The 144179-nt window shown below is 40.9% G+C and overlaps 1 long non-coding RNA gene across 2 annotated transcripts; it reads right to left on the bottom strand.

Annotated features, from left to right (window-relative positions):
• Nucleotides 1–45263: 45263 nt before the first annotated feature.
• Nucleotides 45264–84433, bottom strand: LOC129010383 (uncharacterized). 2 transcript variants are annotated; one of them, XR_008492987.1, is made up of 7 exons: nucleotides 84143–84433; nucleotides 75108–75221; nucleotides 71665–71827; nucleotides 70250–70389; nucleotides 58700–58860; nucleotides 47082–47203; nucleotides 45264–46307 (listed from the first exon to the last, which is right to left on the bottom strand). It is a non-coding gene; the product is annotated as an uncharacterized LOC129010383 (long non-coding RNA). The 2 variants fall into 2 exon arrangements; XR_008492986.1 differs by lacking the exons at nucleotides 58700–58860; nucleotides 70250–70389 and having other exon boundaries at nucleotides 46175–46307.
• Nucleotides 84434–144179: the final 59746 nt, after the last annotated feature.

Here is a 144179-nt window from a genome sequence, read left to right on the forward strand (position 1 = left end):
GTTGTTTCCACAATTTGGCTATTATGAATAAAGCTTCTACAAGCATTTGTGTACAAGTTGTTGTGTGAACATCCATGTTCATTTCTCTGGGATAAAAGTGCAAATATACAATGGCTAGATCATATGGTAGTTGTGTGTTTAAGTATAAAAAGAAGCCGAGACTTTTGGAGATTAAGTGAGAAAATCCACATAAAGAATCTCTAACAAAACACTGAGTAAAATATGCCTATCATTATTGATGTTACTATTAGTATTAATAACAGAAATACCAACAGTGAGGACCTACACTTGGTTATTCAAGGCATGTGATGAGGGCATTGATTGCCACCTGGTGACACCATGCTTTGGTCATTTGTTGTTCTCTTTCAGGTGAACCAAACTTGTGATTACTTTATTTTCAATTATAAATAGAAAAAATCAACCAATCAACCAGACAAACTAACAAAAAAAGAATCAACTGAGTATTATGTAATGCAGTGATTGAAAATATTAAGGAAGAGTTGTGAATGGTTGTGCTTTGTATACCTCTTAGAAACATGATGCTATTAAAGGATATAATTATACGTATTATAGCACGTATAGATAAGTGAAGATTGATCATTATATTAGCATATAATTATCATAATCTAGAATATGATTACTCTTGGGGAGATCAAAGACAGATCCAAATTAAGCATTACATAAAATGATGTTATGAAATCAAATAGTTAAAAAAAAAGCAACAATAAGCAACATTCACCCAACACTTGGGATCGAGGGGCCTTCCCTATCAGAGTCTTGCAGATCTGGTAATTAAGCAAGAGGAGACATATTTATTTTGAATCCTGTAGCAGAATCTCTCCAGGCTCATGATCCACCCTCCTTTCTGTTCTGCTCTCTCCTAGCACTCTTTCCACTGCCCATCCTCAACCCTTACCCCCAGGGAGAAAATCCTTTGCTAGTCTTCAGATCAGGACACTCAGTAACTACATTTTCCCTTCTGACCTCAGTCTGGGGCTTTAATTATAAACCAATGGAACAAAACAGGGGGTTGAGTGAGAAAGACACAAAAGGAAATTAAAAAAAAAATACGCTGGTGGAATATTTTTAAAGACTCCAAGATGACAGTATTATTATTTATACTTATTTATGGGTGTGATAAAGACTAAACGAGGTGGATCCATTTTGTGGTTTGACTCTCAGATTTTAAAGAGGAATGGCTGTTGGTTTCTCAATTCCCAATGAGGTGACTTGCTAGGGAAGAAAGGTTATTTCTCAGTAACTGGATCTGTCAGCAAGTGTGTTCAGTTGTGTACAATTCTTTACATTGTACAATACAAAATACTCTTTCATATCAGGAAATATGACTGTCTGTCTCTTCTGAATAATGTACTTTTCTTCTTAGTAGAAATAAGGCATTATCATTGACTGCATGTTGCTGAGGATAGCACCCCAGAGCCTGTGGATTGCCGTGGGCAGCAGTAAAGAGTACTGCAGTGCTTTTCAACTATATTCTTAGAACTTATTTTCCTCTCCCCCTCCCTCTCAGCCTCTCATCTAAAGTAAACTCTTCCAAAACAGTAATTGAACAAGTAAATAAAATGCCAAGGCACCTAAGTCAACTCTTTTCCAAAACAATCATCGAACAAGCAAACAAAATGCCGAGGTTGTGATAACAGCAGCTTTTGAAAGTTGTGTAAGAAACACAATCAACCCTCCTTTTCCATGATCAGGGAGTGATTTCCCGTAATTTTCTCAGTTCTTGAGGTTTAGTCATTTTGAAAAGTCTTTTTTAAAATGAAAAGAAGGAGGCAGCATGGATGTTCAGAGAGGGAGGCTGAACAAGAGGCACCTCAGGCTTTCTCTGGGCCAAGGAAATCGTCATTTGCTTCCTTGCTTCCGATCCTGTGATTTTTGCGTTAAACTACTTCCTTCTCCAGGTCAGTCCAGAGGAGGGAGATCGTTCACTATTGAACTTAAGATAAATTTAAAAATTCAAAGATGTACATTCTGGAGAGAGAGAGATTGAGAGAGAGAGAGAGAGATTGAGAGAGAGAGAGAGAGCAATTCTTTATAAACCTTGGAATTTTGCCATATTCTGTTCCATTAGAATTGTCTCCACGGAGAGCCTCAGGGGTGAGACAGGAGACATGAATAAAACTTGCTTCTTCACGAAAACTAAGAATTAACTTTTTCTTAGTTCCGCAGCCTCTCCTCCCTAGCATCTCTCTGTGTTGAGCATATTTTTGACCTATGTTTGTCATATAACATGGTTCCTAAAAAGAATGTCGCAGTTATGCAAACAGCACATAGCGATCCATTTGCACCCTACAGGGAAACTGAGTTCCACTGGGTCTACTGAGTAATGTTAACTAGATGTTATTTTCATTTTCACATTCTCTTTCAATCCCAAACCTGGAATAAGGTGTCATCAGTCCTTCTACCTTGTCCAGGATGTTTTTTCTATCTGTATCTTACAGAGGAAGGAAACATGTCTAATCTCAACCCACTGGTGTATGCTAGGGCATCCTGTGTGATTTGTCCTTCCTGTCTCCTAGAATGGTGATACACACACACACACTTTGTTTCCTCTCTTTCTGCATGAAGGACACAGTTCTGGCCAGCAGGCCTCACACTGTTTTTTGGAGCCATGGTGATGAGCAGGCCCAAAGGCCTGACACCCCTGGCATCTGGGTTCCCCACGTCTACTCTACAGACACAGGTTTCACTGTGGAGGCTGGGTGTAAAGGCTTTCGCCTGGCCTATGGCTGTCATGGGAATCTGGCTTAAGAAGGTCTACCCTGGCTGGTTGTGGTGGCTCACGCCTGTAATCCCAACACTTTGGGAGACTGAGGTGGGTGGATTGCTTGAGTTCAGGAGTTTGAGACCAGCCTGGCCAACATAGTGAAACCCCATCTCTACTAAAAATACAAAAATTAACCAAGTGTGGTGGTACACACCTGTAGTCCCAGCTACTCGGGAGGCTGAGGCAGGGAGAATTGCTTGAGCCTAAGAGGTAGAGGTTGCAGTGAGCCAAAACAACTGAAATGTGGTTCAATAAGTTAATGGCTATACAAACTATGATACACTCATAGGTAGGAATACTGCTTGGCAATAACAAAGAATATACCATTGGTAAACACAAAAAACCTGGATAAATTATGCTGAGTGAAAAAATAAGGCCAATCCCATAGAGTTACATACTGTATGTATTTATTTATGTGATATTCCAGAAATGACAAAATTATGGAGAACAGATTAGTGGTTTTGAGGGGTTATAAGTGGATCACAAACCCAGCTGTACATTAGAATAACCTTTTAAAAAATATGCAATTTCTGTCCTTCTTGAAGCCTATGGAATGAGATCCAGCCACATTAAGATTCATGATTAAGCATCTTATTGTGTTAATCATAATATAAAGAGCCTTGTATAACAAAAAAGCCGAGATCGTGCCACTGCACTTCAGCCTGGGTGACAGAGTGGGATTCTGTCCGCCCCCGCCAAAAAAAGGAGAAGATCTACCCTGCAAGAGGTGGAGAGAGAGCTAGTGGCTTGGATCTTTGGGGTGCACATGGGAATTGGGAGCCCACAGTGTCTGGTGAAAGAAGAGGAGGCAGGAGGCCTTTTCCTTCTCATATGGGGGTTGAGTGGTGGGGTGCTACTGCCAGTCATTCCAGAACACGTGTTGGGTTCTCAAGGCTCGGGGATGCAGCTGTCCAGGTGTCCAATACCAGTTACCAGGCAGCAGAGAGTGATGGAGACTGTAAAGACAGCAAGAAAAGAGGGAAATAGACATCACAGAGAAAAAAAGAAAAAAAGTGACATCACAGAGAGGCTAAAATTACCACCAAATCACCACCTCCAGATTCCCTGTGAGGGAACAATTCTTGTTCTTATGGCTGAGCCAAAATTGCTTAGAGTTTCTATGGTTATGGTTGAAACATCCTAAATAATAAGTGTGTTTTTTTTTTTTTGCTTTTGTCTTAACTATGGAAGTGAAACATTCTCATTCTTAAAAATTTAAGAAAAATAGAAAACAATCACCTGTAAGCTTACAATTACTCAGCTGTCTGGGTTTTAAATCCTCATCTCTAATTCCATTTCTCAAGACAAAAGCAAGGAGCACACACTGAATTCAGTGTCTCCCCTCAGTCTTTCCTTTGATCCTTCAAATTTCAAATGAGAACAACTATACCTTTAAGTAAATGCAAAGCCTTAGCTTTAAAATCCTTCTTTCAATGAATGCCCTTCTGTAAGGTGCCATGCTCCTGCTGCTCTTGGCATTGGAAAGGCACCCAGGAACTGCTCTCAGGATGAATAGGAAACATATTGGAATGCTGCTGATCTTTCTTAGGTGAGAAGCTAAACCCTGCTTATTTACACTTACAGAAAGTCACTTGTTTGCTTTCTTTCAGGCTCAAGTCACTTTGGAGGATTGGCATCCTGAGGCAGCCACATTCTAACAGTGAAATAATCTAGTCACAATGACAGACAAATCTTCAGAAACCTAAAATCACCATGCACTAAGATTTGTTTCTGAATAGCAATTGATGAACAAGGTAAAGCTCTTTGAGTGACTGCTCTGGCCACACAAACAGAGCAGCCTTGGTGCTGATAAGGGAGTAATTGCAAGTCAATGAGGGTGGTAATTAAGTGGTCTTTCAGAAAGTTTACATATTCACTGAATATATAAATTTTGAATATTATTTGAATTTTGAATATTTGAGTTTAAAAGGAGATAAATAACCTAGAGTGAAAAAATACATACATTGACTCTAAGACTTCTTTTAATGTCAACCATTTATAAACACAAGGCTAAAATACGCGATGCAACCCTTTATTTTCAGGCACTATTATAAAAATGGGGCTGAGCTTGACAAAAGCTTGAAGGGTACTATTGTGAGGTTTTAAAAAATGTGTTTGTATGTGAGTTGTTGGATTTTTAAGTTTGCAATCTGTGCTCCATAAGGATGGATGGTACTTCTTTTTTTTTAATGCCCTTATAGAGTATTGATGCAGTTAGAATGGAAAGAAGCACATTTAACCAGGATGCGCCTATGTTCATAGTAGAATTTTCTTTATCTCTACGTGATATTGGGGCAGTGGCAATCAAAGTTAAAAAATCAGTGTCTCACTCTCTTCAAAACAAATCGTCCTTGTGATCTAAGCAATTAGTTTATTACTTTAAGGAACATAGCTCTATTTATATTTATTTCTGTACATTCTAAGCAAAAAAAAAAAAAAGTATCCCTGTACATTATAGCTGAGGAATTGTTTAAATTTAAGTAGCTACAATGGTCAATTATGCTACCTTTATGTGGTTACGTGAGTTTGGGGATGCACCAGTCACCAAAGGCAAACTTATACAGAAGTAATAAATAACCACTAACTCACAATGGCCTAACATACACTGGAAAGGGCTGTCATCACGTCTTGTGGGTGTCCCTGTAACTAATCCCAAGTCTGATGTTGATTATCAGGACACAAGAAGTGAACACATCAGTAACAATGGCCAGATATTTCAGAGTGCAGTCTCTTTCAAAAGTCATCTCCAGACTCTTCATATGAAACTGTAAGATTCTTGCAATGATGCGGAGGATGTCACTTTGGGGAGGAAGGATACAAATATGAATGCCAGGACAATGATGTATAGAAAATGAAATCTTCCTTACATTATATAGTTCAATTGACATTTGCAGTTCAGTCTTCATGATACCAGGTTGGCAGACATCCTGAGCCCTGCCCTGGGCCAGAGTACTTGAAAATCCAGAGTCCAGGAAGGTCCTGGGGTCTTATGAGTGGGGCTGCTGCTGCTTCTTCCTTCTCATTTCACCGAGATTCTTATTGTGTTTTCATACTTCTCTTGGTATGGGGCAATGCTTATGAAATAAATATGTTGTATGAGGTGATAAACCAACATTGATCCAGGGTCTCTTAACCCAGATCAATTGTTTTAAACTATGGCTGGACTTTAGAATCCAACAGAAAACTTTGTCTATCTATCTATCTATCTATCTATCTATTATCTATCTATCTATCTATCTATCTATCTATCATCTATCCTTTCTATTAAATATCTATTATTCTATCTATGTATCATTCTATTATCTATCATCTATCTATCTATCTATCTCTATCTATCTATCTATCATCTCTCTCTCTCTCGATGCCTGTACCTCATGCCAGACCAATTGAATCAGTCTATCTAACGGCTGTATTGGGTCTGTGTCTCCACTTTGTGATGGCTCCCCTGGTTATTCTAATGTATAGACAGAGCCAGAGCCTCCAGGTTTTATGTGGCCTGAAGATTATACAATTTTAGAAACCCCCTTTAAGAAATATCATACAAAATTTACAAATAAAAATTAGGTATGAATGGTTGGATATAAAAATGTTCTAGGAATAAATGCTTGGTGCCACAAAGTGAAACCAGCATTCAGGCAAAATTTCTCTCAGCAAGGCAATTTACTTCTGCAGAAGTGTGCCACTCATGTCAGTCAAGATCACAAGAGCACAGGGAACAAAGGAGAGCGGTGAGCTTTTATCTCTGTCACCTTTGTGTCACTCCCCAATGGGCTGGGGTTGGACTGCACAATCTGAGTTGACCCGATTGGCTACTTGCAAATATTTTTCTAAATATGGAAGGGAAGGGGGACATGAGGTACAGTGGTAAAGCATGTGAGACATGCAGTTTTGGGGGAACAATGGGTGCAGGTAACCAAGGGAACAGATGTGGGTTATTGATTAGAGTGGCTGGGAAGGGAGTAGGCTGTTTTACAGTAACTAAGGGCAACGGGGAACAGGAAACGAGTTTGAGAACAAAGAACAAGGAGGTTAGCAGACTAAATCTTTAAAGAGAAACTCAGAAAAATTCATTGTATCTTACAGTTCCTCTCTTTTAATTTTCTTACAATTCTTTCTCTTCAAACTTTTTAAACATGTCTTGGCTTTGCCATTCGATTTGATCTTCCAAAAAGAAAAGTTTACTTGAATAAGGTGGAGGAGAACTAAGTGCTGGTTGTACAATCCTCTGTATTAGCCCATGGAAACCTGGTATAACACAGCACCCAACAAGAATGAGTCCACCTATTGCGATTGCAAGAGAAATAAGAATTGAGGCTATGATTCCTTCCCATTTACTGAACCACATTCCTAGCCATCCTGAAATAGGGTCATTTACTCCAGAATTTTTAGCTAATTCATTGGATAAAGCAGTAAGTCCTTGTAAAGCCTTTATTATGCTCCCTTTGGGGGCAGTGTTGATTGGGATGAAGGTACAACATTGGGTTTTAATCATAGCACAAACCTCACCTTTTTTGGCTTTAGAGCTATCCTGTTTTCCCAAGCCATTTTGCTAGTAGGTCGTAATTGGTTGGCTATTCCTTTGATAGCATCCCTGGTGTAATTAATAAACCACTGCTGATTATAATAGATGTAATTTATCCAAGCTACATTTTTATTCATAGTTACCCATGGAAATATGGATTCAAATCCTGCAGCTATTTGGTCTTGGGCTTTGAACCTGTCAGGCACTCCTCGTGAGACTCCAATGGCATCTATGTAAACTTGAGAGTCAAAAGACCCATAAGGGGCTTCTCTTATTTTTCGGTGTTGTCGTTTTTCTTTTTCTGGTTGATGAAATGCCAGGGTGAAAGGGATAGCCAATTGGACAAGAGCACAAGTGCCGCTCCAGTTACTTGGCAGAGTGTCCAGTAAGGGTCCACTGCAATACCACCATACATCCGCTTGAGGATGACTAAGGGCAGACTAACGGGTAAGCTCTTGGAAGAGCCGAAGCTCACTGCATCCCATTAAGCTTCCAAGGAATGCCAAGTTCTCCCCACATCGTGAGAGATATGAGGTGAAATTGATGTCAGGAGACGGAAGCTGAATGGCCCTCAGGGGTTGACCCGCAGGGTGTTGGACTTCAGGATATAGCAGAGAGAGAGCTTGGCATGATTTGTTGCCCCAGGTTGTGGAATCCTGGAAAAGAGCTACCATACAGCCCATGCCTGGTCGATTGAAGGACCATCCTAGTGGAAAGGGGACAATCTGGGCCTCTGGTCTGCCGTGCGCACAAGCGTAACAATTGTTTTTGTTCCAAGTGCGGATGGAATATTGCATCTATTCCAACCAGGCATTTATATCTTGATATCCTGTTTCAATTGCTAGAGTTTGTCTTAGATTCTCCACTTTTACAATATTTACCTTGGCATTGTTGTTGTGCAGGGTAGAAGGTTTAGAAGGAGAACAAGGGTCAGTAAAGCCTATTTTAAAGAAGCCTATAGAGTCCTATCGATTGGCCTCTGCTCCTAAGACATAAAAGCATTCCAAAAGGGGTGCAGGAGTGGTGGAGGTAGGGGTGTTAATAGAGCTAGTTACTGGGTTACAATGGTCAAGTTGACAATTAGAGGGGGTGGCTCCTTTGTTAAGGCAGAGGTAAGATTTTAGGTCAGTACAGCCTTCTGGGGAGATCCTGCCGTGTTCACTGGTACTCAGGATGACATCTACCCATTGAGAACATATCTCCCAACTTGGGGTGCCTTGATACCCCCGTGATGAGCAAGGCATGGGGTTAGTGGCTTCTCTGAAGGGGCAGAGGTATTTTTCTAAAGTAGAGACGTACCTTTGCCATTGTTCATTCTCTTCACAAGGCATAACATAAAGGTAATGATTTGGGGTGAGTCTGACTTAGTTAAATTGATAACAAGGTTAGTAATAGAATGAGGAAAGAAGAAAGGGAAATAGAATAGATAAAAGAGAGTTAAACTTTTCTCAACCTTAGTTTGAGGGGGTTTTTTGTTTGGATAATGGCCCACGACCTCGGGGATGGCAGTGCTTTTTTGACTCAGGTTTGATGGGCCCATCTTTTCTTGATGTTTGGACTGTAGTTTCAGTGGTTAGAAGCACTAGCCAGGCTCCTCAGGCTGGTGTTGATGTACTGAGAACTCTAGGGGTGACGCCTGTACTGGAAAATTTTGAGTTCTGAGGGAAGAGAAAGTGGAAGATAAACCAAGTATGTAGGAATGTTGGCAGTGGATTGTTTTGAGAGGTAGTTTGGATTCTTACTAGGGTAATAGGAAGACAGAAGACATTTGATCTATGGCAACCAAGTCTCCAGACTTGTTTGGCTAAGGGTATAAATTCCTATGCGTGTATAAACTGACTGTGTAATACTTGGGGTCTTTAATGGGTAATATTTTTTTGAGTTCCCTTTAGCGCCTATAGGAGAAACCTGTAACATGTTCAGCTTATCTGATTTGCTAGGTTATTTTAAAAGACAGGCTTTTCTGGTGCTTGGGGACATAGACGATAGACACTTGGGTGATTAACTTCTCATGAACAAGGCTTTGACTTTTACTATTAATCTAATCTGAAATTTTTTAAACGTATGAGCCACCATAAAGGTGTATTTAGAATTAGTGTAGATGGTTCTTTCCTGGTCCTGCAAGTACTTTAAAGCTTGACTAAGTGCCGACAGCTTATAAATTTGAAGAGACTAATTACTAAACATTTTGACTTTAGTTTTTTAGGAACTTTTTTATTAATTACTGAATACCTGTTGTGTTCTTTTTTTCTTAATCATTTCTGAAGAGGGTTTTTCCTAAGTTTGGCTGGACGTTTGTAATTAGTTAAATCTAAACATCTGTGCTTTCTTTTTGGATTAGGATCTCTCGTTAAGAAACTTGCTAGGTGAAGAGAATTATTAGTCATTAATGTTAAACTATTTTTTGAACAGAATAGCCTTATATTTATACACATGTAATACTTTTCTGGTGGTACATTTTAATATAAGTGACCTTAAAGAATTAAAGTTCTTTTTTGGTGGATATTTTTACTTTTAACATTCACCTGACCATAATAAATGTTAGTGGATATACTGGCTGAAAGATTATCTACTACTTGCTCAGGAAACTTAGCTGCAGGGATGCCTAGCTGCATGGAGCCACAGCTGAAACCCCCTATTACTTGGCCTCGGCAAAAGGAAGGCAGATGTCCCGTAAGGTAATTTGCTCAGGGTATAGGCTGTGGCCCGTCGATATGGTGCCGGGACCCTGGACCAGCTGGGGGGCAGGAGCATGGGCTTTGCCTGCCGTGGGGGCGCACTATGGGCGGGACAATGCTGACAACATGTTGCGGCGGATCCTTGATGTTGCTAGCTCGGCAAAAGCCACCTGGCGAATTAGGAGCTTGGAGTCGTTTTGGAGAGTGAGACTTAGGCTGGGCCTGAGGAGATGGGTTGAGGGTATTAGATGGGGGACTAGTTGTATCAGGTGGAAGACGGTCTAGGGGATCCTGTGTGCTGTTCTCTTTGCCATGATCCCCTGAGCCCCTTCCTTCACTGGCTCTACAGTAGGGGCAGGTGCATAAGGAAAAAGGGAGGACAGGTTTTTGCTTCCAACAAAGAACATAGTCCAGTTTTTCTTGAGAAATTGGGCTTTTATTATTTACATGTTGAATTAAAAGTTGACATAGTATATCCTCAGTCAACCCAAACTTTGGCCAGAAGATTGAGGGATTGAGGATAGGTCTTAGAGTCCAAATAGAACAGCAATATTTTATTATTTGTTGCTTTTCTTATGTTTAGTTCTTTTATTATCTTCCCAACATTTTAGCATGAGACCTAGGGGGCTATCAGGTGGCATATTTTTGTTATTATTCTTATCTTTTTTATGAGACCGAGGGGACTATCAAGTGGTATATCTTTGTTACTATTCTTATCCTTTTTGCTTGTAATATTTCCCATATTGGGTCATGGCTAGGCGCAATCCCTTGTATTAGGAATTTCTTGCCTAGTGGGGGCTTGCTGTGGCTCAACCCCTCATATTAGGGATTTCTTGCCTATTTGGGGGGTTCCTTGTGGTTCAACCCCTTATATTAGGGGGTCTCTTCTTTATTCTTCACTGGAAGCTTTACTAAGGCCCAATTCGCTTACCCGTTAGCCCCACCTGCTGGAGACTCCTTGCATCCTTCTTCTGCTTTGTCCTCTCTGGCCGCTTCCCTTGCAGGAATATTTTAGGTCCCTCTTAGCATTGATGGTGGGTCAATATAAACCCCTGATGAGACCCCTGAAGGGCCACCCTAAGCCGTATGAGGTGACCACGGAACCACAGATTGGACTCACTCACTCTGCACAGCAGTAGTGCTTGTTACCATTCATGTACTTTCAATCTCCAGAATGCCCCAAGCCCCCAACCCCCAACCACCAAAGAAGTACTTTGTCGTCCCTGCAACATTTCTTGCCTTGGTCTGTGCACAGAGTTTAGCTGGTCGCCACGATACTGCAAGCCTCTCCTCCCCGTGTTGCTGAGAGTCCAAGTTTATTCATAATAACGGGTGGGTCTTGATCTTCCGTCCCTGAGGCCACCACAATGGGGCAGTGGGACACATCTCCCCTGGGTAGGGTGAATGAAGACCCCTTCTTGAAGGAGAATGGGGATCCTGGATGAGCCCCCAGAATTGTTGAATATAAAAATGTTCTAGGAATAAATGCTTGGTGCAGCAAAGTGAAACCAGCACTCAGGCAGAAGTTCTCTAAGGTAGGCAATTTACTTCTGCGTAACGGTGCCACTCGTGTCAATCAAGATCACAAGAGCAGAAGGAACAAAGGAAAGCAGTGAGCTTTTATCTCAGATGGTAGTCCCTACCTTTGAGTCACTCCCCCATAGGCTGGGGTTGGACTGCACAATCTGAGCTGACCCAATTAGCTACTTGCAAATATTTTTCTAAATATGGAAGAGAAGGCAGATGTGAGGTACAGTGGTGAAGCATGTAAGAGGTGCAGTTTTGGGGGAACAATGGGTGCAGGTAACCAAGGGAACAGATGTGAGTTATTAATTAGAGCTGCTGGGAAGGGGGTAGGCTGTTTTACAGTAACAAAGGGCAAGGAAAGTTAAATTTAAGAACAAAAGATAAGGAGGTGAACAGGCTAAATCTTTAAAGAGAAACTCAGAGAAATTCATTATATCGTATAAAATATGAATAATTATTTAGCATATGAAAACGAATCACAACAGGTTACACATTTTAAAAAGCTGACAAATACCAAAAATATCACAAGATTTGAGGAAATGAACACAATATTGGTAATAGTGAACTGCCTGGCACCCCTATTCTATACTATTGATAAGAAATATACGTTTTTGGATACTCCTTGAGAACCTCTTTATTCGAATGATTTTAAAATATCATTTTACTATGATATAAAAAAGCCAAACATTTCTCTTTTTTATGATTGATATTTGTGGTGCCTAATGTCTGTAATGTAGCTGCAGTTTGTTGAACTGCTTCATGTTTTCCGGTAAAGTCTATTTCATGCAGTCCTCATCAAAGTGGAAAATAGCACGTGATGCAGGTATAGTTGTATATGCCGCAGGGTCAGTTATATTCCTGTAGGAGAGGATTTCCATTTTGATTAGATATCAGTGAAGACTGAATCCTCCCCTTATGATATTACTTGCCTGATAGTTGGGAGAATTTTGCATAAATGAGAAGATGACTCCAGGCACATCAAATCTTGTTTTGTTTCTTCTACCAAGTATGTTGGTGCAGTGGGCGGGAAAGTATTTCTATCAATAACTTAGTATTACACAGATGCAACTGCTAACCACATAACCATGACCCACTAATCCCCATTGAAATGCATCTTCGGCTCAACTTACCTTGAGCTGGATCTAAAAAATGTGCCTGCAGCCAATCATCACCAGCCCACATAAGGGAAAGTATGATGATGTGGCAGCCATCTTAACAGATTGAAGTTCAAATATCTCACTTTTACAAAATTTGCAAAATCATGTGACTGTGTAAACACATTTGTGGAGCCATTCACAAGGGCTTGAAAGGGTTCCTGCAAGTGAGCCCCTGAAGCTTGAGCTCCATTCGTCTCACAGTAAATCTAGCTCTATCTAGTGGGTGGAGCCACTGGTGGAAGGAAGCCCCTCAAGGACATTTCTGCTCTGATCTCTTGTCTCTAGCTCCCCAGTTCTAGAAATCCATCCATCTCTATTCCCTATCACACCAACTACAAGGAGAAGATATATTTTCCATTTGAATAACCTCTCTCTCTTCACGTGTATAGACAAAAGACTTTAAGTATTCCTGAGAACTCTCCTGTCTTTACTTCTTAATATAATTACTTAAGGATTTTGGGAAGACAGTTCAGTGTCGGGAGGCATGAAAGCTTGAGACACCTTGTAGTCTGATCCTGAAATGCATGGAATGTGAAATCTGATGGCTTGTGTCTAAATCTCATCTTTGTCACAATAGCTGTGCAAACCTGGGTGACTTATTTAACATCTCTGTGCCTCAGTTTTATCGTCTGCGAAATAGAAATGATGATAATAGTATTGCTCTTGTTGACAAAAAGAGTCAAACTCTGTAAAATATTACAAGAAATTTATTCTGAGCCAAATATGAGTGACCATGGCTTGTGACACGGCCCTCAGGAGGGCCTGAGAACATGTACCCAAGGTGGTTGGGGTGCACTTGACTTTATACATTTTAGGGAGGCATAAGATGTCAATCAAATACATTTAAGAAATACATTGGTTTGGTTCAGAAAGGCAGGACAACTCAAAGTGGGGGTGGGGGTGAGGGGGGCTTCCAGGCTATAGGTAAATTTAAACATTTTCTGGGAGAAAAAGACCTAGCTATGTTAACAGAGATTCCTTACAGATGCAAATTTTACCCCACAAAGGACAGCTTTGCAGGGCCATTTCAAGATATGGCAAAGAAACCTGTTTTGGGGCAAAATATCTTGATTTTCTTCCTTGTCTCATAGGTTATGCTGAGTCAGTTTGGAAAGTAAGTCATGATGTGTAGGGTTAAATAAAACCCATCTGATGAGAATTTATGGTTTGTAGAGCATGACTCCCCAGACCCCTTAGATAGGAATTTGGGCAAGATAAAAAAATCAGAGCTTAGTCCTCACTCTCATAGGGTGGATGTAAGGTTTAAATGAGTTAACAAATGTGGAAGGTTGAGAACAGCAAGGGGCATAAGGACAGCACCCCCGCAGTGTTAACTGATGAGACTGTTGCTGCTGAAGTCTTTTAGAAAACAGCCAAAGACTTCTAGGGTACTCCTGTGTTTCCTGCCCCTGTAACTCTCCTGAAGCAATGAGTGGACAGCCAATTTGTAATATTAGAAGGTGAATAAAGGTTACTATCTCACACTATTTTTAACCATAAATAAGCAAAGTTAGCCTGAAGACATTCACCCTTAGATACATATATTGTTATCTCTTAATAGCTATTATAATATAAAATGTTACAAATGTGATCTGCTCCATATAGGCGAACAAGGCAGAATTTGTCTTCTCAGTTATTTGGAGGTCTAATGAGAAGAGCATCTCTTTAAGAATTCTTTTGCTGTCATAATTGTATTTTTCTGGCAATGCTCAGGGTACTGCTAAAATGTTAAAAAACATATAGATTTCCCTAAATGGCTTCTTCCTTTAAAAATGACAGATTGCTTTTATGCCCTCAGTGCATATCAGATATTGAAATAGAGAAAATAATTCTTGAATAATATAATGAAAAAGGGCTCTGAAGTTATTGCCTTCAGATATGTTGAAGGCTGGGGGTAGAAGTGAGCATGATGAAAATACAGAGGTGGGGCTCCCATTCAGATGCAGATATAAGATGCTCTCTCCTGACAGCATTCCTGCTGTCCCTTCTTACATTCTTTATTCATTGCACGCTCTTTACCACAAATACTTTTGGTGCTTAGAGATGAAGTCACATCAATTGATAAAGTTCAAGAGAAGCCCTGAAGTTGGAGGGAGGAATTATAATGACTGATGCTACTATAAACTTTGGCTGATAGGATTTTGTGTGTAGATATGTCTTCATGACATGGGTAAATATCTGGGAGAGGAATTCTTGATCATATGATAAGTGTATGTTTAACCTCATAATAAATGCTCTTGGGTTCCCAAAGTGGCTATTACTTTTTGCCTTCCCACTAGAATTAGATGAAAGTTTCATTGTTCCACATCTTCTTCAGGACTTGGTGTTGTCTGTTTTGTTGTTGTTGTTGTTTGTTTGGAGCCATTCTAGCAGATATGTGATACATCACATCATTTGCATTTTATTAATGAGTAATGATGTTGAATGCCTCTTCATGTACTTACCTTCCATCCATGTTTCCATGTTCAAATACTTTCACATTAATTACTAATGATGATGTTACATGAGTTCTTTATATATTATGGGTACTGGTTTATTATTAGAGAAGTACTTTACAAATTCAAAGTGTGGACTATCACCTCATTTTAGAACAGATGGAAACCCCACATTCAAGCTCATGAGAAAGCTGATGGGCAGGGCACAAGGCCATAGACAGGGCTTCCTGGTAGTGCTGAAATTTTGTTGGATGTATATCATTAGAAACCTTGACTGGACCCAAGGTCATGAACATTTTCTCCAATATTGTTTCCAGAAGTCGCATAGTTATAGGCTTCACATTTAGGCCTTTACTCCATTTCAAGTTGATTTTTAATATGGTGTGAGGTATGGGTTGAGGTTTGTTTTTGTTTTCTCTCTCCTTTACTGTCATGTATCACTTAGTGATGGGATACATTCTGAGAAGTGTATTATTTGGCGATTTCCTTATTGTGCAAACATAATGGAGTGAACTGACACAAAGATGTACAAAGATGGTAGAGTTTAGTGTACACGTCTATACTGTATGATATGGACTACTGCTCTCAGGCTATAAACCTGTACAGCGTGCTATTATACTAAATACTGTAGACAATTATAACACAATGGTAAGTATCTGTGCATTTAAACATATCTAAACATAGGAAAAATATAGTAAAAATTCCATAAAAAGGTAAAAAATGGCACATGTATATAGGGCATTTGCCATGAATGGAGCTTGCAGGAGTAGAAGTTGCTCTGGGTGAGTCAGTGAGTGAGTGTGAAAGACTAGAACATTACAGTACACTACCGTAGACTTCATAAACACTCCACACTTAGGCTGCACTGAATTTATTTAAACATTTTTCTTCTTCAATAATAAATTAACCTTAGCTTACTGTAACTTTTTTGCTTTATATGTGTTTTTATTTTTTAAACTTTTTTGACTCTTTGGTAATAACAGCTTAAAACATGAACACTTTGTAAAGCTATACAAAAATATTTTATTTTTTATATCCTTATCCGATAATCTTTTTCTATTTTTCTATTTTATTTATTTAATTATTTTTAATTTTTTTTGTAGAGACGAGGTCTTGCCATGTTGCCAGGCTGTTCTTGTACTCCTGGGCTCAGGTGATCCTCCCACCTCTGCCTCCCAAAGTCCTGGGATTACAGGCATGAGCCACTGTGGCCTTTTTATACTTTGGGACCATTTTGTGAAAAATCAAGACATAAACACAGTCTACGTCTACACAGGGTCAGGATCATCCACATTACTGTCTACCCCTGCACACCTTCCCCATGGGAAGGGCTTCACAGGCGGTAACACACACGGAGCTGTCATTTCCCAGGATAACAATGCCTTCCTCTGGATACCTCCTAAGGATCTGTCCTAGGCTGTTTCACAGTTAACTTTTTTTTTCAAATAAGTGGAAGGAGTACACTAAAATAATGATTAAACATATAGTATTGTAAATACATAAACCAGTAGCATTGTCATTTATTATCATTATCAAGTTGTATGTACCGTCCCTAATTGTGTGTGCTATATTCTATATGACCTGTCAGCACAGTAGGCTTCTTTACACCAGCATCACCATAAACAGTTGAATAATGTTCTGTGCCATGATGTTACCAAGGATATGTCATCGCTAGGTGATGGGAATTTTCAACTCTATTATAATCTTATGGGACCACCATCGTATATGCAGTCAATTATCGACTGACGTCCTTATGTGGCACATGACTCTATATATGTGAAATTATTCCAGCATTATTTATTGAAACGCTGTAGTTTTCCAAGTGAATTACTTTGGCATCTTTCTCAAAAATCAGTCGGCCACAAATGTATGGGCTACTCGTGGACTCTTTGTTCTGTTACAGTGATCTACATTTCTATCCTTATGTCAGTATAACACCATCTTAATGTAGCAGTATAATAAGTCTTGAAATAGGGTGGTGAGAGCGCCTTGTTCTTTATCAAAATTGTGTTGGCCAATACAAACCTTTTGCTTTTTTAAAGATAAATGTTGAGGGCAAAACTTGCTAATTGAAACAAATAGCTGAGTAGAATTTTGATTTGAGATATCTTTAACTCTATAGAGCAATTTGGAGAGAGATTATTTCTAAAAATATTGAATCTTCCAACTCATAGGTATAGTATCTTGAGTATGGTAAGCTATATTTATTTAGATCTTCTCTGATTTCTATGGTCAATATTTTATAGTATTTAGCATATTAATCTTGTATATATTTTTGTTAAATTTGTAACTTCATATACCTTCCAAAATTTTATGCTATTGCACATGTTATTAAAATAATATCCAACCACTAATTGCAGATTATATGTATGTATTGATTTTGCATCATGTGAACTTACTAAATTTATTAGTTCTATTGGTATTTTTGAATGTTCTTTGGAAATCTATGTAGACAGTCATGTAATCTACACAAAAAGACAATTTTAAATTATTTTTTAGTAACTCGTATTACTTTAATACGATTTTCTGGCCCTACTGCACTCTCTAAGACCTTCAACACAATGTTTTATAAAAGTGATGGCATTGGGTACTTTTGCTTTATCCCAGTATTTTGGGGGAAAAATTTCAGTTTTGAACAGTGAGTATAGTATTAGCTATAGGTTTGATGAAGATGTTCTTTAATCAGGTTGAAGAAATTCTGTTCTATTCTTCATTTGCTGAGAATTTTTATCATGATGAATCTTGACTGTCGTCACATCATTCTGTTTGCATCTATTGAAATTACCATGTTTTGTTTTCCTGTTTTTAATATGGTAAAATATACATATGTATATTGTATTTCTTAATGTTAAATTGTTACATTCCTGCAATAAACCTTACTTGATAAGAGTGTACTATAATTTTTATATACTTCTATTTTCAATTTGCTTATATTTTGTTAATTATTTTTGGACCTATGCTTATAAGATACACTGACCTGTAGAATCCTTTCCTTGTAATGTTCCATTGGCTGTTTGGTTTGGTTTGGGTGTCTCACAAAATTAACTGTCATGTGTTCAGCCTTTTTAAATTCTTTTCTGGATGAAGTTATCTATATTTGATATTATTTAGTCACCAAATATTTGGTTGAATTCTCCAGTGAAGTCATCGATTTGGAGTTCTCTTTCTGCTAAGGCTCTTTACTACGAATTCAATTTCATTAATAGATATAGGATATTTGGGTTATCTGTTCCTTCCTGAGTGAACTTTAATAGCTTTGATGTTTCAAGCAATTTGTGCATTTCACATAGCTCATGAAATATATTGGCATAGTTGTTATAATGTTACCTTATTATCCTCCCAATGGCTGCAGGGCTATAGCAATTGTTCTGCTTTCATTCCTTATATTGATATTATGCATCTTCTTCATCATCCTGAGGCAAGATGGGCTAAATCTGTGTGTTATAACCATAGAAGCAGGGCAGGTTGGGGGGAAGCTTACTGTTTCCCAGAAGCAGATGAACTTTGCTTCCATCTCTCTCCTAGAAGAAATGACTTTTTCCTTGAGCCCTAGAGGTGAGAGGAGTTGCTGCCTCCCTCCCAGCAGAAGAGGTTATTGCTTAATAGGAGAGAAGGGGCCAGGCAGGGACCTGCAATTCCCACACTAAGGGCACACAATCACAGCCTGCACATCGGCACTACAGAAAGCTGTCTATGGTCTTGTGCTGTGCTCCTTACGGGTAAGCATTCCCTGTAGACCCGCGGTAAGGAGCTTCTGAGTGACCACAAACTTCTCTTGCATTTGGAGCTTCCAGTTGCTATGAAATGGGTGATAGGTCTCATTTGGAATATGTAAAATTTTTACTTGATTTATATCTGTTTTTATGAAAGCCACTTATTCTTCCATGCTCTGCCAAAGGTGAAAGAGTTTATTATGGTTGTTGTCGTGTTTAATCTTTTGTTTCCTTGGAGTGTCCTATCTAGGAGTGCTACAGCCAGATCCTTCCAGCTCCCAATGGCCAATTATGCAACTCTCTTCCTAACTCTAATCTCATTGACCACGTTACTAGCTTGAAATTGGCCACAGTGGGAATATTTATCCCATGGAAATTTGCAAAGACTAAATATCAGGGCTGTTCTCCATCAAGAAGGGGTTAGCTAAACATTTTCCACCACACCAGTGGGCCTGTTGCTCTTCGGAATTTACTCAGTTGCCTTATGAATTCAACTTTATGAGCTTTCTGCTGTTCTCAGAGAAAATTATGACTTTGTAAATTCCCATCTTATTCTCATTAGTAGGAGAATTGGCAATTCTTCAGCTTTCTACAGCATAAGCACATTGGATTTTCTATGCTCAGGTGCAGCTTTAAGAAACATTGTTTCCCTACTTATTCATTAAATACACATATAAATGAATGTTTAATAAAACAAAATAGCTCAGTACATTTCAGTTTTTAAAAAATTAAAAATTTCTTCATTCACTGTGTTTATTATGTCTTTCCTGTTTCCACATATTTTCCCTTCAGTTTTGAGAATTTTCCCAAATAAGGTGAATTTATGTCTTAAAGGAGCCCAAGTTATTTTTATTTACAAATAAAGATCCTAAAATGAGCAAGCATGGTATAATGTAAAGCATTTAGTTTAACATGGACATTACTAAAAATCCACACCTGGCACCATTATTATCTTTGTGGGTAAAACCTGGGTACTTCTGATTGGGGAAATAATAGATTAGATTATTTCTAAAGTTCCTCTAGATTGGCAGATATATAAAGAAATATAAAGTGTTTTCGGTAGTGATATTTTCTCCAGAATCTCTGGCCCAGTGAGTCCCTTCCAAGACTTTTGCTGTGATTTGGGGGATGGGTTTAGTGTTTGCACATTAACCTACTTTGGTCTTGATTGCTGGTCATCTTGGTCTTTGCCTGTCTACCTTTGTATGATGCTGTGATTCAAGTTTAATAACTATTCTCTTTAACTCATTTTCTATGTAGGCTGTATTGAGACAATCCTAGACACACAAAGAGTTACCATCTCCTTCCCTTCCCGTTAGTGATTTGATACTTTAAATTGCTCATCCTTCACATCAAAATGGCTACTAACCAAAAAAAAAAAAAAAAAAGCAAAATAGATAAACAAAACCAAAACATAAAACAGAAAATCAAAACTGTTGTCAAGGATGTGGGGAAAATGGAACCATTGTGCACTTTTGATGAGAATTTCAAATGGTGCGGTTACTATAATGATTCCTAAAAAAATTAACAATAGAATTACATATGAGCAAGCAATACCATTTCTGTATATATTTTAACCAATTGAAAGCAGAGTCACAAAGAGATATTTGTAAACCCATATTCATAGCAGCATTTTTTTCAATAGCAAAGAAGTGGAAGCAACCTAATCCCCATGAATTAATGGGTAAATGAAATGTGGTTCATCCATACAATAGAATATTATTTAGTCTTAAAAATAGATGGAAACTCTAAAACATACTGCCAAATGGCTGAACCTTGAAGACATAGTGCTAAGTGAAAGAAGCTAGAACAAAATTATAAATATTGGCTGGGCGCAGTGGCTCACACCTGTAATCCCAGCACTTTGGGAGGCCGAGGCAGGCAGATCACGAGGTCAGGGGTTCGAGACCAGCCTGGCCAACATGGTGAAACCCCGTCTCTACTAAAGATACAAAAAATTAGCCAGGTGTGATGGTGCGTGCCTATAATCCCAACTACTCAGGAGGCTGAGGGAGGAGACTCACTTGAACCCGGGAAGCGGATGTTTCAGTGAGCCAAGATTGCACCACTGCACTCCAGCCTGGGTGACAGAGCGAAACTCCATCTCAAAAAAAAAAAAAAGTATAAATATTGTACCATTCCACTTATATAAGGTGCCAAGCGTAATCAAATTTGTAGTATCAGAAAGTAGAATGATGGGTGTCAGTGCCTGAGGTAAGGGGAGGAGGAGTGGGGAGTTGTTTTTTAATGGGTAGAGCTCTTGTTTTGCAATATGAAAACCTTCTGGAGATTGGTTGCACAATGATGTGAATGTATTTAGCACTACTGACCTATACACTTAAAAATGGTTAAGATAGTTACCACAGGCTGAGGAGGGTAGGGAGGAGAGGGGAATGGGGATGGGTTTGTCATGGGGACAAAGTCACAGTTGGACAGCAAGAAAGGGTTTTGTTGCTCAATCACACAGTAGGGTGACTACAGCAAATAGTACTGTATTATATATTTCAAGGTAGCTAGATGAGGAGATTTTGAATGTTGTAACCACAAAGAAATGATAAATGTTTAAAATGATGGACATGGTAATTACTGTGATTTGATCGTTATGCTATTTATACATGTCATGAAACATCACATTGTACACCATAATTGTGTACAATTATGGGTCAATTATAAGTAAAAACATTAGCAAAACAAAAGAAATGTGCACACACACACAAAAAAGCTTTATGTGATGTGTATTTTACCACAAGTTAAAAAGTAAATAAAACTTTAAAGTGTACCTCGTGATCAGCCACAAAAGTCCCTGGAGCATTTTATGCTCTCCAGAATGTCTGAACATCAAAGTCAGAAATGGAGGGGTTAGGGGTGGGGAAGGGAATAAATAACATGAAAACAATGACTAGTGAGTACTGAATTCTCCTTTACCTTAAAATTTCTGTGACTATAAAATTCATCTGTTGAATGAGTGAGTGGAGTGAACACTAAATGGCTCACAAGATCTATGTCACATTAATGTATGTTGCATCACTTTTCTATTGTTGCTATAGATAGAAATTTCACAGCTTCAAACTACACAGATATATTATGAACAGTTCTGAAGGCCAGAAATCTGGATCCAGCATAGTTCAGTTGGTTCTTCTGCTTAGAGCCTTGCAAGGCCGAAATCAAGGTGCCTGCTGGGTTGCATTCCTGCCTGGAGGCTCTATGGGGAAATCAATTTCATTGCTCATTAGATTATGGGAACAGTTAATCTGCTTGCAGCTGTGGGAATGACGTCCCTTGCTGGCTGTTGCCTGAGAGCTGTTTTCCACTTCGCAAGAGGCCCACATACCTTAGCTTACAGACGCTTTTCTCCATCTTCAAAGCCAGTAAGAGCAAATGGAGCTACTCCCTTCTCCTGCTTCCAATCTCTCCCCTCTCTTCTGTTGTGGCATTTCTCTTTGACTATTTCCCCTTCCTCTTCTACTTTTGAGGGCCCATATAGTTATGCTGGACCAACCAGATAATCCAGGGTAACGTCTCTATTTAAGGTCTGTAACCTTAGTTCCATCTGCAAAGGATTTTCTGATATGTAACACAACATATTCACAATTTGGGGGGATTTGTGTGTGAGCATCTTTAGGGGGCTCTGGAACACATTCTCCAAAATTAATCTGTCTCCATACCTGACTCATAGGAGTGCGATGTATAAACACATACACATAATCTCACACACTTGGGATCTTACTCTATATAAAATTTAATATCATGCTTTTAAAAAATAGCCTATCGTAAACATTTCCATATAAATTTTAAAAACATTTTAATGACTAAACAATATTGATTGATTATTTTAGTCATTTCAATGACTAAACAAAATTGATTGATTATTCTATCCTAATGACGATACACTTTAAAATTGTAATCAATATTTTCCTAACATGATTAATAAGCAAAGACAGCTGTATACAAAAACCTTTGACTCCAACTTAAGTATTTCCTTAAAGTAAAATTCTATCAGCAAAATTATTAAGTCAAATAATTTTATAACATGGCAGAAGGTGTTGAATAATTTTTCTAAAATAGCATGCTGATTTTTAAAGGGAATATAACTGTCCATCTCACCTCATCTTCACAGCATTGAGAATTATTAAGTATCTGTCCACCTAATAAGATAAACATATCTCACTATTTTATTAATATGTATTTCATTACTAGCTGTACAGATGATGATGATGAGTATTATTATTTTGAGATGAAGTCTCACTCTGTTGCCCAGGTTGGAGTACAGTGGCACGATCTTTGCTCACCACAACCTCTGCCTCCTGGGTTCAAGCCATACTCCTGCCTCAGCCTCCCGAGTAGCTGGGATTATAAGTGCCCGCCAACACGCCCAGCTAAGTTTTGTTTCACCAGGTTGGCCAGGCTTGTCTCAAACTCCTGACCTCGTGATCCGCCCTCAGCCTGCTGTGATTACTGGAGTGAGCCACTGCGCCCGGCCTACAGATTATATTTTACATGTTCACTGACCATTTGAGTTTCTGTTTTCTGCTTTTGTGCACTCTCACTACCTTCCTCATTCTTTTGATTAGTAAGAGAAGAGATGGTTGATTGTGAGCATGCTTTCTCACGGCCTCTGCTCTTGGCCTTTGCGCTTCCTTTGGTTGCATTTCCGTCTTTATGTGCCATCTTTCTTTTCTACCTCACTGTACAAATACACTCAAGCCCCCATCCACACCAAAAATGTTCTCTTGATTTTGTCAATGTCATTCCTTTCTTAAGCCCTCTACTCTTGAACTTCCAATGACCAATACATTTACTAAAAAGTGCACAGGTGCTAGGCACTGTGTTAAGTGTTTCTACATGGCTAATCTTACGTCATATCCACTTCAAATCCATGAGACAGGATCTCTTAATTATCCCATTTTGTAGATGAGAAAACTGTTACCCACCACTGGGCTGAGGGCGGGTGTCAGATGGCCTAAATCAAGTATCTCTCTGCTGGGGCCAGTCCCAGTGTAGAGGCCCAGCCTTGTCCTCTAGCTCTCCATAGTGTGCCTGGGCTAATGTCAGTCACCCGGGAGCATGATGTCGGTTCTTTTCTTTATCTGGTCAGTAAACACAAGGACTTTGGGAGTTACCGCAGCCCCTCTGCCTAGGACCTACGTGCATCTATCTCTACTCAACTCTTTGATGCCAAGAAGGCAGAAGGAACTCAACGGTAGGCTGCTTCTACTTTCAGATTCCCAAGCTTTTGCGAGGACTCATCACCTAACCACCATCAGCTTACAGTACTGCATAGCCCTGCTTGCTTTTCTCATCACCTCTCTCCTATCTGCCCTAAAGCATGTGGAATCCTTATTCCAGGTGAACAGGAGAAACTCTCACCAGTAACATTGTTTTCTTTGCCTGCTGTTTAGATCAGAACCTAAAATCTTAAATTCAAGGGAACCAAAACCCTGTAACTGAAAAACATTTATTTTTCCTCTTGAAAGCACTAGTTTTGTATTAACTTTCAATTCTATTCTGAATCTCAAAACCTGGCCATAGACTAGTTTGTTTCTTATGAGCATTTTTTTTTCTTTATGTGTTGTCATTTGGAAAAGAGCCAGAAATGGCTCGGCCACTTAGTTGTGCATAAAAGTACAAGGAAATTTGGGGAAAAATACATCATGCGTTGTTTATTATCTCATATCATCCCAATACAGGCGTGCTTCTGTGGCTGCAGGACCATAAGCTTTTGGGAAGCAGCCAGTTCCAACCACAATATTCCACAAACCCAAACGCACTGTTCTTAGTTTGTGTGGGGCTTGGTTGATTTCAATGGGCCTTCCCCGGGCAGGAGATGCTGTGGTTCTTAGAAGAATGATCCTATATAGAAAAAACCAGGATCACTCCCAGAGAGAATACATGTAATTAAACAAACCTCTTCCTTCCCTAGCGTGTGTAATATTCATTTAAATATTTACTTTGAGCAAATACATTTTAATGAATTTTGCATTAAAATTAAATCAACTCATTAAAGCACATTTAAGAGATCAGAAATGTAAAATCAGTGCTGAGAGCAACTTGTTAATTTCTGAGTCTGACTGACTTGAACCTAGGGGAAAATGGTGCGTGGGAGTGTAGTGTTCCCTTTCCCTAGAACAGACAGCCCTTTACAGTTGTACAAGGCACGTTCACATCCATTAACTTGGCAAACAAAGCAGGGGTGCTCAGCTCCATTATTAAGGTGGCCAAGTAAGACTCAGAGATTTTAACAACTGTTGGGACATTCAGCCAGCAAGTAGCAGAAAGCAGAGGTGATGACAGAAGGGATCCAGTCCAGCCTCACTGCCCCAACAAAGTGGGAGACTCACTTAGTGCCAAGGTCAATCTCCCTTTGCCAAACATTTCCTGCTTGGTTTATTTCCTGCCCCTTTCAGCTCTGTTCTGAGCTAGGAAAGATTGCCCTCTCCCAGGATATCCTTATCTTCTGACTTTCAATTGGAATTAATCAATGAAGGGTACCAACCAGATCCAGGAGGGCAGGAGGAGAGAGAGAGCAGGGCATTTCTTCCCCGTCCCTTCTGTGGTTTGGTGCCAAGTCTCTGAGCATCTGCTGCTGCAGGATTCCAGCTTTCAGAGTGTGCCTCCTCCGGGGCTCCAGCCCTGGCATCTGGTGACCCTGATACTTTCTTTCGCTCTTCAGACTTAGAGGCCATAACAGCATCCTCCTGTCCCCAACCTCTGGAAGGTTTTCCACTTCCAGTGTCTTCCCTTACCCCTGCTCACATCTGTGTAAATAGTCCTTTCATGGAAGTACCCCTGGTTGGACCATCTGGGTAGATGCTGTTTCCTACTGGCCACTGAGACAGGTCTGGCTGCTGACCACCAGGAGGTCACTAGGAAGCAAAGAGCCTGGGGAACCAGCCAAGCCATCTCTTCTTCTGCTTAGCTTGGTGCAGAGACCTCCAGGGGGCAGTTAAGAGGCTGGGTGGGGTCGGGGGGATGGCTGGACTAGTGCAGCCCCTCCTTTTCTGGATTATGCAGCCACTCTGTGTGGTGCCAGGGATGTTCTGAGGGCCTCCTGCTCCCCCCAGGATTAACACAAAGTCAGTATCAAAGTGCAAATTGTTAAAACTTTTAGATTTGAGAATCCTTTTGAAATTTTTAAATTATTAAAATATTTCTCTTTTCTGTTATTTATATTTCTCTTTTCTGCTATTTATATGAGTTCTTAGGATTTAAAATTATACACTAAAAAAGGAAGCATGTCTATTAATTTTATTTCCAGATAGACATAATATTTGCAGTTGGTGTATGTTTCTTTAGAGTTTCTTGAGGGTACACACAGGTGTGTGTGTGGTGGAGTTGGGGGGAAAATATACTCATATTTTTAACATAGAAATCAAATCACTCTTCACGTATTTTTCTGTAATTTGCTTGTAATCAGTTATCGGTCTTTTTGACAACATTTTTTTTTGAGACGGAGTCTCACTCTGTGACTCAGGCTGGAGTGCAGTGGCATGATTTGGACTCATTGTAACCTCGGCCTCCTGGGTTCAAGCGATTCTCCTGCCTCAGCCTCCCAAGAAGCTGGAATACAGGAGTCTGCCACCATACCTGGCTAATTTTTTGCATTTTTTTAGTAGAAAAGGGTTTCACTGTGTTGGCCAGACTGGCCTTGAACTCCTGACCTTGTGATGTACCCGCCTCGGCCTCCCAAAGTGCTGGGATTACGGGCGTGAGCCACTGCGCCCGGCCTTGGACAACAACTTTTATACTAGAGTATGTAAAATACCTCTTTGAAAGACTGCATTGAATCCTATTTAAAACACATCACATAGTTCATTTAACTCATCTTCGGAAAACAGGTATTTGTGCAATTCCAGAATGTTTTTTCTCCATTACCAATGAAGAAAAATACAGTTTTATAATAAACATGCATATACACTCATATGTATGTATATGCATCTATATCTTTTTAGACTTTCATGCAAATATTTCTGTGGGATACATTTCTGGAAGTATAATTTTGGGGTCAAAGAATGTAACATTTTTATTTTTAAGCAATCATACCATTTTGGCCTTCCAATAACTATAATTACTCATAGTCCCATCAGCACCCTAGGGAAAGGCCTTCTTTCCCAACCACTTAACGACACTAATTTCATCTGTTCCATTCTGATAAAAATAAAGTTGTATTTTGATCAAATGTGCATTTCTATAATTATTAATGAGGCTGAGTATTCATATCCTTGATATTTTATGTAAATTATCTAGGTCATTACTTTTGTATTGATTTAACTGTATTGTGTTTTTTGGATATGAATATTAGCTTTTCATTTTATGCTTTGCCACTGTATTCTCAGCTTGATTTCTGTTTATGAATTACGTTTTGATTTTCAAGTTGTTTTTGCCATATAAAGGTTTCGTATTTTATAGAGTCAGGTCTTCTTATTTTTTTTCTTTTTTCGAGACAGAGTCTCGCTCTGTTGTCAGGCTGGAGTGCAGTGGTATGATCTCTGCTCACTGTAACCTCCGCCTCCTGGGTTCAAGTGATTTTTGTGCCTCAGCCTCTTAAGTAGCTGGGACTACAGGCGTGCGCCATCACGCCCAGCTATTTTTTGTATTTCCAGTAGAGATAAGATTTCACCATGTTGGCCAAGATGGTCTCCATCTCCTGACCTCGTGATCTGCCCGCCTCGGCCTCCCAAAGTGTTGGGATTACAGGTGTGAGCCACCGCTCCCGGCCTATAGTCAGGTCTTCTAATGTTTTACTTAGTGGCCTCTAGATGATGTGTCCTATTTAAAAAGACCTTGTCAACTTCAAGTTTCTTTGTTTAACTGTTTCATGCATAGTTTACAATTTTTTGATCTCAGTTTGATTTTAGGGGAAAGAAGACAATAACAAGCAGCTTCTTAAAATCCCTCTTCCAAATATATAGTTGCTACCTGAAGGAAAATTTGCTCATACCCTCTGCTGGTCCAGTCCCTCGAGAGGGAAATTCAATGCCCCCCGTCCCCACCCTACCCGACCCCGTGGTCCCCAGTTACCTCTCTGACATCAGCCCCAGGACTGACCCCGCACTCTCTGCCCAGGCCCACTGGGCTCCCAGCTGTTCCTCTCCAAACTTGCCACTTGCTTTTCCTAGAAAGCTCTTCCCCCAGACAGGGACACTGATCACTCCGTAACTTGTGGCATCCACTCAAAGCTCTTTTCTTAGTGAGGCTTTCACTAGCTGCCTATTTAAAAGGGAACTCCTCTTCCTCGACTGGAGCCCCTATTCCGCTCCCTGCCTCCTGTGTCCTCTCTAGCACTGGCTGCTTGCTGACATGCCATGGACTTTATAATTTATCTTATTCACTTTCTGTCCCCGCCAGCCTCTTTGGACATGGGTGGGATGATCCCCTTCTTTCTCCCAGAGGCTAGAATCAGGATTCAGAGTCAGCCAACTGGCCTCTGCTCTTACAGTAACTGAAAGATGTGTAGTCAGGGAGCACCTGTGTTCCTGCTGCCTCCACTCCATGTCCAGTGAGGCAGCAAAGGCCAGGGCCCAGAGCCAGCTGCGTGCCTGCCCAGTGTCTTTCTCAAACAGTCCCTTTAGCTCAAGCCCCCTTGACATGGCTTCCGTGACTCAACCCAAGAGATCTTTTTGACCAATACAAGAATTCTCATGAAAAATGCTAGTCAATCCTCCCAATTAACATGTCTGGAAGGCCAGTGTAATCCTTATCTATTCATAAACTAAGTACAACTGGTTCCTTTCACTTTCAGCACAGACAGCTCTTCTGCAGGACTCTGTTTCCAGACTTTCCCCTTCAGTTGGAAAAATCTGAGGGAAGCCGTTCATGAGACACCCTTACCTGGGTGATTACATAATTTCTCAGGGAAGACCATCAGAATTTCTCCAAAACTCTCAATTCCAATGTGCAACTTCACAAACCAGAAGAATACAAGAGAGCCCCAAGAATCTCAGAGCATGGAGGCAGGGCAGAGCAGTGAGGCCAAGCACAGGCACAGGGCATCTTCTTACCCAGCCCCACGGGTGGGAGGTGGCTGAGGTCTCCAGGGCAGGCACAGGGCATCTTTTTACCCAGCCCCATGGGTGGGAGGTGGCTGAGGTCTCCAAGGCAGGCGCAGGGCATCTTCTTACCCAGCCTTATGGGTGAGGAGGTGGCTGAGGTCCTAAGGGTGGGCACAGGGCATCTTCTTACCCAATCCCACGAGTGGGGAGGTGGCTGAGGTCTCTAGGATTTTCCCACTTCATGACGTGGGATCACTGCTTATGTTGCTGTGGCCAGGAAGACTACTGATGGATGTGGTTTTCCCTGGGGAGCTTCCTTTCATATCCTCTGCTCTAGAACATGGCCTTTGGGGCTGCAGAGTGCAATTGAATCATACTCATAGAAATCCTTGACAATGTCACTGTTTTAACAGAAATACTGTTTACTTTGCAAACCATGCAATGACCAAGTTAATGAAGGAGGTCATTTGAAGAGTTTGATTCAATTCCCTGATTAGCTCAGACGTGAGCATCATTGAACAAATGAAAACCATGCCAAACAAAAGATCACACACCAACTACTTTTTTCTTCTTTTGGCTTCGGAAGTATGCTTATCCAGCAACTGCTCTTTAAATAAAAAAATAGAGGAAATTATCAAAATTATTTGATGAATCAGTCACACTATAATTTATACCACTTGGTGAACAGTTTTGGATTACACATACTTTTTTTAAAAATAATAAATACTAGAGTATAAACTTCTAATTTCTTATTTATATATTCTTTATATGTTAATTTATGTTACTATATTGACTTTTTAAATATTGCAAACTAAGCAGTGACAAGAGCAATGGGGTTACCAAGATTTAGACCAAAGGTTCCCAATTTTTGTTGTATCAGAATTACCTGGAGAATTTATTAAAGCAGATTACTGTGCCCCTGCCCCAGAGTTTCTGATACAGTAGAACTGAGGTGGGAACTGATAATTTACATTTCTAACAGTTTCCTTCCCAGTTGATGCTGATGCTGATAGGTCTGAGGACTACACTTGGAGAATTATACTCTTAGAATGATCAGGATGTAACTGAGTCACTTGAGGGGATGTAAGGCTTACATAAAATTGGTGGGGTTTAGCCTAATAAGCGTGAGGGAAGACAGGAGTTTGGGGAGAGAAAGGTGTTAAGGGTCCCTTTCCTGAGAGTCTGTCCCCTGGAATCCTTGGGATTGTATTCCAGCTCCTGGCTTGATTCCTCCTGTTTCAGATGATGCAGTCAGCAGCGTGTTCTAAGGTCTCTTCTCTACCCAGCACCAGCGGCATCTTTACAAATATACAGGTGATCATTTGGGGACGTTTCAGGTAGTTGAGATTGTCCATACATAAACTAAACAGCATTTCCATATGTTGTGCTTTTTGGGTTTCTCTATTTTTTAAAGCTCCTTTTCCTATCCTGCACTCATCACTATGATGAAACAGACTTAAAAGAAAGGTTTAGATGATGGGAACAGTCCTAGAGCTAACAGAAGGCTGGGTTTGGCTTCTTCATCCCCAAACATGTGCTCTCTCTCACACACACACGTACACACTCATAAACACTCATGCACCACGCACACATGCACACACACTCGCAAAAACATGCACACACACTCTCGTGCACATGCACACACATGCATGCACACACATGCACACACGCACACACTGACACACACATGCACACATATAAGCACAGGCTGACTCCACAAATGGAAATGAACAGCCTTTGCCAGAAGGAGTGCCGAGTAGGCAAAAACCAACAGATTTTTGCAGCCAGGTCTATTTTTGTCCTTTTTACAGAATTTTCTTTCTCCTGGATGTGTGGAATGTGAAGCTGCTAAATTACTCTAAATTGGACATTGGGCTGTTAATGGAGTTTGATTATTTGTGAGTCAATTCCACTCTGCCTTCCTTTGGGTGTCTCCATTACAAGAGCAGAAGAAGAAATTCCAATATCCAAAGAGAAGGTCAAGGACAGCAGCAAAGCCCACGAATGACAGGTAAGAATGACCTTCCATCTCCACCATCAACTCTGGTCCATTCGGGGCTGTTCTCCCTCTGGCCATCATCTCCTGGCTCCAAGACACCCTCTACCCTCACCTGCATAGAGCCAGGACTGTGAAGAACAGATTTGTCCACTGCTAACTCCAGGTTCTGCCAATAGCAGGGACTGGAGGGAGACCAGAAAATGGAGGGCAAAGGAACTTGCACCTTCCTGTGTTACTTTCTGTTCTGCCAGCAAGACCCTAGCGATGGCTGTTCATTCTATGAGCAGCTGTTAGTTCCAGTTTGCTTTTTTTTCTTTTTTCCTTCTTACAGCTTTATTAAAGTACCATTGATATGAAAAAAATTCATGTATATTATATGTCCATTTTTATTATTGTGGACAGACACAGGCACCCATAATAGCATGAACACAATCGAGGTAATAAACATATTCATCACCTATAAAAGTTTCCTGTGTCCCTTTGCTCTGCTCTTTATTGTTTTATAAAAATACTTATCATGAGGTCTACCCTCTTAACAAGTTTTTATCTGCACAACACTGTGTTGCTAACTATGGGTACTACCTTGTACAGCAGATTTCTGCAATTCATTATTCATAATAACCAAGATAGGGAAAACCCGGGTGTTCTTTTGTTCATTTTTGTCTTTGTTCATTTTTCTTCTCACATGAACAGAACCAACCTCAACACTCCTCCTCAGAGATACCAGCAGCAGACAGCCAGAATTTCCCTGCCCCGCGAGGAGTCTGGGTTTCAAGTCTGTGTGACTCTTCCTTCATATTTCCAGATTCTGATAAACCCATCCTCTTCCATTTGTTTTTCCCTGGGCCTAGGTGTATTAGTCAGTTCTTGCACTGCAATAAATACCTGAGACTGGGTAATATATAAAGAAAAAAGACTTAACAGGCTCATGGTTCTGTGGGCTGTATAGGAAGCATAGCGGTTTCTGTTTCTGGTGAGGCATCAGGAAACTTCCAATCATGGTGGAAGGTAAAGGGATAGCCAGACATCTCAAGGCCAGAGCAGGAGGAAGGGTGGCAGGGAGGTACTGCACATTTTTATTTGTTTTTAATTTTTACTTATTTGATTTTTTTTATTATACTTTAAGTTCTAGGGTACATATGCACAACGTGCAGGTTTGTTGCATAGGTGTACATGTGCCATGTTGGTTTGCTGCACCCATAAACTCACAGTTTACATTAGGTATTTCTCCTAAAGCTATCCCTCCCCCAGCCCCCCACCCCCCGACAGGCACCAGTGTGTGATGTTCTCCCCCCTGTGCCCATGTGCTCTTGTTCAACTCCCACCTATGAGTGAGAACATATGGTGTTTGGTTTTCTGTCCTTGTGATAGTTTGCTGAGAATGATGGTTTCCAGCTTTATCCATGTCCCTGCAAAGGACACGAACTCATCCTTTTTTACGGCTGCATAGTATTCCATGGTGTATATGTGCCACATTTTCTTAATCCAGTCTATCACTGATGGACATTTGATTTTTTCCAAGACTTTGCTATTGTGAATAGTGCCACAATAAACATACGTGTGCATGTGTCTTTATAGTAGCATATTTATAATCCTTTGGGTATATACACAGTAATGAGATCGCTGATCGCTGGGTCAAATAGTATTTCTAGTTCTAGATCCTTGAGGAATCACCACACTGCCTTCCACAATGGTTGGACTAATTTACACTCCCACCAACAGTGTAAAAGTGTTCCTATTTCTCCACATCCTCTCCAGCATCTGTTGTTTCCCGACTTTTTAATGATCGCCATTCTAACTCAAATAAGATGGTATCTCATTGTGGTTTTGATTTGCATTTCTCTGATGACCAGTGATGATGAGCATTTTTTCATGTTTGTTGGCTGCATAAATGCCTTCTCTTGAGAAGTGTCTGTTCATATCCTTTGCCCAGTTTTTGAAGGGGTTGTTTGTTTTCACTTGTAAATTTGTTTAAGTTATTTGTAGATTCTGGATATTAGCCCTTTGTCAGGTGGGTAGATTGCAAAGATTTTCTCCCATTCTGTAGGTTGCCTGTTCACCTTGATGATAGTTGCTTTTGCTGTGCAGAAGCTCTTTAGTTTAATTAGATCCTATTTGTCTGTTTTGGCTTTTGTTGCCATTGCTTTTGGTGTTTTAGTCATGAAGTCTTTGCCGATGCCTGTGTCCTGAATGGTATTACCTAGGTTTTTTTCTAGGGTTTTTATGGTTTTAAGTCTTACATTTAAGTCTTTAATCCGTCTTGAATTAATTTTTGTATAAAGTGTAAGGAAGGGATACAGTTTCAGCTTTCTACGTAAGGTTAGCCAGTTTTACCAGCACCATTTATTAAATAGGGAATCCTTTCCCCATTTCTTCTTTTTGTCAGGTTTGTCAAAGATCAGATGGTTGTAGATGTGTGGTGCTATTTCTGAGGCCTGTGTTCTGTTCCATTGGTCTATATGTCTGTTTTGGTACCAGTACCATGCTGTTTTGGTTACTGTAGCCTTGTAGTATAGTTTGAAGTCAGGTAGCATGATGCCTCCAGCTTTTTTTTTGTTTTTTGCTTAGGATTGTCTTTGCTATGTGGGCTCTTTTTTGGTTCCATATGAAGTTTAAAGTAGTTTTTTCCAATTCTGTGAAGAAAGTCATTGGTAGCTTGATGGGGATGGCATTGAATCTATAAATTACCTTGGGCAGTATGGCCATTTTCACAATATTGAGTCTTCCTATCCATGAACATGGAATATTCTTCCATTTGTTTGTGTCCTCTTTTATTTCGTTGAGCAGTGGTTTGTAGTTCTCCTTGAAGAGGTCCTTCACATTCCTTGTAAGTTGGATTCCTAGGTATTTTATTCCCTTTGTAGCAATTGTGAATGGGAGTTCACTCATGATTTGGCTCTCTGTTTGTCTGTTATTGGTGTATAGGAATGCTTGTGAGTTTTGCACATTGATTTTGTATCCTGAGACTTTGCTGAGGTTGCTTATCAGCTTAAGGAGATTTTGGGCTGAGATGAGGGGGTTCTCTAAATATATAATCCTGTCATCTGCAAACAGGGACAACTTGACTTCCTCTTTTCCTAATTGAATACACTTTATTTCTTTCTCTTGTTTGATTGCCCTGGCCAGAACTTCCAACACTATGTTGAATAGGAGTGGTGAGAGGGCATCCTTGTCTTGTGTCAGTTTTCAAAGGGAATGTGTGTCTCTGCACATGAGATGGGTCTCCTGAATACAGCACATTGATGGGTGTTGACTCTTTATCCAATTTGCCAGTCTGTGTCTTTTAATTGGGGCATTTAGCCCATTTACATTTAAGGTTAATATCGTTATGTGTGAATTTGATCCTGTCATTATGATGTTAGCTGGTTATTTTGCTCATTAATTGATGCAGTTTCTTCATAGCACCGCTGGTCTTTACAATTTGGCATGTTTTTGCAGTGGCTGGAACCGTTTATTCCTTTCTATGTTTAGTGCTTCCTTCAGGAGCTCTTGTAAGGCCAGCCTGGTTGTGACAAAATCTCTCAGCATTTGCTTGTCTGTAAAGGATTTTATTGCTCCTTCACTTATGACGCTTAGTTTAGCTGGATATGAAATTCTGGGTTGAAAATTCTTTTCTTTAAGAATGTTGAATATTGGCCTCCACTCTCCTCTGCCTTGTAGGCTTTCTGCCAAGAGATCCGCTTTTAGTCTAATGGGCTTCCCTTTGTGGGTAACCCGACCTTTCTCTCTAGCTGCCCTTAACATTTTTTCCTTCATTTCAACCTTGATGAATCTGACAATTATGAGTCTTGGGGTTGCTCTTCTCAAGGAGTATCTTTGTGGTGTTCTCTGTACTTCCTGAATTTGAATGTTGGCCTGCCTTGCTAGGTTGGGGAAGTTCTCCTGGAAAATATCCTGAAGAGTGTTTTCCAGCTTGGTTCCATTCCCCCCATCACTTTCAAGTACACCAATCAAACGTAGATTTGGTCTTTTCACATAGTCCCATGTTTCTTGGAGGCTTTGTTCATTTCTTTTTACTCTTTTTTTCTCTAAGCTTGTCTTCTCACTTTATTTCATTAATTTGATCTTCAATCACTGATATTCTTTCTTCCACTTGATCTAATCAGCTATTGAAGCTTGTACATGCATCACGAAGTTCTCATGTCATGGTTTTCAGCTCCATCAGGTCATTTGAGGTCTTCTCTACACTATTTATTCCAGTTAGCCATTCATCTAACCTTTTTTCAATGTTTGTAGCTTCCTTGTGATGAGTTAGAACATGCTCGTTTAGCTCGGAGAAGTTTGTTATTACCGACCTTCTGAAGCCTACTTCTGTCAACTCATCAAAGTCATTCTCCATCCAGCTTTGTTCTGCTGCTGGCGAGGAGCTGTGATCATTTGGAAGAGAAGAGGTGCTCTGGTTTTTAGAATTTTCAGGTTTTCTGCTCTGGTTTCTCCCTATCTTTGTGGTTTTATGTACCTTTGGTCTTTGATGTTGGTGACCTACAGATGAGGTTTTGGTGTGGATGTCTTTTTTGTTGATGTTGGTGCCATTCCTTTCAGTTTGTTAGTTTTCCTTCTGACAGTCAGGTCCCTGAGCTGCAGGTCTGTTGGAGTTTGCTGGAGGTCCATTCCAGACCCTGTTTGCCTGGGTATCATCAGCAGAGGCTGTAGAACAGCAAATATTGCAGAACAGCAAATATTGCTGCCTGATCCTTCCTCTAGAAGCTTCGTCCCAGAGGTGCACCCACCTGTATGAGGTGTCTGTTGGCCCCTAGTAGGAGGTGTCTCCCAGTTAGGCTACACGGGGTCAGGGACCCACTTGAGGAGGCGGTATGTCCGTTCTCAGAGCTCAAACACCTTGAGTCTTGGACTGCTCTCTTCAGAGCTATCAGACAGGGGCGTTTAAGTCTTCAGAAGTTTCTGCTGCCTTTTGTTCAGCTATGGCCTGCCCACAGTCATGGAGTCTATAGAGGCAGTAGGCCTTGTTGAGCTATAGTGGGCTCTGCCCAGTTCGAGCTTCCCAGCCTTTTTGTTTACCTACTCAAGCCTCAGCAATGGTGGAAGCCCCTCCCCGCGCCAGGCTGCAGCCTCACAGGTGATCTCAGACTGCTGTGCTAGCAGTGAGCAAGGCTCTGTGGGCATGGGACCCACGGAGCCAGGCACGGGAGAGAATTTCCTGGTTTGCCGGTTGCTAAGACCATTGGAAAAGCACAGTATTTGGGCAGAAGTGTACCAATTTGCCAGGTACAGTCTGTCATGGCTTCCCTTGGCTAGGAAAGGAAAATTCCCTGACCCCTTGTGCTTCCCAAGTGAGGTGATGCCCTGCCCTGCTTTGCTTCACTCTCCATGGGCTGGTGCTGCACATTTTTAAACAACCAGATCTAATGAGAACTCACTCATTATACCAAGGGGGGAAGGTGTTACATCATTAATGAGAACTCCACCCCCATAATCCTATCACCTCTTACCAGACTGCACTTCCAACACTGGGTATTACAATTAGACAAGAGGTTTGGGTAGCGACACAGATCCAAATAATATCACTAGGGAACTGCTTCTGTCATTTAACTAGAACTGTTACCTAAGTCTCCCTTTTGCCCATTCAGTCCATCAGTATCTATTTAACCAACTCTATTTCTGTTAAAGTAACCACCATAACTTCATTTTTCCTGATTGGATCCAAACTGATAAACTCCCTTTAGCAGCCATCCACTCCCTACTCTGGAAGAGTCTCATCCCACTTTGAAATAGGCTCTTCTCACTATGCTGAGCCATAACCTTGCTCCTCTGTGTAAGCAGACCCTGTGGAACCGACCTAATTATGTTACCTCCTTTTTCCCCTATGAAATCTGATCTTTTCTTCCCCACAGATCCTTTTTTTCATAGGGCTTGGCTTGAAGTGACCTGACTGCATGAATCAAAGCTAAAGACACTGTGGGATATGCAAATCTGTTCTCAAGGCATGGGGCCTTCTGGCTGCTTCGTGGTGCACATTTGTTCTTTATCAGCAGTCCCTGAGCCCTTCCCTTTTCCCAGTAATAACATCTTAGTTTGCTATAGGCAGGTCTCCCCCACTCTCAGATTATGGGTTTGGGAAGCCTCCTCTGTCTTATTAGTTGGAAGGGTATCAACTCAGACTCAGGCCTGATCAATTGGATTGTTCAGTTTCTCTGGTCCCAGTGGTTGGTTCATAGATGTCCACTTCAGAGCTAATCAGAGCTAATGAGTAATGATGGGTCCCTGTCTGGGAGTGTTGGAAGATGGACCTGTTCTTTTTAAGGGAACTGGAGTCAGGTAGAATGCAAAGTTGGAGATAATACAGCCATTGTGCCTTCAGAAAGGGAGATTCTGTCTAAGAATTAAACCAGCAGGGGGAAACAATGCAAAGAGAAGAAAAGAAAGTAACCAGATGCTGGTGACATTAAAGAAATCCCTGATTGTATTAGTCTGTTCTTATGCTGCTAATAATACATACCTGAGACTGGGTAATTTACAAAGGAAAGAAGTTTGACTCACAGTTCCACATGGCTGGGGAGGCCTCTCAATCATGGTGGAAGGCGAATGAGGAGCGAAGTCACATCTCATATGGTGGCAGGCAAGAGAGAATGTGTGCAGGGGAACTCCTCTTTATAAAACCATCAGATCTCATGAGACTTATTCACTATCATGAGAACAGCATGAGAAAAATGCACCCCCATGATTCCCCTATCTCCCACTGAGTCCCTCCCACAACACTTGGGGATTATGGGAGCTACAGTTCAAGATTAGATTTGGGTGGGGACACAGGAAAATCACATCACTGGTTCAAGCCATACCTGAAGGAGTCTCCTTCCTGTATATTTCAGTTATGATAAACATGAATAAACTTCATATTGTTGCCAATTTCAGATGGGATTTCTATCATTTTCAGTTGAAAAAGTTATTTCTGGTCTTCCCACTTCCCTAAAAGAGCTCTTGTATTTCCAAATCAATGAGCAGAGTTTGTTGTTTCTACTGTGATGGGTTAGCAGCCTGGTCTCCCAGTGCTTTTGACATTTCCTACTCATAGGCTCACCCACTACATTCCTTGGGTCTGCATTTGATAGCAGCAGACTCCTCCAGGCCATCAGTTGTACTGAGATTGATTTAACACAGCTGAATGCATAACACAGGCCTTAGTTACTTTTGCCAAGGAAACGTGGGCCTTTCTCCTTTGTTCTGCAGGATAGAGGGCCCTTATTTATATCTCCAAAAAGAAAAGTAAATGATTAATGAACAGGACTAAACAATAATATAATAATAATAGTTAATATATAGTGCACCTTTATGAATATTAAACAAGTTAACTTTTTAAGTATTTTATATTCATTAACCCATTTATATCTCTCAAAGCAATTCATGCATCAGATACTAATATCATGGTAATTACACAGATGAAGACACTGAAACACAGCAAGGATGGGCAACGTGCCCAAGTCACACCACTAAGCAACTGGCAGTCTCACCAGGAAGTCTGAACTGAGACCCTCTGTGTGCTAAGCAGATAATGTCCCTTCCCCCAAAGATGTCCTAGTTTCTATAATCTTTGACAGTGTCACCTTATATGGCAAAACAGATTTGGAGGTGTGATCAAGTGGACCTTAAAGTGGGAGAAATTATCCTAAATTGTTGGGTAGGCTCAATAATAACAAAGGTTTTTCAAAGTGGATGATGGATGCCAAGGAGGGTCAGAGAAGCAGACATTGAAGTGAGTCAATGTGGGAAGAACTCACCACCATTGCTGGCTTTACAGATAAAGGCAGCAATGAGCCAAGAATCATGGGCAGCTTCTAGAAGCTAGAAAGAGCAAGAAAACCAATTTTTCTCTACAGTCTCCAGAAAAGAATGCAGCCTTGTCCACATCTTGGTTTAAGGCAGAAAAACTCAGATGTATGACCTGTAGAACAGTAAGACTATAAAGTTTTGCTGTTTTAAGCTAAGCATGTTACAGCAGCAATAGAAAATTAAGACATCTTATCATGGTTTTTCAAAAACAACTTTGTTAAGGTATATTTGACCATTTGAAATTCATCCATTTCAGGTGCACAGTTCCATGACTTTTAGTCACTTTACTAAGTCTTGAAAGCATTACTATAAGTCAGCTTTAAAATACTCCCATATGCGGCTGGTCATGGTGGCTCATGCCTGTAATCCCAGCACTTTGGGAGGCCGAGGTGGGTGGAATACCTGAGGTCAGGAGTTTGAGACTAGCCTGGCCAAAATGGTGAAACCCCATCTCTACTAAAAACACAAAAAATTAGCTGGGTGTTGTGGTGGGTGCCTATAATCCCAGCTACTCAGGAGGCTGAGGCAGGAGAATCACTTGAACCTGGGAGGCAGAGGTTGCAGTGAGGCGAGATCACGCCACTGCACTCCAGCCTGGGAAACAAAGCGAGACTCCATTTCAAAAAAAATATATTCCCATAAGATCCCATTTACAATATATCCCTGGTCCCATCTCCAGCTCCAGGCAACTACTAATCTACTTTTCCGTCTCTATAAATATGCCTTGTCTGAACATTTTACATAAACGGAAACATACAATATGTGTTCTCTTGTGTCTGGCTTCTTTCACTTAACGTGGTAATCATAGATCCACCTATGACATCATGAGTGTCAGAAGTCCATTCATTCTTATTGCTGAATGCTTTTCCACTTATGAATATATTGTATCTTATCTACATACCTATTGATGGAAATTTCAGTTGTTTCTACTTTTTCCTATTATGAATAACTCTATTATGAACAATTTGTGCACAAGTTTTCACATGGACATGTGTTTTCATCTTACCTCTTTTTCCAGAAGTGAAATTGCTGGGTCATATGGCAGTTTTACATTTAACTTTGTGAGGAACGGTTTTTCAAAGCGGCAGTGCCATTTTACATTTCAGTTAATATTACAGTACCACTTGTATTCATTTTCTCATTTACCATTGTCATTCTAGTGAGTGTGAAATGGTATTGCTTGTGGTTTTAACCTACATTTTCCTAATGACTAATGATGATGAACATCTTTCCATATGTTTATTAACCACTGATACACCTTCCTTGGTGAAATATCTATTCATATCATTTGCCTATTTTGGATTGAGTTGTTTGTCTTTTTATTATTGAATTTTTAAGTGTTCATTGTAAATTCTAGATAAAAGTCCTTCATCAGATTTGTATTTTACAAATATTTTCTCTCTGTTTTTTTTTTTTTTTCATTTTCTTCACATTTTTTGAAGTGCAAACATTTTGTGTTTTGATAAGGTCCACTTTACCTTTTTTAAAAAGAAACTATGGGACATTCATTTTGTTGCACAAAACTCTATCATCTTCACCATTAGACTGTATGCCTCTCAAAGTAGCTCATTGTTTGATGTATTTACTAGCTTTGTTCAATGTTAGGTTAAGTATATCTAACATTCTAACATTCAATGTTAGCTTAACTATATCTTAGAGTTCTTCAGGAGCTAAAGCACTTAAATTAGAATGTTGTTACCCCAATGCTCTAATGAATTCTGCCAAGTCCCTGCAATGCCTGGAGACCACAGTTCAGGATATATGGGGAAAAGAAAGTTTTCACATTTTTTTCCTCAGTTTTGCCCAGGAATGGTCAGTGCCTAATGTCAAAATACATAGTCTGCAACACAACAATATGAATGGACTGAATACCACTGGTGTGTATACTTACAAATGCTTAAGATGACAAATCTTATGTGTACTTTATAATAATAAAATGTTTTATTTAAAGAAATTAATTAAAACTCACTTGGAAAAATTACAGGAAATATGTTGTATGAAAATGCTAAGATATTTATAACAAAGACCTATAGGGAAAAAAAAGAATGACCTGTGTTTTACCAGACCTGTTCATATATACACAGCTGTGATAAAGGAAAAATCACCACCATATATATCGAGTTTCAAAAGCACACTCAGTGTGTAAGGATAAACATAATTTATCTCTATTTACTTGATCTGAATCCAATAGGTCATAGTTCTGTCTCAGAGAAGGTCTTACAGAAAGTAGACTGACTTAGCACATTACCTCCAAGCCTAGTATAAAGGCCATAATATGTCATAGTGTTACCGGTGACAGGTATCCGGAGTTACACTGTGTTACCAGTGGCAAATCCCTATGCGTCTGCAGCAACTTTAATTCTTGCCTCTTGAGAAGAAAGAATTTTACTAAGGGGCATAAGACAGAAGGAGAGACCGAGGCAAGTTTCAGAGCAGGAGTGAAAGTTTATTAAAAAGCTTTAGAACAGTAAGGAAAGGAAAGAAAGGCAAGAGAAGGAAAGTACAGCTTGGGAGAGGGCCAAGGGGGCGACTTGAGAAACGACGTATACAGCTTGACCTCCTGACTTGGGGCTTTTTTTTTTTTTTTTTTTTTTTTGACATGGAGTCTCACTCTGTTACCAGGCTGGAGTGCAGTGGCGTGATCTTGGCTCACTGCAGCCTCCGCCTCCTGGATCCAAGTGATTCTTCTGCCTCAGCCTCCCGAGTAGCCAGGACTACAGGGGAGTGCCACCATGCCCAGCTAATTTTAGTATTTTTAGTAGAGACGGGATTTCACCATGTTGGCCAGGATGGTCTCGATCTCTTGACCTCGCGATCCACCTGCCTTGGCCTCAAAAGTGCTGGGATTACAGGCGTGAGCTACTGCGCCTGCCTTGACTTGGGGCTTTTCTACATTGGCATACTTCTGTGATCTTATTGGGAAGCTGCTGATCAGTTTCAGTTGTTTTCTATCTATTAGGAAATGGCCTTTTCCTGGTGCCGGCTGTGGCTAATCATTACTTTTGAGAAAGGGTTAGCAACAGCCTGACCATCACCTGTGGTCACCCAACACTCCTGGCGTGTGTATGGTCAGGGGAGCCCTCTCCTGCCCTGCTCACGCCCGACCAGCCACTTCCTGTAGCTGTAGGAGGCAGCTGCTCCAAGGTGTGTATTTTGGAACACTTGTTGTTGGTTATGAAAGCTGTTCTCTTTTTATGCTGCATGTCTGCAACGTGTAAGAAGGCCCAGGCTGCTGCTGTATTTCTCAAACAGGAGAATGTTATGCTGTCTGCAGTCTTTGTATTCGTAGATCACATAGTAGGGAATTGCAGGCAGTTTTGTGTCAAACCAGGAGCTGTGGGTGAGTGTTGGCTTTTCCACATTCCAGCTGAGAGATTTGAGCTGAATTATTAATACCTCTGTATCCTGGTTTCTTTGTCTGAAAAATAAGGATTAAAAATGCCGTTCGGCCTTTAAAAAGGCCGAGGCGGGCGGATCACGAGCTCAGCAGATCGAGACCATCCTGGCTAACATGGTGAAACCCCGTCTCTACGATTAAATAAACTCATATGCATAAAGCCCTTAGCACAATTCCCAGCACCTAATCAATGTTTTTGGAAAATTATTAATATTTTTATTGCTGTTTTTTCATAAATATAATTATCATTATATTAATAGCTAGAAGCTAAGATTGGAAATGTGGACAAAGGTTGCAGGCAGGCGGTATTCCCTATTGCAAAGCGTTAGAATAAGTGTTGCATCCTCACCTCCCATATGGTTAACAGATCTCAGTAGAGCAGATACAGTTGAGTACCTCTTATCCAAAATGCTGGGGACTGGAAGCATTTCAGTCCCAAGCATTTTTTCAGTTTTGGAATATTTGTATTATATTTATCATATTTGGAAACTAATTTTTTCAGTTTTGGAATACTTGTATTATACTTATCATTGAACGTCCCTCATCTGAAAATCTGAAATCCACAACCCTTCAGTGAACATTTCCTTTGAGCACCAGTGCTGAAAAAGTTCCAGATTTTGGAGAATTTGGGATTTCGGATTTTTGGATTATGGATATTCAACCTGCACTGGCTGCATTTGTTGACCCCAATTACAAGTGAGAAAGAAAGAGCCCCCTGGGCCGGGTGTGGTGGCTCACGCCTGTAATCCCAGCACTCTGGGAGGCCGAGGCGGGCGGATCACGAGCTCAGCAGATCGAGACCATCCTGGCTAACGTGGTGAAACCCCGTCTCTACTAAAAATGCAAAACATTAGCCAGGCGTGGTGGTGGGTGCCTGTAGTCCCAGCTACTCGGGAGACTGAGGCAGGAGAATGGCGTGAATCAGGGAGGCAGAGCTTGCAGTGAACTGAGACCGCGCCACTGCACTCCAGCCTGGGCGACAGAGCGAGATTCAGTCTCAAAAAAAAAAGAAAGAAAGAAAGAAAGAAAGAAAGAAAAAGGAAGGAAGGAAGGAAGAAAAGAAAGAGGTCCCTGCACCTGTGGGGAAGACATAGGTTGTATTTAAAACTGACACACTAAAAACAAGATCAAATAGGAGGAACCATTTTGAGAAATTTTTGTGAAAGTGCATACTTTAGGAATAGATGTGATTTTCCACAAAGCCTTCAAGGATTATATTTTTGTCTCTGGTTTTTAACGATTTCCCTGAAACTATCAAACAGTATCTTGTGAAAGGCAGGATGTAGAGGCCTCAGGGTCTGGGGTCAGATGAAGTTAGGTTGGATACCAGCACTGACACTTAACAGCTGTGTGGACTTGAAAACATTACTTAGCCTCAAGCTATTTAAATTCTCTCAGTTCCCTTCTATATAAAATGGGTAAAATGGTAGAACCTTCCTCCTTGGATTGTCATCAGAATTAAGTGAGGTGAAGCTTGTAAAATGCTGAGCATAGGGCCAAGAACATTGTGACAGCGCCATAATTGGGAGTGACACCCATTCTGCATGGTCCTAAAAATCTGCCAGAGTCTTGTACTTCAAGATCCTTAAGTCTGCTGCAAATGATATCTTACCAGATTTAGCTATAACAATCCTAATAAAGTTCTCCTAGAGGAATGTACTCTTTTAATGCAATGTCTTAGACAGGACTAGAGTATTGGAAGTCTTTTCATACAAAAAAATTTATGTCCTTCAGTAAATTTGGGCCTAATTTTAAAGTATAACCCACAGGCCAAAAATGAAAATTTAGCTCAATTACAAAAGTGTTTTATTGAGCCTTTTTTCTTGACCTGTAAGAGATTCAGAAAGGGGTAAAATAAGGATACGCCATAGGGAAGTTCACAGTGTGATGGTAATAAGCCCTGTTAGTTTCTGGTGTTCCTAGGATCACCTGCCTGTTCAGAAAGATTCACAGGGCTCTGCACATATTGTTTATACAGCTAAGTTTTATTATTGCAATATTGGTCAGATATTCAGTCGAACCGCAAGGGTTATACTGGTGGAGTCAGTAGGAATCCATGTGCAGGATTCTCATAATCTCTCTCCCACAAAGGTCACACAAAGCACACTCTTTCCCCAACAGTTAAAGTGCTGAAACATGAATACTGTGTTTCAACAAAGGGAAATCTGTTAAAGACTCAGTGGCCAGGAGTTTTACTGTGGGCTGGTCATGTAGACACCCTCTGTCTAGCAGAGGGTATGGTTTATGTGAACACCTGCTTCTTTCTTTTGAGAAGTCCCCAAATTCCAGACTCCCTAGAGGAAAAGCAGGTGTTCACATGAACAATATCATTTGCATAAGCAGTTTAGGCACATTGGGCGCTCTTATCAGTGAGCTATTGACATTGAGAGACAAGTTTCCAGATGAAAAGGGCCAACCTTGACAACAGGCCTTTCTACAGATGACAGTTTCAGCCCAGCTGCTCTTTCTTTGCTGCACACCATGTGTTGGAGGCTGTCCATGAACCAGACCCTTCACGTATGTTATATCATTAAATTTAATGCATACACACACACCCCTATACACAGGAGCTTTTACTATTTCAGGAAGAAACAGAACAACTTGACCAAGGTCACACTGCTAAGAGGCAGAGAGATGAGATTGAAACCAAGAAGACTCTTATTCTTATGTCCTCATTTTTGCTGGTCGCAAAAACCTTCAGTGAGGCAGAAAATTTAGGCGAAGCTTCTCCCAATGTTTCTTTGTTAGCCCTGACAGCAAACTCCTCATTTCCTTGGACTCCTCCTGAATGAAAGCCCAAGGTCTCTTCCCAGCTCTGAAATCATAGGTCATGTTCACCTCCGCATATGTTCACTGGGGAATGATACTACCAACTATTTGATAATGTTCTTGTGAATATTCAAAGTCAGAGCACAAGACCAGTTCCCTTTCCTTGGCCTTAAGGGAGTATAGCAAAAAGCCAGAAATCACCTAAATTACCTTCTTCTTTGTTCTAGGGCTGAAGGAGGAAGGCAGGAGCCAGACAGGCTGAGGTTCCCAAGCGGGGGGCCCTCCCATTCTCTTACCCAGTGTCTAAGCTGCAGTCACTCTCATCTAGAAGACAAAAGTCAAATACAGTGTTTCTAACTGAAGACTCACTTCCTAATGCCTGATCTCATTAGCAGTCAGGTTTAAAAGACCCAGCTCAACATGGCCTTGTTAATATTCTTACTCACCCACTTTGGTTTTAATAACATGTGTTCTTGTAACTTTCTCATGTAATGTTTATTTTTTATTGCATGTTTTAAATGATACTTTTATTTAGTTAGAATAAAAATGGCAGATCATTATTTCTGTTCAAGTTTCTCATTCAGTAAGATCTTAAATTGCTCTGGTATTTTGCATCCACAACAGAAATAAACAAAATGTGACAAACAAAATGTAGATTACACCAAGTATTTATGGCCCATAAAAAGTGCATCCCATCTAAAAACCTTTCCGGGTAATTATAAGTATGTGAAAATAATGTAACTGTGAGGCATTTGAGATGGAATCCATAGTAATCTCTTTAGAGCTTGTAAAAGTATTAATTTATGATTAAGTATACACAGTACTCTGTGTGGCCTGGAGCTGAGGAAGTCAAATTCAATCTGAAAAAACCCTTATAAAGAACAGCATTATTTGAGAAGCAAGAGATTGGGGTAGGTCAGTGAATTAAAAAAAAAATGCATTTTGAAAACTTAAGTCTAAACTAGCTATAGGGAGAGATGGTGGTGGGATACCCCTTCCAGCTCAATGGTTCTGAGACTAAAGGATTTGTCATTCTAGTTTATGCACACACATTTGATATTAGTGTCTCCTGCTCAGTGGAGAGGCCCACAATTTAATCAAAATTTTTAGGCAAAGCTAGTGAGAAACCACTGAATAATATTCTTCAGCTGTTAAAACATATAATAAACATTTCCCTAAAATGATACATTCTTTATTTCAGTGTTCCTAGCACAAATACTGCCAAAACTGCTGTGCAAAAGATGAGTTTAATTTCCTTATTTCGGGTACCTACTGATGATCTCTTACTGAGTCAGTAAACGTATTTCCCTAATCTACAGAAAATAAATATGGGGGCTTGTTGTAATTTGGTTCATATGTCATGATTCCAAAACTGTTATGCAAGCTAGAAATCACAAGGCAAAATATACTGCATTTTTAAAGATATTAACCAAGTCTATATTTATGAATAATTCATGGCTTGCCAGTGAAGTGGCAGGTTTTGCATACTTTAGCATTAAAAATTAGTCATCTTGCTTCTGTCTATTGGTGTTCTTCAAAGTAGAATATTATCTGAGGAAGGGTTAGAGAGGACATTGAATTAATTTTATTTTGAAATTTAGTACATTATAAGTATTGCTTAATATAGAACAAAAGTCATCAGCTCAAGGGAAACAAATTTAGTTCATTCACTCCTAGAACTGCTTCCAATATACACAAGACATCCCATATGCACGTTGTCCTAGGGAGGTGGATTTGTGACCACAGTCATGCTCAATCGAATATTTTATTTTGGCGGTTTCATTGGTTTCCAAATATGTGTTTCTCTCATTGTATTGAAATGCTAGTTTCCTTGTTTTGAACTTCATTGCTTGGTAAAGTTCAGTCTCATATCTTTTTTTTTTTTTTTTTTTGGGACGGAATCTCGCCCTGTCGCCCAGGCTGGAGTACAGTGGCACGATCTCGGCTCACTGCAATCTCTGCCTCCTGGGTTCAAGCAATTCTTCTGCCTCAGCCTCCTGAGTAGCCAGGACCACAGGCATGTGCCACCATGCCCGGCTAATTTTTGTAGTTTTTAGTAGAGACAGGGTTTCACCATGTTGGCCAGGCTGGTCTTGAACCTGTCACCTTGTTATCCACCCACCTTGGCCTCCCAAAGTGCTGGGATTACAGGTGTGAGCCACTGCGCCCGGCTCAGTCTCATATCTTAACCTTATCAGAAGTCAGAAAGGATGAACCGTGAACCATGGCTAATTTCATAAGTACTGTGAGTTCTATGCTAATCATGGCATAAAAGGTTTTGAGTAATTAATATTAGTTTCTATCTCTAAGGACAATCTCCTGTACCTGATCATTGTATGCTTGAGCCATTGACAGACAGGGAATCGAGTCTTCAGAGCTCTGTTTCTATGTTAATCCTTCCTTCCCCGCACAACAGGTGACCCTTTGAAGCAGCCAGGTCCAATCTTCTGTGGAGAGTCAGTCATGTGAATATTAAGCAAGACTCTAGATCAAAAAGTTTCCTCCAACACTGCGTGACATACTCAGTAAATTCCCAAAAGACTCCTATAGAAAAGTCAAGACTGCCAAACCCATATGCCTTAGCAGCCCAATTTAAGACATTTGGAAAAATACCCAGTATTACATTTAATGCCTTCTCTCTTGAGAAAAAAGTACCAGACATTCTATATGCTTTTTCCCATTATCTAATAGAGCCTCAGCAGAATGTCAAGAATAGAGAATTCAGTAATTGAAGGAAAAAAGGAGCCAAGAGTTCTGTATATGTAGTTTTCGGAAGGTTCAAGCAATACAATCCTAAGCATTAGCAACAGGGAGTCTTTAAAAGTTTGTACAATAGATAAAATTGATGATGCCATTTCTTTTGTAAGTTAAATATGTCTTTTGATTAGGACATACAAATTCCCGTTGTAAAGGAACTGTTTTGTCATTTAAATTTAAAATTTTCCTTACAACTAAAGAAAAAAATATAAGTACCCAAAGCCCTGTATCCCTGAGATAAACAGTATTAACTTCCAGTAGTTTTTCTATATGTATATTTTAAAGAAGATACTATTAAGATAATTTGTATTGTTTTTCCACTTAGTATTATGTCTTAAGCATTTGTGGGACCATTAAAATCTTTGAAAACAGGATTTTTGTTTTCCAAATTTTAATATAAGTAATACATAATCATTGTAAAGGAAGAGATATGGAAATATACTGGTAAGTGATAAGAGCATCTATATCTAATCTCCCAGACCCAGCACTGTTCATTAATCCTGAGGGCTTCCCATTCGCACATATGTATAAGTGGCAAGCAATATCATTGTGATATTAACTCAAGTGTTAGGAGCACCGAGAGGATGTGCAGCAGGATCAATCAAGGTCCATCCACAGCACTATCCTGCAAAGGTTCCAATGTCCCACCCAGCCCAGGAGCAAAAAAGAGCGCATGGACCATGCTCACTGCTACAGATGAGCAGAGGCTTTTCTATACCTGTGGAGCCTCAACTGCATAAAATCCAGAGCTCTGGACAGTGCTGCAGGGATGGGGCAGAGAGCTTCATTCTCAAAACAACAAAGGCATTTTTTTTCCAAAACCAATTTTAGTAATGAAAGTTATTGTAGTATTGGCAAACCTCTAAGATTTTTGACCAACCTCTGCCTTTGATCCCAACTAGAATAAATGTATCACATAATAAATCTTGGACCATTTATTGTCCTTCCAAGCACTGATCTAAGCACTCTGTAAATGTTTACTTTTATAACCCTCATGGTAACAAATCACTATCATTAAACCAGTCTTACAATTGAGGTGACAGTAAGAAGCACAGAGAAGTTAAGTAACCTATCCAGGTTTACACAGCTTGTGAGCAGGAAGCCAGAACTTCAGTCTGGACTGTAGAATCCTGGGAGCCAATGGTTTTTGGTGCCATAGAGCTCCAGCAGCCTTATGCAGGTGGGAGGGGTGGAGGGAGGCTGGGGATTGAATGGCTTCTGGGGAGTCAGCGTCCCCTCTTCTTCCTCATAAGCTGATATTCTCTGTGTATCACCACCAGTTTTATCAGTACCAATACACTTTTCACTATATGTAGTTAATTCATGTTAGTTTCTATCTCTAAGAGCAATCTCTTGTACCTGATCACTATGCTTGAGCTATTGACAGTGAATCAAATCTTCAAAGCCCTGTTCCTGCATTAATCCTTCCTTCTCTGTACAATAGGCAACCCTCATAAGCTGATATTCTCTGTCCATCACCACCAATTTTAGCAATACCAATATGCTTTTTGCCATATGTAGTCAATTAATGTTCGTTTTTATCTCTAAGGACAATCTCTTGTACCTGCTCACTGATTTATGTATTTTATAAATAAATAAAATAGTTATAATTTATAATAATGTTTATATTATTTTATAAATATTACTTTTATAAATATTTGTTTACTTTTCCTTTTTGCCTATATTATGATAAACAAAGCATAAAATGGTTGTACTTTGTGGGCAATGCCCAATCATGTTTTCTGTTTTTTCCCTTAATATTTACAGTTTCTAGAACATCATCTGGATGCATACGATCCTTACAAAACAGTTAACACAATACAAAGCCTCTATCCTCATTAACCAGTTACCAATGATTCTGTTCGAGTAATGGAAACTCATGCTGTAGAACAGCAGTTCTCAGTGCTCACTGCACAACAGAATCACCTGAGGATGGCTTACCTGCCCTTTTGTGATGCCCAGGACCCACCTACAGAAGTTCTGATTGGGGTGGCCTGGACTGGGGGCCTGGAAGTTTTAAGTCTCCAGGTGATTTAAATGTGTGCCCAAGATTGATAATCATCTTAGAAAGAGAAAGTTCTATGGATTTAGATGGCTTCACTGAAAAAAATGGTTGTTTCTTGATTTCTTATTAGAAGAATTATCATGGATGAATAAAGGTTGTCCACACCCCTCTGAAGAAAGAAACCTGAAACCCGAGCTGGAGTCTTCTTTTCTGAAGGGAAAATCTCGTCTTTAATGGCAAAGTAAATTATTAGGAGAGCTTAATTTCAGAATGTGTAGACTTTTTTTTTCCAGACAAAGTCTTGGCTTCGTTTCCCAAGCTGGAGGGCAGTGGCCCGATCACAGCTCATGGTGCAGCCTCAAACTCCTGGGCTCAGGAGATCCTCCTACCTCAGCCTCTCAGGGAGCTGGGACTACAGGCATATGCTGCCATGCCCGGTTAATTTTCCTATTTTTTGTAGAGATGGGTTTTTGCCATGTTGCCCAGGTGGGTCTTGAACTCCTGGCCTCAAGGGATTCTCCCACCTTGTCCTCCCAAAGTGCTGGGATTACAGGCACCAGCCACCACACCCAGCCTCTGAATGTCTAGACTCTTGATTCTAAGTGGCTGGTGTTTCCCAGAGAGAAGAGGGTTGCAATTATGGAGAGTGGCCAGATTGAGGTGGAGTAACTAAGGGGATTGGCCCAGATGATGTGGAAGATGGGTTGTGGATTCCCCCCATGTGGACCTAGCACCCTGAGCACCGTAGAACATCAAGCAGGTGGAGCTCTGAGCCTGCGCAGGCAGCTGGGCATCCGTTTCCTCTGCAGAGGGCTCTTCATCTCCAGCTCAGCTTGAAGGAAGGGAGCTGGCTCTCTCTGAGCAGAAACTGTGGATGTCAAAGAGGAGACCCCAGGAGCAGTAGCCCGGGTGAACTGAGGACTAGGGGTTTCTTAAATTATTCCAGCTTGCACAAGTCTCTACGTTCCTGACAATCACAGACGGTGAGGGAAGATCTCCCTTAAAATTACTCAACTGCATTTTCTATCATCCCTGATGGGTGGAGGCTTAGCCAGACTGAAGCCTATTTAAGAATACAAAGGGATGTGCTATCTATTTTACCTTGAGAGCGTGTTGCACTCATGACCTTTACTTATGGTATGATGGATTTGAGGACGTGGGAGTGCTCAAGCTCCATTACTCCACAGAGGATGGAAAAGAAGGAGGAAGGAGTAAATTGTTCAAAGGAAATGCATGATAGACAGAGATAAAGATGTGTAATGTCTTGATTTCAAAAATCTTTAAACCCTGGGATATAGGAGACAGTCTGGCCTCCCGAGAGCTTTTAAAACACCACTGATGATGATCACTCTATGCTATGGTCTGAATGCTTGCGCCTCACCAAAATTCATATGTCCAAGCCTGTCTTGAAGGTGATGCTGTTAGGAGATGAGGCCATTGGAAGGTGATTAGGCCATGAATGTAGAGCCTCACAATGGAATGAGTGCCTTTAAAGGGGGCTGGAAAGACCAGAACCTTTCCCTTCCACCATGTGAGGACACAGGGAGAAGGCTATCTTTGTGAACGAGGCAGTGAGCCCTCACCAGGTGTGGAATCCATCAGCTTTCTATCTTAAATACTCAGCCTCCAGAGCTGTGAGAAGTAAATTTATGCTTTTTAAGCTACTGAGTTTATGGCATTTTGTGATAGCATCCCAAACAGACTAAGATCTCATGAAGAGAATCATGTAAGTCATTCAAGTCTTTTATGTTTATGTTTTGATAGAGATGAAAATAGAAATCTATGAATTCCTGTCAAAAGTAGTAAAGTGAGTGAAGGAAAATTACTTATTTTATAGATACTTGTCTTGTTTTGTCTAAAACTTGGTAAACTACAGCAATTCTCATAGGGCTCAATCATATAATGTAGCTACTTTGATAAAATATTTTATTTTCATTGCTTATATGAAAAGTTAAAAAGAACATATACAAATATTAAAAAGTATTAATTTTCACCAGTAATTGTATTCTGAGATCTATTCCATCTATATGTGAATGTTGGATTCCTTTGCTTACTTTTTTTAACAATCTTATAATTGTGCCTGTTTCATGAAGTTAAAATTCATGAAGCCCAGTTAAGATAGTAAGGCTTTTTGAAAGCAAGTTTGGAACATTCATTCCTGAATGTAAATGCCGCTATCATATATTATTTTAAATGGCATGATGCTATTATTTGTATTTCAATGCTTAAGTATAATAAATTATTTCAATATTTTCCCATTATTGTGATTTATTGATTTTTTAAAAATCAGACATATTGTAAAAAATAAATATTAGCTTCTTAGAAGAAAAGCCAAGTAATTGAATCTCCAGCTTTATTTCTAATTATCTGCAATCTGCTTTCTGTGCAAGGACCTTTTATTTGAGACTTGTATTTGCTCTTTGGTATTTTCTTGGATTTTATTTGATTTTCTATGTTTTAACTGTAATTTAAGTTCTCTCTGGGAGGGCAGTTTATAATTAAAATTATTCCTAATTGTGTGTTTTCATTTCACTGCTGCTTAATGAGAGATTATGAGACAATTTGGTGCATTCAGGGAGATCTTAGACCATAGAATAGTTGCCATTTGGGGAAAGATTTCTCTATTTTTAACCTGTGTAATGCAGACCAAAGCTCAAATGAACACAAAATATTTACATGGTCTAGGAATATGGCTTTGAACCAAGGAAAAAAATGACTGTCAGCCTTTGACTGGATTTCTCATTGGCATTCAGATTTATAAATAAACTTGGAAAACTGGAGATTGTTATGTGACTTCAGTGCATGATCATATCCATGTGCTCTGGCCAGTCAAATGCAACTAGAAGTTCTGCTGGCCCCACAGTTCTTTGACCCAGTTGGTCTTTAGGACTGTTACACACACTCTGCAAAACTTGTGGTTAATTTCACTTAATTTCCTCCTCTTCAGCCCCATCCCTCATTAGCCTCATTTCTTCCTACAAGGTTATCAGTAAAAGGAGAATCCTATCAGCATGAATGATATCAAGGCTTCCATAGTCAATGATTTGCCTATAAAATCCTTGTTTGTACCTGCAATGCATTCATTATACTCCTCATTTTAATTTAGTCTAATCAACACAAGAAAATTGCTGAAAGAGAAAGAGAGAGAAAGGACACGTTGAAAATACAGTATAGCTGTGATCATCAAAGTGCACCAGTCCCCAGAGAATCCTATAGATGTAGCTCGTAGGAACTTTTGTCAAGGACAAAACACAAGGGTTACATTGTTAGCTTTTCTTGTCATTAATTTTAACTCTTTCCTTAGGTTATACCATGGTTGTTAATAAAGTTTTGGAGATTGTCGGTGGACCCACCTGGCAACTATGGGCAATGCAAGTTTTCCCATGGTTACTGCCACTGCCACAGTTTTCAGGGTTTCTGTGTAGCTGAAGCCCGAACATGTGACCCAGGATTTTGGTTGGGAAACATGCAAGAAAGGGGAAAAGGAAGGATGTGACCCTTCACTGGGTGTTTTCATATTAGTGGCTCAAAAAATTACACAAGTGGATAGAGGCAAGGACAGGATGCCACAGACCTTAGAGAAGGGGCCTGAAAAGCTGGCATTTTCAGTTGTATCATGAAGGCCAGCGGGAAACTGGACAAGCGAAGAAGGTCTAAGGATATCTCACGTGGAAGGAAGAGCAAGATGCACGTGCATAGAGATGAAAAATGTGTCCCCACTTTCTGAGAAAGGCAAGATGCTGGTGCAGCACTGTAAGGACAGCAGTTGGAGGAGGGTAGGGGAAAAGCCCCATAAGAGACTGAGAACCAGGCTTCAGTTACCTGCATTCCATAGGCAGAGTTGGCACACTCTCTACATAAAGGAACAGAGTAAATGTTTAATGCTTTTCAGGACAGTATGTGCCACAACTATTAAGCTCTTCCATTGTCTAGCAGAAGCAGCCACAGCCAATTTGTAAGCAAACGTCCATGGGTATGATCTAAAATAACTTCATTTACAAAAAAACATGTGATACCATGGTTGGACCCACCGACTGCAGATTGGTGATTCTGTCCATGGATGGAGAAATTATGAGATCAGTGAAATTATCATATGACCTGTAGGTGGTAGGGCCCAAATCAGGCTGAACTATTCTGTTTTGTTCTGTTTTATTCTAGTGTTCTTTCTTCCTCTCTGAAATCTGAAATTATGCCACATTTCCTTGTGGATGGGGCAGAGTATTCAACACTGGGTGGTGTGGTGGTTGTTCTGTGTCCCACAAACAAGGACGGCGACCAGGCTCTGTCATGTTGAACTCTGTGTGGCTTCAGCAAAAGAGACTTGCTGTCCATGGAAGAAACCTGAAGTTATTGTAAATCTTATTTGAATCAGCCAGGTTTCTGAGTTGTAAGCAAGGGAAAGCACCTCTGGTTATTTCACAGAGAATGGAGATGCACTAATGTGATACTGCGTAGGCTCATGTAATCCCAGGAGAATAGTAAGGAAAGGCTTAGAGGATACCCAAGGAAGGAAAATGTCCCAAGTGATGCTGAAGTATTAGTCCTGTCAAGGGACCAGGAGGGCAAGCGCTGGGGGAAGACCCTGGATCTTGCACCACAGAAACCATTAACAGAAGGCCATGAGCACTGCAGCTGAAACCACTCCCACTGATACCCTGGGAAAAATGGTGTAAACACTGCAGATGCACCATCCTTCCAGAAATTATGCCCCTCTACATTATAGTTCCCCAGAGAAATAGAACCAATAGGAGATAGATAGATAGGCAGATAGATGGATGGATGGATGAATGGACAGATGGACAGATGGGTGGACAGACAGATAGACAGCTAGTTAGATAAATAGACGGATAGGTGGATAGATTCATACATACATTACATAGATACATAGATACATGGATGGATGGATGGATGGATGGATGGATGGATGGATGGATGGATTGATGAATGGACGGATGGATGAATGGGTGGATGGATAGATTAGATAGAAATAGATGCATAAGTACATTGATACATAGATACATGGATGGGTTGATGGATGGGTAAATGGATAGATTAAATATAGATAGATAGATAGATAGATAGATAACAGGGGATTTTAGGGGGAGAACTAGGTACAATTAGGATGTTGAGAAATCTCACAATATGCTGTCTGCAAGCTGGAGAACCAGGAAAGCTGCCAGCATGGCTCAGTCCACATCTGAAGGCCTCAGAACCAGGGGGAGCAAATGGTGTAGCTCTCAGTCTGAAGTCAAGGCCTGAGAACCCAAGGGCCACTGGTGCAAGCCCTGGATTCTGAAGGCTGGAAAACGTGAAATTTTGATCTCTCAGGACAGGAGATGGTGGGTGTCTCAGCTCCAGGAGAGAGAGGGAGAAAGAGAGAGATAGGGAGAACTAATTCCTCTTTCCTCTGACTTTTTGTTCTAATCTGGTTCTCAGCTGATTGGATGGTGCTGCCCACATTAGGTGAAGTGGATCTTCCTTACTTAGCTCACTTAATCAAATGCCAATCTCTTCCAGAAATACCCTCACAGGCATACTCACTGATAGTGTTTGGCTGTGTCCCCACCCAAATCTCACCTTGAATTGTAATAATCCCCACATTTCAAGGGCAGGGACAGGTAGAGATAATTGAATCATGGGGGCAGTTTCCCCCATACTGTTCTTGTAGTAGTGAATAAGTCTCACAAGATCTGATGGTTTCATAAATGGGAGTTCCCTTGGACAAGCTCTCTCCTGCCTGCCACCATGTAAGACATGGCTTTGCTCTTCCTCCATCTTCCATCACGATTGTGAAGCCTCCTCAGCCATGTGAAACTATGAGTCCATTAAACATCTTTTCTTTATAAATTACCCAGTCTCATATATGTCTTTATTAGCAACATGAGACTGAACTAATACACCCAGAAATAATGCTTTACAAGCTATCTGGATATCCCTTAATGCAGTCAAGTTGACTTCTAAAATCAAGCTATCTGGATATCCCTTAATGCAGTCAAGTTGACTCCTAAAATTTACCATCACATCTTCATAAGACTTTGCTGCATTTACATATCCTGAAACAAAAGCCAGCTCAGGTTCTTCTCTTGGTGAGGCTGGGCTCTTACACCCTAGCTGCTCGGGAGTTGGAGAAGGCCCTGGCAGTTTCATATTGTGGAGTGGGTGGTAATCTTTGCTTCCTATGAATAATCTTCAGTTGGGGAATTCCCCCAAACAGAAAAAGAAAATAGAGGAGCAAATAAAAATAGGTATATTTGTTTGCTAGGGCTGCTATAAGAAAGTTATTTAAGTTTGGAAACAAAGGGCTGAAGGAGTTTGGAGATTGCCTAGAATGTATTTAAAAAATGTGCAGAAGGCACAGACTTGAGCATTGTTGCAGTAGTGAGCCAATCTGCATTGCAGCATCACAGGCTGAGATGTAGTTTTTTAATTTAACAATATTTTTGTATTTAAGAATTTGAAAGTTTGGGTTTTTAAATTAATTTTCTTCTCCTGTCTGATAAAAACAGATGACTTCTCTTAAGAGACTTTTACAGTGTATGAAGCATGCCTCCTAAGACTTAGAGTACATGAAGTTGTCATTGACAGTGTGTATAAAATTGCAACTGTCTTACCCTCTTCTAGGCAGGAAAAGAATGATACAGTGGAAGTTTTCTCTAGGAAAGTCACTTGAGCCATCCCTCTTAGTTGTATAAACATTTATTTTCTTAAAATTTTCATATGACAAACATCTGAGTAGCCACATTCATTCATGCCTTCATTTCCTCAAAAGATTGAACTCTATCCAGTAAACAGAGATAGAAAAGGGCAGAGAAATTCCTCTTCTCATACAGTTATTTCAGTGGCATACAAAATTATGGTATTCAGTGTATGCCAAAAAGGGTATTCAGTGGCATACCCTTTTTGGCATACAAAATTAACTCTGGAAGGTAGAGATCTTAATTTTCATAGAGAATCCAGGACCTCCCAGTAGGGTAGAAGTGGATGCTGCATTTCCTGTAACTTCAGTTGCATTTCTATGAAATAAAATTGCTTTGTGGGAAGAAGTCAGTGACCTGGCTCAGCTAAAGGTGGTAAGAGTTCATTTCAAAGGGTTGGCTTCAAAAAAATCTGCAGCTGATTGTGGGATTCCTCATGGAACAGAGGTGGTGATTTGAAGAAAATGGCTAAAGATGTATATGACTCTGAAAGAACAGTAATTTGGCACCCAACTGTGCCTGAGCACAGGGATCTAGGCAGTCCTGAACAAGGATCTAGGCAGCCCACGGATCTGCACAGAATGACTCTTCAACAGTGCCACCGTGAGGCCATGTGAAGCAATACCCCTGTCGTCCATTAGATTTCTTTTTTTTTTTCTCCTTGCTGTTTAAAAGAGACCGGATTCCTTTTGAACTATAGAATGATACCAACAGATCTTGAACCATTTTTCATGAGATAAAAATGAGACAGAAATTCCATAATTCTTACTAATAGAGCTTTTATTTATTAGGCAATTATTTGGAGGTGGTCCTGGTGAGGTATGCCAGTTTATGTCTCTTCTCTTTATGGAAAGGGTCTTATCGCTGATTCTTCCATAATAACAGTTCCCCAATTTTATTCACAAACCAACCGGACAGACCTGTGCCCTTGAGAGGAGATGACTGAGAAGCTGAAAAGGTGAGTCATGCCTGTTCTAAGCCAGTTTTGGTCCTTGTACCTGTGCTTGGTCTTGGAATGAGCCTTTCAGCCAATTTGCGCCTATGAGTCCAATGGGAGGTTTGCTGGGGCTTCTAGGAAAGGTGGATTCTTCATAAGAGAACATTGTCAGGAACGTTTCCTTTTCTGCCTGCTCTGTCTCATCCTGCTTCAGATGAATATCATGTAAGGCCATGATACCTGAACCTGAAAGTTTAGAGGACTGGCTCATGGTGATGCCACAACCTGATATTACAGCACTGATAAATGACCTTAGCACTGCTCATCTCCACAGTTATTAATTTAAATTATTATTTGGGATTTCTGTTATTTTAGCACAAAATATTCCCCAAAGTGCAATTTTTCTTCGGTACTAAAATGAAAATACTACACATTTTAACATAATTATTTTATATAAAAACTTTAAAATATATATTTAAAAAAAGCTTACCCAGTTATACCTTTAGATTGCATTGTGCACTTTTACTTGATAAGTATTGTCTTAAATGCAATTAAAGGATGGATTTTGAAATAAATGGTTTAACATCTGCCTCTTAATAGCAAATTTCACAAGCAGGCAGGAACCAAGTCTCTCAGGTACACCCCCTAATACATAATGGAGGGTCTGACAAAATAGTTGATACTCAAAATTATTTGTCAATTAAAAGCTGGATGAGACAAAGAAATGGCATTTCACGCTTCTATTACAGATTGAGCATTATTACCAAATTCCAGTGCAGTTACATGTAAGCTCAAAGGCAAGGACACTTTCCCAGTGGACAAGGAGAAAAGGCAATTTTTGGAATCGAAATGCTTCCTCCAAACTTTTGATGCATAAGAAACAAATATTCAGTTCAGGCTAGGTTATCACTCATGTTTCATTGATTGTGTGTCTTCAGAGTAAAGAAAAAAAAATAAGTGTAAATGGGCTCTAAAGGAGAAACTTATCCAAGAGATATTGATTTGCCTTAAGTGTCCTGGGGGCAAGGCTGGTCCCTAAGCCAAGCAGCTCCATGCAGCATGCCCTCTCCTCTAAAGGCAGCAACCCCCTGTCACAAATTACATTGTTAAAATTTTCCAGTGAAATCTTACAAAGGTTTTGTACTGAGTGGGCTAGTATTTTTTCAATCATAGATTAAGTCTTTTTAGTGTCCTGAAATACATTTGTTCTTCCAAGGCTATCATTTATCCAAAGATAGGTTGTGCAAGGTGATTTGGATGAGTTGAAACCCTCAATCTTGAATTTCATAGGGAGAGTTATAGCTACTTGATTACAGGCTGAGGTTTCCTTGCCTTCAATTCCTCAAAGACAGGACCCCACAAGCTCCACTCAGTGCAGAGAGGATCTCTTTTGGGAAGGAGAAGGCAAAATAGCACGTATTTAATATTGCCTGGGTTATGAACTTAGCTATACTCACTTAATATATGGATATATATTTAATTTTCCCACTTTCCAAAATGACAAAAAAAATAAAAACTTATAAGAGTTATAACACTTATCTACATTCACCTGTATAGTAAGTGATAGGTGGGGTTGGTATTTGAACTCATGACAATTTAAATCCATGCCCCTTCCATAAAGAATGCCAATTACACTTCAGTTCATGTGTCAGGTCCCAAAAGAATGATTTCATTGCCCAGAGATGTGCTGAGATTTTTCTAAAGATGCAACTAGGATTAGAAGGAAAAGTGACAAGATTGACTAGGAATGTCTGCTGCAGGTCAGGATAAGAGCTACTTAATTGCTGTTCCTGTACTAAACCATAGTTAGTTCCCAGATGAGCCAAATTTATCCATATCTGCTCTATTATTCTAGATTCAGTAAGTTTTAAAATGTTCGTTAATTTCAATAGGCATCTTCTACTTTATCACACAGTGGGGAAAAAAAGGTGATAACATTTTTCTTCCATAGAATGCTCTCATTCTTTTCTGGAATTAAATATGTACCTCATATTAGGGAAATCAAAGCATCTCATTGACATGACCACAGTACTTTAGGAATAGTTATTGATCTAATGAATAAATGAGAGATAAGACTCTTTGGGGCTATTGTGTAGAGCAAAAACATATTTTTTAATAGGACTTGAACCCGAGAGGATACAGCCCTCCCAGATCCCATCTCAATTCCATGTGGAGCCTGACAATGAAGTCAGCATGGATAAGGGAAGACCTGGGAGATGGAGACCAAATCCTGTTATCCTTGTGTGAGCCCCAATCCCAGCCTTGCCTGAATTCATTTCTTCCAATAAAGAGTTACACCAAAAAACTATCTTGTGTACCTAAGCTGTTTTGAATTATATTTTCTATGTCACTCAAATATTTAGAAAACCTGAAAAATTCGCAGCCACAGGAGCTTTCTTGTACTCAGGATGGTGGCCACTTAGAGTATCTTTAACAGATGGAATCAGCATGTCTTTAACCATTTTCACACCTTCATTCACTCATCAAACATTTACCCAGTAAGCACCATGGAGCAGGGACTACCAAAATCATTAGGAATATAGAGCTAATTCGACAGGAACCCTGCCTCTAGGTCTTAGAATGCCAATGGACGGAGCAAATGTGCATAGAAACAACTTCAGTTCAAGACTTTATGGGACTGATTGTTGTTACATTTTTAAAATGGGGGGTTTCTCTGATCTGAGCTAATCAAATAAACATCAGACATGGAATTCAGGCTTTGAAGGATGAATAAAAATTTGGAAGAAAGAAATGATGGGTAGAATGGAGCATGCAAAGGGAAGAATGACAGGAAATTTTCATGATAAAGCACAGGTCAAATCCAAGACATGGTAGGTGTTCCAGATTCAGTAGCATTGGAGTGGTGCCCGTGAGTGGTGAGACACTCCCTTGAAGACAGAAAAAATAAGTAGCATAAATTTTGAGAGAATAATCCATCTGCAGTTTGAATAGTAAAGGAAGGGGATCAGGGGGCCCAGTGATAATCTAAAGTATAAGGAGCAAGGAGACTGGAAGAAACGAGAACAATTAAGGTGAAATCAGTTAATTCTTGGCTGGATCCTGGATCCATTAAAAGCTGCTACACCAAATAATTAGGGGACAATTGGAGAAATTTAAATGTGGACAGGGTGAAATGAATAATTTGCTAATTTTGTTAAACATCAAAATAGTGTTAGCTGATATAGGAGATTCCTTATTTTCTGGAGATGTGTGATAAGGTATTTAGAGTAGAAGTATCATGCTGTTTGTAATTTTTCTTGAAATGGCTCCAAAATAAATAAAGGAAATATGGCAAAGTCTAAATCTTCATTGAATTTGGGCGGTGTATGCAGTTTTGTTATAATTTCCTTTAAATTTCTCTGTATGTTTGAAAGTATTTTTTAAAAATCAGCAAAGATGATAAAAGGGTAACTGCAACTTATATATTGGATACTGGGAGTAGACAGACAAAGGGAGCTCTCATAAGAGATGAAACATGCTTTATAGTCCTTTGGGTATATACCCAGTAATGGGATGGCTGGGTCGAATGGAATTTCTAGTTCTAGATCCCTGAGGAATCGCCACACTGACTTCCACAAGGGTTGAACTAGTTTACAGTCCCACCAACAGTGTAAAAGTGTTCCTATTTCTCCACATCCTCTCCAGCACCTGTTGTTTCCTGACTTTTTAATGATTGCCATTCTAATTGGTGTGAGATGGTATCTCATTGTGGTTTTGATTTGTATTTCTCTGATAGACTGGATTAAGAAAATGTGGCACATATACACCATGGAATACTATGCAGCCATAAAAAATGATGAGTTCATGTCCTTTGTAGGGACATGGATGAAATTGGAAATCATCATTCTCAGTAAACTATCACAAGAACAAAAAACCAAACACCGCATATTCTCACTCATAGGTGGGAATTGAACAATGAGAACACATGGACACAGGAAGGGGAACATCACACTTCGGGGACTGTTGTGGGGTGGGGGAAGAGGGGAGGGATAGCATTGGGAGATATACCTAATGCTAGATGACGAGTTAGTGGGTGCAGCGCACCAGCATGGCACATGTATACATATGTAACTTACCTGCACATTGTGCACATGTACCATAAAACCTAAAGTATAATAATAATAATAATAATAATAATAATAAAAAGAAAAAATAAAAATAAAAAAAAAAGAGATGAAACATGCTCGGAAAGTCCATTTTCTTTGCTACACGAGCTTCTCTGGAACATTTGCCTTGGCAGCAACAATTTTCTTCCCGGTAGTCGTTGTTTTTTCTTTATGGCTAAATTGCTTTTGTCCAGACAGTAATTTGCCCAGCCCCAGAGACTGAGTCATGGTTGGTCTGCTACAGCACTGACTTCCCATTCCTCTTTGCCAAATGCTTTCCCTGCCTCCCTTAGAACCAAAGGTGAACAGTGATGCAATCCTGGCTTATGAGGCCTAACGGGATCTTCTGGAACCATGATGCTCAGAGTGCTTTTTAAGGACCAGGAGCTTCAATGCCACCTCTGAGGGTGCTGGAAATTTTTAAGGACCAGGAGCTTCAATGCCACCTCTGAGGTTGCTGGAAATTTTTAAGGACTAGGAGCTTCAATGCCACCTCTGAGGTTGCTGGAAAAACACAGCGTTGATCCCCACCACAGACCTATTAAATGTCTAAAGAATACAATAAACAGGAGTAGATGTGATTGTTTTATCACTCAGTTTGTCAACAGATTTGATGTTGCTTGGTCCTGTCACTGACCTGTGTAGCTAATAAAGAATCAGCCCATGTCTATGCATAAGAAACACGTCAAATGTGCTCTATTGAGGCTCTCTTACTATAGAAAAAAATGCTGGTGTCATAGGAAATTTGGTCATGCAACACATGATTCCTAAGCATTTGAATTGACTACAATCTGTGATAATTTTGTGACATCCTGTCCACTCATTCATGACATTTAAAGTGATTCAAAAAGTACTTAATATGAATTCAAATATATATATTAATATACATTAAAATATGTATTTGTATATTAAAGTATATATTTAAATATACATGTATACTTAATATATATTTAATATATATATTTAAATTATTAAGCACTTACATATGTATTGCATTCCTTTAATGAGAGACATCTTGAAATGTTTCAAAGCAAGGTTTTGGAATCTCTGCTTTAAGGTGCTTCTCCTTAAAAGGCACAAGGTTGTATCTTAGCTGAAGTTGAAGACTCTCAGAGGTTGTCGTTTCCTATATCTACCACAGAGGGACTACGCCACAGGAGTTCTGTGTCTGAATTCTAGGCCCTTCTTAGCATTTCCTATCTATTGGGACTGAGCTTACTTTCCTTCAGACCTCAGACTGCTCACCTGCCATTAGGATGTTGTATTTATACGATCAGGCAGACTGGTGGCTACCCAGAAACAAAAACTCAACCACCATTGTGCCTAGGATACTTCCTGAAATCTCTTCCAGCAGCAATCAAGACTAGGAAAAACCATCTGTATGTGGAAGGCACACAACTCCATCCACAAATTCAGATAATCAAGACATATAATTTTATCTTGCTTTATTCTGCAATTCTACTTAAGCTCTATTTTTAACTTCCTCTCATCTCTGAGGAATGTTGACCTTACTCAATTTATGAGGGCTTGAGCAAGATTAACTTCTCTGTGATGGGGGTTATGTAATGCACACCCTAGAGTTGATGCAATGGGTGAATGAGTCAATACAAAGCATTTGCAAGAGTGCCTAGTACTTGTGATTGCCATTGTCATAATGATTTAGGGTTGCCACTGCATCTCTCCAAAGTTGTATCTCTGTTCAAATGACTTAGACAGTATCATGGCCCACATGGTATCTTTGGACTATGCAGCCCTCTGCAGAGACATCCTTTATCCTATCTTGTACTAGGTAACTGGGTCACACAGGTTGCTACTGTATCAACTCTTGTTCCCTTCTGAGAGGCTCCTCATGCCCAGAAATTATCCTTCTTCATCTTAGTACTTCCCAAGGCTACAAGAGTTTGTTTTGTGCTATGCTGGTCTATAGGAATTTTTACTATTGTGTTCTTTAGAGTATGAATCACTCTTATTCCAAATACTTTCTGTTGCCGGTCATGGGGTCATGGAAAAACTGAAAACGTTTTACAGCTCACAGTACTTTTTCTAAAACAAAGATAGTGACCCTCGAGTTGTGTGCCAGATATTCTCCACTGGCAACACTTCAATACTCTTCACCATTTTCCCTCCCACTCTGTACCCATGAGGACTAACAATATGGTTTGGCACCATTAATTAGACTCTTTGCCCTCCAACATCCAGTTAGATTGGAAAGTGAGAGTTAATTGCAAGAAATCAGAGAATGAGAGGAGAGGAAATCCAGGTCTTTTGTTCCCTGAACCCACTCTGGTGAGAATGGTGCCAATGCCCTTCAATCAAAGACATGCCAGGACACACTTGTAGCTTAGCAAAGTTGGGTTAATTGCCTTGTGGCAACAAGAGAGGATGTATTAGAAACAAGTTGTTCTAGGATTTGGGCCTTCTTCTTTCAGATGATTTTTGGGTAGGTTCCATGAAGTGAGGCTTTGAATAAAATACTTTCTGAAAGCAAAGTGGTTTGACATCGCCTAACCACTTTTGTATAAAGTCAGAGTATCTGCTAAGCAGCCCTCATCAGGTTTCTTTAACATATAGGTAGCTGGGTTACCGCTTTTTTTTTTTTTTATTAGCAGTAGTATTTTTTTTTTTTTTTTTTTTTTGAGACAGAGTTCCACTCTGTCTCCTAGGCTGGAGTGCAGTGACATGATCTTGGCTCACTGAAACCTCTGCCTCCTGGGTTCAAGCAATTCTCCTGTCTCTGCCTCTTGAGTAGCTGGGATTACAGGCACATGCCACTATGCCTGGCTAATTTTTGTATTTTTAGTAGAGATGGGGTTTTGACATGTTGGCCAGGCTGGTCACTCCAAGCCTCAAGTTATCCACCTGCCTCGGCCTCGCATGGTGCTGGGATTACAGGCATGAACCACTGCACACAGCCAAGATTACCTATTTTGTAATGCTTCAGCCTGCCCTCAGTCCAGAGAGTGGAAAGATGGAGAAATCTTCAATATTCTTGAACATATAACCAAGTCCACTTTATCTCCACCTAGAACCCAATCATTCATTGCAAGGAAGTTTCCTGATTTTTCTCTGCATGTCCTTGATTTCCTTTAGTGAAGGGAGACAACATTAAAGTTCATTATGTTTGTCAATGTAGTATTTTATGAGTGCAGCCCTTGAAATGTGACCAGATCCAAAACAATCAGAGTTGCCACTGTGCTGCCTTTCACAGCAGGGAAAGCTTTATGTTGGACAGAATTTTGTTTTCTTCTTTCCTGTCCTCTTTGAAACTGCCTATTGCCCTGAATGAATGGTAAGTGGTAAATACTTCTGCCTCTCAGCTTTTTATTTTTATTCCCTTATAATTTTTATGGAAGAATTAGTGAGAAGCAGAAAAAACAAGAAAGTATCTTTCAATAAAAGGTTACTTCTCACTAAGGAGATGGCTAATTAGATTTTATCTTCAATAAAGCCTGGTGAACTTAATTTGGCAGGTGTCTTACCTCTACACATGTTGTATTATCCAAATAAAGTTTTCTAAATCTGACTGGTAAAAAATAATGACCTGATGATGTTGGTAAATGTAAAGATGCCAGGCTTCTCACTGGGAGAGTCATATAAGTTCAGGGTGGTACCCAGGAATAAGTACTTTTAATAAGTGCTCAATGTGACTCAGAAAACCAGGTAGGTTTGAGCAATTTGAGTTAAAAGCAAATTTTTGGCTAGGCATGATGGCTCATGCCTGCAATCCCAGCACTTTGGGAGGAACGCTTGAGCCCGGGAGTTGGAGACCATCCTGGACAACACGGCAAGACTCTGTCTCTATAAAAAATACAAAAATTAGCCAGGCATGATGGTGCATTCTTGTGGTCCTAGCTAGGCGGAAGGCTGAAGTGAGAGGTAGGCATGAATTCTGGGAGGTCAGGGTGCAGTGACCCTTAATTGTACCACTGTGCTCTATTTAGCCTGGGTGATGGAGAAGACCCTGGGCGAAAAAAAAAAAAAGGCAAACTTTCTGGTTAAAAAGAATGCAATGAAAGAATGCAGGTCCTAGAGCTGGGAAGGCAGGAGGCTGGGTTGGACTCCCAGCCACCTACAGCTTCATGGGTGTGGGCAGTGACTTTACCTCTCTGGTTCTAGTTTTCTCTTCTATCAAATTCAGATGCTAATAGGCCTGCTCATGTGGAGGTTCCCATCCAGTGGGAGTCAGTGGCTGATGCTAAAGAGGTGCAGGGTCTCACACTGAGGAGAGGGTCAGCACAGAGCAGGGCCCACTCTAGTGAGAATGGCACCAATACCCTTCAATCAAAGACATGCAGGGACACACTTGTAGCTTAGCAAAGTTGGGTTAATTGCCTTGTGGCAACAAGACAGGGTGAGCACCATGGGAACCATTAGGTGTCTCAAGAAGACTGTATTAGAAACAAGTCATTCTAGGATTTGGGCTGTCTTCTTTCAGATGATTTTTGGGTAGGTTCCGTGAAGTTAGGCTTTGAATAAAATGCTTTCTGAAAGCAAGGTTAATTCTACAACTGGACATGTTCATATGTCTATCTAAAAGGCAGAAATACCAGATCAAATGTAAGCCTATAATTAAGAAAAAACTGTATTCACTCATATCATTCAGGAAAATAAAGGGATGTTTGGTTGTTTTTGTAGGTTCTTTAATATCCTTATATTTTTGAGAATTCAGACATGATTTTAAAGTGGTCTAGTTATCACCTTAGTCTATAGGAATCACAGAGTGGCTCTGCTTGATATTAGTTTACTGGGAAATTATTTTTTAGTGTTTTATAGACACATAATATGTGTTCATATTTATGGGGTACATGTGATATTTTGTTAAATGTAATGATCAAGTCAGGATATCTGGGGTCTCCATCACTTCAAATATTTATTGTTTCTGTGTGTTGGGAACATTTCAAGTTTTCTTTTCTAGCTATTTTAAAATATGCAATACAGTGTTGTTAAATATTGTCACCTTATTCTGCTATCAAACATTAGAACTTATTCCTTCTAACTGCTTGTTTATGCCTCCCAAAAAACCCTTCCTAGCCTCTGGTTACCAGCATTCTACTCTCCACCTCCATAAAATCAACTTTTCTTTGCTCCAGCATATAAGTGAGAACATGCAATATTTGTCTTTCTGTCCCTGACTTATTTTACTTAATTTCCTCTAGTTCCATCCATGTTGTTGCAAATAGCAGGATTTCATCCTTTTCAGAGGCTGAATAATACGCCATTGTGTAATGTACCACATTTTCTTTATTTATTCATTCACTGATAGACACTTAGGTTGACTCCAAATATTAGAATAGTGTAAATACTGTGAATAGTGCTAAAATAAACATGGGAATGCAGCTATCTCTGGAATATATGAATTTCTTTTCTTTTATAGATATACCCAGGAGTGGGATTCCAGGATCATGTGGTAGTTCTATTTTTAGTTTTTTGAGGAGCCTTCATACTGTTCTGCATAGTGGTTGTACTAATTTCCATTCTCAACAACAGTATATATCCTCACCAGAACTTATTACCTTTTGGATAAAAGCCTTTTTAACTGAAGTGAGATGATATCTCACTACAGCGGTGATTTGCATTTCTCGATGATAAGTGATGAGGATTTTTTCATATACCTGTTGGCCATTTGTACATCTTCTTGGAGAAGTCTCTTCAGATCTTTTGCCTATTTTTAGTTGGATTATTAGATTTTTTTCCTATAGAGTTGTTTGAGCACTTTCTATATTCTGTTTATTAATATCTTGTCAGATGAGTGGGTCACAAATATTTTTCTCTCATTCTGTGGGCTGTCTCTTCACCTTTTTATTTATTTATTTATTTTTTTTGCTGTGCAGAAGGTTTTTAGCTTAATTCCATTTGTTCATTTTTGCTTTAGTTGCCTGTGTGTGGGGGGTATTATTCAAGAAATCCTTGCCAAGACCAATGTCCTAGAGAGTTTCCCAATATTTTCTTGTAGTAGTTTCATAGATCCAGGTCTTAGATTTAATTCTTTTACTCCATTTTAAATTTATTTTTGTATATGGCCAGAGATAGGGGTCTAGTTTCATTCTTCTGCATATGGATGTCCAGTTTTCCCAGCACTATTTATCAAAGAGACTGTCCTTTCCCCAAAGTATGTTCTTGGCACCTTTGTCAAAAATAAGTTCACTGTAAATGTGTGTATTTATTTCTGGGATCTCTATTATTCTGTTCTATTAGTCTATGTGTCTGTTTTTATGGCAGTACCATGCTGTTTTAGTTACTATAGCTTTACAGCATAGATAGATAGATAGATAGATAGATAGATAGATAGATAGATAGATAGATAGATAGATTTTTTTATTTTATTTTATTTTATTTTTTTGAGACGGAGTTTTACTCTGTCACCTAGACTGGAGTGACGTGGCATGATCTCAACTCACTACAACATCCGCCTCCTGAATTACAGTGATTCTTGTGCTTCAGCCTCCCCTGTAGCTGGGATTACAGGCATGCACTACCACACCTGGCTAATTTTTGTGTTTTTTGTAGAGAGGGGTTTTGCCATGTTGCCCAGGCTAGTCTCGAACTGCTGGGCTAAAGCTATCCACCCGCCTTGGCCTCCCAAATGCTGGGATTACAGGCACAAGACACCGTACCTGGCCAGCTTTGTAGTATAATTTGAAGTGAAGAAATGTGATGCCTTCACCTTTATTCTTTTTCCTCATGTGTGCTTTGGTTATTCTGGGTATTTTGTAGATTCATTAAAATTTTAAGATTTTAAATAAAAACATTTCTTTAAAATTTTGGTATTTTGATAGAGTTTGCATTGAATCTGTAGATTGTTTTGTGTAGTATAGCTAGTTTAACAATATTACTTTTTCCAATCCATGAACATGAAATATTTTTTGTTTTTTTTTGTGTCCTCTTCAATTACTTTCATCAGTGTTGTATAGTTTTCATTGTAGAGATTGTTTAGTTCTCTGGTCACATTTATTGCTAAATATTTTTTTATTTGTAGCTATTGTAAATGGGATTCCTTTCTTGATTTCTTTTTCAGATTGTTCACTGTTGGCCTATAGAAATGCTACTGATTTGTTGTATGTTGATTTTATATTCTGATTCTTTACTGAGTTTGTTTATCAGCACTAACAGTATTTTTCTGGTGGAGTCTGTAGATTTTTTAAAATATAAGATTGTATCATCTGCAAACATAGACAGTTTGACTTCTTCCTTCCCAAATTGGATGCCCTTTATTTCTTTCCCTTGTTTAGTTGCTCTGGTTAGGACTCCTAGGACTACGTTGAAAAAAAGCGGTGAAAGTGGGCATCCTTGTCATGTTCCATATCTTAGTGAAAGAGCTTTCAGTTTTTCCCTGTTTATTATGATACTAGCAGTGGTTTTGTTGTATATGACTTTTATAATATTGAGGTATGTTCCCTTTATTCCCAGTGTTGTGAGAGTTTTTATCATGAAGAGATGTTAAATTTTATCAAGTGCTTTTTCTGCATTTATTGAAATGAACTTATGTTTTTTGTCCTTTACTCTGTTATGATGTATCACATTTACTGATTTGCATATGTTAAAACATTCTTGCATGAATCCCACTTAATCAAGATGAATGTTCTCTTTAATATGTTATTAGATTAAGTTTGTTAGTATTTCTTTGAGGATTTTTGCATCTGTGCTCATTACGGATTTTGGCCTGTAATTTTCTTTTGGTGTCTTTGTATGGTTTTGGTATCAGGGTAATACTGGCCTCATAGAATTTGTTTGAAAGTATTCACTACTCTTTGATATTTTTGGAATAATTTAAGTAGGATTGACATCCGTTCCTCTTTAAATGTTTGGTAGAATTCAGCAGGTGCTGTTTGATGGGAGAATTTTTACTACTGCTTCTATCTTGTTATTAGTCTACTCAGGTTTTGGATTTCTTCATGGTTCTATCTTGGTAGGTTGTATGTGTCTAGGACTTTATCCATTTCTTCTACATTTTCCAGTTTGTTGGTATATAGTTGCTAATAATAGGTTCTAATGATCCTTTGGATTTATGTGGTATTAGTTGTAATGTTCTCTTTTTCATCCTAATTTTATTTATTTGGGTATTCTCTCCTTTTTCCTTAGTCTGGCTGAAGGTTTGTCAATTTTATTTATCTTTTCAAAAAGCTGACTTTTTGTTTCATTGATCTTTTGTATTTTTTTAGTCTCAACTCCATTTGTCTCATCCCTGATCTTTATTTTTTGTTTCTTCAACTAATTTTGGGTTTGGTTTGCCCTTGCTTTTCTAATTCTTTGAGATGCATCATTATGTTGTTTATTTGAAGTTTTTCTACTTTTTTGAGGAAGGCACTTATTGTCTTTCATTCTTTTCCTTTTGCCTGAGGAAAATCTGGGGGCCAATCTTGCTGTCAGCTGAGACTTCCCTGGGTATCCAACTTCAAGTCTAGATTATGTGCTTACATAATTATAATGACCAGAAGATCTACATTGTGTTGAGCAGCAGCAACATGTAGGCACTCTCCCAAGTGCTTTGCATGAGTTAAATTATATAATACAGCAACCCTCTTTCCCTGTCTCTGTCTCTCCCTCTCTCTACACACACACACACACACACACACACACACACACACACACACGCATATATATAGGCTTGTAAATATATGTCTGTATATGTGTGTATATGCATATCACACATATATGTACAACAAATATATATATATATATATATATATGCACACATTCCATTTTTCAGATAAAGCAACTAAAGCAAGAGAGGCAGGCCAGTGTCACACAAATGGTTAATGACAGTTGACCTTTGTCATTTGGACCTTTGTCATTAGACCTTTGTCATTTGGACCAGACCACCTTCCTCTAGTTCCCAGTCTCTCCACCACGTCTTACTGCCTTTCATCTTTTGATTACTTAGATATGCCAGTTAGTTTCCTAACCAGCTTTTTAGGTGATCCCCATGAGCACCCTGTGAGGTTGGTGCTACCATTACCCATCATACAGATGAAGGAACTGAGAGGCTCAGAGACCTTAGTATCCTGACCATCCACGTGAAATGCAGATCCTCCTTCAGGAAATCTCGAGCTGAAGAAAAGGTGTTCTTCCTATTTTAATTCTACGTTCTTGACAATAAAAGCTAAACAGGAATGAGTGCAGCTCAAAGGCAGACCTGAGATAAAACAACAGAAAAAAAGCACCACTGGTTCACTTATTTTATGTCCTTCTCAAAGAGCAAAAGAGGTTTCTTCCTCTTTCCTAAGTACCTTCCCATTTAGGCTGCAATTTCTCTGTGCATCCCTTGTTTTCTCTGAGAAAGAGGGACACACTCAAGCATAACAAAGTGTCCCAGAATGTAATATTGAAGTGACCATAATTGGACACTTACTCTCTATTTACTCTCTATGAGTCACAAGGCCAGAACAATTCCCTTTGTCTTTTGGAAAATCTCCTTGTTGGGTGGAGATGCTCTTCACACTGAACAGCTGTTCAGGCTTGTCATGGTGCAAAATAGCAAATGACACACTGAGCCCTACTTGTTACCCATAACGGGTCTGCTGCTGCTGCTGTATTTAGAAAAGGCAGGGACCTTATAAACAACATTAAGGAGTTTTAGAAGCTATCTTTCCTGTAAAGACAAGAAGTGCCCTGTAAACTAGCTCAATACTAAGCAAAAGTTCCTAGTCTTCCCTTTTTACCTTTATTTACCCTAATTTTCTTTTTTTTTTCCACTTAGTTTCAGAGGGTGAGGGGCCAAAGGAGAAAGCAGCAATAGAGAGGGAAGGGGTACCCAAGGTAGCTAATCTATGTGGTTGAGGGGTCAGGACAAGAGTGTAGTTTTCAGTCCTGGACTGTGAGACATGTGTTCACCTAGGTTTGGGGATAGGGTTGAGAGACTTGAGGGTTGGGCCATTCTCAAAGCCCATAAATTTAGTGGAAAATAGGAAATCCTCAAACAGAGACTTTATTTTAAAAAAAGGGGAGCAAGTGGAGAAAGAGGAGGAGAACAAAATTACAAGAGACAAAATATACTGTACAAGTATGTGATAATGTTGCAAAATAAGGATTTAAACACTGGTCTGTTCATTTATTTATTTACGTATTCTCCATTTGATAAATATTTCTGCCAATTCATGTCCACTGAGAAGCAGATGCCAAGATGACGTTATACACATGAAAGGTCTATTATGAGAAATTCTTGTGAAGGATGAAGAGAAGAGTAGACAGGGACATGCAAGGAGAGCCTTTAGACCATAAGGCAGGTTTGATGCCAGCAAGTGGAGAGAGGGAAGGAAGACTCACACTCACACTGCTGCAGGTCTCTAAGAAATCCAGCCAGGCACATAAGGAGTCCACAGGCAAAAATGCCCAGTGGGAGGTGCATGTTGGGCAGAAATGTCCTGGCTCTACTACCCCACTGCAACTTTTGGTTAGTGTTTGGAAATACCTTGGGTGGGAGGATGGAGATCTATGGTCCTTGAAGCAGGTTTTTGTGAAGGGAGATGTGAGCACTGGAATCTAAGGCTGCCAGCATCCACCCCTTCGGCTGCACAGGTCTTCTGCACATGATCAGGAAGCAGTTACTCAATGTGCCCCATGGGCCTTATTCACTGAAGGGAAGATTAGAAGATTGAGTGTATGGAACACATTACAGACTTGGTTGCTGCAGTTGATCTTAGCACTACATGAGGTTCCTACTTTCTCTCTCCTCCAGTATCAATGACAAATTCTCCCGCTCTCGTGGATTTTCTGTGAAGATCTTGCTGGCGGACTTGATACTGCAGCCTAACCTTCATCCCTGATGGGTTGACCTGCTGGTAATCATACTCTTCTCAGTCAGGGATTGCTATACATGTTCACTCACAGTTATTAGACGAAGGAATATAAGAAGGTACCAAAGTGGATCACTTGAGTTCCACGCATATTCTTCTCATTCTTCTCTTGCCCCCATTGTGTAAGAGCATTTTTCATCTCCTTTCAATCAGGGTCAGTTATGCCTGCCATCATGGTGACCCCTTATCTGTTGACATCTTCGCAAGGGGTCCAAAGTGCCCAGGTGCCTGCCATAACCTGTAGCTCAAGGGGAACCTTGCTTTTCCCATGGACAGATTGCCTCCGTTCGGGGACAGGACCCCTAGTCATGCAGAACTCAGAATGGCAGGAATGAGAGACAAACATTCTCCCAATGGGCCATTGGGAAGATGGTAAATAGAGCCATTGTTTTATTACTCTGATTTTACGAATCAATTTAGTCTTCCCTTAGCTACACAACACCATATAGAGGTCTCTGATTTAATGCATATACTACATTCTAAAAAATGGTAATCTATCCTCACAGAGTATTACCCCAACCTGGTATTTCAACCACGCCATTAGTAAGTAATTCCAATTCTCTCAAGCTGGCTCCTTCCAGGCAATGCAATGTGTTGTATGGCTGATAAGATCTTACGTTTAGGGGCCCTTTCATGAACCTCCTTGTTGTGAAGTGGGTTCCTGTTGGATGCTATGCTGTATGAAATTTCATGCTTGTGGATCAAGCCACCTATAAGCACACAGATAATGGTACTGGCTGAGGCTCCCCCAGCAGGAAAGCAAATCTGCCTATGAAATATATATCTAAGGCTGTGATTAATCACTGGGTTTTCTGGGATGGAAGGGATCCAATTTAATCGGCTTAGAACAAAGTGGCTGTTCTCCTTGGGACTAGTGTCATAATTGAAACTCAATTTTGATCTCTCTTACAAGCAGATTGGGTATTTAGAGATGCAATGAGAATGAACTTTATGAGTTAAAGTCCATGTTATTGGGACCATCTATACATTCTACCTTTGGCACCATGAATACTATGTCAGTGTGTCCACCATGCTAGTTCTGGAGTAGATAATGACAAAGGTTGGCTCATGTGGACTAGCAGGATCATTTTGTCTCCTGGATTGTTGATTTCTTCTTCAATCATAGATTACTTATAGTGACATAAATGTGTGAAACAGCTTCACGGTTTATGCCAACTCCATTATGCCCATCCATGTGCCTCTTTCCCAGATGTTTTTGTCTCAGACTTTCCAGTCATTTCCTTACAGGACTCTGACCAGCCACCTAGGTCGTTGACCACTGCTCAGGAATCTATAACTATTCTCATCTCAGGATTCTACTTTCATACAAAGAGAATGGCCAGGTACACTTATTCCAGTTCTAACAATGAAGATTTCCCCTCACCACTGCCTTTCAGCCCCACCACTGAGTATATGTGTAATGCAGCCCCCATCCATTTTTAAGTTGTACCTACATACCTAGCTGACCTATCTGAAAACCAAGATCTGAGAGTGAGCTGATGGAATGATTCTTGTATAACCATGGCAGGTGACATGCATGGCTAGGTTACTTGCTCATAGAGTGTACTCAGTCCCTCTGGTTTTGTTCTGGTGTAATCTCATATATGCCATTTCCATTTTATAATGGATTCTGTGGTCCTGCCTGACCCCAGGAAAAGAGGGTCCAAATAGAACATAGCTCATAACTAACAATTCCAGATGCATGGTCTTTTGGTGCCCTCTTGGTCCATCTCTGTTTCATCTCTACCGGAGCAGAGTAATATGCCAGGATTGGATTCACACAAGAAAAGCACATACATTTCTCCTACAGATGGTATGGCCTGGCTGTAGAACTTCGTGGCTTTGCTTTAAAACTCCTATTGTGATTTGCCATAAACCCCACAATGCATAAATATGTATATATATATATGTGTGTGTGTGTGTGTGTGTATACACCCCTGACATCTCTAACATCATAGTGACTATAGTGACTGATGGATCATATGGCCCAAGTAGCAAGACTGTCTACAACAGAGCTTGCATCTGCTGCAGAGCTTTTTCCTGACCAAAGCAAGTCAACTTCTGTGTCTTAAAATATGTGGTTCTCAGCAGTGTTTTTGTGTGTGGAATGTGCCGCCTCCAGAACCTGGAGCGTCCCACAAGATGTTATGTTTACTTCATTGTTGCATTGTTGCAGGGGATGCAAGGTGCAGCAATTTGTCTTTTAATGTGGAGTTACTGTATACCCTGAATACTGGACACCTGAAAACATATTGAAATGGCAGGTCCCAGAATTTCTTATTTTTTTACATGTGTCTTATTAAAGACTTCTGCAGACTAATCACCTGTTGCTTGCCCTGACCAATCAGCATGATGTCATCAACATAATGAAACAACATGTCATTTTTCAGGATGTCTAGATGGTCCATATTTCTTTAGAATACATCAGGAGTAAGGATGGGAGCATTGGCATAATATTGGAGGAAAGATGTAAAGAAATGCATGCCATTTGTATATGAATTGTGATTGATTCTCCTGGGATTAAAATATAAATTGTTGGCCAAATAAGTAGACACATACTATGGACCTGAGGCTTTAATAATTTGTTCTAATAGCAAAAGCCCATCTGAGATAGCGACTGTGAACAGGGCTACTGCTTGATGGAAGTTGAGATACTGTAAAGTCACAGGCTAAGCTTCATCTGCTTTTTGGAGGGGCTAAACTGGTGAAATAAACAAGCATATGATTGTGGCCATGATCCCCGCACTCATTGATCTTTAATTGTGGAGTGAATCTCTGCTAGCCCTCTCCTCAGGATGTAATATTGTTTTGGTTTTATGACTTTCACTGGGTGGGGGCAGTTAAAGTGACTTGTATTTAGCCTTTCCCACTATGACAGTTCTGACCTCACAGGACAAATATACCATGTGCAGGTAATTCTAACTGTGGAACACGTCGATCCAAATTAGACACCAGGGACTGAGGAAGTAACTGCAAATTGGTCCACGGGCCACAATTATTTTTGCTTTCTCAAATATAAAGCTAAGAAACTGCTGAGCTATTTTCTACAATTCTTCACCTTCTTCCTGAAGACTGAAGGTGATTCTTTCCTGATCTGAGTGGTTTGAGTCCAAGAGCTGGTGTTTCTCATTCAGCATTTGGGATCAGGTGACAGAAAACTTTTCATAGGAACCTATAGCCAAGAAATATTGAAGGATATATTCTTATTATCTATCCAGGGAAAAATAGTGAGCACAAAGTGAAATTCAATTACCCTCCATGCCTGGTGAAATCTAGTTCAGCCTCTGTCTGCAGTTAGTCGTATCACAAGTGCTTGTATTTATTTGGAATATAAAGCAGGACACAGTTCCCACTTTCTCAATTATTTCTCATTAAAGGTGGAAGAATCTTTGGAATTCCTTTCTTCTGAACAATTTGTTCTTAGAGGAAAGAGGAAATATCACACAACTCTGCCCAGGTTTCAGACCCCATTTGGGGATTCTCCTGAGAACAAAAGCTCGTCAACTTGAGTTCACTCCACCACTGTGAGTCGATTATTCTCAACCTGCTCAGGAGTGTTTAAATGCCCTCTTCCCAACAGCATTATTTCAGTCTAGGCTTATGGACATTCTGTCTTTGGTTATGCACTCTATTACAGCTGCTGCATATTAAGCACCAAACACATTGCAGGACATTTGGATTTTAAATTTTCATTGAGCCAGGCCCCCCTCTTCATTTGTAAATTTAACAGTCATTCATTGAGTTCCTACCTTGTGCAGCTCAGCAATCTCTCCAATGTAAAGCCCTGAGGCTCCCTTCATTAAACAGCTGAACCCCTAATGATATGTTAGGCACTGTCCTAGGTGCTGAATATCCAGTGGAGAACTAAACCAAACCTGGACCATCCAGTTGTGGTGGTTACATTCTACCAGAGAAGAAAGGCATTAACCAAACAAGCACAAACCTATTAAATTACACACTGAAATATGCACCATAGATAAAATTCACAGGGAACTACAAGGACAGGCAGGAGTTTTGACCTCTCTAGGACTGCAGTGAGGACAGAATGTATGAGTATCTTTTGAACAATAAGCTCTATATAAGTACCAGCCAATTGCATTCTCACACAGCTATTGAGAGGCAGGTCCTGGACTTGACACAGATTCTCTGGCTTAATCCCCAGACTCTCATCCACCACCCTAAACTCTGTCTCTCTCCTAACCTTTGGATGTACCAGCTCTGTCTCCTGAGGTGGCTATTCTATCAGGGCTAAAGTAGTGGCACTGGAACTTTTGGGGACAATCTTCTTTAATACAAGGGTGCAAACAGGAAAGAACTGATGGTCCTCTGCTGAAAGGGAGACAGAAATACAAGACTTCCCACTTAATTTTCAAATTTCCAGCAGTATTGTTGCAGTAATTTGGATTCATTCTGTAGCAGAGACATTTTAATTTTTTCCTTTCCAATGACTCTTTACATTTCTATGGCCATACTGTCTTTGATGATATAAAAAACATTTAAATTGTGGCATTTGTTCAATGTTGAGTTCTTGTTTTGTTTTGTTCCTTTTAAATTTATCTTTCTTGTAAGTCAAAGAACACAGAATTATTGAATGCATTTCTATTACCATGTTTGCTGTTTGAATGAAGTTATTTAATTGGTACCAAAAGAAATGTGGGTCTGTTGCTATCCACTCACGAAAGAGCTTCACAAATGAACTTCCCCAATCTGTATCAGGCAGAAGCTACACCAGAAATGCAGCTCTGCTCTTTAAGAAGAATAATCTCACCAGACTCTCATTATTAGTGCTCAGCTCTGGGTCCTACCAATTAAACATTCCTAAAGTTGTGGGATAAGAAGAATTGGCCCCAGTGTCCCCTGCTCTTTGAAAGTACAGTGGATCTGAGTGAGGCTGGGTGGGGGACTTGTATTAGTCCATTTTCACACTGCTATAAAGGAATACCCCAGACTTCATAATTTATAAAGGAAAGAGGTTTAATTGACTCACAGTTCCACATTACTGGAGATGCCTCAGGAAACTTGCAATCATGGCAGAAGGCAAAGGGGAAGCAGGCAACTTCTTCACAAGGCAGCAGGAAAGACAGAGAGAGAGGGTGAAGGAGGAACTTCCAAACACTTATAGAACCATCAGATCTCGTGAGAACTCACTCACTATCATGAGAACTACATGGGAGAACCACCCCCATGATCCAATCACCTCCCACCAGGTCCCTCCTTTGACACATGGGGTTTACAATTTGAGATGAGACTTGGGTAGGGACACAGAGCCAAACCATATCATTCTGCCCCTGGTCCCTCCCAAATCTCCTATCCTTTTTACATTTCAAAACCAATCATGCCGTCCCAACAGTCCTGAAAGTCTTAATATGTTTCAACATTAACTCAAAAGTCAAAGTCCAAAGTCTCATCTGAGACAAGGCATGACCCTTCTGCCTATATACCTGTAAAATCAAAACCAAGTTAGGTACTTCCAAGATACAATGGGAGTACAGGCATTGGATAAATGCTCCTATTCCAAATGGGAGAAATTGGCCAAAACAAAAGGGCTACAGGCCCCATGAAAGTCAGAAACCCAGCAGTGCAGTCATTCAACCTAAAAGCTCCAAAATGATATCCTTTGACTCCATGTCTCACACCTGGAGTACACTGATGCAAGGGGTGGCTCCCACAGCTTTGGGCAGCTCCTTCACAGGCTGGCATTGAATGCCTTTTCCAGGTGCACAGTGCAATCTGTCAGTGCATCTACCATTCTGGGGTCTGGAGGACAGTGGCTCTCTTCTCACAGCTCCATTAGGCAGTGCCCCAGTGAGGATTCTGTGTTGGGGCTCCAACCCCACATTTCCCTTTTGTACTGCCCTAGCAGAGTTTCTCCATGAGGGCTCCACCTCTGCAGCAGACTTCTTCCTGGACACCCAGGCATTTCCATACATCCTCTGAAATCTAGGCAGAGGTTTCTAAAGCACTCCCCTTGTCTTCTGTGCACCCACAGGCCCAACACCAGGTGGAAGCTGCCAAGGCTTGGGGCTTGCACCCTGTGAAGCAATGGCCCAAGCTGTACCTTGGCCCTTTTAAGTCACTGCTTGCACTGGCATGACTGGGAAACAGCCATGTCCCAAGGCTGCACAGAGAAGTGGGGCCCTGGTGCTGGCTCACGAAAGCATTTTTCCCTCCTAGGCCTCCAGGCCTATAATGGGAGGGATTGCCTTGAAGATCTCTGGCATACCTTGGAGACATTTTCCTCCATGTCTTGGTGATTAATATTCAGCTCCTTGTTACTTATGCAAATTTTTGCAGCTGGCTTCAATTTCTCCCCAGAAAATGGGGTTTTCTTTTCTACTGCATCATCAGGCTGTAAATTTTCCAAACTTTTATGCTCTGCTTCCCTTTTAAACATAAGTTCCTCATCTCCATCTGATACCACCTCAGCCTGGACTTCATTGTTCATATCACTAACAGCATTTTGGTCAAAACCATTTAACAAGTCTCCAGGAAGTTCCAAACTTTCCCACATCTTCCTGTGTTTTTCTGAGCCCTCCAAACTGTTCCAACATTTGCTTGTTGCCTCCACATTTTCAGGTTATCTTTATGGCAGTACCACACTCTTAATACCCATTATATTAGTTCATTTTCACATTGCTATAAAGAAATACCCGAAACTGGGTAATTTATAAAGGAAAGAGGTTTAATTGACTCACAATTCCGCATTGCTGGGAAGGCCTCAGGAAAGTCACAATCATGGCAGAAGGCAAAGTGGAAGCAAGCACCTTCTTCGCAAGGTGGCAGGAGAGAGAGAGAGAGCAAAGGAGAAACTGCCAAACACTTACAAAACCATCAGATTTCGTGAGAACTCACTATCATGAGAACACGTGGGGAAACCACTCCCGTGATCTAATCAGCTCCCACCAGGTTCCTGTCTTGACACAGAGATTAAAATTTGAGATGAGATTTGGGTGGAGAGACAGAGCAAAACCATATCAGTCCTCATTAGAGAGACTGCCCTCCAAGGTCTTTCTGACCCGGGGACTCTGCTCTCCCATTTCCTCCTCTGCTGCCACCAGGTCTGTCATCTTCATTGTTGACATCTTGTGATACAAAGACCAAAGAGGCCTCGATTTTTTTAGACTCCCAGGATGGAGGGATGAAAGAGTCAGACTCACTCAACCATGTTCCTCTTCCTTCCCCACTGTGTTCATTTAATTTCTGGACCACAAGATACCCTGACAGCTCAAGTCAGTGCCTGGGAAAGTCATTTGATGGGGCTCAGTATTTTGGCATGTTCAAGTTTGAATCTGTCTATGAGGAGAATGAAGGATCCCTGTCATGGTCCTGCAGTAGCCAGAAGTTCCTTATGTTTTCCTTGTACGTGTGCATGTGCATGTGTGTACATGTGTATGTGTGTGTGTAAATATCAATTTTTGAGTGACTACTATCGCTAGTTATTGAGTGAAGCAGTTTGCATATACTGTTTCAATCCTTCAAAACCCTTAGCGGTAAAAACAATTATGTGATCATTTATAGGTGGGGACCCAAAATTCAGAGAGGTTATCACACCCTAGATCCTATAACACCTATGAACATTGTCATGGTTCAGAACCCAGATTCTCATGGACACCACTGTATTCTCTCCCCCTCCCTTCGTCTCTTTCTTCCTTTCTCATTATAGCCAGGTTCTCTCCCTGAAAAACTGTGTTCTGGACCCTATTTTTTTCTCCTAAGAGAGGTTAGTTCCCCTCCCCCAATGCCATCCTAAATTCTAAGCCTATGGTTTTAACAGGTGAGAAGGAAGCAGGCAACTCAGCCCAGTGAGGCCTGGAATAGTACTAAGGATGTGGCTGCCCAGGAGCCCTGGAGCATGGCCAGGGCTGAAGCTGAATACAAGCTAAGCACCACAGGTGGGGTGGGATCTGAGAAGCCCCTGAGCTGCGTGAACAGCTTTTATTATTCTCACACCCTGGGCCTTTCCCTCTCCCTTCTGCATCCCAGAAGAGAGATTTAATTTTCTCAGCAGATGCTCCTGCCTCCAGCACTAGTTCTGTAGTTTTGCATCTGGTCCCCTCCAGTGCCTTTTTCAGAGCTGTGATGTGTCTTTCATTTGAGCACATGGGCCTAGGGCATCCAGCTATGGAGACACATGGAGGAGACAGGGGCCAAGAAGGAACGGACATAAAGAAATTCTAGGGCAAGTCCAAAGCCCTACATTGGAACTAGAAGCAGAATGACTAGTTAGCAATTAGGGAAGAAAAACAAACAAATAAAAGTTGGAGATTTTTCTCATTCCTTATATAAATATAATTTCCACCTTATATAAATATAATTTCCACTGGATTAAAAATTAAATGTAAAATGCAAAATGATAAAAGTACAAGAGGAGAACAGGGACAGATTTAGCCAAAGGTCACTGTAAAAATCATACAAAGGCCGGGCGTGATGGCTTACGCCTGTAATCCCAGCACTTTGGGAGGCTGAGGTGGGCAGATCACAAGGTCAAGAGATCGAGACAATCCTAGCCAATATGGTGAAACCCTGTCCCTACTAAAAATACAAAAATTAGCTGGGCGTGGTGGCGGGCGCCTGTAGTCCCAGCAACTCGGGAGGCTGATGCAGGAGAATCGCTTGAACCCAGGAGGCAGAGGTTGCAGTAAGCCAAGATCACACCATTGCACTCCAGCCAGGTGACAAAGAGAGACTCCGAAAAAAAAAAAAAAAGACACAAAAGTCTCAAACCATAAAGGAGAAAAATTGATAGGATTGACCACATAATCCGAGGAATCAAGTCATCATCCTTTTACAGAAATGAAAAGATATAGAATAAAGCAAGAATAATAAAATGTTAACAGTAGAATTTAGGTGCTGGTAGGTATATGGTTCTTCACTAAAAACTTCTTTCAATTTTTCTGCATATTTGAAATTTTTCATAATAAATAGTTAGATACAATTATATAGGGTGAGCAGCCATGCATAAAATTAGTTCAACATGTGACCACAGATATTTTTTCTCATAGAGCACATGTGACATTTTATTCAATTATTAATTTACTATCATTATTAGTCTTCAGCCACACAATTTTTTTTTCCACCAAACTGGAGGTTATTAGCAGGTCATTTGCTTCACACTCCTGGTCATTTAGGAAAAACGGTAGAATTTGGTGGAACAGAAACTAAGCTTTGTTATCTATCTCCCCATTCTCACAAGCAAGGCAGGATGCATCCTCTTTCTGTGAGAAACTGAAACCCATTAATCCAAAATTAGAAGATTTGCTGTTCAAAAGTTATCCTATGAAAAAGATACTTGCTCATGCATGTTTATAGCAGTACAATTCACAATTGCAAAAATGTGAAACCAACCCAAATGCCCATCAGTCAACGAGTGGATAAAGAAACTGTTATTTTATATATATATATATATACACACATACATATATATGATGGAATACTACTCAGCCACACACAAAAAAATAATGAGTTAAAGGCATTTGCAGCAACCTGGATGAGATTGGAGACTATCATTCTAAGTGAAGTAACTCAAAAATGGAAAACCAAACATCATTTGTTCTCACTTATAATTGGTAGTTAAGCTAGGAGTATGCAAAAGCATAAGAATGACATGATGGACTTTGGGAACTCAGGGGGAAAGGGTGGGAAGGGGGTGAGGGATAAAAGATGACAAATTGGGTTCAATGTATAGTGCTCGGGAGATGGGTGCACCAAAATCTCACAAATCACCACTAAAGAGCTTACTCATGTACCAAATACCACCTGTTCCCCAAAAATCTATGGAAATAATTTTTTTTTTAAAAAAGAAGATTTTGAGTAGCAGGAGCCAACAGGGTGGCTTTGTTCTTTTCTGTAGTTTTAGTCCTCACCCTGATTTGTCAGGCCAGAAAGTGTCTCTGCCATGACTGAACCCTCTGGTCCCTTCAGGAAGCAAGAAGGTGTCCAGAAAACACTACAGGCAGAAATCTCAGCCCCAGCTTTACCTGGCAATGATAGGAGCTAGGCTAATGACACCTATGATAGCTAAAAATCCAGGAGAGACACTCCCAGTGCTGGAGAAAGCTCAGGTGGGATCCAGAGCCAAACAGAACTGCACAATCTCTTGGTTCCCCTTATTTATCTATTAAACAACAAAGGTTTTTGATAACTATGCCTGATATTTTATCTTCAGTATATAGATATCTGCTTTCCCCACTAACTTCATATAAAATAGCAAAGCATTTATAGATTTAGAAGCATATGAATTTCACTGGGGGTAAAGTCACTGAATCCTGGAAGAGGTTTTGGAGAGTACTTACAGCATTGTTTTTCAGGAAGTTCTATACTCTTGAGAACTGAGCAGTCTCCAGGAAGTTCCACACCCTGCTCCCCTTCCTCTCCCTCCAGCTCTTTTAAGCTGGAGAAGTGTGAAGAAAGCCCCTCCCTTTGCTTCACTTTCAGGCGATTTCGTGAGGACCAAATATTTGGAGCCTTGGAAGCCACCTTGTGCCGATGAGGAAAGACCAAAAGAATTGCAGAGAGGCATTTCCAGAGCTCTGACCAGAGTCAATGAACCAATCCTAGAAACACCTGTTGCTTGTTGGGTGAGAAGTTTCCTGGTAATTACACTGCATCCACTCGGATATAGCACACAAGCAGATGGACTCACTGATTAGTGAGGAGGCAGCGGGCAAACTAATAATTACTGCACAGGCGAAAGTGCTCTGATGGCAGTAAGTCTAAGATGATGGGGGACATCTAATTCAAACTTAGGGGTTCAAGGAAGCCTTCCCAGAGGAGGTAAGCCCTGAGCTGTGAAATATAGGATAAGCAAGAGTCAACTCCATAAGGTAGGAGGTAGGGGCTTCAGACCACCTGCCCAGGGTTGAAAGAGAGACAGAACACGCCAGTGTGGCTGCTGGGGAAGGAGCGTCTAACGTAAGATAAGGATGGAGAGGTGGGCAGGGGTCAGCCCAACCAAGAGCAATGGAGAGCCATGAAGAATTTTTAACAGAAAATTAGATCTGTAATTTAGAATAATCACAGTGAGGACTGTTGAATTGCTGGCTGGATACAATAAGAGAATAGTAATAGCTAATATTTATACAACACTATGTGACAGACTCTAGGCACTTTATAGGCATTAGAACATTAGATTACTTAATCCATATGTTTTGCTCTCATATATATTAACAATAGTAGTAGTTAATATATATGATTACTAACAATAGTAATTATGTGAGAGAGATAGATATCATATATATTATTAGTAACTACATGAGAGATATATATGATATATAATATACATATCTCACATAACTACTGTTAGCAATCATATATGTTAACCATTACTATTGTTACTGTTGTTATACAGTATATATCTGTCACATGATTATGCTTGTATATTTACAAGTATATATGGTGGGGGGCATATTGGGGAATGTCTTATCTCCATATCTCATATTCATCTTGTAATATGTACATATAGATAGAAGATAGATAGATAAATATCTCACATGATTATATATATTATTATATATATTATAATATATATAATATATATTATAAAATATATATTATATATATTTATAAAATATGTATAATATATTATATATATATAATATATATAGATTCACAGGTTTCCCACAGCCCATAGCAAATATAGGGAGAGGTATATATCATATGTATCTCTCTCACATGATTACTATTGTTATCCCCACTTACAGATAAGGAAACTGAGTCAAGTGGACAAACAAGGATCTCCAGCCCCACTGCCTGCCTGAGCCTGAGTCCCGCATGGCACTTGGAGGAACAGCAGTGGCTGGAGGCTAATTTCCTGTTTACACTTTGAAGGCTACTCTCCCTGGTCAGAGACTCTGATGGGACACAAATGTGGAGCCTGTGAGTTCTGACGCAGACTTTTACTTGGCAAAGGTTCAGGAAAAGCAAGTGGCTGATTAGAAGATATGATTTCTACTGAGGGCCAGGCAAAAGGCAAGTGTCTCACGTATGAACTGAGTTTGCTCTTTTGATCCTGAGAACAGCTCTGTTGAATTGGGGAGGTGCTCTGGACATTTTACAGATGACGAAACTGAGGCCCAGAGAAGTTAAGTGGCTCACCCAGGGTCCCAGTGTTACTAGAAGGTGTGCAGTGGTCTTCCAGGGAAGATCCTCTTGTATTAGAAGGAAGAGATGATCAGTTCGGAGGGCCTGAGAAAAGACAAGGTCATTTGAAAGTGATAGCAGTTCATCAGGGGGTGATTCTGGAGCACGAAGTGACAAAAGAGTCACATGTCAAGGCACCAATGTAGAAAGAGTCTCCCTATCTTAGAGCCCAGCTGGTCTCTTCCTTCTCAGGGTGGCTCCTCTCTCTCTCTGCCTCTGCCCCTGCCCCTTGTCTTAGCCCAGCATGGGTGCAAGTCCCAGGTTCTGTGACGTCACAGTTCAGGGCCCACAGCCCAATCTTGGATCATGCCATTGGGAATATCTGATTGGCCACTGGCCAGCCAATGGTGGGACAAACTTTGGAGCAGGCTATCACTGTTGGAACAATCAGTGCTGAAGGAGTTGGAAAGGATGGGCAAGGCTCAGCTTCTCCTTCTGGAAACGTAGCTCATCTCCAAAGAAGACCAGTTCATTTTCTACTATGGACAATGTGGATGGTAGTTCTCTCGTGCTCACAGGTTCAGCACATGTTACAGAAGAGCATTTTCCTTCAGAGATTATTCACAGGTGTCCCACAGCCCATAGCAAATACAGGGCACATTAAGTTCAAATAAATTTATGCAAATATGTGAGTGCATTGACATAAATACTGCATTTATATTCATATACTATACTTACATGTATTGAATATATTTTCATATATATCTATTTATATTATATATACATATTTCAAGCTGTATTGTATATATGAATTTATTATATAGTAAATGTATCCTATATAAATCTGAATATATGAATTCAATATATCTCAATTAGTTATCCATATCTAAAGAGACTTCACATAAGAATTCATATTTTAAGGTATTTTTTAATGAAAATCAATGTACCATAGCAGTAGGTAACATCTACGTAGCATTTCCAGTGTGTTACCCATTTTAAATTATTTCTCTGCATTAATGTATTTAATCCTGGACTCAACACTCATCATGAGGCAGACACCATTAGTTTTCCTATTTTACAAATCAGAAAACAGACCCTGATAAGTTAGCTGACTGGGCCAAGGTCCCACAGCTAGTTAGTGGCCCTGCTGGGATTAGCAGCTGCAGTGTGGCTCTGAAGCCTTTCCTGTCAGCACCTAGTGGTGGTGACCTTTGGGACAGGCGGCTCTGGATGCCATGGGCAGCAGGTGGCTGAGGCTGAATGTCCCCAAGAAGCAGAGTTTTGGCTGGTAACTTTGCTCCAGTGCCAACAGGCCAAGACACACTTCCACGCTGCCCACCTAACCCCTGTGGGCTTTCGCATTTGTTATTCTGATAGGTTATAGGGCTTGAAAATTCCTATATGAGCTGCACTTGGAGTTTTAAAACACATTTCATTTTCTAAATTTGCATGTAAATTAACTCATCAACAAAAGGAAAACTAAAACTAAAGTTTGGATAAAGATAGCCCCTATTGTGGCTATAAATTCTATGTTCTCAATGGTATAGTTCAGGCTTCTTCAAGTAGATTGAGCACTGAGAACCTGTCTATTGTATTTTCCCCCGGTGAATCAGTCAGACAAATGGGGGCACCTTAATTCAGAAAGAAACAGCCCAGCTGTGACATTTGTCACTGCAGAGGCCTGGCCCATCGGTCAATCCCTTGTCCCTGGGCTGACAGCTCTGTGTTCCCCTGTGGTCCCACTGCTGTCTGACCACCTCCTCCTCTGACTGATGCTGACACCTCTTTGCAGGTGTGGAAACGGTCTGTAGCCTACAGGAGCCTGAGGAGAAGGGAGGAGCTAGCAGCCCCAGTCAAGTCTAGCACAGTGCATCTTGGCCTGCAGTGATGGCTGTTTCCCCTGGAAAGGTCAGAAGCAGAGAAGCCGCTCATAGCCTTCCTGAAGTGGGCATGACTCCCTGTATCCTATCCACTGACAATGCCAATATTTCACCAGTGAGGCCTGGACAGTTTGCCATTGACGAGTGTCAGGTAGAATTTCCCATTGTCTCTTCTCATCTTCTGGCATTGAGTGGCCAATCTCTTCCTTTTATTAGGCATATCAGGCATCCTCTGATGGATGCACAGGGAGACGGAAGGTTTTGGGTTTTCTGCTGTGGCAACGAAGACCTGGCTCACACAGTTATGGAGATGAGACTTCCCACGATGTGCCCCCCACCATCTGGAGACCCAGGAAAGCCAGTGGTGTAATTCAGTCTGAGCTCAAAGGTCTGAGAATCGGTGGGGGCTGATAATACAAATCCCAATCTCATGGCAGGATAAGATGAGAAGTCTGAGGTCAAGCAATGAGGCAGAAAAAAATAAATAAACAAGGGGGAAGAATTCTCATTTCTCTACCTTTTGTTCTATTCGGGCCCTCAATGGATTGGTTGGTGCCCACATGCTTTGGGGAAGGGGAAATATTACACTTCACTGAGTCCACCAATTCAAATGTTAGTCTCATCAGCAGATATCCTGACAGATACACTCAGAAATGATGGTCGATATGAGCATCTCAGGGCCCAGTCGAACTGGCATATACATTAACTATCATGCTCTAATCAACCCTTTTCACCTGCGGAAAGTATTCAGGTTTTTGAGTCAGAAGGGACAATTGTGTCCTTGAAGACAGCAGGTAATTTCCTTACACAGTTTGTCTCCTGTACTGACATTTCTTGTCCAACTCATGATTTTATTTTTCAAAGAACGTACCCAATACGGGAAAAAAATACTGTGGGAAATGACAGTCAACCACAAACAGCAATTATAAATCTTTTTTTTTTAATTATACTTCAAGTTTTAGGGTACATGTGCACAACGTGCAGTCTTGTTACATATGTATACATGTGCCATGTTGTGTACTGCACCCATTAACTTGTCATTTACATTAGGTATATCTCCTAATGCTATCCCTCCTCCCTCCCCCCACCCCACAACAGGCCCCGGTGTGTGATGTTCCCCTTCCTGTGTCCATGTATTCTCATTGTTAAATTCCCACCTATAAGTGAGAACATGCGGTGTTTGGTTTTTTGTCCTTGCGATAGTTTGCTGAGAATGATGGTTTCCAGCTTCATCCATGTCCCTACAAAGGACATAAACTCATCATTTTTTATAGCAAAACAGAGATATAGACAAATGGAACAGAACAGAGCCCTCAGAAATAATGCCACATATCTAAAACTATCTGATCTTTGACAAACCTAACAAAAACAAGAAATGAGGAAAGGATTCCCTATTTAATAAATGGTGCTGGGAAAACTGGCTAGCCATATGTAGAAAGCTAAAACTGGATCCCTTCCTTGCACCTTATACAAAAATTAATTCAAGATGGATCAAAGACTTAAATGTTAGACCTAAAACCATAAAAACCCTAGAAGAAAACCTAGGCAGTACCATTCAGGACACAGGCATGGGCAAGGACTTCATGTCTAAAACACCAAAAGCAATGGCAACATAAGCCAAAATTGACAAATGGGATCTAATTAAATTAAAGAGCTTCTGCACAGCAAAACAAACTACCATCAGAGTGAACAGGCAACCTACAGAATGGGAGAAAATTTTTGCAATCTACTCATCTGACAAAGGGCTAATATCCAGAATCTACAAAGAACTCAAACAAATTTACAAGAAAAAAACAAACTACCCAATCAACAATTGGGCAAAGGATATGAACAGACACTTCTCAAAAGAAGACATTTATGCAGCCAAAAGACAAATGAAAAAATGCTCACCATCACTGGCCATCAGAGAAATGCAAATCAAAACTACAATGAGATACCATCTCAACCAGTTAGAATGGCAATCATTAAAAAGTCAGGGAACAACAGGTGCTGGAGAGGATGTGGAGAAATAGGAACACTTTTACACTGTTGGTGGGACTGCAAACTAGTTCAACCATTGTGGAAGTCAGTGTGGCGATTCCTCAGGGATCTAGAACTAGAAATACCATTTGACCCAGCCATCCCATTACTGGGTATATACCCAAAGGATTATAAATCATGCTGCTATAAAGACACATACACACGTATGTTTATTGTGGCACTATTCACAATAGCAAAGACTTGGAACCAACTCAAATGTCCAACAATGATAGACTGGATTAAGCAATTATAAATCTTTTGTGTATTTTTTCTTACTTGAGAATGTTAAAACCATCAGAGAATATGGAAAGCACCACACCTCAACCCAGTGTCTGTGGTCATTGAGACAAGTGGTGTATTTAGATGCAACAGTGAAGCATCATGCACCTTCCATTGGGGCCCCCATGAGCACCAGCCACTCACCAGACCAGGGGCAGGAGTCCCTGTGCATAAAACCTGTCCCTGCAGTGATTAATAACCATGGTTGCAGACAGTCATTAGGAGACCTTAGTCATTTGCTGCATGATGGAGACGCCAAGTCTAAAGAAACTACCTTTGAATGTTTTGCTAAACTCCACTGAATTGAGGAAAAATCTGACATGCGTAATCAGTTCTTACAGACCCAAGAACAAGAATTCAGTGACAAATGAATTGAGTGTGCCTGAGGAAACATCTATTTCACATCCACAAGAAAACGTTCATTCTTATACCGCACAGCTTAGGCTAGACAGGAGAGAGATTGATGCTGATTATTTTTGTAGTGGGAGAAGGTCACATGTTAGGCAAGTTATGCCCACCAAAGTCACCCATCCCCTGGATACAGAGTTCTGATATCCATCCCTAGACAGAAGGGCTTTGCCACATCAGTTTTTTCCACTTCAGATCCCTGATGAAAGAATCATGGTGGGAGACAATACCTGTGCTCCTTTCAATCAGGTAACAAATCATGACAAATGTGCAAAATGAAAACCTCTTGACTGGCAGACATCAAAGAACATGCTAAGAGATAAAATTATCATCATGTCTCACCTCCTTGCTAACTCCAATCTAACTCCTTTAAAATATTCTGAGTTTACGACATGTGGGACACTGGACTTCCAAATCACACGTTGTCCATGTGATTCCTTTCAGGGAACCGCTAGTGGTGGGTGGAGAGTTTCATAGGTTTTGGCTTTGCTAATAGCTCTCTGATCACACTTCCCCTTGCCTGGTTTGCCACTTTGGAGGGGTCTTCAATGAGGCTTGCGTGGTTCTAGTTTCACACGCAGAAAGTGCATATGGTCATCAACTCAAATGTGTATTTCTTTTGTTAGATAATTCACTCAGTAACCAGAGATGATCAAGAAGGTTAAAACTGGAAGATAATCAGTTGCTGATAATGACACTCTTCACGGCAGGTGAACCAGTGTACGGATGACCCAGGCTGGCTCAGTTTACCTGTAGTGATATAGTGATGGCCAAGGACACGCAAGTGTGTGACAGTAAAGCCATATCTATTGTTCATGAATTGCATCAAAGCATAGATCATCATATCCTGTTAATGAGGGTCACTTTACTACTCAAATGTAAGTACAAGAACCCTGGTAATTCTCTCTGTGTTTTACCTACAGTTCTTCCACACCTGGATCCCACTTCGACTGAACCTTACAAAATCTACTGCTGGACTTTCCAATGGCATGAGTTGGTAAATCATCTCATTTTTGCATAAGCAAGTGTAACTTGAGTTTCCATCACTTGCAGCTGAGAGAATACTTGTTCTTGAATTTTATCCACAATGAGGTGCTGGATGTTTTCTATTTGCCACATGAACTCACTCTCTGCCTTTCCTGTCTTGCTGTCTACTCTTACTGATTCTTTTTTCCTTTCTGCCTTGGTTTCCAGTTGGCTCTGGCCAATGATAGAAGATGATAAAAGAGCGAGGGAGAATAAAGTCGTGTGTTTATTTATTCAGCATTCTCCAGGCAGGGTTGCCAACTGTCTGGGTATGTTTTGTCACAGATTTCATAGCTTCTCTCAAGGCAGCCTGCTCCATCTGATTCTCCCCCTCTGAATTAGAACTAGTTTTCACTGAGCACTTACTATACTCAGGAACAGTGATAGCTATCTCGTATACATTAGTTCCCTAAGTCCACTTCTACATGAAATGTTTGTTAGAATTATTGCTTTTTTATAAATAGGGAACTTAAGAGGGACAGAGAACTCTAGTAACTCATCAAAAGTCCTGTGCACCTCTGTGATCCCCTTACAGGCTAAAAATCTGACTCCACCAACACCCGACTCCAGCTTCTAGCTTCATATTTCCCCAGTCCCCCTCACCCTTCACCTTCCCTACTCAAAGTTACCCAATAGCTCCCAATCACTCACCAGATGCAAGTTCTCAGTTTTCTGGACTGACTTGATCAAGGCTGGTATTGGTTAGTCTCCTGCTTACCTGCCCAGCCAGCCTCATCTCCTGTCTCTTGCCTCATTCCAGTCCTGAATTTTATGCTCTAAGGATGAAGAATTATTCCTCCTTTTACAGTACCCATTAGAGTTTCCAACTCTGAACTTTTTTATATTCTAGATCTTCTTCTTGCAACAGTCTATATATGTTGCTGTAGAGACCTGAACAAAGATAATGGCACTAAACTAAACATGAAGAGAAGGATGTGATAGACATAACTGATGGAGTATAGAGCCTGCTCAACTGCAGAGGCAGGAAGGAAGAAAAACACGTGCCTCTGCAGTGATAGGATGATGCAGTAACCAATATCAGCATGGAAACTTGGAAGAAAAGATGAGATAATTGCTGCAGTTTCCTGAAGTGACTCAATTTTTTCTTTGGAGATGGCACACTGAATATCCATCTTCTCTTCGTGATTGTCCAACCTCCCTGCAGTTAGGTGGGGCTTTGTCACTCCTTTTGCTAGTGGGTTGAGCAGAAGTGAGATCTCTGCTGGGCTCAAGCATGGAAAGGCCTACTCCTGAACTTCCAACTTCTCTTCCCAGTGGCAGAAAAGCAGAAGCCACAGTCAAGAGGGAAGAGCTGCAAAATGGAACCAGCCTCAATTGCCGATGCTGAGCTCACATCTTATTTTGCAAAACAGAACTCAACCTGTGATAAGATAAACCAGTGATAGTTTGGAGTGTTGGCAATTCCAGCATGACCTTCCACTCCTGAACGTACCTCTCCTCTAGTAGCAGCAATTATGTGTGGAATTGTGTCCCCCTCCCTCGCTGAAATGTATATATTGAAATCCCAGCCTGCAGTGCCTAGAAGGTAATCCTATCAGAAGATACAGTCTTTAAAGAAATAATTAAATCAAAATGAAGTCTTCAGGGTGGGTCATAATCCAATACGACTAGTGTCCTCGTAAGAAAAGGAAATTTGGACAGAAATACGTGTGCACACAGAGGAAAGACCGTGGGAAGATGCAGAGAGAAGACATCTATCTGGGAACCAAAGGGAGAGGCCGACAAAGAAACCAACCCTATCTGCATCCCGATCTTGGATTTCCATATTATGGAAGCTTCCATGTTAATGGAAAATAAATTTCTATTTTTTTAGACACGCAGTCTGTGTTCTTTTGTTATGACAGCACTAACAAACTAATACAGCACCATTTTTTCCCTTTCCTTTTGGAGAAACACCACACCATATTCAGCCTATGCCGTCAGGTGGGGCTGACTCCCACCCTGGCTATGGGGTGAGCTAATCATCCAGGATGGCCAATCAGAGCCTCCCACCCTACTGTTAACAATGAGTGCTTCAGGAATGAGCCAGCAATGACATCCAAGTTAATAAGAACTGGTGAGCACTGCATGGAAGACTTCATGTTTTAAGTGTTGGAATTAAGAAATGGTATCTCCTGCAGAGATGACCAAACTCATAGAATATGTCCAGTATCACCAAGACAAAACCTTCATGGGATTGAGGCAAATTATAAAGAAAGAACAGAACAAAACAGCAAGGATACAAAGAGGAAAACAATTGCTGACGGAAGTGTTTCAATTCCTGGATCCCATCCTGACTGAACCCTCAGATCAATTCCTGGGCATGAGGCAGTAAGTTAGCTCATTTTGCTTAAGCAAGTGTTCTGTCACTTGCAGCTGAATGGATCCTGCCTGATTAATACAATAGAATTTCATGTAATGATAAGAACCAAATCTAAAATTCTTAGCAGACACTAAGCATTTTACATAATTATATTTAATCCTCATAATTATTTAAACTATGGGACTACTATTTATTTTTTATTATTATTATACTTTAAGTTTTAGGGTATATGTGCACAATGTGCAGGTTAGTTACATATGTATACATGTGCCATGTTGGTGTGCTGTACCCATTAACTCGTCATTTAGCATTAGGTATATCTCCTAAAGCTATCCCTCCCCCCTCCCCCGACCCCACAACCGTCCCCAGAGTGTGATGTTCCCCTTCCTGTGTCCATGTGTTCTCATTGTTCAATTCCCACCTATGAGTGAGAATATGCAGTGTTTGGTTTTTTGTTCTTGTGATAGTTTACTGAGAATGATGATTTCCAGTTTCATCCATGTCCCTACAAAGGACATGAACTCATCATTTTTTATGGCTGCATAGTATTCCATGGTGTATATGTGCCACATTTTCTTAATTCAGTCTATCATTTTTGGACATTTGGGTTGGTTCCAAGTCTTTGCTATTGTGAATAGTGCCGCAATAAACATACGTGTGCATGTGTCTTTATAGCAGCATGGACTACTATTATCTTCGTTTTATAGATAAGGAACATGAAGCTAGAGGAGATAAGTTCTCATTGGCTGAGCTGGAATTTGCATGCATTTGCCTCTAACTGCACAGACTGTCTTCTGAACCCTGTCAGACTTTCACCCTTCCTTTTTTTGAAGCTTTACAGACCCCACAGGTTAATATCAATCAATACGCTTATTTTGTAGATTAGCAGACTTAATCATTTGAAAGTTAAATATCTTGGTAACAGTCAAGGTCTAATGCAAATCTGGCAGAATTAAAATTCCATTCATTTTGAGTCCACAGGAGACTGCTCCTTTAAAATTCTAATTTTCCTGGGAAATGCTGAACTTGAACCCTTAGAAGCTAAATCCCTCGTTGCTAATTCTCACTGCAACAGCAACCAGGGCACTGTCCACATATGAGCACACACAGGACACAGGAGAGGAGTGACAGTGATGACACTGGCTGCCAGCTGAATTTACTGAGTGCTTTCTGCATGACAGCCACTGTCCCAGTCATTCTCCACACACTGGCTAATTTAATCCTCACATCTGCCCTGTGATGTATGTCAAGTATCCCATTTTATGGATGGGAAAAACTGAGGGTAGGTAACTTGCCCAAGGTCAGACCACTGGTAGAGTGTGTGGAGGGGGTCATGGGGAGGGGAGACGGTTGCCGACCTCCACTGACCCTGAACCCTTGGTTGTGAAAGGCGCGCCTCCCTCTCCACAGCCCTCTCTCTAGTGCTGGACACTGAGGAGTCTAGTCTCCTGCCTGCAAGACTCCCAGGCTTTATAATTGCCACAGAGTCCTCAAAGCCTGGTCTATCTATTTCCATTTATGGGCAAGATTATCACCAGGCAAAAGTGGGAGAGGGGCTCTATGATCCCAGAGTGTCCCTAGAACGGATGGATGACCTCTGTCATAACACACCAAACCCTGGGGTATAACATAAGCCCGAGCTGGGATGCTGTTTTCCAGGCAGAGAGAACCGTCATTTCGGTGAATGTTGTCTAAGCTCACTGGGGACTCCTCCTGGAAAATGAATCTGGCCTCTCAGTTCCATTCCAGGTAGCAGCTGGTAGGACCACTTTTGTGGAAGGCTGGCTAGGGGCATCACTATGACATGTGGCCCAAGAGATGGCAAGGAATGAGGTAGGATGGATGCCTGATACCAGACGCTGCAGCTTTTCCTTATCAGAGCAACAGCCCTAGGACATACCACATTTAAAAGTGGTGATGGAGTTTGTTCCCTTTTTTCCCTTATCCTTACATGTTCTTGGGGATTGTGGCAGCCATATAGGCTTGGGATTTGATTGAAAATCATTTTCAGGCCAAAGTTGGTGACCTGAGGATCACTAACCCATTGGCTCATGGCTCAATTTTCATTTAGTTTGTGGTGTCCTCTTTTATTAATTCAAATGACTTTTTATCATAAAATTATTATTATTATCTTTTGAGATGAAGTTTTGCTCTTATTGCTCAGGCTGGGGCAATCTCTGCCTCCCAGATTCAAGTGATTCTCCTGACTCAGCCTCCTGAGTAGCTGGGTTTACAGGCATGCACCACCACCCCATGCTAATTCCTCGTATTTTTAGTAGAGACAGAGTTTCTCCATATTGGTCAGGCTGGTCTCAAACTCCCGACTTCAGGTGATCCACCCGCCTCAGCCTCCCAAAGTGCTGGGATTACAGGCATAAGCCACCAAGCCTGGCCATAAAATTATATATATATATAAAAAAATTATGAAAAATAATCTTTAAAAAAATCACCTGAAAATATAGTGCTTATAGACAGATGACTTATCTTTTGTTAATCACACCGCATCTTCCTTTTTCACACATACATACAGTCTAAGTACCAGATTTGCACATTCAGTTTCAGCAAGAAGAATTCATTTAATTCCCCCACTCTCTGCTCACAAGACCTATTCTCAGGACCCATTTCTAACCCTGAAGCAGCTGAGGCTCCAAGACAAGGGCTCTGTGACACTGCGCTGTTGGCTTGAAGTTGCAGAAGTTCTCCTTTTAGAGCTCTGGAAGTTGGCTGACTCATGGCAGGGCCAGGAGCACTTGCTGTGTGCAGGGCTTTCATGAGCTTTGCTGTTTTCTGATTAGTTACCATTAATATTTCATTGGGTTTCCTTTGTTTCTATTTAGCAAAAGAAGTGGCCTTACAGCTTGAATTATGTGAATATCATGTATCATGTTATGTTTTCATTGTGAGCTGGCTTAAATAATTACTCTAAAGTGCTTGACATAGTTTGGCTGTGTCCCCACCCAAATCTCATCTTGAATTGCAACTCCCATAATCCCCATGTGTCATGGGAGGGACCTGGTGGGAGAGAATTGAATCATGGGGGCAGGTTTTTCCTGTGCTGTTCTCATGATAATGAATAAGTCTCATGAGATCTGATGGTTTTATAAAGGACAGTTCCCCTGCACACACTTCCCTGCCTGCCACCATGTAAGATATGTCTTTGCTCCTCCTTCGTCTTCCATCATCATTGTGAGGCCTCCCCAGCCATGCTGAACTATGAGTCAATTAACTCTCTTTCCTTTGTAAATTACCCAGTCTCAGGTTATGCCTTTATTGGCAGCATGAGAACAGACTAATACTGTGCTTAAAGAGAAAATATGGACAATCAGATTATAGTCATTATTCAGGAAAAAACTTCCTGTCAACTGCTAACTCCTGGAATAATTATTTCAGTTTTTGTAAGATTTGATGTTATTTAGGAATGCATAATAATAACTGTGGCATTGAGGAACTCATAAAACTATTCCTGTGGAAATTAACTACATTATATTGTATAACATTCAACGTTGTGTAACATTCAACAATGCATCCTGTGATGTATATTTCTAGAGTATATTGTATGGGTAAACTGGGACACTGGAGAGGGAATAAGATCCTTTCTGTATAAACAGGATAGAAGGAGGGGCCATGCATTTTTGCTCACCACTGAATCTGGAATGCTTAGCATAGAATAAAATAGCAGATACTTTATACATGTTGTTAACTAGTAACTAGTTAATTAAAACATTTCATAATTTCATGTGTAATTTTTTGGTGCCAGTCAACATTATGTCAGAAGATACCTTCATTCTGCTGAAAGAGTCAGTGGAAGTGAAGGAGTTAGAAAACGATGATGGGATCTGTAAACTGACAGGCCAGTTAGCAAACTTCATGTAGTTACATCAGCCAGGTCGCTCCTGTGCTTAAAACATTTGTGCCAAACATTCTGCAGATTATCAGGCCCTTGGCTTTGAGTTCTCCTTCCTCTTTCTCGAGGCCATTTCAGCATTCATGGACACTTACTCTTTCCATAGGCAGGTGACCAGAAACTATTGTTCACAAAGCACTAACAGAGCATTTTGGGGTAACATAAAAAACTATAAAAAGGGGTTGTTTATTTATGAAATTTTCATTATAGCTGGAGGACATATAAAAATAATCTCAAAGCTCATGTGGGATAAATTATAAATCTATGTATATAGCTTCTATCACTATATATGAGTTTTTAAAAATTCTGTACAAGCAGAGAACACAAGGACACACCTAGGCATCAGTCTGATTCCCTAGTTAGCAGGAAGGGAATATAAAAGTATTTTAGAATGATGGGTCTGATGATGAGGAAAGAGGGCGGGAAAAGAAATGAGCATTCATTTGTTGACCAAGAGCAAAGGCAATGTGCTAGACACTTCACAAATGCCACTGTATTTTTTTCCCAAACACCTTATAATGGCCGGGGATGTGACCTAACTCACCCACATGCCCACAGATGCTGTGTGCAGAATGAAAGAGAAGACCCAGTTCCTCTGTCCCCTATTCCACCCAGCACATTGTCCTTTGAGGTTCTGTAATGGTTCTGCCTTCAATAACATGCAGGCTGATCAGTCTGTTTTTGGGTTGGCAGAGACTGGGATCCAGTAGGCTCACTTCTCAATGCACTTAAGCTGACCTACTATTTCGTCCTCTCAACCCAACACTTCCTAAGACCTTTCCTAAAGAGCTACAACATGCTTTAGGTATACTTCATCTATACATATTGACAGACAAGGTTCATTTTAAGTAAATATAGTTGAACAATTATGAGCCCCTTGAGGCTAAGGACAACATTTATCTCCTTACCGCCCAAAACCCACAGCCAAGAACAATCTCCCACATGTTTTGGGGGTCAGAGAGTGGCAGAAAAACGAATATGCATTATAAAAAATCATGATCTATGGTATTAAGAACTTGGATTAAAAATAATTTGTTCTTATATTTGTGTGTGTGTTGTTCTTTTATGTGTGTGTGTGTGTGTGTGTATCCTACTATATATATAGGATTATATATATATAGTATCATACATATCTATCTATCTATCTATCTATCTAGTAGGATATGTATCCTACTCTTAGGACCTAGGACAAAGAATAACATTCTAGCCATAAAAATACATAATAGGCAACCAACTACAAATTAGTTATTTAATCACAGATTTAGTAGATATATACAAGATCAAACCTAGGGGAATTAACACATGACAGGAGAGTCAAAACGAATTTGTGTAATCATGAAAATCCATTCAGGAAGTGACATTTGTTCTGAAATTTTTTTAAATAAGTGAAATCAACTGGATGAGTAAGTAATCAGAACATTCTATAAAAAGAGAATCAGAAAGAAGGAATGACACATGCCCCGGATGAGAAGTCCAGTGCTTTTCATGAACTGACAAATAAATCACAATGGCCGCTCTGCAAAAACAAAATAAAACAAAGGTTCTCAAGAATGAGGGTAAGATGAGAAGAGGCCAGAGAGGTCAGCAGAGGCTGGGCCATATTAAATCTTTTCAGCTATTGGAAGAATCAAGATCATTTTAGAAAAGTCAGTTATGAGTCACAGAAAGACATTAAGTAAGGAAATACTATAATCAGATTTGGGTGCTGTAAGAGAAACCCAGTAGGGAACAAAAGATGAATTGAGATACACTTGTTAGTTTGAACTGGAAATTGTGCAAAAGGCTGGAATTGAGGGACATTTATGGGGTAGAGACAGCAGACCATGGCTGGACATGGTCATGAGATGAGAGAGCTCTCACTGGAGAATTCCAGTTTTTAGCACTGAATACAAGGCAGAGCCATCCATTGATTCAGGAGACCCAGAAAATGAGCACGGGGAATGTGATGAGTTCCATTATAGGTGATGTGTAATCCTTATTTTCCATGATACATGTAAAAGATGGGCATTAAGAAATAATTTGTAGTAGGACAGCCATGCACTCAAGTTACTATTTCCAACTACTTACTACGTTCAGGGCGCTGTTCTGCGCAAGATGACAATGCCAAGACAACTTGTCCCTGGATTCTGCCCACAACAGAATACAGAAAGGGAAATGAGGCATGGATAGCACAGATACAAGGTAAAACCATACTGATCTCCTGTGAGATTCCTTCCCTCTTCCAATACAATCAAATCTTCCAGTGAGAGGTATCAGAGGAAGCTTCTCAGGGGCAGAAAAGAGAAACAATAGAAGGCCATATATAAAGGGCTGAAAAGATAAACAGCAGAAAGCCTATGTAAAATGCAGGTTAACCGCCCTGTTTCTTCTTGAAGAGTCATAAAGGGGTTGAAAATATTGTTAATTCACTGAGGCTCATGGAGAAGGTGAATTGACTGTTCAAATGGTCAGACATGGTCCATCCTTTTCACCTGTGAAAGTCATTCATTTCTCGAAGTCAAGGAAAAGATTCTGTTCAATATCTTTTATCTTGGCTGTGTAAACTAAAGGAAGAGTCAGCAGTTTAATGGAATAGTTGTTGGGTTTAATCAGCCTTTGGTGGCAAACTCGGTTTCCAATTACAGTGAACAAAGTTTTCCAAGTGTAGTTTCCTGTAATATTCATAGTCTCAATAATAAAGCCAATAGTTCTTAAAGCAGTTAAAATGAACTTTCAATATAATGAAAAATTTATTTTCCTATCTAAACAGAAAAATTCAAAAGCTATAATGCCATGATACGGACCAATTAAGTATGGCATATATGTCATGATAATAAGAATGTAAACTATCTGGTAATCTTCCCTCTTCCCTATGTAAACAAAGGCTAAATATCAGTGAAGAAAATCCTTGAAAATACTTGTGTCAGTAACTTCTTAAATTTGTTCTCAAATGTTCTGTCCAACAAATGTAAAACAAAATGTTGAGTCCTTGTCATTAGATTGTATTTTAACCCAAGCTGAATCAAATAAATTTGGGGTAGTTTACAGCAATGTATTGTTCTACTAGCTTACACTGTCTCTGATCACTGCTCATTTTGTAAGGAGCTACCATATTTGTCAGCAAGCAAAACTCATCTTTACCAAAAAGCAACATATTTACCCCATGTCTAGTGAACTAAGCCTATTGAAAGCCCAACAGGGAAGGAAAGAAGAATAGTGGATTTACAGACCATGGTAATATCGTTAGCCCCTGGTGGAAGAAAACGGAAACACAAACATCACAGAAAAGATTGGTGATTTCTCCCCTTGCGTGCTTTTCTTTTTCTTTTTTTGTTTTTTTCTTTTGAGGTGGAGTTTCACTCTGTCGCCCAGGCTGCAGTGCAATGGCGTGATCTCGGCTCACTGCAACCTCAGTCTCATGGGCTCAAGCGATTCTCCCGTCTCAGCCTCCCAAGTAGCTGGGATTACAGGCACCCACCACCAGGCCCAGCTAATTTTTTGTATTTTTAGTGGAGACAGGGTTTTGCCATGTTGGCCAGGCTGGTCTCAAACTCCTGATCTCAGGTGATCCACCCACCTCAGCCTCCCAAAATGCTGGGATTACAGGCATGAGCCGCCGCATCCGGCCTGCTTTTCTTTACTTGAGAAATAAGGTATTAGCCACCCAGATAATCAGGGGTAAATTATGGGCTATTTTCTGACTAGATTTAAATTGATCACTGCCATAAACCATGGCTCAAATAGGAATGGAATTTCCGGGAAGCTCTTGAAAGCATGGTTTAGGCTGGTTTCTATCAGAATTATTTTCTCCTTTGCTGCTTGCTCATGTGCTCATAGGCAAGCAAATTCTGGCTTTTACTACATGCATGAGAATGATCTTGGGGTACCTTCAAATTTCTTTTACAGGTTTTATACTGATTTATATAAAAATATTGGCTTGTCAATATGCAACACAACCTGTGTGGGAATTCAGTCAAATTTATAGGTTTTTGTTGTTGTTGTTGCTTGATTTCCTTTGCTTTCAAGTAAAGGCATTTGTTCTTATTTCATACAATTTTATGTTGAGACTTGCTTTTTAGTCACCAATATTTCCTGAACCGCAGTGCTGCCATTTGCTTTTATAGACCACAAATAAGTGATACGAATCTACTTAGCAGTATTTTTCTTGGCATTTTTTTGTCTGCTTTGAACCAGTATTTACTTAAGCCAATATATTTCTTTTAGTTATGTGATTTTTATGTTTTTCAGAGCTAATGGACTATTATTTTATATTTCAAACAGTTTCCTGCTACATTCCAATCTAGATTATGATGTATCTGCATGGGTATAATAATGCATTTCCTCTATAAAACCTTTTTAATATCGCTTTCAATGAATCCACTGTAAAAATCACTCAGATCTTCCTACAAATATTCCACATTAAATAAGAATGTTTTATGTTCTGATATGCCTGGAATGCTAGCAAATAAAATACTTGCAACTTGTTCTTAAAGGTGCCATGAATGAGTGAAATGAAACTAGCATTTGCTGCACACAGAGGCCTCTTTAATTGAAATATTTTATTTAACTTGCAAGAAAAAAGCCACACATGTAGTTATATTGGAACCTAGAAGCTTGGAGGACTGTGCAAAGCAAAGACACATCATTCAGAAGAAAGACCACCACCCAGTTGCTAGCGATGCCTGAGAGCTGGGAAGAAGGTCCCCAGGGAGCTGAGACCCAGACTTTCAGAAGATGAAAATGCCCAGAGGATGCTGATGTCTTTGGAGCTTGTGATGAAGCTGGCCTTGGAGAGTAGGAAGAAGCTGGAAGCTAGAATCAATGACTGCTGCCAGCATGCAGGGCCATTTGCTGGATGGCATAGGGGAACAGCAGGAAAGACATAAAGATCAAGAGCCCTTTCCCCTTCTACCCCCAAGGTTTCCTTCTAGTGTCCCTAATGACAGAGCCCAATAGAAAGCAGCTGGCAAAGCAGAGGTGTGGTTTGCAGAGCTCCAACCCTGACATCAGGGTGTGAAAGGGTAGGTCTGGAGCTGAGGTAGTAGCTTAAAGCCAGCATAAACAGTTCCACCCTCAAAATGTCACGTTTTATATATATATTTTTTTCTTCTGCGTGTCTTAGAGACGAGCAAATGAAACACACTTCTGGATGGTTTAGAAAGAATTCTCAATAAGTAAAATAGAACAGGCATTTACTAAGCACAGATAGCTCCTTAATGAACCCAGAAATTTATCAGTCAGCTCTGAATTGTGTATGTTATGATCTCCTTTCTCAGGGGAAAGAAGCTGAGCTCAGGAGGTGGCATGACCAGCCCAGTGCTACACAACTAAGGAGTTGCAGACCCAGGACTGCCCCTTTCCAAGTCGAAGAATATGTTCTCACTCCTGGTACTGACTGCTACAGAACATAGGCTTGACTCTGTGAACTGGGTTGTGTTATACTTATGACTTTTAGTAGGATTTGGGTTGCTGGCACCTACAGCCTGTGCTCAGGTGTTTGGTAAATGAAGGAATGTCAGGATTCTGAAAGGCACACGGTATTGAAGACAAGATCTGAGAAGTTAGCAGGGCACACACATGCAGAGGGGTATGTCTTAACAAGACAAAATTCACATCCTCTATTGTAGCTTCATTTATTTATATTTCATCTATTATCTGCAATGAGGAGGCATCTTACAACTAATTCATCTTGTAGGCAGCATTTGTTTTTCTTAGTGGTATATAAAATAAGAGTAAGCCTGACCAATGCTAGCATCTTACGTCTAATGAAATACGGTACAGTATTTATTATAACCATTGTCAGAAAGACAGCAGTCAAACTCTTTGAGGAAGGGGTGCCTTTTCTAACTTCATAAAGGTACCACATGGACAGGTAGCTGCCTGGGGAGTCGAATATTATACATTTTCAATATGGATATTTTTGCAGTGGAATAAACCTAATATGACAATAATGTATCCCATATTCAGAAGTATTAATAATTAATAGAATTTGGGATAAAAAGAGTCTGGGAACAGTGGCTCATGCCTGTAATCCCAGCACTTTGGGAGGCCGAGGCGGGCGGATCACCTGAAGTCAGGAGTTCGAGACCAGACTGGTTAACAGGGGGAAACCCGTCTATAATAAAAATACAAAAATTAGCTGGGCATGGTGGCACATGCCTATAATTCCAGCTACTCAGGAGGCTGAGGCAGGAGAATCACTTGAATCTAGGAGTTGGAGGTTGCAGTGAGCCGAGATTGCGCCACTGCACTCCAGCCTGTCAACAGAACGAGATTCCATCTCAAAAACAAACAAATAAACAAACAAAAAACTTTCCCTTTAAAATTTCTACACATTTTTAAACTTATTTTTTTTAAAAAGGAATATTTTGCACACTTTAGCAGTTTTTCTCCTCAGAAGACAAAAGTTCAAATGAAATATTTTGTATATACTCAGACCTCTCATATATGTTTTACTCTGTTTTCCATTAGAATCCGTCAAAACCATAACCTTATCCATCAAAATCACACCATTTTACATTCATCTATTTATTCCTATAGCATTTCGATTTCATGCCTCATTGAATTCTATGATCTTGCCATTGCCAGTACAGGATGCAAAATCACAGGCAGATGATTCCCAAAGACTCTTCTCCTCTGCCCAGATCTTGATGTCCTACCATCCCCTGAAGTTGATGTATGTGGGGTTCTGAAAGGTAACCATGCTTACTTTCTGGTTTGGTCCCCTCTGTGTTGGAGACCCTGATACCACCCTTATGTTCAGAGAGTCACTAGAAATACTCAAGGGGCTCAGCATAGAGTTGTACTCCTGGCTAAGATTTATTACAGCAGCAAAATGAGGCAACACAGTCAGATTGTAAGGGACAAAAACACAGGGGGAGTCTGGAGGAATTCATAGGCAGCCTTTCTCATGCTTTCTTCCTTCTATATGAGAGTTACACGGAGTGAGCTTTTCTGCAAAATGTTCACAAAGTTTCTGCCCGGGGAAGCCCAAGGTTTTTATCTGGACCTGCTCACATAGGCAGTCTGCCAATCACATTTCAAAATTTTAGACTCACAGAAAGAAACCAGATTTTCAGCAAAAGCCACACGATTGGCACAAACGTTCTAAAAACAATGAGTCATTATTATCACTTAGGGAATAGCTCAAGTGCAAAGTACCTAGACACCAGCCAATGGCCAGCAAGCAGACCTTTCTAAGAAGAGCAGTTTCTGGCTATGTTAACATTTTTCTGCAAACCCTCCAAGCCCCATCACTGGCCCAGCCACAGCTACTAGGTGGCTGGACAGAAAGAAGCCTCATTCTTTCCAAAGATGACTGTAGATACTTAGACTCATTAGTTCCTACCGTAATTTATTGTTTCTTCCGGGTGACACAGCAGAGCATGTGAAATTACAAAACTCTTTCATATCTCCATATTCAATTTCACTGGACATGTTAGCCCCACTTCTCTCTCTCTCTCTCTCTCTCTTTTGGCAAAGTCTCACTCTTGTCACCCAGGATGGAGTGCAGTGGTGCAATCTCAGCTCACTGCAACCTTCGCTTCCCAGGTTCAAGTGATTCTGGCACCTTAGTCTCCTGAGTAGCTGGGACTACAGGCATGTGCCACCATACCTGGCTAATTTTTATATTTTTATATTTTTAGTAGAGACAGGGTTTCACCATGTTGGCCAGGCTGGTCTCAAACTCCTGACCTCAAGTGATCTGCCCACCTTGGCCTCCCAAATTGCCGAGAATACAGACGTGAGCCACTGCGCCTGGCCAGTTCCTCTTCTTATATCATAATTTTAAAATGTTTACAAGCCATGTGTATAATGCTTTACTTTAATTAAACAATCTGCAAAACAACATTTTCAGTTTCTTTATGAAGGTAAACATAATAATGGCAACAAAAAAATCACTTTATGTAAAAATATTCTAAACACACTCTTCTCAGTCAATGCCAAGACTAGAAATCATTTCAATTGTTAGAAAACAAAATAGTTTTGTGTTGTGTGTTTGTGTTTTGTCTTACATCTCTTCTAGATGTAGAACAAGACTGTATCTTTTGCAGACTAGGAGGCAAATTGACACACTGTAGACATATGATAATTATTCTATTTGTCATTGAACATTTGTTGCCAAATTATCAACCATAGCAAATGTAAATGTAAATTTCTATAAATATAGAATATATAGAACCAGGTAGCCCAAAGTGGTACTTTGTTCAATAGCCTAAAATAAATCCTACGTGGCCTAGACTATTCCCAGCTATAAAAAGAAAAGTAAATCTATGTCAAAGTGAATTTTAACCATGAAATGCTCTCACATCTTCTAATTTTAAAGGACTTGAATGATGTAAAGAACATTTTCAGAGCAGAAATTGGGAAAGACAAAGTGGCTCTGTTTAACTTTGGTGCAAATTCAAGTTGGGGGACCATTGACCCCACCCTATGTGTTACTGTTGCTCCTCAGAAATACCTCAAAGACCAGCTGCTTTCCAAATTGTCCTGATTCGGACAGTTTCTTTTTCTTTCTACAGTCTTTTTAAAGAACTTTTATTTTAAGTTCAGGAGTACATGTAAAGGTTTGTTTTATAGGTAAACTTGTGTCATGGGGGTTTGTTGTACAGATTATTTCATCATCCAGGTATTAAGTTTAGGACCCACTAGTTATTTTTCCTGACATTCTCCCTCTTCCCACCCTCCACCCTCCAGTAGGCCCCAGTGTGTGTTGTTCCCATCTATGTGTCCATGTGTTCCCACCACTTCACTCCTACTTATAAGTGAGAACATGTGGTATGTGGTTTTGTGTTGATTTGGATAGTTTCTAAACATCTTTTTTAAAAAAACAGCAATGACTCTGGGAAACATAACTTGAGGATATAGAACTTCCAAGCCAAATTTCTTGCACAAATGCTCAATACAGGAGGAGAAAGGACTGTTGGCAAGGGAGTGAATTGAGGAGGAGGTATCCAGAGGATAGAATGGATGATGTGGGGTTGTTCTCTATCCAGCCCTTGAACCAGGTTAGAGTTCCCAGGCACAGGTGAAGCCTAGAGCCCAGAAAGCTATTTTGCCTAGAGATTTTGTGAGGTTCTATTCAGGCAGTGATGATTAGAACCTTATGGGAGTATGAGCAGACACATTCCCTGCCTTACCCCTTAGACACTGCTACATGGAAGGAAGACGGGATTGAAATGAAGACAGCGAAATGGACATTATTCATCTCAGGCCTTATCCCTGTCCCCACCCCCTCCATTCAAATAAGATCTCTGGATTTGCTTTTTAGATTCTAAACTTTCTCAACTCTAGTGTACGTGATTTGGGTGTCATCTCCAAGCCACAGCATGAACCAAATAATGCAAGCCTAACTCGCTCACTGCATCTTGCACACTGGCCACAGAGGGTGAAGGAAAGAACTCCAATTTACATGCAAATATATATATATATATATATATATATCTTAGTTTTAGATCTACATGGCCTTCCTATCAACCCTTGCAGGCCTGAGTTGTCAAAAATGGAGACGACTGTGTTTCATTCCCTCTGCACCACCCCAAGTCACAGCTGGTAAAAGATTTCCAGGGTGGAAGTGGGAGCTTTAAAATAATGTAGAATATAAAGGATTGAGGAATTCAAGTGTTAAATTAGACCACTATAATCAATCTAATTATATCTGAAGGTTATAATTCTATCTGAAGCAAAAATGCGCATTCCCTTCATCTTAGGAGGTATTTAAATCATTTACTTACAAAAACAGATCACAGCATGTTAGAGCCAGCAGCAATCACTTTATTCAGTGGTTGAGCCAACTGACACCCAGAGGTCAGGTGGCTTATCCATGGTCCAGGAAATGAAAGGCTAACTTAAATAACAAAGACAGCTCTTGGCCTCCTGGCTCGAGGCTGCTTTCACTTTGGAAGTTCCCTCTAAACAATGATCTATGTAAAGAGTGTGGGATAATATGCACATTGGACACACTGACAGAGGACAACCCATGCAGGGTGAAGGCCAGAAAGGAAGTAAGGGAGAAGGGAGGGATGGAGGGCTGAGAAATTTGTCAAGTGGCAACCTAGGGCTCTTTCTCCGATTCTGTCCTAGTGGGGGACTCCTCTACCCCTTCGTCAACACCTGTTTTTTCTCATGAGGTCAGACTAATCGAAGCAATGGTACCTCTTGTCTGGCCTCTCTTTGATGCTTGACCTTATTCTCAAAAAGAAGTCAAAGATTATTTGAGTCACAAGATAAAGCTCAGATTTTGTTTAGCGTTATAACATTTTTACTCTATTGGCATACATTAATATGTCATACCAAAAAAAACCCTTCCTCTCTACTTCCAAATGTAAAAGAAAATATACATTTGAGTTTAAATACTTAAGTTCACCCAACACACTATTTTAAATTAATTTGCCCAATTTTTATGAGCTATGTAGGCTGAAATTTTATAGCCCATGACCTATAAACAAACATGAAGTCATGCACTAGAAAAGCTGACATTTAGAGAAAGAAAAACATCTTTTTTAAAAAGCATGACTCTCCAGCACTGTATTTAATTCCCCAAATAAAAGCTTTCTAACTTAGAATCTTCCGTAAGAACCCAAGAGCCCAAGAGTAATTCATGATATTGCAGTGAACCTCACCTCAGGCTAAAATTATAACCAAGATCCAAGGATAATTACGGCTGGACACTGGCAACCAGTTTGTTGATAGGCGGTAAATATGCAATTGGAAAGCAGGCAGACTCAAGGCCTGGAGGGCTTTGTGAATGCATGGTGTATTTTCCTGGGGAAAAGGTAGGAAAGATGGTACTGATTTAAATTCTAAGGGCTACGTTTGCAAAACTCACATGTTGAGGTTTTAAACTAGCTTCTCCAGCACAACGCCTGATGATTCCATAATCAAATGCATCAGCCCTTTTCACTGAAGGGCTGTAGTCACAAGGCACAAGCAGACCCAATACTTAGCGATCCTGTTACAACCTTCCCTCCCTTTTTAAAAGTTGTTGATAGAAAAAACACATGTGGGCTGGGCGCGGTGGCTGAGGCCAGTGGATCACCTGAGGTCAGGAGTTCGAGACCAGCCTGGCCAACATGGTGAAACCCTGTGTCTACTAAAAATACAAAAATTAGCCAGGTGTGTGGTGCACGCCAGTAATCCCAGCTACTCGGGAGGCTGAGGCAGGAGAATCGCTTGAACCCAGAAGCCAGAGGTTGCATTGAGTCAAGAGCATGCCACTGCACTCCAGCCTGGGCATCAGAGTAAGACTTTGTTTTAAAAATAAATAAATAAAAATTAAAAAATAAACAACAAAAAAAGAAAAAGCACACATGGTCTCAGCAACATAGCAAGCTCCTTTTCTCCACCAAAAAAGGAAATAAAGATGAAAAATTTTTAAAGAAGAACAAAACACATGTGCCTAGACATTCCTTGATTACAATCCAAAACCTAAAGATGTTCTGCCGGAGACATAACATGCACCACACACAAGCAGAGAGGTCCCAGGTGAGCATCTACAGAGTAGATTGGCACCAAAATTCCACTCAATAAAAACATGTTCTTCCCAATTATCTGTAGTGTAAATCCAGTGCAGAACTACCAAAATCCAGGAGTAATCACCGGGTTTCTCAATAGACACCAACAGAAAAGGATTTTGAAGTGTTCCTGGTAGGTCTTTTTAAAAAACAGCTGTGGCAACTTAAGTGATGAGTAAATTTTTCACTGTCCCAGGTGGATCTGGTCTGGGTAAAAGAAATAATTCAGCCTTTTGAAAATTCACTTGGGCTGCTAGCAGCAGATCACTGGGCAGGTTCTGCTGGTGTGTAAAATATGCCTCAGCTGTGTGTTTTAGGGACCGCAGACCATGTCACAGGGACAACGGAAAGACAGCTGAAGGTGAACTCCCGAATAGTTCTACACTTTGTTTGAAAGTTATTTAACTCACAAAGCAGGACAATTGGCTTCTTCACCAAAGTCCATTCACCCTTCATGGAAGGTGACTCCATCCTTGGCCAGGGGTAAACCCAGAAAAGGTAGAACCCAGGTTCTACCCTTGCCTGTGATTGTTGAGCACGAGACCTGGTTCTGGACAATCAGATGCAAAGGAACATCTGCTGGGAATTTCCTTTAAAAAAGTTCTCTTACTGATAAAAGGAGACACTTAGAACGCCTGTCCAGTTTTGACAAAATCCCCGGAACATGAGCAGCCATTCTGCTGACTGTAAGGGAGCCAGCCTAAGGACCTAGTCAATAAGATGAAGACAGCAAAGCAAAAGCACAGAAAGAATCTGAACCAATTTGACACTTTTGAGCTGTTATAAATTAGCCTGTTTTCAAAATGCCCTACTGTGATACTTCTTATTTTTATTTTTTTTATTTTTGTAGACAGGTTCTCACTCTGTCACCCAGACTGGAGTGCAGTGGTCCGATCTCAGCTCACTGCAACCTCCACCTCCCAGGCTCAAGTGATTCTCCTGCTTCAGCCTCCCGAGTAGCTGGGATTATAGTCGCGCCACTACCACCTGGCTAATTTTTGTATTTTTAGTAGAGACAGGGTTTCACCATGTTGGCCAGTCTGGTCTCGAACTCCTGACCTCAAATGACCCACCTGTCTCGGCCTCCCAAAGTGCTGGGATTACATTCGTGCCACTACTGCCTGGCTAATTTTTGTATTTTTAGTAGAGACAGAGTTTCACCATGTTGGCCAGGCTGGTCTCGAACTCCTGACCTCAAATGATCCACCCACCTCGGCCTCCCAAAGTGCTGGGATTACAGGCGTGAGCCACTGTGCCCGGCCCCATAATACTTCTTGATATTGAAACTCCCAATGCTCCATGCCATGTAAGACTTTTTGAGTTTTATTTCCTCTGGTTTACAGGCATTACTAATGCACCACTGAATCACAGGGAATGTTTCCATATGAATGTGCGTGATTGGCTGCTAGAGTGATTTCTTTCTCTTTATCATTTGGAACTCTAATAACCACCTGGTAGTGAGGCAGCACAGAGGAAAATAATCTCCCTGGCACAGTAATCCACCACAGGCCAGTCATCTGTGGTGCAAAGGTAACTCACATCACTTTCCTCCAATACCTCCCTGCATCAAGCTTGAAGTGATCTTAGCACTTCATCTCATGCTATGGTGTCTCAAGCACTGGGGACCTGGAGCCAGACCTGTCTGATTTAGATCCCAGCCCCACCACTATCTCTCTAAGTATACATCGAACAAGCTCTTGAGCACCAAGCTTCACTTTCCTCATCTCTAAAACGGGAATGAGGAAGGTTGTTGTTGTTAAATAAGAATGAGAGTCTGTTGTAGTTAAATAAGATGATAAAAGTACGACTCTTAAAGCAGCACTCAGCACAGAGTTGGTGCTTAGTTAGTTTAGCCAGTAGGGATGTCTGTCTCTTAAAAGTCTGCCCTGTAAACCATTATTGAGCACTTTTGACCCTGTGAACATTTTGCAGGGAGACGGAGGAAAGAAGAAAAGAGAGGGGAAGGGAGGGAAGGGAGAAAGGAAGGAAAGTTTCCTTAGAACATTTTGCAAACTCTATAGAGGATTAGAAAGCTAGATCATAATCTTTCAGAGAGAAAATGGATGCAAATCCTAGAAACATCCTGTCATGTGTGAACCCAACACTATTCCCCACTGGGAGTGCAGTCATTGATCTGATCCTGGCTGGCTTTAGAATTAGAACCTTCTCTCTGCTATATGAAGAGGGAACAACTTGTGCAAACTCTAACAGAGGAAAGGAAGCCCATTTGAGACCACAAATCAGAAACCATGTCTATTGCCTGGTCCTCCTTGATGCCAAGCTCTGCACACAAAGCCAGGTGTCTTCTGTTCTATCCTCTCCATCATTTAGAGAATGATTTAGTCAGTAAGGCAGGACCCATTTAGTGAAAACAACAATAACGTCAACAAATCATAATAAATTTCTTCATAGAGGTAATTCGTTTCTGTTCCATCAACCTGCCTGTTTCTGTACTAAGACAATAAATATGTTTTTGTTACTTTAACTCTAGTTTTTATTTTGGCATCTCGGGGACAAATCTCCTCAACTCTGACTTCTGTGCTTCTTCCTGAAAATCATGTTGGCAATTCTGGTAATTTTTCCTTTTCTATTTCAGAGAATCAGATGAAATCAATGAATCACCACTATCTTCCCCCAATTTCTATCTCACTCATGGCCAAAGTTAGATTGTAGAGTTCAAACTCTTCTGTACTTGACAAACTGCATAGATATGGAGTATGTAGCAGCCTCTCTCCCTGAAATGAGCTGGCAGCCTTGGGTGCATTCTTGCGTGCGTGTGTGTGCGTGTGTGTGTGTGTGTGTGTGTGTGTGCTAGAAGATGGGTAAGGAAGTTTTAATAAAGGGGAACTAAGGAAATTTGAGAAACAAGTTAAGTCAGAAAGTGGCGGTACCTAGACCAAAACCCACTTTTTCTTAATACAAGTTGTGTGTTTTTCTCTATTAACTGATCTGCAATCGACATCAGGAAACTTCCATAGGTTTTGAAGAAGACAACAAAACAAAAATGTGTACGATGATGAGTATATTGAGGTTGCTATGAGTCCTTTCTTGCCTGGAACTTTTCTCTATTCTGCTATTTTGTAGTTCATATCTTTTGTAAGAAAAAATGTCCTCTGTCACATGAAATTCTGATGACAGTACATAATATTGGATAAATATTTTTATATCTGTGATTCACAAAATGAAATACAGGCAATATTTTCTAGCACCCTCATTAAGATCAGTAGACAACAGATAGCAAGATGGAGAGAGAGAGAGAGAGGATTCCTTTTGTTCAGTTGGCATTAAATATTTTTCTCTTAAGGAAAGAGGATTTTGAATTGGGCATTTATCCCCCAAGAACAGAGAACCCTCATCAAATATGGAGATGGAGTAGTTTCTGGTCCCCATCTTGATAGAATAAATGGGAGAATGTTGTGTTGACCTGACTTCTGACTCTAGTGTTAGCCTTATCTGAAACCCCTGAAACTTTCAGCTATTGTGCGTTCTTTTTTTGTTGTTGTTGTTGTTGTTGTTTTATTTTTATTTTATTTTATTTTTTAATTTTTTTTTCTTTTATTATTATTATTATTATTATTATTATTATACTTTAGGTTTTATGGTACATGTGCGCAATGTGCAGGTAAGTTACATATGTATACATGTGCCATGCTGGTGCGCTGCACCCACAAACTCTTTTTTTTTTTTTAAACAGAGTTTCACTCTTGTTACCCAGGCTGGAGTGCAGTGGCACGATCTCGGCTCACTGTCACCTCTGCCTCCTGGGTTGAAGAGATTCTCCTGCCTCAGCCTTCTGAGTAGCTGGGATTACAGGTGCCCACCACTATACCCAGCTAATTTTTTGTATTTTCAGTAGAGATGGGGTTTCATTACGTTGGCCAGGCTGGTCTCGATCTCCTGACCTCGTGATCCAGCACTTTAGGAGGATTTTGGCCTCCTAAAGTGCTGGGATTACAGGTGTGAGCCACTGCACCTGGCCTTCTTCTTCTTTTTCTTTTTTTAAATCTCTCTCTTTTCTACTATTAGTGCTGATTATTTTTAGTGACTGTCTTAGTCCATTCTTACATTGCTATAAAGATATACCTGAAACTGGGTAATTTATAAAGAAAAGAGGTTTAATCAGCTCATAGTTCTGGGGGTTGTACAGGCTTCTGCTTCTGGGGAGTTCTCAGGAAACTTACAATTATGGCAGAAGGCAAAGGGGAAGCAAGCACATCTTCACATGGTCAGCAGGAGAGAGAGAGAGAGCAAAGAGAGAGGTGCTACACACTTTCAAACAACCAGATCTTATGAGAACTCTATCACAAGATAGCACTAGGGAGATGGTGATAAACTGTTAGAAACAATCACCATGATCCAATCACCTTCCACCAGGCCCCACCTCCAACACTGGGGCTCACAATTCAACCTGAGATTTGGGTGGGGTGGGGAGGCGGATCCAAATCATATCAGTGACCAATTTATGTGGTCTGCAACCAGATGTCTTATCAGGGTCCCTGGTCTCTTCTCTTGAGAGCAATAGACACAGAGCTTACTATTAAGGTTAATCACTGCCCTCCAGTTATTTGAAGATGCTCAGCTGCTCATTCCAGTGACATTCTTCATGCTCTGATCTGAATTAATATTTTTCCTTTCCTTTTTAACCTGTGATGGTTCCTTGGCCTTCAACAGATCATTTAAAAAGTCAAAATAAATATTTAATTTGGTGTTACAATAATATATTTTATCTTATCGGTCTTGCCTTTATTGGGTGATAATGATGGTGATGATAATGGTGATAATGATGATGGTAATTGTATGGTGATGATGATGATGGTGATGATGTGGTGATGATGATAGTGACAATGATGGTGATGATGGTCCTGATGATAATGGTGATGAGGATGATGATGGTGATGATGTGATGATGATGATAGTGACAATGATGGTGGTGATGCTCCTGATGATAATGGTGATGAGGATGATGATGATGATGAAGTGGTGATGATGAAGGTAATGATAATGATAATGGTAATGGTGATGACGATGATCATGATGATGATATTGATGATGATCATGATGATGATAGCTAATATTTTTGACCACTTACTATATTCTAGCCACTTTGCTAAGCATTGCATTTACATGATCTACTGAATCCCCACAATCATTTTGTGAGGTATGCATTTTTAACATTTCCATTTTAAAGATGAGAAAGGGAAGGATTAGAGGGACTAAATACTTATAGAAGAAAATAAATCAATATGCAAAGAGAAACAAAATTTGTAGATGGGGGAAGAGAACAACCAAGACAGAGAAGTGATCATTTGATTTTACTCCTAGATGAAACAATACCTGAAGCTATCATCATCCCTAAACCTCAGTTTTATGAGCCAATACATTCTTTTTTCCTTAGAATATTTAAGAGTCTTAATAGTATAACTACCAATATCCTTGATGGTTTTTACATGATAGCTCAACTGATACACTCATTACAAGCTAAATAGAGGTATTCACTTAAAAAGCTATTATGTTTCCCCACCGCCCAGTGTCAATACACAGAAGTAATGTCAATCACTTTTTCTCCCCCAGGTCTCAACACATGGCAGTAGGCAGCAGAATTAATTCCCTGTGCCTCTTGCAATTCCCTGCGCCTCCTGCAATTCCCTGTGTCTCCCTTTCTCAAAAGGCCAGCTTTCTCACAAGGATAGCCTGAGACATTCGGAAGTGGGAATGATGTTCTGTTCTCAGGTGAAGTGTTTGTGTATATGTATGTGTCGGGGGAGAGGAAGGTAAGCAAAACCAGTTACTGTCAGATGACTTGCAGCACCTGAGCATGTCTTTTATCTTTAAAAAAAAAAAAAAAAAAAAAAGGATTTTTGCTTCCTAGTTTCTCCATTATGTTGAATTTGAAGTCTTTGGTAGGTTCTGTCTTACTTTTCAAGAACATTATGGGAATTCTGCAAAAAGATAGCTACATGCAAAGCTATCATTTTTATTGTTACAAAAACATGTGACACACTTACCTTATGCTATTAAAGGATGAATGCTATCCTCCACATATCCTTTAAATGGGCTTCACAAGAAGAGGATGGTCCCATTTCTGAACACTGCCTTGTCAATGGATGAGGAGCTTTGCACTCAGTCAAGCTGGTTAAGCTAGAATCATATTTCCCAGAATCTCTTGTCCTGTTTGTTTCCAGGTGATGATTGGCCAACAAAATAAATTTAGACGTGATTTAGATAGTAAAAATGAAGCCACAGTCACTGATCACTGAAGATCATTGTGGGTACAGGTGGCAGCTAAGAGCTAGCAAGGTACCAGTGGGATTTACAAGTCTTTTCTTTATTCTTTATCCTGCTCTTCTTGTCAATTGCCAGGTTTCCTGACCAGCAAAGGGCCTAGGCCAACTGCCAAGTCTGACTGCAGACCTGCAGAAGCAGCAGCAACTCAAAAGGACAGCATTTCACAGACTTCCCATGCGCTGCCCTTCACAGCCCACTCTGCTGCTAGACCTGCCTACTCCCCATACACCCTGAAAGCTCCCACTTATCCACCTAATCTCAGCTTGCTCTAGTGTTCGAGGAAGGCTGAGTGGTGGTTTTCCTCGGGCCTTCTAACACTTGCCCTTCTCCCCCAAGTATTACAAGCCCTCATTCTAAATATATCCCTGATTTCATAATATGAATAGAAGTGCTGCTTCTCTGATTAAACCCTGACTGACACATGGGGTGTTTTATTACCATTTAATAAACATCATGTCAAACCTAATGATTTATGGTCAACATGAATTACACAGGGAAGGTGAGCAAAAGAATCTCTTTCCTTTTTCCCTCTATGATGTTCTAGTTTCAGCTGGCCTGATCTTCCCTCTCTTGGACTCCTCAGTCTAACAGCTAACCCATATATGACACAAAGATCAAAGGTCAGATTCTTGAGTTCCATTAAGGCTGCTACTTTAAATGACAGCACTATTTATGGACTCTTTATTGAAGACAGATCACCCTTGGAGGCTGCCACAACCTTTACTCATAAATAAGACATCAAGTGCCTCTTGGAGGCTAAATACTGCCTCTCCTGTTGAAGGCATGAAGGGGTGTAACATATACTCAATTTGCTGCCACACAAGGATTTAGAATCTGCTTACTCCCTTAACCTAGAACTCAAGGTCCGGACAAGGAAATTTGATTTTTTTTTCTTCCTTTTTCTTTCCCTGCCAGCCACACACGCCAGCCGGTGTTCCCAGGGAACACTGGTAACTGTATGTAGGCTGAGCTTTAGCGTACAAGAAATAAATAATCTATAGAAGAAAATATGTCAGAACATTTTCTTATAAAAATGAAGGAATGACCATTGCATCATTCCAAGTACCAAAATAATACACTAATTGGAAATTTTCCTCTAAATTTCAATGTTCTGTAACAGAGATTATTCTAACTTAGTTGTTTTCAACAGGGTCAATTTTGGCAAAGTCTTGGGACTTATTTGTAGTAGTTTGTTTAATCCTCTATGCCTCAATTTCCTTACCTTTAAAGAAAATAGGAAATATAGTAATGCCATAAGGTTGTTGCAAATAATAAATGAGTTGGCCAGGAACAGTGGCTCATGCCTGTAATCCCAGCACTTTGGGAGGCCAAGGCGGGTGGATCACTTGAGGTCAGGAGTTCGAGACCAGCCTGGCCAACATGGTGAAACCCTCTCTCTACTAAAAATACAAAAATTAGTTGGATGTGGTGGTGCACGCCTGTAATCCCAGCTACCTGGGATGCTGAGGCCAGAAAATTGCTTGAACCCAGGAGACAGACATTGTAGTGGGCCAAGATTGCGCCACTGCACTCCAGCCTCGGTGACAGAGTGAGACTCCGTCTCAAAAATAAATAAATAAATAAAAATAATAATAATCAATGAGTTAATACATGTAAAAACCACTTGAAACAGTGTCCATTGTTTATAAGCACTTATACGTGCTAGCTATTATGGTTAGGTATGCAAATTGAATAAAGGGACTAGCAGTGTGGTGAGTGAATTCCCTTTGTAACATAATTTGAGTTCATTCTACTTGTAATCTAATACAAATCTTATTAAACCATATTAAGCCACAATGCGTCTAAATGGACAATTTGCTGACTTTGAAACTGAGAGAATGGACTAAGAAATTATATTGATGATGATTGCATGATGGTTCATGAAGAGACCAGGATGGAGCCAGGATAAGTGATAAGAATGGGCATTTGGGTATCAATCTTCAAGTTGGTCTCACAAGGTAAGAGGCATCTGCATCTTACCTGGGGAGGCTGGGCTCCCACTACCCTTCATGGAAGATCAATTTCCACAGAGGCTTGTTTCCTGGAAAGCATTGACCCCAGAACAGCACGGGGGTCTGGGACTTTTCTGTCTTGTTAAGTAAAAGTTACAAAAACTAATTTATCTTTATTTAAGTAGAAAATTGAAGCAAGTGAAACTTGGCTCAAATGTACTAACAAGTGGGAGTCAACAGAGACCAGTGATGTGTCCTGCAGTCCAGGTAGGAGCCAACTTCCAGAAATACCTGAGCTCTAAGCTGCCTATTGGGGCAGAAGTCACAGGGGCTGTGGGTCAAATGGTGAAAGTCTCAGTTAGGATGAATGGGCTCTGGAGCTCTGTTAGACATCATAGTGACTATAGTTAACAATCGTGGACTGTATAGGTAAAATTTGCTAAGACAGTAGATCTTCAATGTTACCAAAGCCCTCCCCAATGGTAACTAGGCTAGGAGATGGATATGTTAATTGGCTTGATTGTGGTAATCATTTCACAATGTATACCTCTATCAAAACATTCTGCTGTATACCATAAACATATACAATTTTTATTTTTCAATTTTACCTCAATAAAGCTGAGGGGAAAAAAACTGTCCAGCCTGGACAACATTCTCTCCCACACTCATCTCTACTAAAAATAAAAATTAAAACAGTAGCTAGGCAAGGTGGTGCCCACCTGTAGTTCCAGCTACTTTGAGAGGGTTGGGTGGGAGGATCACTTGAGCCCAGATCAGGGCTTCAGTGAGCTATGATTTGCCACTGCACTCCAGCCAGGGCAACAGAGTGAGGCCTCATCTCAAATAAGTAAGTAAAATAAATAAATAAATAAATAATCTAGTAAATGGGAGTTCTGAAACTAGACTATCTGAGTTTGAGTCTCAGCTCCATCACCTACCAGCTGTGTGGCCTTGAGCAAGTAAGTAACTGGACTTCTTTTTTTTTTTATGAGACGGAGTCTTGCTCTGTTGCCCAGGCTGGAGTGCAGTGGCGCCATCTTGGCTCACTGCAAGCTCCGCCTCCTGGGTTCACGCCATTCTCCTGCCTCAGCCTCCCGAGTAGCTGGAACTACAGGCGCCCACCACCAAGCCCGGGTAATATTTTTTTTTTGGATTTTTAGTAGAGATGGGGTTTCACTGTGTTAGCCAGGATGGTCTCAATCTCCTGACCTCATGATCTGCCTGCCCCAGCCTCCCAAAGTGCTGGGATTACAGGCATGAGCCACCGTGCCCGGCCTAACTGGACTTCTTTAAGCATTTGCTTTAAGCATTTGTTTTCTTGTGTGTAAAATTGGTATTATGAAAGTACATACTTTTAGGGTTTTCATAAGGATTAAATAAGTTACTTCAAGTATTATGCCTAGAAGAGCATCTGCATGTCTAAAGATACTACTAATATTGCAAGGTAGATAACTTTAATTTGACATGTCTGCCTCTCGGTGTCTCCATTGTTAAAATGAGGCTAACACTGTAAGGCTTCACAGGAGTCATTCATGCAACAAATGGTCCTGTAATGCACACTGTGCCCGGCCCCACTGGAAAGACTGTGAAAGCACCACTCCATCTAGTCACACTCCAGGGAACTCACACGGGGACTGGGCAGGGGTACCTAAGAGACAGATAATCGGCACGTATCACTTCTCGGCCTTTTGGCTAAGATCAAGTGATAATCAGCAAGTAAACGCAGAGGAGGGAGAGCTGGGGAACTCTGGGCACAACTTTACAGCTTCGTGGTTCATATTCTTTTCTAGGAGGAAGGAAGGGTGGATGAGGCCCCAATCCATCGGTTGGAAACAATGGGCTATGTTTTATTTCTCAGTGCACTGAGAAGGAGAGCAACATTTAAGTGTGTAAGTGTGTGTATGTGTTTGTGTGTGTGTGCCAGAGAAAGGGAGAGAAGGAGAGAGAGAAAATAACATATTTCTGCTGCTGGAAGACCAGACAGTCTCCATCTGCTTTGTAACTGCAACTGCTTCCTAAGGTCATGTGTAGGCTACGCAAATCAAGGGAGTCTTGGGAAATTCTCCGCAGTGTTTTTTTTCTATGCAGACCTGTTGAAACCCTCATTTTGCAGTTAACCTTTTGTTGCCAGACGGCTCAGGAGGGTATCTCCATGCCAGTGGGACCCTAGCCCCAGCAGTGTCCAGGTTCTTGACGCCATGGAGAGAAAGAATTCGATGACAAATCAGAATAAAGCAAAAGGCAAGAAGCTTTTACTATCAAGCAAAAGTACACATGGAAGAGAGAAGTGCAGGCATGCTTGGGAGAGTGAGAGGCACACAGCAGAATTTGGGTGTCTAATTTTATAGGCTCTTCTAATTAGAGGAATAATCATGATATTTTCTAGGAAAACAAGTAGGGATTTCTTAGAATTGTGATGCCACCCATTTTCATACTAAATATACATTGGTGCTGGTGGGTGTGTGATTTTGGATGGTAACGAGAGTACAATTAGGTCTGGGGTAGGGAATAAGTCAAGTCCATCACCATATCAGATCCAGCTGGTCTCAACCAGCTTTGCCCCCCAGCTTGTTTGTTGGGGTCTTATCAGCCCAGGCTTGTCTTTGTCCTTGTCACTAATTCTAACAGCTCCTTTCATGCAGTTATGTGAAATTGCTGCTTCATATTTTCCAGCTTCACCTGTGACAACCCAGTATTCCAATTTAATGGGTGTTTCTTTAATTAGGGGGTTGAACAATCATTAGGTGTTTCAGAAAAAGAGAATGATATGGTTTGGCTGTGTCCTCACCCAAATCTCACCTTGAATTGTAATAATCCCCACATGTCAAGGGCGGGGCCAGGTGGACATAATTGAATCATGGAGGTGGTTTCCCCCACACCATTTTCATGGTAGTGAATAAGTCTCATGAGATCTGACGGTTTTATAAAGGGGAGTTCCCCTGCATGTGCACTGGTGTCTGCAACCACGTAAGACATGCCTTTGCTCCTCCTTGCCTTTCGCCATGATTGTGAGGCCTCCCCAGCCATGTGGAACTGTGAGTCCATTAAACATCTTTGCTTTACAAATTTCCCAGCTTCAGGAATGTCTTTATTAGCAGTGTGAGATCAGACTAATACAGAGGGGATTTCAGGGACCCCCCATGAATGCCCCCTTTCTCCCTTAATTGGGTTTGCCCGGAAGAGTCATGGTCCTGTCACCCTGACTGGGGTTTTGGCTGTTTTTGCTCCGTATTTTGGGTTTTCAGTTATCCTGGGTTTCTTTGTGTAGTTCTTGTTTCAGCTGTTGTTTGGGTCTTTCCACCCTGTGACTACCCAGTGCTATTCCTGTCCCCCCTTGGCCTGGCTGAGATGTTACCACAGCTGCCTTCTCCCCACTGCAGGCAAATGGAACTAACTTAGAATGACGAGTTAATGGGTGCAGCACAGCAACATGGCACATGTATACATATATAACTAACCTGCACGTTGTGCACATGTATGCTAAAACTTAAGTATAATTTTAAAAAAAAGTTCTTAAGGAAAAAAAAAAAAAAGAAAACCAGTGAGCTGGTGTCAAACTCCTCCTGGGACTAGAACTCTCCAATATGCTGTATCAGGGGCACATTCCCAGGATGAGTGGGTTGTCCAAGCCCACCCCTCCTCTCCTAGTCCTGTTGAGGGTTATCTTCATGTGCCCAATTTTGGAGACAAAAATTGATTCTTCATTGCTAGCATCCATCTCTTTCATTGTCATTTAATCACAGGAGTTTTTCCTTATTCTATTTTCTTTTGAAATGCCTTCCTGTCTCAGGACGCCCTGGGGTGCTCCACTGAAGGAGACTACTGTGACACTTTGCAAGCAAGCAGGCTTCCTTTCTGAGGTTGCACTGAGCCAGCCCTAGGTGTGTGTGGGGGGGGACTGGGCCCTGCCTCCAGGGTGGGCAGACACAGAGGGTGCTGCCCTGGGGTTTGGGGAGGGGACGAGGCTGGTGTCTGAATGCTGTTCATTCACTGGAGGCAGGGTCAGGAGAGGGGTCAGGCTCTGACTCCCAACCCCTGCAGATCAGGCCAGAACAGAAATCATCTGGTTGGGCCGTGGCAGAGGCAACTTGCATGAAAGAAGAGATAGCCCACTGGGTGCAAATCAGCGGGAAAGGCTGGGGGAAGACGGAAAGTTTGGATTTTTCCTGCCCCATGGTGCAAAGCCCAAACCAAACCAACTAAAAACCTGCCGTTGCGGGAACAATTCTGCGGGGAAAAGGGGGCACGTCCACCTAAATAGTTAGCACAGGCTTATTGTGTTAAAAACTCAATGAGGCAATAAGGGTAAACAGTGAGCGATTACCCTTTCTTCAGTGATGAGTTTCTGGTGTGTTTCCGCATGTTTGAGTGTTTTCCCCTACACATTTATAAACGCAGGTACACGTCCATTTATACAAACTCTTGTGTATCCCTTGTTCACACGGTCGTGCACGCTGCTCTTTTTCCTCTCAGTGTATCTGGAAGATGGTTCCGAATCAACTGGATAGGATTTTTGATTTCCGAAGGCACGAGCTCCCCTGGCATCCGCAAATGTGACCCGCAATTTAGAGAGGAAGAGGAGCGCAGACCCTACCTGTCCAGAGTGACTGTCAGGAGGGAGGTGGGGAAGGACTGGGCCCCTCTCGGTGTCCCGGGTTCCCGGCAGAAGTCTCCAGGGCTGTGGGAGTCTGCAGACACGGAGTTTCCGCGCCAGAGGAGCGGGTCCACGCGGACAGGCAGTTCCAGCTCCGGGTAAGTGCGGCCCCATCTCCTCTCCGTCCCCGGCTCCGCCAGCAGCAGCCCCGGAGAGATTTCCTCTCCCCGCCGCCCGCGCTCTCTCTCCTCCTGCGCCCAGGCCGGTTCCGGATCCGGGCGGCGACGGTGCAAGATGGGGGCGCACAGGGGACGGTCCTGGAGCCCGGGAAGGGTGCGAGATGGAGACGGCGGTTCAGAAAAGTTGTCAGGTCTCTAGCGCGGGCAGCGGCGGGAGCTGGAGCCGCGGTGGAGACGACCCGAGGGGACGCAGACCGCCTGGCACAAAGGGCCACGGGCGCGAGGGACTCGATGAGCTGGGAGGACGCGGCCCCGGCAAGTGCGGCGCGCTGGGGCCGGTGCTTGGCGCCTTCCCTGGCACAGGTGAGGCTGGGCGGAGAGGGCATCTGTGGCGTGGCCTCTCTGGGTGCGGAGTGAGGGGACGCACCAAACGTGGGGTTTGAATCCGGCGGGGGCGCTGGATAGGCGGACACTGTGGGGCTCCGCGGACTGTATCGCCTACCTAGACCTCCCGCGGACCACCTGCAGATCCGGCGCTGGGGGGATGGGGGGGGTGTGGTGGAGGGGTCGTGTCCCTTGCTTTCCCCCTCCCCAGGACTTGGTGGGACTATGAGGATGGGGACTCCGGTTCTTTGCACACCCTTTTCCCCAAGCATGGAGCTCCATGCCCCCCTCACTCCAGTTCAGTTAAACTAAGATTGGGAGGGTCCCAGGGAGGAGCCGGTCCCCCTGCACCTGTTTCCCTTCTAGCCTGTGGTCCTGAGAGCCAGGCTGTGCCCACGGGGGAGCAGGTGTTCACAGCGAAGCTCGCAGGCGGCCCCAGGTTGGCAGAAATGTGGGATTATCTCGACAGATACCTGAGATCCGGTCCGATGTGGTTTGAGGATTGCTAGGAGGGGCTGGATGGGGGGGGTCTCTGGCGAGTGGGTACAAGAATGTAGAACAGAACTGGGCTTTCCAGAAGGCCTTTTACCCCACTCCCCCATCTCTACAGCGCGGATTACTTCATCTCAGAGGGAATTCAGTGGGTACATTAGGCACATAGCACAGCGCCTAAAGCATACGAAAAGCTTAGCAGCTGTTAACCACTGCCATCACCATCATGCACACGTGGGGCCCAGGTAGAATCAAGCCGACCCACATAAATAGCGGAGGGGGAGGCTTCCAGGTCCAGGGAGAGGGACCCGCGCGTCCTTCTGCGCGGTTACTGGTACGTGTGGTTGCGTGGATGGCGTGCCAACTCTCACCTAAGGCTGGGAAGGCAGCTGTGCCTCTGTCCAGGGTTCCAGGGCGCCTGAGAGCAGGAGCGCTTAAGAGAATGTCATCTGCCTGTTTCCCGCGCGCGCCTGAGCTGTGTCCGCAGAGCTGGGCTCTGAGCGCAGTAGCGAGACCACCTGTTGGTTAAACTTACCCTGCGGTGCGGGGTCTTCTTAGGTCTCTGCTCTCAATGCGGAGAGCTCTCTACCTTAGCCCGCTTACAGACAGATCTTCTGAGCACTTTTTCTCCAGCTGCCTCCTGCTTAAAGCTCTTTCAGCTCAGCTAGAAAATCACTAGGAAGGATATACTACCAATTTCAGTGAGGAAAAAAAAGGTTTTTGCTTTTCAAAAGTCATGTGCAGCCTGAACTTCTGGGATATCCACTCTCCTTGAGCCTGCAGGTTCCTTCAGGAGCCAGATGGAACTTATAAAACATGTTTTTTAAATACTGCCATTTTCTTTCAAGGCTTCCAGTTAGGCAGAGGTGAGGGTGGGGGTAGCAGATATCTTCTTTTTCCTTTTATTTCAATTGCAAAACAGATCTCCAGTATCAGGGTGCAGAATAAAACTAGGTGAGGAGACAGAGTGACAGGGGCTACTGGTGGTGGAGTGGGCAGAGAAGCTTCCCCAAGGAGGTTTACTTGGGAGCAGATACTTGAATGAAGTGAGGCAAGAGGCCAGAGAATACCTGGGGAGGAGCTGTCCAGGCAAGGGAACAACTAGTGTGCAAAAGCCCAGAGGCTGGAATTAGCTGGGTGCCTGGAAAGAAGAACAATGGCAAGAGGGCCATGTGGCTGGAGCAGAGTGAGAGTGGGAAAGGGGTCGGGGATGCATCAGGGAGGTGGGCAGAGTCCTGAAGCTGACCATGTGGTCCAGGCAGGCCACGTGTGTCTCAGATTGGAGCTGGCCCTGGTATCCACTCTCCTTTCTCTTCCTCAGGAGCAACCTCCTCATGTTTTCCTGGTCACTTGATCACCCAAAATAAGGACTGCCTTTGGCAGCGTCTTCTGCAGCAGGGTGTGGCTCTGTGACTGGGTCCTAAGATTGTTTTGTTTTTGTTTTTTGTTTTTTGTTTTTTTGAGATGGAGTCTCGCTCTGTCGCTCAGGCTGGAGTTCAGTGGCGCTATCTCGCCTCACTGCAAGCTCCGCCTCCCGGGTTCATGCCATTCTCCTGCCTCATCCTCCCGAGTAGCTGGGACTACAGACGCCCGCCACCATGCCCAGCTAATTTTTTGTATTTTAGTAGAGACGGGGTTTCACCGTGTTAGCCAGGATGGTTTTGATCTCCTGACCTTGTGATTCGCCCGCCTTGGCCTCCCAAAAGTGCTGGGATTACAGGCGCGTACCACCACGCCTGGCTAGGTTCTAAGATTTAGTATGTAAAAGGAGGTGGCACCTGTAAATTCCAGGAAGTGAACTTCAGCGGAGGAAGTCGCCTTTCTTTGTCCCTATGTCATGGCTGGAAAACGAACCATTAGTAACAACAGGAGCTCTAGCAGCCATTTTAGACCATGAGGTGTTCCTTGGAAATGGAAACTGCACAGTGGAACAGCAAGAGAAGTGAAGCCTGGGTAACCACTGCAGCTACACCGCCCTCGCAGCCTTGGCTGATGGCTTCTGGACTTTATGAACACAAGAGAAAAATTAACTTGTATTTTGTTTAACGTGTGTGTATGTGATATATACATATATTTTTAATTTTTTTTTCCTGTGACTTACAAGTGAACCTAAACTTACATGGTACCCCATGGTAAGAACCTACATTTTATTCTAACCCATCAGGAAAGTATTCAAGACTTTTGAGCCAGGAAGTGACAGAAATTGTTTCACTTTTTAATAGACTCATTCTGCTGCTATGAGCCAGGAGACTGGGCCCAAAGGAACAAGAATGGACACAGGAAAGGTCAGCTGAGGTTATGGCAGGTATCCAGGTGCATGAAGATGGTGGCTTGGACCAGGTGACCATGGTGGAGAGAACAGGAAATGATCATCTTTAATATGAACTAGGATGATTGTGATTAATAGAGGTGAGGAGAAAAGTCACAAACACATATATACACACATGCATATGTATATGCATGTGTGTATGTATATATGTATATATTATACATTTGACTTAGAGACATAGATCTGATTTTCCCATATATTTTCTTAAAACAGGTTGTTTCATAGTTCCTATCTCCTTAGTTCACTTCCCCATGTTTCTAGTAGTTTAGTGAACAGCACCTCAATTGTTTGTATAGAATCCATCAGAAAGCAAGAATTAGGAAGACTTTTTAAAATTCTCATATTTGCAATGAGAATAAATGAGGCAGAAGAAAGTGGTGCAACTTTCTATAATTTATTCCAGTGAATAAGTTTGACACCTGGTATTAAAGGATCTGAAAATACTGAAGCTTCAGTGAAAAGCAGATTCCTCCAAAGCAATTGTTAAAGACTTCTTAAGGAAAAAAAATCAGCATTGCATTTATATGTGTTATTTTACATAAGTATATCCCTCTGTTTCTCTTAATAATTCCAACATATGCTTTAGCTCATGGTTGGCATCTGAAATAGCATTTGATAATACACATGGCAACATAGAGAAATAGACTTAAGAAATGTAAAATAAGGCTAAAACAATTGAAAGGGGATCAAATCCAGGGGAAATGTTGCACCATGGTGTACAGATTATGGCTCTTTGTTGGTTCCTGAGAGGGAAATAAAGCTTTAACTCAGGGTTTCCTAGCAAGAAGGAAACACAATTTATTACACGTTTCTCATTGTCCATGAGAAGAAAACATACCAGCTATAAAGGGGCCATGAAGGTGTTCCTGCCATTGAGATCTGAAAGAAAAATATTATGAACAGTTTAGAACAGAAATAATTACCCTGTAGGCTGAGACTTCGGCAGTTCACTGATAAGCATCATGGAGTCAATTTTCTCTTATATTTTTTTTTTCTGAAATGTTGTGGTTGTGTGCATTTTTTTCCTCTGGATGGGGTCCATAGTTTTAGTTATATTTCCAAAAGGGTGAAAAGCTCTCAAACTGTTAAGCATCATTTATATAGAAAATAATGCAGTAGGCAGCATTCTCCAGGCCATAAAAGCTGCAATGTATGTGGCAGCAGGCTTCCCGAAGCTTTCCATTTATATAGGTTTCTTAGCAAAGTTGAGGGTCTGACAATTTTATTTTTATTCTTTACTCTATTTACTCTCCCCCTTTGTTGTCTTTATTATCAGCATATGCTTCCTTCAAATGATGTCATTATCACGATGTTTGTTTTAGTGTAGTTATTAAAAGCATGGGCCCAGGGCCCAGAAAGCCCACCTGTAAATTCTGCCGTCACCACTCCCTCACTGTGTGCTGTGGGATGGGTGGCTTCTTGTTTCTGTGTCTCATTTTTCTTGTCTGTAAAATGGGGCTAGTAATAGATAACATGACAGCATTGTGATGAGATTTACGTGAAATGGAAAGCACATATGTCCACATCGGTCATGTCGCACATGCTCAGGAAGTTGAGTCCTTTCTTGATGTTGCCTTCACAGTCATTGTTATCATGGACTTTCCTTTTGACATGCCAGAAGACATCTCACACATCGGGTTACTTAAAATGTGGGGCATTCTAATATTTTTGTTCAAATATTTATAGCCAACAAATAGAGAAGTTTACAATTATCCTCACCTCCACATAACTGATCTTGATTTAGGACTGTGCACATTTAGCTTTCACAGTCAGTGTGTATATGTCCATCCCAGAGAGGGAGACACCACTGTGTACAATGGGGAAAACACAGACGCCTCAATTCATCTGTCCACTCAACGTGTCCCTGCCCAGCAAGAGGCCATGTGAGTCTCAGAGCCCCTCTGTTGATTCCTTTCTTTGAGACTCTTTTCATTCTTGTCTTTAGAGACAATACGCTCTGTGTGTGTGTGTGTGTGTGTGTGTGTGTGTGTGTGTGTGTGTGTGTGTGTAGTTGTTTAACTGTTCTACAATTTGGTATTTTAAACTCAAGATCGTCGACTGGGGCTCAGCAGAAACAGCAGCAATCTGTTGCAATGCTGAAGGAAAAGCCAGCTGTGCCAAATATATTGCAATACAGAACTTTACCATCTTTATGGGAGGTTTTGGTTTAAAGAAACTTTTTAGGAATGATCTGATGCTAGGTGCACTCTGCTTCCATGTAGACTTTAGAGATTGAGCCCTTTTTATATAAGGCTTCATTGGACACTCAAACTGAAGTCAGAGATTCCCTGAGGGGAATGGCAATGGCTGAGTTTTAGGTAAGATGCAACTCTGTGTGACTGGGTAGTTTAGCCAGTTCTACCTCTGCCCATCCTCACCCCAGACACACCTTATTCCCAGAGAGATTAGAAACATAATCACCAAAGTCAGATGAAAATACACCTTCAATCTGCAGTTCCGGAAAGTCATTCCATTCCACAGTCTCTCTGTGAAAAAAATGTCAGAGTAAAAAACATTCTGAATTTTGTTAATTTCTTTCTCTCAAAATTATGGTTCTAATTCTCCTTGCCAATCTATCTGCACACAAACATGCACACACATATGAACACGTGTGTGTGTCTATATAATACATACAATTTCTATTATTCATAGCAGTTATATTCCAATGAATTAACACATACTGAACAGTTGCTCCTAGGGAAACTGCAGAGATAGGTTTCTCTTAGTCTTTGTTTACAAAGTTTTCATCAACTGATCAATATATAATTTATTTTATGTGTACTTCTGTATAAAGATACTCTATTTAATATAGATTATTGATTCATTAACATTGAATTCACAGCCGACAGCACTACATAGCTCATGCCTGAGCAAAGTTTACCTAACACAAACAGCCAAGTTAACACAAAATTAACACAAAAATAAACACAGTTTATCTAACACAAACAGCAAAGTTACTCTCAAAATGAACAAAAATAGGAAAAGCATGGAACTGAGTAGACCACAGAAGGACCCTTGCTTACAGAGCTGGATAGGAAGGGAGGGAACTGCCTTTTTTGACCTCAGGTTGGATGATTCACATTTTTTTGCTGCTCTGTTCATGTACAAAAATGACTTCAGATGTTCCACAAGTATTGATTTGGGGATTAAAAATAAGGGTTAGTGAGGAGCCAAATTTGCAAATACGGAATGTCGGTAATGAAAATTGACTTTGTGTGTGTATGTGTGTGTGTGTACATACATATATAGGAGTGACAAGTGGCTGGCCCAATTCAAATTTATATTGATTAGATTGTAGCTACTTATAGCCTTTTCATGGTCCCATAAGATGCATTCTTATTACAGCTGAGGAAATTTAACTGTTTTCTACCGTAAATATTGTTGTAGTCATCTGCAATAAGGAAGTGGAATAATGTAATAAGTATTGTCTGTGTCCTTGAAAGAGACAGCTCTTATTAGTTTTATCTTAGCCTTTGGGGTAGGAGAGTGTGTAGGACAGATTCTATTGAGGATTTTCATGGAAAACTCAGCTAGGAAAAGGAACAGGTTTGGTTACTTTTCAAATTAACGAGCCAGGTTCTTTCATTTCTATCTTTGAGGTACAGGAAGGAATTCAGAGTGGTGTTACTGAGTGGATTCCAGATGTCTGGCAAAATTGGAGAAGTTATAATTTATGGAGAAGTTATAAATTATGCTTATCCATATAAAAAGTATGAACTGAATGGGAGGACTACTGGTGTAACCTCTTTTGTCACTGGAAAGTTATTGACTAGATATTTCAGTCTTTACAAAAGAATTCCAGAAAGATAGATGTCTTCATTATCTCATCTGTAGTTGGTCAATTTTTATAAAATAAAAATGTGTTCATCACTTTTCTTCTTCCCTTTTTCTCTTGTTTATAAGGATTGGACTTTCTATGGTTTATCCTTCCCTCTCTTAAGGTAGAAGCTTCTTTTTTAAAAACCTAAGACATGAGACTTCACAGGCCTCCATGGACTGTTTTTCCACATGCCCCATGTAATGGGAGCTGCCTAGGTACAGGAATGTCCTTTCAAAGTGGTTCCTATGGTGCTGCTTTCCTCTGCCAGCTCCAGAAAGGGACGCCTGGCACCTCTGAGTTCCTCACTGGTGGTGGCAGCAGGGCTTTGACATCCACAGTTCTTACATCCTTACATAATCCATTGAGTGTAAGAAATAGTCTTCTGGTAGCTCCTGCACACATTCTGAAGGCCATTCTTTCTTGCATTGTCCTATACTCGGTGATAAACTGTGTTGCAGGGTCCCCAAAACTACCCCCAGATTAACTTATTCTCTGTAAGAACTCAAGGGATTCAGCACACAGGCTTACCTGCAGCTGTGAATTATCACAACAAAAGATGTAAAGCAAAATCAGCAAAGAGAACAGGCTCAGGGAGCAAAGTCTATAGGTCGCTGGCACAAGCTTCCAGGAACCCCCTCCCACAGCAGTCGTCCAAGGGGGGGTGCCAGCTTTTGCATCCTATGGTAACAGCATTGTGAAATGTCGATCAGGGAAGCTCATTAGAAATGCAGCACCCGAGGTCTTTGCTGAGGTCTGGTTGCCTAGGTACTTTCTGCCTATCATGTACCCAAATCCAAAACTCTGAGGAAGAAAGCAAGTGTTCAGCATAGACTGTTCTTTGTGAGAAGAGTTTTATCACAGTGTACCACTCTTCTTAGTTAGCGAATGCTGGAAACTCTCACAAAATCCAAGTTTCCAGAGAGCAGTCAAAGGACAACCTTATAAGCAGATCTTTCTAAGGACAGCAGTCTCAGGCCTCCTAAATCCTTTTCTGCACACATAACCACCCTTGACCTAGTCAAAGATTAAGTCCAAAGGGCAATATAGAGAATGTTAATTTCCTTAAGCAAATCAGGACCACTAAGATGTTTCCTTGTGTTTTGGACTTTGGTTAGACAAATCCCATTTAAGATTCTGCAGAAGAGACCCCCTGCCCTCCTTATTGACCTGTTAACAACAAGAGGCTGAAAACAGAGCACAGGCTGACATACCATTGCCATGACTACCTGTGTGACAAACATCTTAATGGCATTTCACTGAGATGCTTTGGGTATTGGGCTTTGGAAAAGGGGTGGCTGAATAGAACTAAAGACCTCATGGCACTCTGCTCCCAGTGGTGCAGGAAATATCCAGTTAATGCCCTCAGTGATAGCCATTCCTTTCTTACCAAGGGTAGTAGAAGATGAAATGGATTCATGCTACCATAAGTTGGTTTGGATACTCACAGAAAGAATGCTCCCTTCAGACATTACTCAACTTCCACAGCTCCTGCTTACTCTCAGCCACCGTGCTATTCAACTTCCACAGCTCCTGCTCACTCTCAGCCACCGTGCTGTGTCTCTGCCACCATGACACAGAACAGCTTTCACCAAGCGAGTCAAGTCCATTGCTAAATTCGATGGTTGCTTCTGACTGGTTAGTTCCCTCGAGGCCTCAGTAACATTTGACATTAATACTGATGCCCTTTGTAAAGCTCTCTATGGCTGTGCTTCTCACACTTTGATCACAGTATCTGTTTATCCTTACATTGTTGAGAACCACCCCACCAAAAAGCCATTTTGCTTATAAACATTGATATTTATTAGAAATTAAAATGGAGAAATTTCATGATGTTGTTTCTCCAGTTTGTTGCAATAGCACCTTTTCCAGTAGCCTCCGGAAACCTCCATTCTGCATTCATGTGCTCATGAGAACGAAATCAACAAATAACATCTTAGTATCCATATAGAGATATTTTGGCTTGTGTGGACCTCCTACAAGAGTTGTGGGAGCCCCGAGAGTTTGTGGACCTCACTTTGAGAATCACTGCTCTACACAATTCCTGTGGCTGTTTTTAACACCATAGGCTTCTGTCTTTCTCCTGCTTTCCCGACTCCTCCTTCTTGTTAGGATTCCAAGGGAAGATGAGGGTTAAAGACACACATAGAGTGAGAGGGCGGCTCAACAGCAAATGCAGGTATTTATGTCCGACATAAACCTGCCGAGGTGGAGGACCAGCTTAATGCCAGTGCCCACCACTGCTTACAGGCTTGGATACTTACAGGTATGGGCAGGAGGAGTCTGGGCAGTATGGCTTGCTGCCAGGGAAGATGTTGATAAGATGTTCCCACAATGAGGCAGTTTGGGCCTTGTTCCTGCAGAATGTGATAATCATGTTCCTTGGACTTTTTTCTCAGCAGAATGTGATAAAGCCAGGTTGTTGGGCAGGCAGGTTCTCATGGCCCGAACCCTCGTGGAATGTTTCACTTTGACCAAGGTCTGCATAATGGCAGGGAGCTTACAAAATGGTGCATTTTGGATTAACAGGTCTCAGTCTTGGGCTCCTTGTTGTCTGACAGATACTAAATGTTGGCCCCTGCTGTTCCAGGTTCTCTTCTCATCATGCATGTTCTCTGGGTAATTTCATTCACTCCTAAGGCTTAAAACATCATCTCTCTGCTGAAGGCTTCTTAATCTCTTTCCCTAGCTCGGAGCCCTTTTCTGAGATTCAGATCCCATGTATAGTTTTATCTAGTGGGCACTGGTACTTTTGTATTCCCCAGGTATCTTTGGCAACTATCTACTTCTTTCTATCTTCAGGGCTATTCTTGCAGGGTCACTCTAGCAGTCCCTAGCAGGGCTTACTGTCCTTGTCACCGCCTGTTTTTGATCCATTCTCCATCATTGTAGAGAGATATATTTAATCAAATCTTCTTATTTATGATTAGGTCGTGTCAGTGCCTTTCCATTACTCTTTGGATAAAGGCTAAGCATTTTAAAATGTTTAATGGCTTTTTGTGATATGACTCTTACCTAAAACTCTCCAGCTTGTGTTCTGCAGTTTGTCCCTTCTCTTGAACTTCATCTTTCTGTCACACTGAACTTTCAGGCTCTCCTAATGGCTACATGTTCTCATCCTCTGGGCATTTACCTCTGTTGTTCCAGGAAATGGTCTTCAACATCTTCAGATACCTAGAAGGTTTGCCCCTCAGTGGGAAGAAAGCTTCCAACTCCCAGCAGTTCCAGCAGAAGTCCTGGGGCTGGAGAGCTGTTCCTGAGTTGCCTGTGATCACATGCCACACCTGATGGCATCACTGTATCCAGGCTCCAGGTGCATAGAATGTTGTGAGGTCGTGACTGCCGGCATTATGACCAGTCTTGGAACTAGGGTTGGGGTGGGGTTCATCCCACCCAGACCACAGAGACTGAAAATAAGAAAGGGGTGAGGCCTAAGGGACAATCAGGATGTTTTTCAGAGAGAAATGTGGCTGCTGGACAGGAAGAACCACAGATGCCAGATACTGGTACTGTTGTAACTCTGTTCTCCATGAAAAGTAATTTGCTTTTGCTTGATACTAATCTTTTTGCCCTCATACTCTTGCACGTGGAGTTTATCTATCCACCTCCAATAGACACTCACACACCTTCCAGTCACTTCTTATCCTTCAAAACCAGCTGAGACATGTGCTTTTCCAGAGAAAGGATTGATGTTCTTCCCTCCCAGGCTGACTTTCCATATGCAAAGTACACATGTAGACACTGCAATGCATTACACACAGCATTTGATTTGTGGGTCTGTCTTCTCCACCACATGAGCTGACCAGAAATCATGCCTTCTATGTTTCCACATCTTCAACAAGTAATTAAGACCTGGCACAGAGGAAGTAGTGCTTGATTAGGTTTGGGGAATAAGGGATATAGTTTTTTTGTTGTTTGTTTGTTTTTTGAGATGGTGTTTCACTCTTGTTTCCCAGGCTGGAGTGCAATGGCGCGATTTTGGCTCACCGCAACCTCCTGGGTTCAAGCGATTCTCCCAGTTTCCTCCAAGGCTCTTGTGCAAACTGTTCTTATTGTAACTTTGGGTTGGAGATTTCTAAGGCTTGTGGAATAACAAATCTTCTATTTTTTTTCTTGAGTTCCTCTTTACAGGTTTTATTCCACAGGCGTTTCCTGAAACATTACTAATTAAAACAATGATGAAGCCTGCTTTGGGTACTTAACAGGACTGTCTACTAGGGGACACAAGAGAAGGACATAACAGAGCCTGTGACTTTTACCAGCCATCAGTTCGAAGGGAAACTTGCACACAGCCTGCAGCTGGTTAAAAGATCAAGAAGGAAATAGTTCATCTGAGCACAGCCTCTGGAGCCTGAGTTCAAATCCTAACTCAACCCTTGTTAGTTTTGTGCCAGTGGGCAAACTTCTTAACCTCATATGACTTAGTAGATGCAAAGTACTTAACTCATGCTTGATGTATAGTTAGCAATTAATAGTTAAGATTAATTTCATTACCTATTTGTGATTATTTCAAACTCATTTATCTCTTCTTTTTCTAAACTCTGACAATAGTTAAAACTGTATTGAGCACTTTTAGCAGTACATAATGTATTTTCATTTATGCATCAGTATTTATTGTGAGCATATGTCTTCTCTTCCCAACTAAATTATTTGTTCCCAGGGATAATACTGTGTCTTCTGCTTTGGATATGTATTGGCTATGTCATATGTGTAATAGGGGCCTTTACATAATTAGTTCTGATAGAAATGATACTTACATCTGTTTTTTTTGTGCCATAAATTAGACATAATATAACAGTAATATAATACCATGAAAAAGATGGCAGGAGTGACAGTTAAGCTCCTGAGCTGACACTGTTTCAACTCTTGAGAAGCACCCATTAATACATCAACAAGTGTTATGGCCATTTTTAAACAGTCTTAATTTCCTTAAGGTAGTTGCATTAATCTTCTGGCATTGCCATAAAATACTATAGGCTGGGTGGCTTAAATTTTATTTTCTCACTATTTATTTCCAGTCTGGAGACTGGAAGCCCAAGAGCAAAGTGCCTGCTGATTAGTTCCAGGGCTTTCTTCCCGACTTGCAGACAACCACCTTCTCACAGTGTCTTCACGTGGCAGAGAGAAATAGCGAGCGTACTGCTCTCTCTCCTTATAAGGATCCCATCAGACCAGGGCTCCATCACTACCACCTGCTTTAACCTTAATTACTTCCTTACTCCAAACTCAGCCAGATTGGATGTTAGGGCTTCAACATATGGATTTTGAGGGACACAGTTCAGTCCATAGCAGAGGTCTTTCCCCAAGAAAAAAGCAACATGATTGTTCTAGCCCTCTAGTTTTTGTAAGCCAGTCCATACAAGAAACTGGCTTCCCCAAGTTATCCTGGATGACTTGTATTTTACCTTTTTAATAAACAAATTACTATACTGATGAGGAGTCAATGCCTAGATCAGGGTTGTAAACTCACCCTGGGTCCTGGTATTCAAATGTGTCATGGGGATTCTGTCTCCACCTCCAGTGCTGGTTTCCCCAGTGTCGGCCTTGTTCTCACACAATTCCCTGAAGGGGTGACAGGAAGGCCAGGCAGGGGACACAGATGAGGCAAGCAGTCTGGGCATGGGCAGGAGGGAATTGTGGGGACTGCAGTGAACCTTAGGACACAGTCCCCATGTAAAGGGCTCAGCAGCCACTGAGGGCCATCTGACCAGTGCCAGGAGAAATGTATGTCCCAGTTTCCAGATCTTTTTATATTTTCATAGAAAAGCTAGAGATCTGGATTTTTCATGTTTTCTGTGTTAATTTCATTTTTTAAAGATTGACAACTAATTAGATGTTAAAAATTGTGTTAGATTAGAAGAAAAATGTCATCTAGCAGGGGATCTATTTTGGATCTCTAGCCTAAGCTTTTGGAGGAAATTGGTAAAACTGCCAAGATCACATTGGTGGAGGATTAACTTATGTCTGATTTTTTCATTGCTACTGAGCTTATTACTGAGGACCCAGTGTCATAAAGTATTTCTATTAGATCATTCGTGGCACTGGGTTCAGACAGTCTAATCTTACAATGTTAAAAAAAAAAAAGTCAATTCCAACAGTAACTTTTTTCTCCAGAATAATTGCTTAAATATCTGGTACATTCTGAGGGCACTCTTGGTTTCTCTTTTTTAACAACATTACTGAGTTGAATAAGTCAGGTTATATTATTATTTTACTATTTTGTTTGGGTTTGGGAACGAACAATGGTTAATTTTTTTCTGCTTGGCATTCCTTTGCCTTTCCTGTCCTAACAGTATCTAAGAATGCTATGGAAAAACACCACCTGTCCCCTACCTTCCAGCTTTGTACTTCAGAAAAACTGACCTTTTTTTAGACCTCAGTAGGGGGCCTCCTGGCATAGGCTGGGCTACTCAATATATTCTCTCCCCAGGCCACAGTGATAGGGTTAGGGATGACACATGACCCACTAAAAACAATGACATGCAGCATGGCTTATTCTTTCTTCTACTGTGACTTGTGGAAAAGGAACCCTGACCAGTTCTTGATGGACTGAACAACGTTTAGGAGATGGTGTTCCTGTCACCACGTGAAGCTTAAGCAAAAAACCACACCATGGAAGGCAGGACTGAAAAATGAATGAAAAAGCATGTTGGTGCCATTGGTTGCACATGAATCCATCTGAGCCTGAAGCCAATCTACTAGTGACTGCGTGTTTTACAGAACTCTTTTAAAAGAATCCTTACTGATATACATAATGGCCAAAGAAGAGGAAGATCAGTCTGTCAATTAGTGAGAAGTCCAAAACAAATGGACTCTGTGCATGGTCCCATCAAAATGAAGTCAAAGGTTAAGGGCACATTTAAGTTGTCTTATGGTGTGTTTTTGGTGGGTGGATAGACTATAAAATCCCACTTAGCACAGAGAAAACAAATTGAACCTCAGAGGACTTATGTGGTTTCTCTCAGTACCTACAGTGGGCTCATGCAGGCCTGGGGCTCCAGCTCAGGTGTCTCAGCTTCTCAGGGCATCAGCTGCCTCCTATTCAGGTAGTGACAGAGCTACTAGGATTGCTCAGTGAACATCCATATACCAGCTCCTAGTTAATATTTTACAATGTTTGCTCATCATGTGTCTATCCATCTGGTCCACTGTCCACCCTTTAATCCATCTTATTTCATGTTTTAATTGGAGCTCATCTTACTTGATGCACAGATTTCTATTCATTTAAAATATATAAGACCTCCCACTTATCCGGGCAAAGATATATCCAGGCAAAGATATAAGACCTCCCACTAGGCACTTGGGATGCAACAGTGAGCTAAATACCAAAATGTTTCAGGAAGCTGGACATTTTGGGGGGATTGATGATTGATAGAAGAGTAACAAAACATATACACAGGACATTTTTAGGTAGCAATAAATGCTTTTAAGGAAACAAAATAGGATGAAATGACTGAATCTCTAAGACACATTCCAGCTAGGAAAACAAAAAACATTCTAGGTATTTTAACAGAGGGATTTAATACAGGGATTATTTACCCAGGTGTAGAAGAGCTAAGAAAAGCTTAATATCTCTTGAGAAAAGAACGCAGAGGTTAAGAGTTGCAAGAAACTGTTACCACTCCTATGGTTGGAGGGACAGACGGAAGAGGTGATATTGCTAGTGCGCAAGTACGGGGACTGTTAGAACCATAGCCGTAGCTGTCCTGGATGATGTTGCTGGAGGATATGAGAAGACGGTAAGGGGAGCTCTCAAGGAGTTGGAATCACAGACTAGACAAAGCCATTAGCAGAAAATGCTGCAAGAGGCAGGAAGAAAAACACATACTCGAGTTCTTCCTTCTTCTCCTCCTCCAACCTTGCACCAGTGCCTCCAAATTGGCTAAACCTGCTGAGAGCCGGTGGGAGAGAGCCTGGGAAATGTATTTCAGAGGCATACACAACAGAGGAAGGTGTCTGGGGGCCCAGGACAAACAGGCAGTTGACAGCTGCGTAGGGGCTTTTCAGAAACAAGACTTGTCAGAAATGTGACTTTTTCTGGGGAAAATTTGACTAGAAGCGAGAACAAGAAGAACTGTTTTCTGGGATTCCCTCTATGGGAAAGTCATGGTGGTACCAACTGTAGATTAACAGATGACGGAGGGCCTCTTTGAGGGAGTACCAGATGGCTGAGGATGCCTGACCAGGGGCTGACATCTCTGCACACATCCTGGTGGAGAGGTTTCCAGGCTGAGGAAGGAGCCAGTAAGAGCCTCGAAGACAGCGTGGAGGAAGGTGTGTCAATAAATCAGAAACCAATATTTCAGACAAGCCTGGTTAGAAGAGTATGAGGAACCTTTGGCCCTTTGCTTCACCCTAAGCAGTGACATCAACACCACCACCCCGGATGAATATCAGTTTACTTACTGAGGCTCTTTCAAGCTCTTGGTAGGCAAGACCATGGACCCAGGAGGGCACGTAACTGTGTATTGTCAGCGACTCCTCATGGCTACATTTCGGTATTTAATGAGGCATTGATCTTGCTGGAGATTTTTGAAAGTCTGGCCAGCTGGCCCACTGGAAGGAGACCTGAGCTTGGTTCTCTGTGCCTGAGTCGTCGGCTGTCTATGCTACAGGAACTGCCTCAGCTGTGGAAATGCCATGAATCCTTTCCCTGTTGGCCGTGCAGCGGGTAATTAGCTTTATAGAGATGTGGGGAGGATATGGCAGGCCTTAAGTCTGCCGGTTGTATCGGGGGCCCTGTCACACTGCCGGAGTGTTTGCATTCAGGGCTTCCTCAATCCTGACAGAGGCACATTTCCAGGGATGATGTATGTGTTCCAAGCACAGCTACAAATGAGGCAGTTAAGTCCGTGGAAGCGCTGTGGGCCACAGTCTCCTGCCAGGGTTCCCAAGACCCTGGGAGTGGCTTCCTTCCAATGGGCCATTAGCTTTCCCCCGAAGCTCTTTGAGGCTTCTCTGGAGCCAGCTTCTCTTGGCACTGCCAGGCTGGAGGAAGCTTCTCCCATAGCGCTTGTCTGGCAAGCCTCACAGATTCACTCTGTCTTTCTCTGAACCTCTATGCTTGATTCTCTCTGTAGCTCATAACCAGGCCAGTAATGAGACACCCTGTTGAGCTGGGCCTCATTAAGACTTTCTTCTTCTCTCTTCCCAGGACATACTTTATTCAGCTGGGTGCTGAAAAACAATCTTGGAAATTAGGAAACTGAATGAGGCCTCATTTCACACTCAGAATGTGGGTTGCAGTAGTCACTTCCTCTGCTGCTGGGAAAGAAAGAATTATACTACCTTTTGAATTTTGGATTAAGGAGACAGGTGTTGGCTTGTCAAACTACCGTGTATTCCTCAAGACATATTTTTGTGGCTTTATAAAATTCAATATATATTTCTAAATTCAAATATATTTTGTTGCAATCTGGCCCTTGGACAAAATGAGGCCCTGGCAACTGATATTTATGGCTTCCCATAGAACCTTTCAGATAAAATTTACACAGCATTTTACTGCAGCTATTTCACATAAAGCAGAGGATTTTGCCACAAAACTGAAAGAAAAAAGAAACTGCATTCTTAAATTTTTTATAAATCAAAAGGTATAAAAATATCTACCTAAACGATAAAGGAGATGAGAAACCCACCCGTGATGGGAAGAAAGCCTATTTCAGTTTTGCCTTTACTTCAAGTTCTTTTTTCCCTATCTGGAATGCAATCGGAATTTTAATCTTGCCTTGGGTTCCTCCTGGATTTGGGGAGAAGAAAAAATCTGAAAATCTCAAATCTGCATGTGTTCCGCTGCATATCTTCCGGATACGGAAGGATCACACTGCACAGAGTGCTGTACTTGCAGGAGCCCCGCTTCTCAACCTCCATTGCTTTATGAATGAATTCACCGGAAAGATAGCTGGCCATTTGTACAAGGGGAAATAAACCAACTAAACGTGACATTGGATTTTTCCCAGATTCTTTATTAATGGTGCTTCTGCATCGCTTTACCTTTTCAAATATAAGTTACAGCAGATATTCTTCTGAGAATGATCTCCTAAGGCATGGCTTCCTCTTTGCATTTTTATCTGGACCCTGTCCCATCTATAGGGTCACATTTTTTATTAGAAATGTTGCTGAAGATCCCCTCAAAATAACAAATATGTGTGACATAATTATATATGCTTTATATATTTTACATACACACATGTACACTTGTGTAAGGAATTTATTAGTTTTGGTTAAATAGTATTTTATATATGCTGCTTCATATAACACATTGCAAATGCTTCCCGTGAGATTATATTATCTTCAAGTCATGGTTCTGATGGAGATTTAATATCCTATTTATAGCATGTCTGAACCACATTTATTTAATCATTTTAATGATGGATATTCAGCTTGCTTTCAAAGGCTTCTTGCTGTCATAAATAATGGTTACCATGAACATCTTGGCACATATATCTCTTTCCAAAATGTTTGATTATTTCCATAGAATAAGTTCTTAGATGATGAATTAGAAATATACACTTTAAAAAGTGTATCCTGATTTATTTATGCAGTCCCTTATTAATTACCATTTAATGCTAATTATTAATAAAGACAATAGCAAGGGGATATTTATTATTTAAACATTCCAGTAACTCTTCTAAGTGCTTTAGCATAGGAGCTCATATGATGCTCACAATCACCCAGCAAGGTTGAATCTATTATCATCCCATGTCCTACGTGAGAAACCTTGAATCATAGGAAGACGAAGCAGCTTGCCCAGGATTGTTCCGCTTTTAAATATCAGATTCCCATTCAGGAACATGGCTACAGCATATTTGCTGTTTATTTGGTTTGATGTTATAAGTGATACTGCAGTTAATATGCTTGAGTTTCAATCTTTAGGCACCCTCAGTAGCATCTATGAGGCATGACTTTTAATTTTTATAGAATGGAAGATTATAGAAGTGTAAATGTTCTCCCATAGCATTATTCACATTTTATTGGAAATGATGGAGATATCTGAATGTCTCCTTAACAGGCTTCCCAAGTAGATGCAACATAAAGGGATGATGGAAATAAGCAAAAAGTTCTCAAGTATCAGCATGCCACAGTCCACAGATGGGATGTCAAAAATAGTTTTAGGTGATGGGCAGCTTACTGTGCATAAGGTTTGCAAACAAACGATATTGATTCCTGTTTTTCTTTCCTTTAAGAAAAGGAAGAATCAACACTTTCAGAGATGGAGACTATTGAGCCACCGTATCAACTAGTCGATGCTGAATCCGACTTCTCCCTTTCTACATTGCCTGAGAGAAGTCTTGGGGAATACTCTGTACACGAATTTTCACTGTTGGGGAAAACAGATTTTGGAAGTGATGGGTAGACTTCAGTTTGTATGCATTGCGTTAATTACTATTTCTTTGCTTTTCCTTGTTTGTGCAGTTGCAGAGAGTCAAGGGATTGGATTGTGGATTGCATTGGTGGTTTTCCTCAGTTTCCTCATCTTCTCCCCAAGTTTCTACATATTGAATGCAGAGCAGCCCTTCTTCAAAGGACCTCCTACTGAACCTGCTAAGGAACTCAGTCTGTAGCTCTGCGTGGAGCCATGTGTAAACACTGAACTGAGGCCTGCCACCTCCTACTACCTAAGGGCCCCTTTTCATCTGAGATCATCCCCCAGAAACAAACTCATGCTGACTTTCATGTTTTTTTAGATTACATACATGGAGAATTTTCCTTTCCCTTAGAATTAAAATCCTGCATTCTAATTTTCAGTAAGCTTTTTTATTTTGTAATAATTTTAAATTTAAAGAGAAGTTGCAAAGATAGTATAGAATGTTTCCTTTTACCTCTCATCTATTTTCCCCTTTTATTAACATTTTATATGACCACGGCATACTTTTTAAAGCTAATAAACCAACACTGAGCCTTTACTATCAACTAAACTCCAGATTGCACTTGGATATTGCCAGTTTTTCTATTAATGTTTTCTTTCTGTTCCTTGATTCCTCTTTTTTGTTCTATTAGTTAAATAGTTAATAGAACATAAAGTTAACTATTTAATTAATAGAAACCATAAATAGTTGACTAATTAATAGAAACCAGGACACCCAATTCCTTAAGTATCATATTTGCTTAGTCTCCTCTGGTCTGTTGCAATTTCTCAGTCTCTCCTTGTTTCAAATGATCTTGATGGTTTTGAGAAACAGTCGTTAGATTTTGCAGAATGTTTCTCCTTTGGGGTTTGTCTAATGTTTTCCTCGTCATTAGACTAGTCTTGGGGTTATTTTTGTAAGAAAGCTACAGACAATACGCGGGTAAATGATTATGGATATTTTACTATAAAACTCTACTTATAGGCACTGAAATGTAAACTTCATGTAGTTGTCACACCACACACTATTCTGTTTATTTTTATAATCATTGCGGCACTACTCACAACATCAAAGACTTGGAACCATCCCAAATGTCCAGCAATGATAGACTAGATTAAGAAAATGTGGCACATATACACCATGGAATAGTATGCAGCCATAAAAAATGATGAGTTCTCCTTTGTAGGGATATGGATGAAGCTGGAAACCATCATTCTCAGCAAACTATCGCAAAGACAAAAAACCAAACACCGCATGTTCTCACTCATAGGTGGGAATTGAACAATGAGTACACTTGGACACAGGAAGGAGAACATCACACACTGGGGCCTGTTGTGGGGTGGGGGGAGGGAAGAGAGATAGCATTAGGAGATATACCTAATGTAAATGACAAGTTAATGGGTGCAGCACACCAACATGGCACATGTATACATATGTAACAAACCTGCACATTGTGCACATGTACCTAGAACTTAAAGTATAATATATATATAAAAGAAAAATGTAAAAAAAATGAAAACAAACTCTATTAATTCACCAAACAAAAAGGAGGTTATGATTTGGCCCATGGGGCATTTTGCTGACCATTGTTACAGAGTAACACCATCTTCACTTTTTACCCTAAAAATAATTGAACAGACATGAAGAAATTAATAAGACTCAGGTATACAGATGCTATTTATGGGGGTGAGGAAGCAGTAAGTGGCTAAACCATTATTATTGTGTTGTCTTGCCTATTAATTTTAAGGAGTATATATCACAGTCTGTAATGGGCATTGAGAGTTCTAATGCATGCATGTGCATGTCTGTATGTGCATGTGGGTTTGTGTGTGTGCCTGGGTGTGTGTGTATTTTCACATGAAACTGAGCAGAAACTCCAGGCAGACATGATCCCTACTGGCTGGTCCACAGGCAATGTGCACTGAGCAGAAACTCCATGGCAGACATGATCCCTACTGGCTGGTCCACAGGCAATGTGCAGCCACTGTTGATAGAAATACCTGCCAGGTACAGCAGTTAGTATGGCCTCTGGGTACAGGTGATGACTGATGAATGCCATCTGGTGTCAATGCTGGGTCTGCTGAATCTGACCAGCTCTTCTTGGTGTGACCCCAATGCCTATGTGATGTGTCCTGGGGCTGCCTGTGTATGTCCAAGGTTTTCCAACCTTTCCTGTTATTCTCATACCCAGCCAATTTCCTTCCTATACGTTTTCTTTCTCATAAGACAGCCAGAATGGCTTTCTGTTGCTTGAGAGAATCAAAGAAAAATAACAATGTTCTCCCTTGAGTGTTTGACTTACATGGATATAATTGTGTAATTCTGTTCATTTTCATTGTATCATTTTGTCAATTGCTTCATTCTCCTAAAATACTGAAGCAAAATGTGATGTCATTCATGTTTGTTTCTAAGGCAAATGTTCGTTTTCGGTAACGTAAGTTTAACTTCTCTCTAAATTGTGGTTGAGATCACCTGCGTATATCTGTTTTTATTTAGAGTGATGTTCCCAGGAGGAATGATAATGCAGCAATGGATAAGGACAGGAACAAGAGACAGTCTTATCATCTTCTTACAACTTGTAGATGGGACAGTGGAAAGAGACACCACATCGGGGTTGGGCATGCAGAGATCTGGTCCTAAATCAGTGCGAATTTGCCAAGTCCTTTTGCCTCACAGAGCTCTAGGTTCTTATCTGTCAAACAGGAACCAGACCATCAGATCCACAGAGATTTAACCAATGAAGGAGCCTTCTAAAACTTCACATTGCCGTGTCAATGTGAGGTTGCTGGATGGTTATGACAAGAAATCACATTAAATTCACTGGGTAACATTGTTCATGAAATAGGATAATGTGTTTCAGCGATGAACCACCCATGGCCTTACTACAGACATATTTCCACTTTGAAAAGGTGTGTGAGTGTACGTGTCTATGTGTGAGACAGAGATTAGAAAGTATAAGTGTGTGTGTTTTCATTTTACACATCTTACATTTTCCTTTAATTTGTTTGAAAGCCTGTTTTGTTTGTGGCTTCCATTCCTGGAGGTCCCATGAGTTGTTAGTGGTGAAGATGGAACAGATGTGTCCCACCCTGGGGACTCCTGCCCTCCGGGACTGAGCAGCTGCAAACATCTCTCTCTCATCTGATTCCACTGTTTCTTCCACATGTGCACATCATGAGAAATATTGTTCAATCAATATCTTTCCTTCAATCAACTTATATGCTTATTTACATGAATTTACCTAAAACAGAAACTTGGTATCAATTCTGTAAATGAAAAAATTAAAATTTCTGGCTTTAAATAAAGTGTAACAATAATAATCATGCCAAAATTACCCCTCCAGCGTTATGAAGTTCAAGTTAGGGGTATAAATTCCTGAAGGCCCTGGTCCTGGGTCGTAGTTGTTCCTGATTAAAGGGGAGATGGACAAGTGTTCAAAAGGGTCAAAGACATAGTCCCCTCAATTGAGACTTCCTTCTGAAATTAATCAGAAAGTTTAAAAGAGAGTTCTTCCTCATTTTGTTAATTACTTTCACATATTAATATATATTAACGTTTTATGTGGTAATACGTTTTTGACATTCCCCTCTAAAATGTTCTCATGGGCTGGCAGTGGTTCCTTATATTATGGGAACCCTGCTCTTTACTGAATTTTGTCCTTCTGTCATAGGGTAAAACTTTTTTGTCTCTACAGAACTCTCTCCAAGTGCACACCCATAGATTGTGGATTATGCTTGTGGAATCCTAGCATATCAGAAATGAAGGAACCTCAGAAACTGTTTTCATCAAACACCTCATATGCAGAAGGCAAAATGAAGGTTCAGAACAGAAATGATTTGTCCAAGGATGGAACACTTTTCTGCAGCAGAGGGAAGTTGAGCTCTGCAGACCCACCTAGCACTGCAGAGGCAGCCCTCTAGGACAAGGCTTCATAAAAAAGTGACTTTATGAGTTGGCTCCATTAAAAAAAGATACAGATTGAGAAATTGTTTAAACAGTGATCTCTATATAATTACTCTTTTATTTAAAAGTATGGGCCAGGAGCGGTGGCTTACGCCTGTAATCCCAGCACTTTGGGAGGCCGAGGTGAGCGGATCACCTGAGGTCGGGAGTTCGAGACCAGCCTGACCAACATGGAGAAACCGCCGTCTCTACTAAAAATACAAAATTATCCGGGCGTGGTGGCGCATGCCTGTAATCCCAGCCACTCGGAAGGCTGAGGCAGGAGAACTGCTTGAACCCAGGAGGCAGAGGTTGTGGTGAGCCGAGATCGCGCCATTGCACTCCAGCCTGGGCAACAAGAGCAAAACTCTGTCTCTAAATATATAAATAAATAAATAAGTATTCCTTCCCCAATCTTTTGATGTGTGGAGCCAAGGTTTTCATTTGCAGAAGTCTGCAGGGCTGGTGTGATCTCTTTCAGTCATAAACAATAACCTTCCTAACGGGCCATCTGCAATATCCAGTTGTGTTTTCTCGAATGTGGGGAAATGACTTAAAGACACTTCAGAATCAACCGGAGGAAGGGACCCTTCCAGAGCTTAATTTTCCGTTGTGTTTTAGAGTTCTGTTGTCCACACCTAATTTATCAGAAATGGTTTTAGTCACGTAGTTTTGTAGAATCTTTCCACAGCATTTATGCTCCTTTTCATAGAAGTGGCTCAATCTGCTCACGGATTTATATAATATAGATTAAAGGAGGGCAGTGTAATAATGACATAACAGAGGCTGGTACTAAGCTTGCAGCACCCCCAAGGGGAGCATAAATCCCCTGGCGGCTGGAGAGAGAGCCAGCACCTAGAGCGAGCTCCCCCTGCTGGCCATGGAGGGGAATGGAGGGTATGGGATCACCTGGCAAGCAGGTTAAGTGGAGGTTGTTTCTTTTTTTTTTTTTTTTTTTTTTTGGATCTACTATGATTTATTTAACCAGTCTCTTGCCAGGCCCATCTTTGTGGATTATTTCCTTAGGATAGATTTTCAGAGTGAAGCTATTAGTGAAAGCAGTCCGCATTGAAGAGAAATTGCCCAGCGGCACCCTAGAAAACATGTGCCAGTTTGTACCCAAGAGTGAATGAGAATAGCACTTTCCCAGAACCTTGCCAACAGCAAATCTTTAAAATTTTTGCCAATGTAGTGGAGGTTGTTTCAAAAGCTTCTTCTCTAATCTTTCGGGATACTACAGATGATTTACATGAAAATCAATCTGATGCTTTAATAGACCAATGAGATCAAAGTTAACAAATAGATCCTAGAAATTATACTATTTTTAATATTTGTGAAGTTCCTGCTCAGCCAGGTGTTGATGGAGGACAGAGGATTAAGAGGAAGCGTTGAGTTACAGGCA

Source organism: Pongo pygmaeus, chromosome 10 (genome assembly GCF_028885625.2).
Source record: "Pongo pygmaeus isolate AG05252 chromosome 10, NHGRI_mPonPyg2-v2.0_pri, whole genome shotgun sequence".
Classification (NCBI taxonomy): domain Eukaryota; kingdom Metazoa; phylum Chordata; class Mammalia; order Primates; family Hominidae; genus Pongo; species Pongo pygmaeus.